Source organism: Amblyomma maculatum, chromosome 11 (assembly GCF_055883805.1).
Source record: "Amblyomma maculatum isolate TAMU_Amacu chromosome 11, ASM5588380v1, whole genome shotgun sequence".
Classification (NCBI taxonomy): Eukaryota; Metazoa; Arthropoda; class Arachnida; order Ixodida; family Ixodidae; genus Amblyomma; species Amblyomma maculatum.
Window position 1 is genome coordinate 138,204,930 of NC_139354.1, and position 144,179 is coordinate 138,349,108.

At 46.3% G+C, this 144,179-nt stretch overlaps 3 protein-coding genes across 4 annotated transcripts in view; 2 read left to right on the top strand and 1 right to left on the bottom strand.

Moving 5' to 3' along the window:
* LOC146175057 (uncharacterized) overlaps positions 1-9,995 on the top strand; it is a 63,927-nt gene extending 53,932 nt beyond the window's left edge. Inside the window, exons 2-3 of the mRNA XM_084584469.1 lie at positions 4,029-4,293; positions 5,029-9,995. Of these exons, the coding sequence (XP_084440595.1) occupies positions 4,038-4,293; positions 5,029-6,176 (1,404 nt within the window). The 5' untranslated portion in view covers positions 4,029-4,037 and the 3' untranslated portion in view covers positions 6,177-9,995. The remainder of the gene's footprint in view (positions 1-4,028; positions 4,294-5,028) is intronic.
* Positions 9,996-11,626: 1,631 nt separating this feature from the next.
* On the bottom strand, positions 11,627-15,029 carry LOC146175058 (endothelin-converting enzyme 1-like). Its single transcript, XM_084585512.1, has 2 exons — positions 14,005-15,029; positions 11,627-13,079 (listed from the first exon to the last, which is right to left on the bottom strand). Exons 1-2 carry the CDS (start codon positions 15,027-15,029, stop codon positions 11,627-11,629), a joined length of 2,478 nt encoding a protein of 825 aa, XP_084441638.1.
* A 31,863-nt stretch (positions 15,030-46,892) lies between these two features.
* On the top strand, positions 46,893-102,720 carry LOC146175059 (uncharacterized). 2 transcript variants are annotated; one of them, XM_084584471.1, is made up of 3 exons: positions 46,893-48,181; positions 61,224-61,496; positions 97,828-102,720. In XM_084584471.1, the coding sequence occupies exons 1-3, from the start codon at positions 48,152-48,154 to the stop codon at positions 98,293-98,295; spliced, it is 771 nt and encodes a 256-aa protein (XP_084440597.1). In that variant the 5' UTR covers positions 46,893-48,151; the 3' UTR covers positions 98,296-102,720. The 2 variants fall into 2 exon arrangements, with proteins under 2 accessions (XP_084440597.1, XP_084440598.1); XM_084584472.1 differs by lacking the exon at positions 46,893-48,181 and adding an exon at positions 48,966-49,120.
* Positions 102,721-144,179: the final 41,459 nt, after the last annotated feature.

Consider the following 144,179-nt stretch of genomic DNA (forward strand, 5'->3'; position numbering starts at 1 on the left):
ATCGACGACACTCTCGACCGGCTCTGCAATGCAAGGTACTTCTCATCGATGGACCTGAAGAGCTGATATTGGCAAATCGAGGTCGACGAAAGAGATCGCGAGAAGACCGCATTCATCACACCGGACGGCCTTTATGAGTTCAAGGTGATGTCATTTGGCCTCTGCTCCGCACCAGCCACGTTTCAACGAGTAATGGACACAGTCCTGGCAGGCTAGAAGTGGCAAATTTGTTTGGTATATTTGGACGACGTTGTTGTCTTCTCGTCGAACTTTGAAGATCACCTGAAACGACTACAGACAGTGCTGGAAGCCATCAAGTCATCGGGACTAACGCTAAAAGCAGAGAAGTGTCACTTCGCCTACGAAGAACTCCGGTTCCTAGGTCACATCGTTAGCAAGGACGGTATTCGCCCAGACCCGGAGAAAACAGCTGCAATCGCACAATTCCCACCGCCTGCCGACAAGAAAGCTGTGCGCCGATTCCTTGGGCTGTGCGCCTATTATCGACGATTTGTCAGAAACTTTTCGCGGATCGCCGGACCGTTGACGCAGCTTACCAAGGCTGACGTACCTTTTATGGGAAGCGCCGCAAGGAGAAGCCTTCGACGAACTTAAGCGCCGCCTGCAATGCCCTCCTGTACTTGGCCTCTTTGGTGAAAACGCCGAGACCGAAATTCACACCGACGCGAGCAGTGTGGGCCTAGGAGCCGTCTTCGTCCAGAAAAGTGCCGGACAGGAGAAAGTAATGGCCTACGCTAGCAGGTCCCTCACAAAAGCCGAAGTCAGTTACTCGGCGACCGAGAAGGAGTGCCTTGCAATCATCTGGGCCACTTCTAAGTTTCGTCCATACCTATACGGCCGACCATTCAAGGTGGTAAGCGACCATCACGCGCTCTGCTGGATGGCTAATTTGAAAGATCCTTCCGGCCGCCTTGCCAGATGGAGCCTACGACTTCAAGAATTTGACATGACTGTAGTCTATAAGTCGGGCCGGAAGCATTCCGACGCAGACTGCTTATCCCGCGCTCCCGTCGATGCTTCCCCGAAGGACGATGACGACGACGCCTTTTTGGGACCGGTAAGCGCCAGCAGTTTTGCAGAACAACAGCGATCAGACCCTGAGCTGAAAGCGCTAGCCGATTACTTGGAAGGAAAGACCGCTTCCCCTCCTGGTGTGTTCAGGCGACATTTATCATCCCTCACGTTAAGCAATGGCCTTCTCGTGAAGAACTTCGCAACCAACAAGACCGCGCAGCTTCTCGTAGTGCCTAAAACCCTTCGGCAAGAAATTCTGCAGGCGTTGCACGATGAGCCCACAGCAGGCCACCTCGGATTTGCGCGCACGTTGCGTCGAATCCAGGAGATGTATTACTGGCCGCGACTGCCTGCCGAAGTTGCCCACTACGTGAAGACGTGTCGTGAGTGCCAACGACGCAAGACGCTGCCGATCAGACCAGCAGGACTATTAAACCCGATTCCGCCCCCAATCCTGCCCTTTCAACAAATTGGGATGGATCTCCTCGGCCCCTTTCCATCTTCGTCTATGGGTAACAAGTGGATCATCGTGGCCACTCACTACCTTACCCGTTACGCCGAAGCAAGAGCACTACCAAATGGTACCACGGCACAAGTCGCCAATTTTTTTGTCGAACAAATTCTCTTGCGACACGGCGCCCCAGAAGTGCTCATCACGGACAGGGGAACGGCGTTTACGGCAGAGTTGACGCAAGCCATCCTGGAATACAGTCGCACAAGCCATCGATGAACAACTGCGTACCATCCCCAGACCAATGGCCTTACGGAGCGCCTGAACAAAACGATCGCGGACATGATCGCTATGTACGTCGACGCTGAACACAAGACCTGGGACGCCATCTTGCCGTACGGGATCTTCGCGTATAACACGGCAGTCCAGGAGACGACCAGAGCGACCCCGTTTAAGCTTGTGTACGGCAGGGAGCCCACGACGACGCTCGACGCAATGCTGCCGCACGTAACCAGCGAAGACAACCTTGACGTCGCCGCCTACCTGCAGCGTGCAGAGGAAGCCCGACGACTCGCACGGCTGCGTATTAAAGACCAACAGCGCACCGACAGCCGGCGATACAACTTACGACGACGCCACGCAGAGTACAATCCAGGAGACCAAGTGTGGGTTTGGACACCAATTCGCCGTCGCGGATTAAGTGAAAAGTTGTTGCGTCGATACTTAGGGCCACACAAAATCCGCCGCGTCGGACCGCTGAACTATGAAGTCATTCCCGACGGAACGTCAGCATCACAACGGCGACGCGCACGCCCAATAATTGTACAAGTTGTACGACTGAAGCCATATTACGTGCGTTAAAGAATCTGTGATGTTTAAACTTCGCAGTGTTTATGTTTCAGTTTCTTTGTTTTGGAACATCGAGGCGATGTTTTTTTAAGGCGGGAGTAATGCCGCGAAACCTTCAAAACAGTATTTGTTGTTTTTTAACAGCCGCCGGCATACAGGCTTATCACTCTGATTCTGGACCGCGTATCAGTTCCGTAATCTTTGTTTGTTAATGCTCGATGTCGCGAGTCACACCTTTATCAGTTTTGTTGTAGCGCAAGATGCACCGAGATCTGTCTCGAAGGTTCCGGCCACTCGGGTGTCTTTCCACAATATTCCAGCCCGGGCTGGTAGCTGTTTGCGACGTTATCTAGATTGTTCTGTGTAGCCTTTAAATTGAGCGTTGACGAGTATGACGGGCATTCTTTGCCGACGATCGACGAGTACGTTTCTTTCTATTGCCGCCGCCGAGTTGCTTAGTTCTTTTGCGGGCGCAAGTCAGCCCAAATAAAGAGTTTCTTAGTGCAATCATCGACCTTTCATTTGTGTCGTCGACCTCGTCACCCCTACGTGACAATATATATATATATATATATTGCTGGCTCTCTTCAGCAACTCTGTGAGCTTTCTTTAGACGCGGGCGTGTGCTAGCTGGGCTTCGGAGAAATCCCGCAAGTGGCTGTAGCCGAATACAACTCGAAAACGCTGCGGTAAATGCCCCACAAGGGATGCCCTCCAAGGACTGACGTCTACATGTTGGTCGAGGCTACTTGTCAGACGGCATCCTTGCAGAGTTACTGCTGTTTCCTTAATCAGCTGTATTCGGCTCTATCACAGCTCAGTTGTTTACTGTGCACTCTGGTTTAACACGCATGGACAGCTAATACAATGCTGGCTTTTCTAATAAGGCTGTAATTGCTCATTAACGTCTATGGCTGCAGAGATATACACCCTCATATACAGATATACTGCTTGTTTAAAAATTGCATAGTTTGCGCTAAAAAAGACACGGACGAGAAGAGGACATCATAAAAAAACTGTTCATCCGGGGATATCGAACTCAGCGCCATAGTCTATCAAATATGGCAGCACCTCGAAGGTTTGCGTTAAACAATGGGCTAATGCCCTGCTTTATGTGGCTTGTTTTTTTTTTGTGTGTGTTTGTTTTGTTTTACTTCAATTAATTTTCTTTGTAGAGACGTAGGGCACATATGTAGTATATGCTAGTAACGGTAAGAGCTACGCTACATACACCGTTTATTTTAAGGCGGAATATTTTCTAGGCTTATGGAACGAAATCCCGTGCGCGAGAGTTGTGCGCGAAATTAGTATGGGAGATCTGGGCGCGAGATCTGTCATATTCCGCGAGATTTCGCAAGATGTGTTCTTGTCTAGCGATCCCGCCATCTGCAATGCTACACTTAAACGCGCGACAAGGAACGCCACTCGGCAGGAGCGATGGTGTACCGTCCAAACTCACACTTGCCGGAGAGTGACAGATACTGCGCCTTTCCTTTCCTGTAAACCAATTATAATTATATGTAGCCCTGCTGCGAACACCGATAAGGGGCAAACGATGTGAGGCAAATGATAGGAGAATAAGGGCAGGCTTTCGCCATTATCCTCTTAAGAGACACGCTAATATTTTTTTTTTCCTCCGGTGCATGTATGTGTCACGGTGACATATGCCGCTTCTCTTTTCACTTTCTCTCAGTTCGAACTGATGGGGCCCGGCGGCACGTCGTCGAGTCCGCTCCTGCGTCGCGCCGCAATGGCAGCAGCCCTGCTGCTGCTCCTGGCGTGGTCTCCCGTGGCTACGGCAATGAGCGCTGAGAGCCAGTGCGACCCCCCGGGCGTGTGGCAGACGGGACAGGCCCTGGACGAAACCGCTTCCAAGGCTTCTGGCGCCAACGTCAGCCTCATTGAGCCGACGCGATCCGGGAAGCTACAGGAGTGCGTCCAACGATGCTGCAAGCGAGGTAAAGGGAACGCCTTCTTGTTCATGAGTAAATTAGCGTGCTGCACCTCAAGTGGTAGTGGGAAAGTTTTTCATGCCAGACCGCGAAGATCGGTGTATAAGGGTCCTCTGCATTGCGACGAAGCTGTTTCGCACGTAAAAGCCAACGCATGTATAGGCTTCCTTCGTTTCCATAACCTGATGAAGCCTTCCACACTTCCCTGCTCAGTAGCAGCAGCTACGTGTGGCGTCTCATCTGGCAATAGGGCAGAGCAACAGGCGTGACTAATTACTGTCACACTTTCACCTGGCGAAATGAAGAAACGCTATACGGAACAGCCGTGGCACGCCGGGGTGATTGGCGCCGATCGTCACGGCTTTGCGGGGCAATTACTCTGAGTAACACATATTTTAACATGCGTGCGCAATGGCAATTTTCTCAAAAGACATAGTCTTGGTTTACGACCACAACGAAGTTTTCTTAATAAATGATATAATGTGTGAGCTCTAACGTCTGGAAGCTGCGCATGTGACGCGATAACGAACGCGTTTTATAGCGTAGGGCTCAGGGTTAATTCCAGATAATTCGGAGATTGGTGGCGAAATTTATCCCACCAAGCTGTGGAACCCTACTACCATGCATATGTATTAAGTCGTTCATGTTTCAAAACTGATACGAGAACATTTGCGATCGAGTACGTGGCGTGCAAGAGCAATTTTTTTTAGTGTTTAATGAGATTTTTCGCACGTTTTGCAGATGACTGCAGCGTTGCTACAGTCAAAGTGCAGGACAAGGGAACAGTTCTTTGCGCCTTGTTCAACTGCGACCCACCGGAAAAGTGCATCTTCAAGAAGTCAGCCAGGCTTCTAAGTCTGGACAGAACAGCGACCGCATTCTTGAGGAGGGTCGTTGCTGGCTGGCCGAAATACAGCAACATAGAAGTGCACACGGGAAACATATCCTCCGCTGAAACCGCGTCTACATCAACGCCGTTGCCGGCGTCACCTACCGCCGACACGACGCTACCATTCTTGGCGGAAGCGACGACCGCTAGCCACGTTGCTAGTTCCACGGTTGGTGCCTCCGACAAGTCAATTATGTCGACGACGTCTGCTCCCAAGACCAGCACGGAAGACAGCGACGCAAACAGCCCAGCCGCAACATCCGGTGACGTCACTACGGCGAGCGCTTTGAACACTTCCACCCCAACTTCTACGACGCGTTCACCTCTAGGTCTCAGTGGAATACTCGACCTTTTAAACCACGTCGCGGAGTCGAGGACTCGGTCATCACTCCAGGAGGAAGCGTCTTCAACCACAGGCAGTGATGATCAAGAGCCGAGGACTTCGCAGTTGACTTCAAGCACTCCACCAACAACCGCTGCAGCCCATCCACTGAACACGTCTTCTACCACTGCCGACACCGACGTTTCTCTCCCAGCATTTTCCGATATTCCAGAACAGTCTTCTTCAACGAAAGCTGCGATGCGCACTTCCACGACGGTGTCGCCTGCTCTGGAGGCTTCTATGAAGAAGATCGTCCCGACAAATGGTTTTGATGGCGAAGCCTGGTGGTCCCGTATGTCGGTTCCATTAAGGGTGTCCAACCCAGCGACGAATGCATCGAGTGTCACAAAAAGTCCGAACACGACAGAAAAGACGACGGACATTGACAAGAGTAACGACCTCCGAAGGCCCATACAGATATTCGCCCCTACGACATTGAACGTGGACCTAGCACCGAAGGCATCACCTTCTATAAGCTTGGTGATTGGCCTGTGTCTAGGCCTGCTTCTAATCTTCGTCGTCATGGGTCTTATCGGCCGAAGAATCCTCGACGTGTGGCAGAGGAGGCACTATTCCAAGATGGACTTCCTCGTAGACGGCATGTACCACGTGACGTGAACCATGAATGAGTAGCCGTGTCTCGCCGTCACAAGATATGACGCTTTAACAAAGCTCCTAGCTGATGGTCGCCAACGCATTGGAGGCCGCTAAAAAACAGCCTCAGCGTTAGTACGCGTTTCGAGACTCTCGGAACTTTTTTTTACTGAGAGAAGGCACAAAACAACACGCTCCCCTCTTTACCACAGGTAAAGTGTAAACATGCGTGATCTACTATAATAGAATTCTGAATGCCCCTGTTTTTATTTGTTGCATGTTTTCATGCACGTACAAAGAGATCGTCATCACGTTACAAACTGTTCGTTTTTGTCGCACTTTTAATTTACAGTGTCCTTCTTTGCGGTCAACGTTTATGTTTCTTTATGACAGTTTTCCTGTTACTCTGAAGCGATAAAAGTAGGTGTTTATGAGGCCCTCGTAACGTTGTGAGTGAAGTTCTGTGGCTTCGGACGTACGGCGAGCATCAGCTAGAGCAAAGATCAAATTCTGTACATAAGTGAACTGTTGGGTACCAAGCATATATGGGAGAACGTGCATGTTCGTGTGTGTGTGCTTGTCATCGAAAGAACAGTTGTCTTGTGTGTTGTTTCAGTGACGTCTCTTCGCCGAGCAGGCCATTTTCCTTATGTACAGGGTGCGTCTGCATCAGCTTACAAGTGACCCTGATGGATGCGTGTTCTTTTCCCATTCAGTCCTCTAGACAAAGTTACTTCCAGTTATTCGAATGTGGTGTGGTGTGAAGTAACTTAGTTACTGTACTGACCGCAACCTATCAAAGTATGCAGTATTGAAGTTCATAACTTGCCATTTTTGCTTCTGCTAATGACGGCGCTTTGGGTGCAAACAGCTTATTGATCAAGCTACTCTGTCACCTCACATACAGTATAGTTTAGTTTATGGGGTTTAACGTTGCAAAACTACTCAGGCTATGAGAGACGCCGTAGTGGAGGGCTCTGGAAATGTCGACCACCTGGGGTTCTTTAACGTGCGCTGACAACGCACAGAACACGAGCAAGGCGCCCATGTGCTGTGCGTTGTCAATGCCCAATAAAGAACCCCAGGTGGTCGACATTTACGGAGCCCTCCACTACGGAGTCTCGCCTAGCCTGAGTCGCTTTGAGACATTAAACCCCATACACCAAGCGAAACTATATGTGAGGCGATAGGTCTAAAGTCTGTATCGAAGAACCCATTGTATAGGTATGCACGCAGTGACTGTGGGGAAATGCAGTTTGAATTGGCTAATCCGCTTGGCTAAGGGCTCATTTAGTTAGGGAATATAACCTACATGCGAGCTCATGAAGCGTATGGCAAGGCTGTTCTTGCAAAACAAGCTTTTAATGTCCCAGCGGTCGCGAATAAGAATACCAATGCCACCGTGGACGTAAACGAAAAACGCTTTGCCGGTCACATCGGAACTATAAGGTCTCCATTTTAAGTCTCTCGTGACTGGGCGACCCCTTAGGTTCGCTTGCTCACAAATACGTCTTTCACAAAAATTTAGCAAATTTTTCTCACTCAAAGTTGACTACACAATAAAAATGGGGCACGTAAAGAGAAATGTTTTCATCACTGAGGAAAGTTTGCAGAACGTCTTCGTTCGCTCTTTTTAGCCTGCAATCTGCGCCAGCAAAACAAAAAACTAATTTTCATGACTTTCGAATACGTTAGTTCTAATGTGAACCAGCTGTGTCTAACCTAATTCAAATTTGTCTACATAGTTTATAGACTCTTCCGAATTCACCGAGGATGTCGCGGCTGTGTTTCTTCTGAAAGGAACCTGCATAATTATAATATAGCGTTGCAGCAGTTCGCCACACTTGTAGTAACTGTAGCTAGCTTCAATCCTGTGGACACACAACAACTTGCATAACAAATTAGTGACCTCTTTTGCCCTCACTGAAAGTTCATCTTCAAATAAACAGGCGTCTTGCCTTTTTCCTTTGCTTTCAGCGCTTTTCGTTACACTTGAAGTGAAGTATGCGCAGATGACAACATCCCATTCGCACGCGTTAGTCTCTTGCGTTTCACTCGGAACTGCAGCTCTCAAGTCGTTCACGCCGTACTGACTTTTTTTTTTTTTTTTTGTTATTCATCGTGCAGCTCCATACGTAACAGTGTAACCTTGAATGCTTGGTATGCGCAACTTTTAGGGCTTCCTCTATTTATGTAACCTGCTTTTCGTGCATCGGAGTAAATATTATCTCGTTTGGTAATGCTTTACTGCTGCGTGGACATACATCGGAACAGAAGTGCCTTTTTGAGCGAAAGCCCGTCATCACCTCTTTGCTTCTATGTCAGATGCACGTATAACTTATATACCACATAAGTTAAGTCGTCAGTCTTCCCGCTATTGTCACCCCAGGTGAGATAAATATAAAGGAAAACGTTTTAATGGGCCCAATTTTTTGTAGTCTTAATTTTCGTTTTATCTCCCGTCTTTTATATATATGCGCGAAGCGTTCGACACTATACACCGACGTGCTGAGCTCAGGTGACTTCGCACGGGCATATCCTACTTGTCTAGCTGATGTCAGGCTCACTAACCTTCTCTTGTATAAGGTGTTTTGTGCCTGAAAGGTTATGTGCGAGTGGTGCATGTCAAATTATAGGAATATAATATGCGGACATGATACATGAGCGCCCATGTTATTCTCTTTTCTGTATGCGTGCGAGTTGTTTGTATGAAGTTTCAGTATCGTTGCCCGCCTAGACTATAGAGTGTTATGACTGAGAAGAGCTTTTGTGCGGTCATTTGCGCACAATATTTGAGCAAGGTTCGGGGCGAAAGCTCGTTGTTTCGCCTCAAGAGAATTCATGGTCTTCGCATGAGTTCATAATGTTTGTGGCATGCGGTCGCATTCGTGCCTCTGCAATGCGCGGAATGAAATGGCACATATAATTGGCTGCGGGAGTTCTCGCAGTACTGGAGGCAAGAGCAGGGATTGCCTTTCCAGCCTCACCCAATTCAGCACTTGTTAGTGCTGCGAATTTTGTCGATTGCCCAATGCGCGTCTTGACCTCGAGAAAAAAGTTTTAATGATCGGGGTGTTTCGTTAACTCTCGCAGCCAACTGTACGAGTTTTTTTTGTTTTTGGTAAAGCTTAGGAATGATAACCATGGTAGGTTACCAGAGAAAAACATGTTTGCAATTTCCGTTGTTTAAAATTAAAAAAAAAAAAAAGAAACTTCCTTTGTATGTGGCGCTTGTACTGCGTCAGTTGTTCTCTGATATCACTCCTTCGTCCGCTGCCATCTTGTGTACCGGATATTTGGAGCACTATCTCAACGTGATTTTGTGATTACACGCAGTACTACTTAACGTCATACGCGCTCTCGTAAGCCCAAAGCGCCGTGGTCACAATTTTTATGATTTGCTGTTTCATGCCTTTCTTCTTTTTGAGCACTAGGGATGAGAACAAAGTTGTTTTCAAATATGTGCTTTTTTAGTGTCTCAATGACAACCTTTCCATTTTCTTCAACCGCTCACTGCGTTCTTTTGATTACCAGTTGTGCGGAGTGGGGTATGTCGGTGATCCCGTGTATTTAGAAACTTGCTGTGATGTAAAGTTGATACAGAGTGTTGATAAATTAACAATAAAATCTTACGACTTTCCGGGATATTATTCGTCCTTAGCTTTGTCTCGCAACAAAGGCGTTCTTTTGATTACCAGTTGTGCGGAGTGGCGTATGTCGGTGATCCCGTGTATTTAGAAACTTGCTGTGATGTAAAGTTGATGCGGAGTGTTGATAAATTAAGAATAAACCTTACCATTTTCCGGGATATTATTCGTCCTTAGCTTTGTCTCGCAACAAAGTCATAAGCAAACGGCGCGGCCCTGAAATGTGTCAAAGGTAAGCGTTTCATCAATGCTCCGGACAAATGCCTCACCCCGCATACACAGGCCTGCTCGCCTATCAATCAATTAATCAATCAGTAAAACTATTATTCTGCTATGAACAGATGCAAGGTTGCTATTATTCTATCACGATTTTATACCGTAACTAACAGCCTTTGTCACTTCCCTGAGTAACGTTTAGCCTCTACCAGTAGGCGGGAAGTGGCGTTGCTTTGGACGTCGACACGGCCGGGGACACAAAATGAGAATGCAATCGATATAAGAATAGTTACACTGCGCTGGCCGCAGTGTAAAACTCCGTTGCACGAAGATGGTGGAAATATTGATGACATTATCTGTAAAATTACTGATGGGCGACGTGAATGCTTTACAAGGAATGGGGAAGTGTTTAGTAACATCTAGCTTTTCGCCTCGAGTGTTCTTCGCGAATCCAAGTCGAGGTGTGAATGTCAAATTAATACGAGAATGTCTATTCTGGACAACTGATGTACCGCAGGCCTGCGAGTGGCCGCTAGTTGGTCTGGCATTGCAACTACTTCCGACAGTTCCTCCGCCTTTGCGGTACATATGCCGAAAATATCAAAAAGTCTGCTGGGGTCACCTAAGTATCCTCACTTGCTGTGAATAAGTAAGCGTTAAGGTTGTATATTCTTTTTTAACTGAGTTCAGTCTTAGACTGCTTTTACGTCGATTAGCGCGATTTTGGATTCTACTCGTTGAGATCTTTTCAACGATATGTGATGTGGCGTAGCCTAAAGTTCAATTATTAATCACAATAAACAAATCATGGTTATTGATTAAGACCTGCAGTTAGTGTAGGGATATTGCACTCGCAGTAAGCTATCCAACGATGTGATACTTGATGCTATAAGGTTCAACTTCAATCTCAAACAACGGTAATTAAGGCCTGCAATTAATCCAGTGCCGTTATACTTTACATAATCTATCCGACGATATATGGCTAGATGCTTTAGCATGAAGCTTAATTTATAATCACAACTAAAAATGAATAAAAACTGGCTACAATACATAAGCTGTGCAGCCACTAAGAACATTCTGCAGCAAAAATATTCCGTGCACCGCGCGCATAAGCCAACTAATTGTACGCATTAAAAAACAACCACTTTCCAATGTACAGCTTTGTCTTTCCTGTGTCATGTAAGCACCGCGAAGCAGAAAAAAATCAGGGCTTCTTTTGCGAAGCCAAATGATCCGGAGTGATATCCGAAGCGAACAGATTGGCTTCAAAAGCCAATGCCGTCGTCTTTTGTGAAGGAAAATGATCTGGAGTGATAGTGAAGCAAGTAGATTGACTTTACGTCAACAGCCATGGCCGCCCGATCTATCCGGGCGATCGAGCGACGATGAAACAGCATAGCAACAAGACGCAAACGCAACTAGCAAGTTCGGCGGTTGCGTTAATATGTCGACACACAGTGCGGGGTTGTTCCCTTTATTAAGAAACCACCGCAAATAGCCTTCACTACGGATGTCTATCCTTTCACGACAAGAAATGGGACTGACATGAGCACAGCCAGCATGGTATGTCCGCATTATAGCTGTTCGTACACACGGTTGTCAGACTAAACCTTAATGCTGTTCCTCCCAGTACGAGCACAAATGGAGAGGCGTCATTTCGTCACTGTGCTTACACTTGAATGCTCTCGTGAATCGCTCGCTGCTTCCCAGGTGTGCGTTTACCAGGATGCGAGATGGGATGCCCATTTTGTGCCTGACCTTGTAACGCTCTATACCCCGTGGTTCGCACATCCCCATAGTGTACACTATGTAGAACAGCATGTCCGCAGTAAACTCTGGCTCCAGCCGCAACCCGTCGGGGTGGTACTTGGCCACTTTCTCTTTGAACATCTTGTACAGCGGATCGAGCAAGGCACTCTGAGCTACGAACTCTTCAAAGAAGTTCTGCTGGTTGCTGTTCAGCAGCATATCCTTCAGCGAGAGAGCGTACAGGTCTCGGTAGCACGCCCTGATCTTCGAGAGTTTAGTGTCGTCGACCGGGGCCCACCAATGCGTAGCGACCGCGGAGTTGCCGAGTAGCGTCTGCGTCCCGCGCCCGTCGATCACCGACAGCAAAGCTTTGAGAACTGGCGCACCGATCAGTGGCAGTAGGAGCAACGGATCGTCAAAGTGTTGCACCTTGTTGACCAGCCCGAATAGCGCCGGAGGAAGGTAAAGCGTATGAGTCTCGGCCACATACTTTGGCTCCGGAGAGAAGATAGAACCGGGGAAGAAATCCTCTCCGCTAAAAGAGTCGCGCTCAGGCGTCTCCCCAAGAAGGCTCGCAACAACCTGACGCGGCTTGTTGAAGTATTTTTCGTTCCTGGCGTACGTCAACTCGTCGTGTGGCGTTGCACCCAGGAGGTCCACCTTCAGTTTCTTCAGCCGCTTCATTGCGTCTCGCCTGCTGTCGGTCTCTGTGAACCAGGTACGCACGTACTTCTTCAGGCTCTTCTTGATATCGGCAATCAGATTATGTATAATCCGAGCCTTGGGCTTCTCAGAAGACCATTCGGTGATTCCCAATGCTTTCAGGGCCAAGACACGCATTCCGCGCGGAAAGGCTTTCTCGGTGAGGCTTAGGCAGCCCTGGACTTGCATGGGGACGCCTCTGACCGTCTGCTCGAGTCCCAACGGCGTCAAAGACGACATGTTTTGGATGAGTGGTGCGATTTGGGTCAGAGTTGAGTAGATTACCAGATTAGCAACATCGAGGGGCGACGAAGCGTTCCGAAGCACAGTCATGAGGTTCATCAGATACTTGTGGTCGAGGGCTCGAACTTGCCGTCTGTTCCCGACAAGCGCCATCAACAGTGAATCCCAGAACTCGTCACCTGTCAGGAGGTTCGCCGTATCCACTGCACGGTCGGCGAGGGTTACAAAGTCACGTGAGATGATGCGAGACAAAGCGAGCTCCAGTTTCACAATAGCTCTAGGTACCTGACTGCCCCGCCGGCCTTTTAGTGTGGATCGTATGAGCCGTACGTAGTCTTCTTCTTTGGCATTTGGGTAGAGCAGCTGGTACCTGCAGCAGGTAAATTGTTAACCTCGTTTAATAGCTGCTGAAGCGGGTATTACACCGTGATGGCTGCTGCAGTTGTAATGCGTGTAACAGGAGCAAATGTAAAATCACGCGAGAAATTGTTGAGGCTTTAGAGATAGCACGAACTGGCAATGAATGGCGATGATCTGTCGATTATGTTGTCAGAGAAAGAGATGGCAAATCTTGCATCATTTACATGTGGAGCTCGATAAGTTTTCCTTCATTCTGAGGTCATGGCCTTGCAAGCCTGCGTACGCGACTTCAAGACTATATAAAATTCGGCTTCTCACATCGAAAAATATTAGTTGGAAATAAGTGCTCGTGTATTTGTCTTTTGCTGTTGTCCCTGTGTTTCTCGCGCTTTCACGATCAACAGTCATTTGGTCGCGTCTCACACGCCAACTAAAAAAAAAAATGCAGAGTCTAGTACTACTATATTCAGGGAAAAATTCGTTACATAAAGCAATAAGCCCACATGACGGAACAATGATGAAAACGAGATATATATACCATACTGGAACACCAAGCTTCCTGTTGTATTAGTAAACGATAACCTCTGGTCTTCTCTACCGATAAGTAGCTGCAACGTCGCTTAGAATATTTCATAGTTTAATCGCATTTAATGAAAAGGTCATACTGAAAAATGGCTATGAGAGCTCGGCAAAATGTTACTTAATTTTTTTGGTGCCCGACACCATCGGTTCATCGAGGTCACTGCACGTAGCCCTTTATTCCATCACTTCGAGTACACCTTAAGCGATGGGTTTTATTTCACTGTGAGGTTACACAAAAATGAACTTTACTACAGTGCTATCACGGTGAAAATTTTGTTTACTTATTTGTTTAGTAAGGTTCGCATGTCTACCTTCTACACGCCACAATGCAAGTAAAAAGCAAACGCCGTTACCTCGCTAAGGGCAGAACCGGGGACTCCACGTAGAGCGTGTCGTTGTGAGTAGGCGTGTGCAAGACGCCCACGTATGTCTTCAGCAAAGGCGTCGCCCTGAAGAACTTAGACACGTACGCCACAAGCTTGGGCAGTGTGCTGAGAGAGGTAATCTTCTCCAGAGGCCAGATGGGAAAGCGGGGTCTCAGGCTGCTCAGCGTTCGGGGCATCTTGGGCTTGAGGCAGTCGGTAAAGAATGTAGCCGCGTTGCGCTCCCAAGGAGTCGCTGACACCTTGTCCCGGAGGTAAGCAGCCATGTCGTTCATGAGCCGTGCCACGGCCTGCGTTCGAAAGTCTAAAGAACCCAAGTTCGACGCCTCAGCCACCGGCGACGGTTCAAACCACTTAGACGAGCACACGTGCGCGTAAAAGTCGTGGCAGGGCTTAACAGTCCAGTCCAGCTTTGGGGTCAGATACCTGCTAAGCCATCGGCACTGCGGGCTGACGCATTGCTTACGCCTTCCCCGTTCTCCGCTGCTGTCGTGGTCTTCCGGCTCAATGTCTCTCCACGAGTCGAAGTTGTTGACCAATGCCGAGTCTGGCGCGTCCTGCTTGTCTCTCATTGCATTATCCTTCCCTCTGTGGTGCTTTCGCTTCTTCTTCGCCTGATGTCGCCGTCTTTTGTGCTTCTTTTTGGTGACATGCTTTGCGACATCGCGTCTGTTGCTGTGCGCTTGCACAGCCACAGTCTCGCTGAACGATGCCTGGCCGACCGGTTCCAGCGTCGCGGGAGCCGCGTAGGCCAGAGGTTCGGTGTCAGCCGGAGGGGTGACAAATCGCGAAGCAACGATGTTGAAGAGCGCTACGCTGCAGATTATGACGGCGGTCATGCCAGCCATGAAGACCAGCACGGAGCGCAGATTGATGAAGACAACACTATTGTCGTCGCTGCCTTTAGGCCTGTTGCCGCTGGGCCCGTTGTCGGTGAAGGAGACCGCATTGAACAGTTTCTCGGCGGTCATCTTGCCACCCGACGAATGTGTCATGACGATAACGGCTACTAAGCAAATCACGCGGCATTCACCCAGATCGGTCGTCTGGACAGTGTACGCATAAGGAAATACGAAAAGCGCTTAGTTAATCAATTTAGACGCCATAAAATATACATACGGGGCGAGAACGGGGTGGAAGACGGCGCATGACCTCTGGAGGTTACGCTAGTGCCATGGGCTAGAAGGTTGCCATCTTGTTGCGCCGCTATGGACCACCAGCCTGTTCAGACACTTCGTTGTCGTCTTTCCTGCCAAGTCATGGTACAGGCATAGCAGTGCTTCTGACAGTGCGCAGTTATCCTCCCGTTCACACATACAGTGCCCTTGATAGGACAGGCCAGACTGCCAATGTTTAAACAAAAAAAAAAAAAACTGTTGAAGCCGTAAAGAAGTGCTATAACAGAACAAGCCGGTGCTGTATATATGACGCCAGCTGGCTACGGCTATTTGGGTATATCGTCACCACTTCCTTGTCGTCTGCACTGCGGCTCCGCTACTTAGAACACCGACTATTTTCTGTTGGTACCCTGCTTGCGCTATTTCTTTATGACTGCGCTAAGACTGTGCTAGCCGCCTAGATTGTGCTAATCGCCTAGTATTGTGAGCGCCGCTAGTTCCTCATCTCAGAAAATAGCCGCGATCCAAAATTAGTACTCCTGACAATGGAGGAAGTGCACCTCTCCACTCAGGTTGCGTGCCTGGAAAATCTGTGTCTGTGGAGTGCTCACGTCATAGGAGCCCAAGAAAAAGCGCAAATATCGGTGACTTGGTCTTTACTAACCCGATCATGAATACTCGTTGTTGCCTGCATTATCACCTTCACTTACCCAAAGTCAAAACTCTTGATTATAATTCAACAAATTTTCTGTCAATTGACTTCAGAACTCGAAGCCAAAGATTACTCCTAATAAGATGCATGTGGCTCGTCAGGGGATGATGAAAAAATTACAGGGGGCACTTTTGATCACTCGATGCGATGAGGCGAATGCATTTGTTGCGCGGGGGTCCGAAGCCTTCCACTACGGCACCTCTTTTTCTCTTTTTTTTTTCGCTCCCACATTGAAAATAATGATGACGTCATCAGTTGTGCAGTATGTCGTACCTTTTCCTTAAGGCTCGGTTAGGTGTCCGTGGAGAATTGACAGATACTGGGCCTTTTGCTGTCCAGCATAAACCAATTGAAACCGCCACTGATGCCAACTGTACTGCTCCGAGATCTCACACACCGGGCTAGAGGAGTGCCACCGGAGAAAGGTAAACAAGAGGACCTGATTTACTATAGCGAAATAACAACACACTATAGGCTGAGCAGTAGGGAGCTGTCACCATCAGACCCCACGTTAGGCAAAAAAGCAGCAGTAGCGCGGAGAAAGCTACAGACAAATACATATTCTTACCCAGTTCTAGTCAACCATATATATGGCCGGAAAGACGAGCAGACTTATGTTCATCATGTAGAGAAAGGGGATCACTAGATCACATCTTATGGGAATGTGTGAAGTCACCAGGCAGGGCTAAAAATATAACTAAAGACACCTGGAAGACCTTTATGCGAAGCTCAGACCCAAGAGCCCAAAAAGAAATTGCTCGACTGGCCAAAGATGCCGCCGGGGTCCAAGAACCACCGGCCTGCAACTAAGGCGACTGTCCTACAGTAAAACACGTTGTTGGGCTAGTTGGTGCATTGCATGAAGTAAGACTAACCGGCCAAGAAGACGCACACAGGAAAAATCGACACAGAAAGAAAGAGGAGCCTCTTTCTTTCTGTGTCGATTTTTCCTGTGTGCGTCTTCTTGGCCGGTTTGTCTTACGACTGTCCTACCTTCCGGGTCTAACCCCCGAACGGCGGGATAGTCACTCTATTGAAAAAATAAATGTTCTCTCTCTCTCTCTCTCTCTCTCTCTCTCTCTGTTACGGCGTTTGAGGAAGCGCCAGATGAAAGGCGCCGAATGGACGCTTGGATCGAACGTCTGGCTGGGTCAGCTTCGTATAAGATCGAATCGCCTAGTGGCGTCATCACTAGTCGTGACATCATAACCGGATGAGACGTCATTGTAACGTCACGAATTCCTGTTATTAGACATAGATGATGTCACACCCGACCATGACGTCAGGGTCGATGACGTCATAGTCACACATTTCAAGGCGCGATATACTACGCTACTGATGACGTCATCGTATAATTTCAAGGTACGACATACTCACCACTGATGACATCACCATTAGTTTGAAGGCACGACACACTCCGCCACTGATGACGTAATCATTTATTTAAAGATACATGTACAAAGCTACCGGCCCGCTATCTGATTGCCTATTAGCGCAGTTTGCAATGGGAAGTGGTATTTTTGAGAAAACCCACCGGTGAAGGACGCAGCCCAAGTTGGTGGGCGCTTCGATGTATGCACGCGAATATTAATTGACATGCTGACAGGTACGATATACTATGCTACTGATGACCTAATCATTAATTTCAAGTTGCGACATACTACACCACTGATCACGTCATCAAACTAAAGCGTTACGGACGGGTGGATAAGAGCGTGGCCGCGAGCATGAGCCATTAAATGCTTTCGCCTTATATACACCCTATAATGATAATGGTTAGCTGAACCAAAATAATCAGAAAATTACTGCTTAATTACTAGTTTGTTTTACGGCGTGCCTGTAGGCTTAAACTGGAACAAGCTAGAGATTCACCTGAAATCATTTAGGCCGGCTAAATGCTCCACCTGGACTCGGAGGGTTTATCTTTGGTGGTTTCACTAACCACGATTACGTATGAACAACCTTAAACGGTCGAAGGTTTCTGTACTCGCTTTAAAGTACACTGAGGTCACAAGTGGCGTAGTTTGTGAAAGTGCTATTTTTTTTTCAATACAGTGCTGAAATCGCTGGTGAAGCTAGCCAGGTCGCAGAAAATGCATCGTAATACCGAAACGCTCGTACCATGACGATATTCCTCGTGAATTTTCTAAGCATATGAAACATCGAGGCATCTACGAGGCTTCCTGAAGGTGCATTTTGCATAACCTGGCTCTGCCCCGCTATTCAAAGCATATTTTCAAGTTAAGCTTGTCTCTTTCCTCTCCCCGAGAGGTAGTTGTGTCGGCCTCAATGCATGCATGTTAACGAGCATATAAAACAGCATCTTGCACGGAAGGAAAGCATCGTAAAATTTTCAGTTCTTCGCCTGAGGTCGTACCATTGCGGTGCCGGTATCTTTTGTGAGCGAGTGGCAATCTGCTTTGTGCAGGCGGGTTCGTTGAGAACGAGAATCTGCGGCGCGAGCAAAACCGTGGTAGATGAGACGTACATAAAAATTTCGGCTGCACCTACTTAAGGCTATGTTAATTACGGCAATAACCTCTCTCTGTTTGCGTAAACTCCAGCATGGTTTTTGCAAAAAAAAAAAAAAAAAAGAAAATACTGTTTTATGCTGCGTAGCGAGGTGATATAGTGTATAGCTCTCATAAATGGTTTATTTTACTTGGTAATATGGCAGATATGTGCGTGTTAGAGGCGGACACATGTAATGAATAAGCCATTTTTTATAGGTCAACAGCACTCGGTTATTTTTCTTTTTTCATGCATGGGGCCTGATGTATGTCCTAGCTCTCTTCCCATCCATCACTTTACCACTGTGCACTTCAGTTCTTCAGTATCTACATCATAACGTCTTTCTTGAGTCAACTTTGATGTATTAGCAGACCACCCGAGCTTTCATCAGCGCCAAGCTGATAAGATGACTGCTCATAAAAATTTAAATATTGAGTAATTGTCTCACTCTCTCTGGATAGGTTTACCGCGTCGCGAGGGAGTGGTTGGGCGTAAAAAAAAAAAAAAAAAAAAGAGAGAAAGAGACGCCGTTGAGGGGTTTTCGCGATAAAATCCGTGCGCTGACATGCACAGCACACGGGCTTTTTTACATTTCGCCCGAAGTTTCCGGGAAGCACCTGCCACGACCGCAGAAGGTGTTAATGCACATGTCTCTAGTTCAACGCTCTTGATACTCGCTGATATTTACCGCAGAAAGAAATACACCATTTTGTTTTGCATTGCGTCAACATGTGCCTCTTTTCCCTCGGACAAAGAGACCGCTCACAGCCTTGATCTAAACACGGCTTCCGCGGTCGCGATGCATTAAAGATTACAGAGAAAAACAAAAGTTTAAGAACGAAATGCTTGATGGCTCTTTTGCACTGAGCGGATACGGTACACTTGAACAGTATTGTGAAGAATGTGTAAAAAAGAGCCAAAAAGGGAGCGAACGGAATCCTAAGGATCAATGACAGAGTCCCATTGGGGTCAGGGGAAGAAGACGAAATAGACTGGAAGACCCTCTTGCGGGTCTTTCGTTGGAATCCTGCGGGCCTGATCTGTTGTTTGCCAGCCTATGAGCGAGCACGCAAGTGCATTACCGAGGATATCCGCATAACCAGAGCACTGACGCGAGAGCCACTTTGCGGTCTAAGGAGACAATACAAGCAAGGTATATTGCGAGGTAGCAGTGACGGCCCGTCACCTAAATAGAAGGGAGAGTGAGGCGATGTTGTGATGGAAGTAGAAACGAGTGTGACCGTACAAAGCAAAAGACGATGAGGGGAGTCGGCCGACCTATTCCCAGGAGCACGGCAGGAAGAAGCGCATATGCAAGGAACGACGCGTGCGAGGCCTTGTCGACGGGGCTCCATCGGTGTCTGGCGGGCTTATGAGGAGGCGGTGGGGCTTGGTTGAGTAACAAGTGAAAACCCTTGTTGGCCCTCCCATGTGTATACTTCAATATCCATCCTGCATTTCTGTTCACTCTTGGTTTACATAGAAGACCACGGAGATGTAACACAGCCCTTTCGGGCATTTCTGCAACAGTTGCACATAAAAACACTACATTATGATTAGCATCATAATTTCTACTAGTAATATTGGCATGTAGCTTGCGGGCAGTGTACATTACAGTATTTTATAAGTAATTTGGCTACATTGAAACTACAAGCTGTCGCTGACATTTTCAGTACGTTTAAAAGGACATTGGTTAATTTATTTTTTACCGCCAAGGTAAACCTAGGATTATCTGACGTATTTACTAAGGTAATAACTAATGGAATTAGGGCAACCTTAGCCTTCAATCAACCAAATAATCAAGCATGTTTTCGGAAAAAAATTGCTCTACTATCAATCATATCCATACTATCAACCAGCTGATAGAAAAAGGCTCGGAACATAACCAACCCCTATACATAGCATTCATTGATTACAAAGAAGCATTTGACTCAGTCGAAACCTCCGCAGCCATATAGGCATTTGAAAAATCAGTGTGTAGATTAGCCGTATGTGAAAGTACTGAAAGATTCTAATATAGTGGCTGCACAACAACCATTGTTTTGCATTAGGACAGTAATAAAATTCTCATAAGAAAAGGTGTTAGAAGACGCGATGTTCCCAGTACTATTCTCAGCTTGCTTATGCTTAGAGGAAGTATTCAGAGACCTAGAATGGGAGCAGTTCGGGATAGGGGTAGATGGAGAATACCTCAGTAATCTGCGATTTTCTGATGACATTGCCTTGCTAAGCAACTCGGCGGATGAACTGCAAATAATGTTTGATGACCTAGACAGGAAAAGTAGAAAGTTTGTGTAAGGCCACGATCAGCTGCTGTCTCTTTTACATTTTGCTGTTGTAAATTGCGCTTAAATGCCTAGCCCGCCCGGCGTCGACATGGCGGTCGGGCCCCGTTCTTCAGAGCCAGGATTGCAGCTTTTTGTTTTCTTTTCTCTCTCTTCCGCTGGCGCCGGCCACGCACGAGATCTGTACAGTCGAGCTCCACTGGTTACTCCGTGCTCGGTACGTAAGCTCTTTTCTGTGTGAGCTAAGCAGTATTCGCAGATATATTTTGTGTGTGAGGTGCGCCCTTTTGCTAGGGCGGTGACAACTGTGTGACTTTACCAGTGTAAACGCAGTTGACTCTCGTATATAATCTGTGAATATATTTTCCCTCTTCATTCATCATCAAAACCTGCCTGGCTTGTCATGTTTCTGCGTCGTGCCGGATCATTGTTCTGAACCTTCAGAAGAGCTTTCCGAACCTTCGGAAGGCGGCACCTATCATCCCTGGTAAGCCTAAAAATTAATATGGAGAAAACTATGGTAATGCTCAATGTGGGGTTAGACGGTCTTCCGCCCCGCTCCTACTCCGCAGGTGCAACGTTCTCGCTAGCGACCTGCGGAGGGGACAAAGGGGACAAAGGACGGGGACGACACACAATTAATACTCGAATGCTATTTATTGCACTTGCAAATAATACAGAGCATGCCGGCTAGCTATACATCAACAAGGTTTTCCTTGGAAGGGCAAGGCTACGTAAGAAGGACTTTTGACTCACCGGCTGGGTAATGGGAGTGCGATTTCGGCGGCGGACATTTGAACGCGCCGTGAATATGGCGGCCGGGATCTCCCGTGCGCGCCGCATTCTTCGGACGAAGCCATACCACGGCGTTTGCCGCGGGAGGCGGCGATAGCGTGCGGTATTTACCGGTCGCTTCGCCGTTGGGAACCAGAAGATGGGCGGTCGTGCACAACGGGTCCTCCCGTGTGCGCAGCGTACTCCGTTGCCTGCTATTCCCCGGCATTTGCCGGGAGAGGCGGCGGGACACGACCGCTCTCGTTGCCGGCTGGATCCAGAATCTCTCTCTCGTCATCTCGCGGGAACCCGCGGGAACCCGCGTAGACGTCTCAGTGGCGCACCCATCGCTGGTCTCATTCCCCCAAGGGGAGGTATTTACCTCCTCTCCCAGCTGGCGCCGCCATGAAGCTCGTTGGGGTGGTGGTGGTCGGTCGCGGCGAAGGGGGAGGAAACTGGTTTTCCACATCAACAACCTCGGGAATTAACAGCAGCTAACAGTAGGTAGCGAAGCACTGAAAGTGATAGGCGAATATGTCTACTTACGGCAGGCAGTGACCGCAGGTCCAGATTATGAAAGAAAACTTAATAGCAGAACAAAATTGGGACGTAGCGCATTTGACAATTGTACTCGCCGATTATGACTAGCAGATTACCGGTATCTCTCAAGAGAAAAGTATACAACAGTTGCATCATACTTGAACCTAAGAGGCTGAAACGGGGAGGTTGACGAAAAGGGTTCTACTTAAGCTGCAGACAACGCAGATGGCCATGGAACGAAAAATAGTAGGTGTAATGTTAAGAGATAGGAAGCGCGCAGAGTTAGTCACGAAGCCATCATGGAAGGCCTAAACAACGCCAATTGCGGAAGGAGGACCCACGACTATGTAAGATCCTTCCTATCAGAACGCACAGCGACAGTGGGGTTGGGAGACCTGCGAAGCGACACCTTCACCACCCCACGAAAGGGCACGCCGCAAGGATCCGTAATCTCACCAGTGCTCTTCAACATTGCGATGATCGGACTGGCCAGAAAACTCAGCAAGATCGATGGCATCCAGCACGCAATGTACGCCGACGACATTACGGTCTGGACGAATCGAGGCTCGCTAGGACAAAAGCAAGAGAGACTGCAGGAAGCAGCAACATGTGTAGAAGAGTACGTGAGAGAAAGGGGCCTAACCTGTGCCACTGAGAAGTCGGAACTTCTTAGGGTAGGGTCCAACCCCACCAAGGTGGACCTGACAGTAAGGTTAGAAGGCCAAAATATACCGGAAAGGGACATGATACGCATCCTAGGCATGTTGATGCAAGGAAGCAGATGTACCCACACAATCAGTCTACTCAAGACGTCAACAGAACAAGTAAGCCGCATGATAAAGAGGGTATCGCAGAACAGAAGCGGGATGAAGGAAAGCGACACGATCAAGCTCGTCAAAAGCCTGATAGTCAGCAGAGTCACGTACTCGTTGCCATACCACCGCATGACCAAGAAAGACAAAGAACAGACGGAGGCGCTGCTAAGAATAGCGTACAAGACTGCACTCCACCTACCAAAAAACACATCAAATGAAAAGCTGCTACAAATGGGCCTAAACAACACATTCGAAGAACTAACGGACGCCCAGCTAAGTGCGCAAATAGTCAGGCTCCAACAGACAGTCACCGGCCGCAAGCTCCTAGAGAGATTAGGACACGACGTAGAAGGGATCGTAGATAGAACAGCCACCATTCCAGACGAGGTCCGTCAAACACTGGATGTCAGCCCCCTGCCGAGAAACATGGACCCCAACCTCCACGCCGCTAGAAGGCAGGCCAGGGCAGACTATGTGCAGCGGAACCTAGCCACAATGGAAAATACGGTATACATAGACGCGGCCCTATACCCATGGGACCGCAGGACCAGAAAGTTCAGAGTCGCGGCAGCAGTGGTAGACCACATGGGGGAACCAATCAGTAGTGCGACGTTAAGAAACTGTACGGTAACGGCGGGGGAGGAGGCTGCCGTAGCTCTAGCGGCCGCCGAAGGTTACCGTAGGAACAAGTCTCTCATAATCCTAACAGACTCCAAAGCAGCATGCAGGAACTACACACGGGGCAAAATAAGCAAGGAAGCGCTGAGAATCCTCCTCGAAACAAGGCTTCCAAATAAGACCTTGAGACACAGGATTTTCTGGATACCGGCACACACCGGGATAGAGGGTAACTCGAAGATAGACAGCCTAGTTCGCGAGATCACGAACCGAGCAGGGCAGTCAGAAGCTCTGGAGGACCCCATAACGGCGGAACCAACGTATACAGAAATACTATCACAGAGGGAGGAGATTCAAAAACCCACCACCCCACACATCATTAACACAGCACGAGGCGGTCTGCTGGAGGAGACTGCAAGCAGGGACTTTCCACAATCTATACATACTACACAAAATGTTCCCTACACAATACAGGAACACATGTCCGTGGTGCGGGCAACCCCCACACTATACCACATCACATGGGAATGCGAACGAAACAGAGCCTTCCACAAACTAAATAACCCGAGTGCGGAGCAATGAGAGGGTCTGCTGACCAGCAGCGAGCTCACGGCCCAAAGGGCACTGGTGCGGCACGCCTGCGAAGCAGCAAGACTCAGCGGTGCCCTGGAATAAGGGCGCCGACCTTGTGAAGAGGCTGAAGATATGAAGACATCGGCCCGCCGCTAAAATCAGAAACTTTTTATAGCAATAAATGTTCTCTCTCTCTCTCTCTAGTCGGAGAAATAACTCGAGCTAATGACATTCTAGTGGAAATCAAGAAGAAGGAGAAATGGGCTTCGGCAGGGCATCTAATGGGGAAAGCTGGCATAACCGATGGTCGCTAAGGGTAACAAATAGGATTTAGAGGGAAGGAAAGCGTAGCAGGAGGCGGCAGAAGGTTAGATGGGCGGATGAGGTTAAGAAGTTCGCGTGGGTCAAGTGGATGCTGTTAGCACAGGATCGGGTTAATTGAAGGAATATGGGAGAGATGTTCGCCCGGCAGTCCGGCTGCGGCTGCTGCTGATGATGATGAGGAACCCTAGTCAAGCTTAGAATAGAGATACCTTTCCCATAGTTAGGCATTTAAAGCAGATATTTCAGCACTGCTTAGATGCTAGAGAATGCAGAAAATTGGCGTAGAGCAATTAAGGAACAGTGGCGTCATGATTAGGCTTTCTTTACAAAGGCATTCCAGAAATTTCCGCCGTACTACGAAGCTGCAGCTCTCTAATCGATTTTTCGTTTCCATACAATACTGCAGGTGTAAAAAAATCGACTTCAAAAATATGTTGTGGTGGTCATGTCTGAATCTAAGAAACACGAAAAAATCACGTAAGAAAGATGCAAGGTTCATCTACGCCTCCTATATTTCTCCTGTCTGTAACTTACCATGAAATAGTTTTATTAGATCAAGAAAACATGAACAAATAATCGGTATTCTTGATTCGTGACCGCAACGCAAACACGTTTTAGGCTACCGTCTCTAACATCAGATGTTGCAGACCAGAAATGGCCCCCCTGCCCTCCTCTTCAGCTGAAAAAACGCCAACAGGCAAAATAAAAATTGCATAGGTCTAACGTAGATGAACTAGTATAACGTGCTAGAGCACCAGTCTGACATAGTTTATCTCGGTAGATGTGGATCACGTTGTCGCTTGCCCTCTCGCACCTGTTGTTCATCTCGCTTTGCGCGGCCGGTCAAACTCTAGAAACCACGCTGGCTATTCATATCAAAGCAGACTGTATTCACCTCATCACGTTGCCTAGCCTTATATGGCTAGAACACGTGACACAAGCCTAACTGGCTACGTCGTACCCACATTTACCGTAAGCACTCTAGACATTGATGACGCAAGCACTTTCGTGCGGCTTCGTTAAAGCTGGGCTTTATTATATGTCAGCTGGTATTTTACATAATGGTTCGGCTAAGAGCAGTATGCTAATGAGCATGTACAAGATTACAGAGGAACGAATTAAGGGATCAGGAATTAAGCGAATGGTCAAGTTGATATACACGAATGATCCACAGCGGCAGCTGCAGACGGGAGCCAGTAAGCATTTAATGTCGTATAACCTCAAAGGCGGAAATTAAGCGCCCTCCCAATTTTTTGTTTAAAGTATGGCCCATTTTTTTTTTTATTTGGAGGGGGGGGGGAGCGTCGTATTTTAACCTTTGCAGTGATGCAAAAGAGATTAACATACAGTACATGGGTAACCGTGTGATATTTGTTTACGGCCCCTTAAGAATTTATAATTTAAATGTCTTTTCTCACTTGTTTGGATTTGGGGCTTCAACCGTTGTGCTATAGTTGGAATACAAAGCCAGGACTAGGCCGCGTGACGGTAGTCAGGCGAAGCGAAAGCGTCGTTTTGCTTGGTTTGGCTTTTGTTACGCATATGTTTAGACATGGCCACTCATAATTTTTTTTTCAGCGATTAAATTGTCGAGTCTGGAGCCGAAGACGCTGTCAACTACATGCGGGAACATGTGGTGCTCTATGTGGCCTCAAAGGTCAAGTGGTGGTACCATGCTTAAGCTATATATACACGCCGTGACCTCTGGCTCGTTGAAGGTCAAGCGGTCGGTCACGTTGACCTTGGCTAATAATTGCGTAGTGAAGCTTACGTTTCAAAAGGAAAATGCCATTAAAATTTGATGTCTATACTCCTTTAACTCGGATACCGAAAATACTACCTCTACAGATTCGTTGAATTAGAGTGCGACAATGCGTCAGGTCGCTTGGACGTCTGTCGTAACTATAGGAGGCGGTTTTGAATTGTATGCGAAGTTTTCTCCAAAAATATTTTTTCGCCTTTGCACGACAGTCAACACGACTGAAACAACCTATGAGCGTGACTTTCCCAGCCGCGACGGTGCATATCGACAGAACCGAGAAGCATAAACTTATGCAACGCAAACCACCGGCCAATATTGGGACTGTGCTGGAAATGTCCCACCGACAACGTACCAGTACATTGCCAACACTCTGCTATATTGGGTCCATTATTTGTGCGGCTTGAGCATATTACTTCGTGCGCCTAGCGACGTGAGCGCGCATAGTGAACGTCGAACGGTCGCGCATCATCGGGACGGTATACGTTTCTTGACGGTGCTAAATGAACAACGGGTGGCATAGAAACCTGACTGGCCAACTTTTTTTCTTGTCGAAATGCTGGCTAGCTTCACCCGTGCTTCTTGGTTATTTTTAGTTTATTTATTGATTCACTTTCTTTCGCAGTGCTGTAGACAGCACCGCAACCAGACAGAAGCGATTAAGGAGAGTCTGTACAGTGGTGCTCAAAAATAGAGATACCAACGTATTCAACAAGATGCAAAGTCGCACGGTTTTATTTGTAGATGGATGCGGAAAAAACGTGAACAAAATGCGAAAAATTTGGTCTTAGCAAGAAACGGGAACACTGCTTTGGGATGTATCAGACGCGGTGATCTTTTCGATGGGCGGAGCAAACTTCATATCACTGTAAACCTGTTTTTTGATGATACATTAAATTTGGGAACTTCAATTTTGCAATAAGAAGAAGAAGAGGAGGAAGTTTGTTTATTCATAAAAACATGTATTACATAAATAATACAGAAGGAGGTCTCAGAGCTCAAGGCTGTATCGGGATATCCTATGGATGGATGTATAAACTTATGAACAATATTATTGGTACAGCAAACGCAGTCAAAAGAGACAAAACCTAGGCAAAAATACAGTGTGTTGTGCATCGAGCTGTTCCAGTTCAGTGTGCCCCTCAAGCATCTCATCTTCTCCCATCTCTCTCTAGACAGCGAACACCACACTTTTTGGCAATGTATATTTGTGGACTCTTTTGCAAGAATTGTCGCAATAATCTATTTTGACTTGTGTATTTCGGTCGTCAATTCCCGTTACGCTGCTTTTTTCGACATATTTTGCTTAGCAGACGATTTTGAGTGGTGAGTTTTTGTTATTTCTTGGTTGATATGGCCATTCCGGAATTCAATAGTTAGTAACACACAAGAAATTCCTGTGGCCGTTGAATCCTTGAGGTTTCTCTTATTTGAATGTTTCTCTTCATTGCCGTTTACAGAGTCAGAAAGCACAAAAACATAATAAACGCTGCACTATTTTCACCGACGCCCATATTATAATGGACTATGCGGCCAAATATGAAACACAATGAAAATGGCCGCACACAATTGAACGAACACTCAACGCACGCAGCCCCCCTGCTGATGAGATGCCAGTCTCGAACTAGTTCAATATGAATGAGGCATAACTGCCCGCGGCACGATCTCTTACTTGCTTACGGGCTGTGGTATACTCTGTGGCGCCTTAAACCTAATCAGCACTGCACATCGCTGTAGTTGAAGGACGAGAGACGAAGCTGGTTATCAGACCTCATCGTTATCGTTCGGACGCGCATAGCTATAATTGTGTTTGCGCTAGCAATTGCATGGCAAAGCTTATTTAAGGGAAATAAGGCACATTAATGATTGGCAGCAGTTTCAATAGCAATAAAAAGCTGCGAACTGAACAGCGGCTAAAGAGAAAAGCAGATGAATGTTGAAACAGAGACAATAGAATGGGAGGGACTATTAACAGACTGCGTAACAAATATACCCACTGTCGGGCTTCTTTAATACTAACCGTTTTAGTAAGGAGGACTCCATATAAACTATTTTGGGGAGGACCAAATTTTCTCGAAGTGTTTACGTTTCGTTAATATGGAAACTCGCTGTCAGATTCTGGTCAGGTGGAAAATGCGCAGAGCTCACGGGTTCGATGTACTTTGGTCAATTTAATAGGGACAGCGGTGAGAACCGGAACCCAGCTGTCACATCCAGGCGTTCTTTTTCATGCGTTTAGAGTGTGGGACTCCAGCCAAAAATAGATAATAAGCAAGTTTACACCTAAAGGAAATGGATCTCGACCTCACTAGCAGTATATGTTGGGCTCTTGCCAAAGACAGTGAGGAAGGAGAAGTGACTTAGCAACTGCCTTTTTATTTTCCGGTTTCGGGTTTTATAAAGCAAAAATCCTTGGTCGACGTGCATTTCTATTCAAGGTATCGCATGAACGGCTCCGAAGGAATTCAACTTCATCTGTAGGTTATGCTGCGCTGAACGCCTATCCAGGTGCACTCTAAGCCGATCGAATACGTACTGTAATATCTACTTCCAGATCATGGAATGCGAACACCTGCAGTAGGCTATGAAACTAAGAGCCTGCAGAATGTGGCTTGTCTACTTACTCGATCATACTCAGTTTTCATTTTCCTCAGCATGCATCGCATGTACACACCTTCATACTAAAAATGCTGCAAGAGTGTCGCGTAAGTTATTATTACGGACGGATGGACGGATTGACGGTGAAGTGAATGGATGTATGTTTGGAAGTAAGTGTAGTTAAGAAGTAAATGAGTAAGGAGGTAAATTCGTAAGAAATGGGGTGGTGAGCTGCATTGTCCATCACATACACATGAGAGATCACAAAAAAGACGTTCATACCGGAGATGCGCACACTACCAAATTGCTATTTCTAGTATGAAGAAGAAGAAAACATTTCATTAAAAAAAAATAAGGAAGGGCTGTTGGTGTAATGAAAATAATGAATATGTGCGTGCTGTAACTAACCAGTTCAGGAACACGATCAAGCAATGATCAAGCAAGCTAAGGACGTTTACTGTACGTTTTGCAACTTGCCTAATAAAATACCGGGAGAGTTCTGGAGATACAAAAATGGGGATAAGCAAAGTAATATTTCATTACATTCTTGTACAAATGCAAAATATATTGTAGCCGACAAATGTGGCAAGCAGCAGAACGACCCAGCTAGTCTTTTAATGAGGCGAAGCTCGAAAGAGGTGAAGACCACGCTCGGCCACGTGCCAAGACATGGCAACTTGGTGGCGCCAGCAGATGGACAGCGGTAGGGTGCCTCGATGTATTTCGCTGCCAACCTTCTCGAATACATAAGCGCAACTGGACTTCACTCCTTCTTTTAACTTTCTATCTCCTGCATCCCATTCCCCCTTTCTCAACTTATGCCTTGTGGCAAACTTTTCAAAAAAAAAATTCGCTATAAGGCATCTAGGCACCCTAGACAGAGGTGGGGCATTTCCCTCACCCTTCCAAGAAGCATCGACCCGATCACGCTGGCATACGTGGGGGAACGGTGGATAAGCGGGGCAAGTTATATACGGGCGAGTCTCTGGCTCTGGTCTGGACCCTAGAAAGAGTTCAACGGTTATAATACGGCTTCATTCTGGCGACGTGGACTACTCCAGACTTCGGCAGTCGAGAGGAGCCGACAGTGCCTTGTGGGAGCACCTCGTAGTGCACTGCGCTGAGGTGGCGGAGCACTTCGTAGGGGCCAAAGTAACGCCGAAGAAGCTTTTCAGAACGCCCTCGCAAACGGATCGGGCTCCACGCCAAGACTTGGTCGCCGGGCGTGTAAGTATAGCTGTCAGTGGCATAGGTTATAGCGCTGGGCGCCGTGTTCTTGTTGGTGCCGAATTCGCTGTCGGGCAGATTGACGCGTGGCTTCTGTGTCGCGAATAAATTGGTGAGCGTCCACAACAGTCGAGGAACAGTAAATAAAAACCGGATAAATAATAAATCAGATATTTCATAAGCATGCAGGTTAGCTCTTTTTTTTGTTGACACATAACGAATGACCCAGTCTGTAAAGATTGGTGGAGACTCCGCGCAGGAAGCAAACGCTATGAACTGTTCAGCGTGGTTCACTCGTGATAGCTCGCATTGCGTCTGGTCCATTTAAACGTTCGCGCTGAGTATAATAATAATAATAATAATAATAATAATAATAATAATAATAATAATAATAATAATAATAATAATAATAATAATAATAATAATAATAATAATAATAATAATAATAATAATAAATATGAGGTTGGTATGTTCTGGTTCCCACGTGCATTTTAGCATTCTCACAAAGTGCATATCGCAGCGAAACAATTCATCCGGACTTTCTTTTCACACGAAGCGTAGCTGTGTTTACCCAGCGCAGGACAGCGGTTTCTTTTTGTTGACCGAGCCAATATGGCGGTCGCAGTTCACGGAGCGATAAAAAATGGCGCTCCGCATTTCGAATATCGTCTATTACCGCCCTATATCCTTATAGGACTAAAGACACCTAATTGTTCGGTTCGTGTTTTATCATTTTAGTGATGTCCAGGACATTACTGTACACGGATCACCACGTCACATTCGCCTATGAATATTACATAACTTATTATTAAATTTCTTTTCTCACCTGTTTCGGTTTCGGTTTCGGTTTTGACAATCAAGCAATGGCTGTGACGTCACACTCACTTCCAGAACACGTGAGGGATGAAAATACACTGATATAATCACTGCTGTGTTATTTGAATTTACTGCATAAAGCCAGCCTGCCTCACGAACTGAAATCATTACAAGTGAAGAATGAGCGATTGTATTGCTGTTTTCTCATGACACGCATCAAGACATGATTGTGGCGTCGCAGCCATCTCTGGGATATCGAAACCGAAACTGGTGAGAAAAGAAAATTTATTTATAAATTATTTAGCAGTCTTAAGCGAAAACTGCGTGCGGATCGATGTACAGGAATTACTTACGCGTCATTAACAAGATGACAACTTCTATCAAAGTTTGATGTCTGTAGTCCTTAATCTCAACCAGTTGCGAAATCTTGGAGCACGTGATCGCTGATCACTGACTTCAGTTCTTATAATCGTCTAATTGCTTATCTGATGAGCAACATGGTTTCATACGCAGTTTATTAACTGTCTCACAGTTTATTATTTCCTGTCATAACGTTTTCCTATAGGAGCTTGTAATAGACGCACGAAATGAATGCAGTATTTATAGATTTCACCAATGTCTCTTTTCAGTTTCCTCACTGTAAACTAATAAAAAAGCTTTAAATACACTGCATAACTTCAACCATTTCTTATTAGAGCATATATGCTCTAATAAGAAATGCATATATGCATATATAGTTATAACTATAGATGATAGGTTTCAATAAGTCCACATTGATAACAATTGTTCTGCATATGTACCTCCTGTCACAGGCGGTGACCCGCAGAGGTTAGTTCTGGAGCATATTCTTTCTTTCTTTTTTTTTTTTTGAGCAACGTGGTAGATTCTGCGGTCAAAATTAGAATTTTTTTTTGTTGCGGATAACGGCTTTCTAGGTATACTGGTCAACTCCACAGAACATTAAATTAACCTAAAATGATTCTGCACAAAATTTTAGATGACCTACTTTTGCCCTGCAATGAAAGCTGGCATTCCTAAGACGACAAAAACACAACGCGTCGCTTCTTGCACAAATTAAATGGGAAGCACCTTTTATTCCTTTTTTATTGAACTTGTGCATTTGGAATCGGTGCCCGAAACTATACTGCTTTTCGGGAGGCATGACGCCACGTGTTTCCCCAACTCTGCGCCCACCCTGCTTGCTGGACCTTCTGCCTGCTACCGCAGGCGCCTGCTGAAGCTGCATGCGCGGTCCACGCTGCGTAGGGGACGCACTGGGGGTGCTTTACTTTCTGTAGTGGAATGTGCCCGGAACTTTCTGGACTCGAATCCGGCCCACGTAGCTGCTGGATCAGCGCAGGGGAGCGGGGTGAAAAGGTAAGGCTTTCCTCAAGGTCCTAACATCAGTTCATTAAAGGAAAGGGGCATATGAGTGAGCTCGGCCACGCCGCAGGGATGGGCTTCGCTCATATCACCGCCATTTTTCTGTGCAGGTCACCCTTGCACTGGCCTGATTCTCGTCCACCTACGCCCTGACCGGAACTGGCGGAATCCACCGCACTTGCCCGTTGGACCCAACCGCATTTCCGCCAGATTCTTTGACAGCAAGAGGTTTGACGGAACCATGGAGGAAGGAAAGAACTTAGGAGAGGCCCTTACGTCATTTTTTTTTTTTTCGAGTCTTCGAATATTCAGTGGGCTCGGCCGCGCCGCAGCTATGGGCCTCGCTCATATTCACCACCCTTTTTTGCCGTGCAGGTAACGAGCCGCTCTTCATTACACACCCCACGTACTCCCCTGCGCTGTGGACGTTGCCGAGCCTAAGTTCTTTCCTCATGGCTAATTTTGTCGGGTAACGAATTGAACTGAATCCCAGGCCTATTCTTCGCTCTGCATCTAATGAACGCTGGCGACAAAATGTCTGCACTTTAAAGATCAGCTATCTCTATTGAACGAAATCAAGAAAATGCTCATAAAGTTGTCAGACGATGACAAAGCATTCGAAGAAATCCGGAACCGGCTATTACAAATTGAAAATGATTGCTCCTCCGTTCCTCTATTCAAGGAATGAAGATACTATTAGATGCCGCTGAAATAGTCGCATATGAAAATTTTGAAAAGCTTTCTCAACTGTCATCGCAGATGGATGCAAATGAGGAGAACTCCCGCAGATCAAACCTTCTTTTCTAAGGCATGACCGATGAACTTGATGAAACTTGGAATGATGCTGAGGTTTTGTTGATTGAACTCTGCAAAACAAAGCTTAACACTGAACTAGAGTCAGTTGACATTCAACGTGCGCACGGAATTGGCTGATATAGCACTCATAAAACAAGGCTAATTATCGTAAAAGTTGCTAATTGTAAAGAGCGTGTTTTGTGCAGAAATCTGTTCAGAGAATTTCGACAAGCCTCACTCAAGTGCCCTACATATAAATTCAGTTAATGTAAATTTGAGTGAATACTGAGAAGGCGCCCTGTGCATATCACTGAAACTCTGTGAAACGGTAGTGCTGATCGTCAAAGTTGGCGGTAAAGCTGTTCAGCGTAGAGCTCTGCGTTTCGCCCTTGGGATGAGAATGGAAGCCAGCCACAACCGCGTGCAGCCGGGGTGGAACAATAGTATGCACGACGAGTACCAATTCGCACTCTGCCTCGACCTCGGCAGATGCAACAGGTCGGTGTTGTGCGGTAATGGTCAGCTTCGCCTAATTAAAGATGGGATAGATGGTCTTCTCGTGACTTGTGCGACTGGATGTGCGATATGCTCGGCTGATAATAAAGTTAAGCAGGGGATGATTTTGAATCTTGCGACTCTTAAAAAGACAGTCTTGCGAAGTTACGATGGATTGCTAAGTTCGTAAGGTTATCATTGCACATTGCATTTTAGTTCAGTGATACTTATATGATAAGAGTAGGCCGAGTAGATGAATCTTGCCGCGCGGTTTTGTATTGCTTAGAGATGTTAGTAAGGTTACTTTGGTCAGGGTCTCAAACAGCACTATAATATTTAAGGTTCGGTCGCGAATAAATGTTAAATAAGATAGTAATTTCACTGACGGAGGTGCTAGCGCAGGGTTCGCGGCAAATACCTGAGCTCACGATTTACATGGTTAATAATCTGAGTTACGTAATACGACCAGTTAAGATCGCCAGTTTTACTGAGGCATCTGGCCTCAGTCCAAAGATCCTCTCAACTTTGCATGAAAAGATGAAAACCATGGACACGTTTTGCTGCCATGTGGAGTCTTCAGGTGAGTTGTTATATCTGTCCCATGCTAGTTGAGACGACAATAGCAAGTCAAATTTTCAAGTCTAAGAGAACCCGTTTCATTTGTTTTGCTGTCACAGGTGAAACGGAAGGTTTTGTATATGTACCCAACTACACAACTGTTGAAGATAAGGGCTCCTAGCAGATAATGGAATGATGGCACTGATTAAGCCGTTCACTGGTAAACTGTGTGTCTAACATCTTGTCGGAAAACCGATGCCACCCAGAAGGCTGTTCTTACAATTCATTCAATTCACTATTTTTCAATTCATATTTTCCTAGGCAACTGGACACAAACTTAGTGTTTTTGCAGCATGAGGAAATATGAAGGTACCTGCAATGACCAAAATAACTTTGGGGAGCATTGCGCTCTGCGAACAAGTTGGTTTGTTTGTAGATTCAGTTACCTGTGACGCTGCAAGTTGGAATAGGAGATATGGCGACGCTTTGGGATCCAAGGTAAGATTATTGTGGTGCATAGTGTATTTGCAAATTACACAGAATAAAAAATTTGCTGGAGCAGCTCTCTGACAGAAGGAACACGATATTTTGTAGTAATCACGCAAGAAATAACTGACCGGTTTTATTCTTTGCATAAGTTCAGCTGGCCACACCAAATGCTGTGCTCAGCATCCAGTTGACACAAGCAGAAAATTTTTTCTCTCACACTTTCCTAATTTCATAAAAAATGAGTGGAATACTGCTGTTTTGAAAGAATATCTTGCACCATTCGGCCATGTGCACAATGGAATCATCCACGGTTGCTTATATGTGCACCGTGATAATGTCACTCTTAATGCAATGCCAGAAAAAAAAAAACAGATGCCCACATAAAGCACAACTGGCTTGAAATTATGAAGGTTGACCAGGTTCTCCAGTTGTTTAGTGATAAACTGATTAAGGGTGCTTCTTTATGTCGACAACATGTGTAGAGTGTGCACAAAATTGTTCAAGACACTAAAGATTATAAAGTTAATCAACCATCTTTTACACATAATGACACCGAGAAAGATTAAAAGAGCACCACAGAATCTGCATCGGAGTAATGTGAAAGCACGGATGCTGCTTTTAGTTGCTTCTAGTTGCTTAATTCACTTCTTTTTACCCATTTTAGTCTTTGGTACTTTCAAATTGCGCGCCAGTCCCTTCCTATGCCCTTTTTCTGCTCTACTTCGGTTGCGTGACGTCACAATCTCTACGTCACATTAATTCACTTCTTGTTTATTCACTTTAGTCTTTGGTACTTTCAAATTGCGCGCCAATCCTTTCATATGCCCTTTTTCGGCTTTACTTCCGGTTGCGGGACGTCACATGCTCGACGTCACCCTAACTGACTGCTTTAATTAACTACTTTAGTCTTTGGTATTTTGAAATTGCGTGCCAACTCGTTCATATGCCCTTTTTTGGCTCGACTTCAGTTTGCGTGACGTCCCATCCTTGACACCACCTTAATTGACTGATTTAATTAACTAATTTAGTATTTGATACATTCAAATGTGGCGCCATGCCATTCGTTAATGTGACCATTTTCGCCTTTACTGTATCATTTTTGCCCCTAGATAATGACGTAATTAACCAGAAGTCCTAATTATTTTTTCGCACACATTACGTCACCCTCTATAGATTGACACCACTCATTAGCCTCTACTTCTCACAACTACTGCGCACACGATTTTGCGTGTTTTGCCTATAACTAATTACCTAATTACCTTATTTGCCTAATTGTTATTTCGGACACACTATTACATCACCCTCTATCGATTGACACCACACAATAAACTCTAGCTCTTCTCAATTACTCGCAACTGCTGTGAACATGCTTTTACATTTTTTGCCTGTAAATAATTACCTAATTAACTTATTGGCGCAATTATTTTTGGCAGCAACATTACGACGGCCTCTATCGATTGACACCAGTCAATAACCTCTACCGCTTCTCAATTACTCGCAACTGCTGTGGACACGATTTTACGGACGCGGTCTGCGGACACGGTCTGCGGACAAATCTGTGAACATAGCGAAGTAACGCTTTCGCTTTAATTAACCTATATGCTGAGTGCATCATGAGGAAGGCCGGTCTGGACGAGTCTTCAGCTGAAGTGAAGATTGCTGGGAAACGTATCAACAACCTTAGATATGCGGATGATACCACTTTAATGGCAGAAAACGAAGTGGAACTCGAGAGACTTCTGATGCGCGTACAAGAAGAGAGTGAGAAGTTTGGGCTTAAACTGAACATTAACAAAAAAAGTTCATGACGTCTTGCCCTATCAAGTCCTGGACCATCGAGGGAAAAGAAGTGGAAGCTGTGACAGATTTTCTCTTCTTGGCCTCCAAGATTACCCCGGAAGGAGACTGCAGCCATGAAATTAGGAGATGCCTGATTCTGGGAAAGAGAGCCATGGCTAGCCTTGACCGCCTAGTAAAGAGCAGAGACATTGCACTGCCAACCAAGATCCGTATAAATCGTGCTATGGTCTTTCCAGTTGTGATGTATGGATGCGAGAGTTGGACTGTAAAGAAGGCTGACCGCCAAAGAATTGACGCGTTTGAATTGTGGTGCTGGCGGAGACTCTTGAGAGTTCCTTGGACGGCCAGAAGATCAAATCAGTCGATATTGTCGACCATAAACCCTGACTGCTCATTGGAGGGTCAAATTCTAAAGTTAAAGCTCAGCTATTTTGGTCATCTGATGAGAAGAGAGGAGTCGCTGGAGAAAGATTTGATGTTGGGAAAGGTTGAGGGCCACCGGAGAAGGGGTAGGCAGCGAAAGCGATGGTTATATGGCATCCTCGAGGCGCTGCAGATGAAGTTATATGATGTTAGGAAGATAGTTAGAGACCGGAAAGCGTGGCGTGATATGGTCCATAGGGTCACGAAGAGTCGGACATGACTGAACTGAACCCCACAACGCCCAACGTATCGTAAATGATACGTCAAATTCAAATCTCCCGCTCGTGGAGAAAATCGAAACTGGAACTCCGGAAACCACTTTGGGCTCTCTTGTCACGTGGAAAATTGTTTTCTCCTCCTGCTGCTTCCACTTCTTACCACCAGGAGGCTGCAAGTTGTCTTTGAAAAATGGCGTCCACTAGTGACACTCGTACGCATGCTCGTACGTTCTACTCCAGAAAAAGGTACGCTGTGTTTTATTAATTGCATTTGCTGGTTCATAATTTTTCGCAGTACTTTTGCGAATCACCCGAAGTAATTTTCATCTATACGAAGCAGTTTTATGCCGCGTGATAACGTCCGGAATTCGCGTGTATTACATTTGATACAGTGGGCTTTAGTGGAGCGCCCTTTCTTCTTTTGTGTTTCTCCCCGTAGTGATTCTTGTATCTTGGGTGGGCATACTTAGTAGTGCTGTACGTTCTACGCGAAAAAATTGTCGCTGTCTGTTTTAAAAGGCGTGAAGCAGAAACTTAGTCATGCTGTTTGCGTAGTTTTGTTCGGATTGCATTGATGTTTACAAATGCGCAGCCTGCCGTTTACCGCGCATTCTGCTCAGTGATCTTACTCTTCTTGTTTTAGGTGGTGCTGTGAAAGATATCCTGGAGTGTGTAGCTGTTGGAGGCGACATTAGTGACTTCAGTGACCTTTCGGACAGTGACGAAGAGGAATCTTCTACATGCTTCTGTTTCGCGCCCCAGTTATGTAACCCCCCTCACATAATACTCCAATCGGAGTCCGTGAGGTATTTGAATGAATGAATGAATGAATTAATGAATGAATGAATGAATAAATAAATAAATAAATAAATAAATAAATAAATAAATAAATAAATGGACTGCAGCAAATAGCGATGCCCATTCTGTGTCCATTCAGTGATAAAGAACAGGCAGAGGACTTCTGCGGTAGTTCAGCTGTCGCGTCATCATCCCATTCTAGAAGAAATTGGGAGAAGGCCTTGCTCGAGATTGCCCATACAGAATTTTCGGGAACATTTAGTGAACCGGACCTTCTTGAATCTCCAGTGAAGCTTTTTAGAAGGCTTCTCACAGGCGATGTGCTAGCAATGCTAGTCGAACAAACTTGTATAGTACACAGAAGTACGGAAAATAGGCGAACACAAGTATCCATGAAATTGAACAGTACATTGGCATGTACTTGCAAATGAGCCTCGTCCAAATGTCAAATGTAAGATGCTACTGGGAAGAAGGCACAAGGCACTCACCAGTTGCTGACACAATGTCAAGAAACCGCTTCTTGAAATTGATGGCATGCCTGCACATTGTTGATAATCTCACAGTTCCCGAAGAAGAAAAAAAAAGACAAGGTTTGGAAGCTGCGGCCTTGGATTGTCGCCCTGCAGCGTAACCTTGAAAGCATTGAACAAGAGGAATACAACGCAGTTGATGAAATGATGGTGCCTTTTTACGGGTAGAAGTAGCCTAAAACAATATATGCCCAACAAACCAGTACCATGGGGCTTCAAGCTGTGGGGTCGTGCTGGAGCAACTTATATTCTTTATCCGTTTGACGTGTACCAAGGCAGGACCAATGCCAGCTACACATTTGGACTAGGTGGCTACACCGTCCTGGATATGTACAGCAAACTACCTTCCGACGAGGGTTTCAAGGTGGCTGCAGATAATGTTTTCAGCTCTTTGTACCTCGTTGAAGAACTTACTGGCCGTGGTATCCAGTATGTCGGCACTTTGCGCCAAAATCGGCTAAAGGATTGTTCGATCAAGTCTGAGAAAGCCCTAAAGCCACATAGGCAAGGTTCCCACGATCATCGAGTCGACAACGGTGCAGGCCTCGCGGTTGTACGCTGGTTCGACAGGAAAGCCATAGCATTAGTTTCAAACTTTGTGTCCGTGGAGCCTGTCGAGAAGGTAAAGAGACATGACCGCAAGGCCAAAGTCCACATAGATGTACCGCGCCCAGCTATTGTTGCGGTGTACAACAGTTTCATGGGCGGTATAGACCAACACAATTATCAGGTGGCTCTATACAAATTCAACATCACATCCAGGCGGTGGTACATGTATATTTTGTACCACAGCTTGTTTATCTGTGTGGTGAACGCTTGGAACATCCACAGGCGCCCCAATGTGTCCAGTTAAATACAAAAGTGATGAAGTTACGAGTATTCATTGCAGAGCTGTCAGATTCTTTGATGCTCTGTGGAAAGACAAGAAAAGGACGACCGTCTAGTCTCCCTTCGCCAGTCCCAACGAAAAGAAAAGTGGCGACCAAGCGACCCCAAAGTGAAGTACGGAAAGATGGTGTTGGCCACTTTCCTCTGGTCACGAACAAGAGACTGCGATGCAGGAACTGTTCACCAAGTATGAACACATTCAGTTCTGCTATTTGTTCCAAATGTGAGGTGACACTTTGCCTGAACAAAGGCAGAAATTGTTTTTATGACTACCACAAGCAATGAACATCTGGCTTGCGCAACCTTCCTGAACTAACAAAGAAGCCCATTGTATCAAATATGATACGGACTGTAGTTGCGTAATGCTTACAAATTTTTGTAATATTTTTGAAATAATCGACTTGTGCATCACAGAAGTAAATAAACAAGTTATCACATTTTTTCTTGTGTTTCTGTGTGCGGGCTTTCCAGGGTTATTATTAAGCGCCCATGCATTGAAATTTGGTAGCCCAGATGTGCGTTTCCTGGAAGACCTTTCAAAAAAAAAAATTCGGACACTTTTGCGACTAAAGTAATGAAAGGCGAAAGCCTTAGTGCTGCATTCTGCTACGTGACTGTTGCGCATGTAGCGATGAATGCTTCTACGAGTAAACAGAGTGACTACTCTAGGCGCCTTAGGCTGTGTAGCGCTGACACGACCCTCCCCAAATTTGCGCTGTCCTCAGGTGCAAGCATTTCGGGGAGATGACATCAGCTCATTAGCGAAGAGATCACGCTTCTTGTATCTTCGCAGTTTAGTACGTTTACTGTTGTGTGGTTGATTTTACCAGGTGCGCGACATTACTTAGTAATAAATTAATTATGTAAATGGCACTGATTAGAAACTAATTGTTAATTAGTCAATTATTTAATTACTAATTGAATAGTAATTGATCATTTATTTGTATATGAGAATATAAGGCACACATTCGCGCATACTGTGGGAGAGGCATTAATCAGTAATTAATCAATTACGCAGCTGTTACTAATTAGTAGGTATTAAGTATACATTCATTAATTAGAGATTATACAATCAATAACTATTTAATTAGTAATCGATCATTGATTGGCACATGGCCTTATAAGGCACGCATTCGCGCATGCTGTGGTGGTGCTCTGTGATTGGTGGAGACCTCCATGACGTCAACCTGTCTTGACCAATCGGAGCTGCCGTAAAAGCGTGACACTTTTGCTGACGACGACAATGAGGCAATAAAGGCTTTCGCCTTAATATATGGGCGAAGCGACGTCCCCGCTGACCAGCAAAAAGCCGTCCGCCTGGCGGCTGAGCCCGCGAATAACCAATATATATTCGCCAGTCCTTAGCCTCGGAGGTTCCAGCCCCCGTTCCTCAGGCCTGCGTGCCAGGAGGGGGAAGTAGGGGGCCTCCTAAATCGGTGTAAATTAAAGTTTTAATCAATCAATCGCTTTAATATGGATAAGTGGGAAAAGCCCGCCAAACCAGCTGGAGGTGGTTTTCTGACTGATAGTACAGTGCCTTGGCTAAGAGTGACAATAAAGGGCATTCTAGGCTTGCTTTCTTATTTGTGCTGCAGTGTTGGCTTCAGGTACCTCCTAACATCTTGATTAAGTCAGGACAAGTTGGAAAGCCTTTTTTTGGGATTATACGATAATCATCTGGGTGCAACGATCACCCTACAGTGTCGCAGTTATTTGGTTAGTGTAAACTTAATTGCAGTTTATAACCTTGCAAAATCTCTGCGAGATGGTAACTGCTCTCAAGACAGTGTTCAAGCTCTCCTGAATCCAAGTGACACCAGAAAGACGGCTAAGCATTTGTTCGAGATGAAGAGGGGATAGATGATGCTGAGGACGTTATACAAACTCTGGTTTCGCAAGGAGACGATACTGGATATATAGAAAGAAAGAGCGATAGCGCATTACTTTATTATGTGACAGGCTATGTCGCAAATAAAATTATTGGGAAGACAGCATACCCACCTTTGTACAAGCAGTACAGGGGCGGTCAAAGATCTATATTTTACTACCCACTTTGACAGTGGCGGGCTTATATATCCGAGTAATGCATTGTCAACTGCAGATAAGGTCATGGAAGACAGCTTTACAATATTTTTTTTAGCGGAAGCAAACTGCACATAGAAAAACATAACCTTTATTTTTTTGCTCTGTATACTGTCTATTAAAATAAATCAGCATTATTTGAAATTTGTGTCCTATGATTTGCAAGCAGTTCTTAAACCACCGGACCAACACTCCTATGCCCTTGTACTGAGCATTCACACTCAATCAGTATGCAGAACATGACTGTAAAAACTAAAGGGCAAAAAAGTTATATTAATCCGGATCTTTTGGGACGAAGTACTAAACAGGAGTCACAGATAACATTGGCCGTGCAAAGAAATACAGTATTGTTTTCCAGTGCAAACTCGTGTATTCAAAAATCATGAGCAAGAAAAACATTCCAATTATTAAGAAGATAACTAGGCTTGGCCCTGAAATGAATGAAAATCGCACAGTGACTTTGTGGGTGTGAACTAAGAAGCACTAAATACATAGGACACGGCATTCGGGTGGCAGTCTGACTGCGTTTCACTTATGCATATCTTTTGCCATAAGGTTAAGCGATTCTTTCACTTCAGAGTCGTAACAACTGGCTCCCATTTGTAGTGAAGGGTATAGCTGCCCGGGGTTTGTGCCACCAATTGCAAGCTGTTCCTAGTCTTCGCTTTTATCAAGTTGATTTGAGAGAAAATTAACTCTCCACTGTTGCACTGGAGTACGGCAAACAGAAGCTTGAAGTCGCTCAACAGGGGGACAGTGGGCTCCTGCCCCCTTCCAAAAGCGCTGAACGCTCACATCAGCCGGCAGGTCCATTTTGCAGAGCAGTCTTCATTCTGTACCAATTTTATTCGCGTCTTTTCTGCTACCAGGGAAAAGGGAGTGAGTTGGCAGGGGGAAATCGAGGAAATCCGCTTCTCGATAACAACTTGCGGACTGCCTTCACTCTCTTCATCTGCATGGATGCATCCAATGGGAATCTCCAGGGCTATTAGCTGAGTTACCGCTTCAATATAAAATCGAAGTGTCTAAAGGTACGTCCGACGTATCCATTCGATTCTCGTAAAGATACGGCGGACGTCGATATACAGGCTCATGGCTATATACACGTCGAACGCGGCCACATTCCGCTTGCTACGCGTGAATGAATCTTATCCTCTATGATATCAGCTAGCCGCGACTCTCGATGAATTGCTACGAAGAGTGCATCCGTTCTACCATAGATCACGGTCTTCACTTAGGGTTGTGTACGGCAAGAATAGCTGCAGGCGATGCTACGTACTGCACCAGCTCCACCAGCTGGCATCGAGATACGCACATTCACGAGCAGCTTTCGCTTCGCACTAAACTATTACCTCGATCTGCCCGTAATGTAAGCGAGCTACTCCTAGCATTTACGCTGTCTTAGGTCCTGCATCGACCTCCGAAGATCTAGCGCCGGTACAACACACACACCTCGCCGTGCAGAACATTCGGCAGTCCAAAGTATGTATGTGAAATGACATTATGCTCTTTCCTCACATGCAGACCGAGGAAACAGGATGTTTCTAGCCAAATTTTTCGTTTAAATTCTACCACAGAGCCGTGGCAGAAGACATGCCGAATCTACTAGAGGCCTGCGCTGCTACTGCGGCGAGCTGCACATCGACTCGTCGAGGCTAAGACCTACTGCACCGCACCGCAAGAGTGCACAACCGGAAAGCCGGAAGCGCGAATGATCCGAATTCCCTGTGAACAGCAATGTTCTTTGGTATTTAGGGGAAGACTAGACTAAAGTGCTTAGCCTGCATCTTTTTCTTGTCGTTGAATTTTGCGTACATGTAGTGTAAACCCCCGCATGCTCGAGGTTAGCATGACCCGACGGAACGGCCGCGCAGCTTTGAAACGATCGGGATCGATATGCATGCATCGGCGGACTTGGGTACGCGTTAAAAAATGTGCGCTGCACATTTCGTTGCAGAAGCTGACTCTTGGAATTTTGCAGAGTGCGCCACGCAAGTGATCGTTGCTACAACCACGCATCCATGTTCCAACGGCTGGCCTACCCCGAGGCGCATAAATGTTCAACCGTGGTTGTATCAATGATCGAAGAGAGGACAGATTTTCACAATATTGGGCGCGAAATCGATAGCTACCAGTGCTCAGTGTTAGAGAAATTCTGCCTTGATCATGCGCAATTCAGTGTTTCAGGTGTGGTCAGTAGCTGTAAGTTTGAACAGTTCGCCTGTCAAGTCAGCGGCGCCAGCGATGGACCGGCGGAGCGATTTTCCACGCTACACCGCTGTCCTGCTAGAAAGCCTACCTAGGCGGCGTTTGACATTCAGCTGCTTTTTGTGGGCCCCGTAATTGAAAGCAACGCCTTCAGAAACGCGTTAAATGTTCAAAACTGTATTCTCTTCAACAGTTTCACTCCAGGCTGTCAAAGCAGGCGGACGTTGATAAAACAGTTGAGCACTCCAGTCTTTAGATATCTGTAGAATCGCCTTCAGTTTGTAAAATTATTGGAATAGGTCACTTTCCGATCGTTGGGACATAGAACCTCATGACAGCGCTTTCACGTGAATAAGGACCACACCAGACCGAAAGCTTGTCTCATATAACATAGCTAACCAAGGTATACCTTACAGCATTGTATTGATTTTTATGGTGCATAAGCGACTAATGCTGCCATGCACCAAGAACAAGGTTTAATGTATTTATTTGTGTGTAATGACTAAACTGTTCTTTAGGATGTAGCTTGTTTAGGAACATTTTCAGAAACCAAAAATGCAGGAAATTTGCACGTCTCTCCTAGGATTACAGTTCAGAAGAGCGTGTTGTCGGGCTAGTTGGTTCTGCATAGTATATAAGAGAAATGCGCAACAACTTAAACAGGACACTTATTCTCTTATTTCCTAGGATCATGCTGGGATGTAAAGGGATCTGTTGCAAAATTGTACAAAATGTTTCCTCTTATTTTCTCGACTCTGGCGCACGTGAAAAATATGGTTTATTGTTAGTTCATCTCCACACTCTTTTCATATTGGTTTGTCCTCTTTCATAAGTATTGAGCTGTGTGTGAGGTGTGGGTATGACTTTTGTGAAGATGACCTAAAATGGCCTCCATGTTGTGTTTTTGATTACTGCATGATTTCCATTCCTTAATGACAGGTTTGACAAGTATAGTTTGTAGTTTATTTCAATGTTTCAAAAATCCTGCCATTTCACTCTCACCTTTCTTTGTACAAGCTTCTTGGTATCTTCATGCAGCATATTCACGCTCCGTAATTTAGCATTGCGTCAAGGTAACCTGGTTATTTCTTTCAAGACAACTGTCCCGATTTCGTAAAGTGTAGGGTTTCTGATGACAGGAACTCCTTGGAAGTCATAGAAATAAATGAGATCCACAATCATGAGCTATCTAGGGTATGCATATACATGTCCATCGCTCAGTGGAATGGTGTCAGTACGCTGTTAGAACAGGTCTTGTGGTAACAACAACCATTGTCTGAGGTGGTCCTTTAATGGGCATTGAAATGCTATGTAACTACAGGTACTGATAGAACTCTTGATCATGTTATGTGATGATGCAATCCTTGCATGCATATAGGTATACATTTCAGAATCTGCAGTGCACCACTTGACCATTTACCACCAGTTTCTGTGAAAATGTATTTTTCATGCATGTTAACCAGTACTTAACAGATGACCCCTGTGCACAAGCCAAAAGTGCCACGAGCCAAATGTCACGAGGCCACACGACATGGCAGGAGCTGTTAAGTCAAGCTTACAAAGTTGTATTTGAAATATGTTCTGGGACGTTTCAGCTCCAATTAAGAAAGGTTGAGGCTTACAGAGGTCTATGCCAGGTTGTCTATCACCTAACAGGGCAGCCTACGACCGTATGCTAATGAGTATATCTGAGATAACAGAGACATGAATTAAGGAATTAGTAATTATGTTTGTAGCAAAGGGCATGTAAATTAACAGGAATTCACAGTGGGATCTGCAGACAAGAACCATTAACGCTGGCACACCATACCCTTACAGGTGGAGATTAGGAGTCTCCCTAATTTTTTTTTCTGCTCAAAGCTTGTCTTTCCTTCATTCTTTCAGATGAGGAAGATGTGAAAATGATAGCATCGAAAATTCCAGAGACCATCGTTAACAAGGATGCTGATCCCAACAGCGTAAAAAGGAATGTCAGAAAAGATGGGTGACTAGTAATGCTGGCAACAGTTGAAGCTAAGTGGAAAGGCATGAAATTGAAATGCAATATATGCAGAGATATGTTGCGAGACGACCAGTCTGTGGTGTGCGACATCTGTCTCCGTTAGTTTCATCAAGTGATTGGCCAAAGCAGCTGGGGCTTGTGGTTTTGTGATAAGTGCAGTGTAGTAGCATAGATGCAACCTTGCCCATTAATAATTGCAGTGGAGTAAGTGCATTGTTTTGTTTTTGTAAGATGTTCATGGTTTTCCTGCAAACATTATGAGAATTTTTTTCCTAGAGAATGTTTGCTGAAATGTGAATATAATGTGCGATAAAACTGGTGTTTTCTTGCTATTTACTTTTCCTTGTATACATTAGTTCTGTGAAGAAAACCACAGGCTAGAAGGAAATGTAATGGCATGCATTTTGATACTTGGCCCCGTTGTGCTGGCTCAGTAGTTAGTGCTTGGCTGCTGAACCCAAAGATGCAGATTTGGTTCCAGCCAGAGCAGGAGTATTTCAATAGAGGCAAAACAATAGGCCGTCATGCACCGTGCGGTGTCAGTGCATGTAAATGAACCCCAGGTGGTCGAAATTATACCGGAGCCCTCAACTATCGTGTTCCTCATAGCCGTAGTTATTTTGGGATGCTAAACCAGATATATATCACATCATACTCTGAGTAAGATGCTATTCATGGTCAGTTAATCATACACTAAATGATCAATTCTTTTCTGCATGGTACAGCAGCTGTTGTACAATTCTACTTTAGCCTTCATGAAGAATATCACACTGGCTCCACATGGCCTTCTGTTGACCCTTGATATGCGTCACAATCACACACCCGAGTATTTGTCTAAGGGCACCTATGCATGCAAGGAGGGGACCATTACTTTCCATTTGTCCGAACTGATATGCACGATCCACATCATTTCTGTAATTCAACTGCCTGCTATTTGAACTGTCCAGCATTGATGCAAGTTTCAAAGAACTGCAATTAGCAAATTAATCCAAGCAGGAAACCATGCCAAGAACTGCTTTGGTTTCATCTTTAACAACTGTTTGAGAACTAAAATTAGCCAAATGTTGCAAAACATAGATGAGAGGTTACAAAATCTAAAAAACAATGCAGCCTACCTGTGGCATGTAGGGTTTCACATTCTAAAGTGACATATGTAGCTATGAAAAATACAGTAGTGGAGAGCTCCAGACTAATTTGACTGCCCGGGCTTTGTACTTTGCATTGACATCTTGCAGAAAACAGAAGCATTTGCATTTCGCCTGCACCAAAGTGCGACTGCCATCACTGGCATTAAACATCACGACCTTGGGGCAAGTAGCCGAACGTGCCACTAAGATGTCGCAGCGTCTACGTACATGCTATACACGTCAACCTTTCTAGCATTAAAGCTGTCACATGCATGGCAGATATTCATGTTCAGCTTTGGACTGACAAGTTCAAAAGTGTACTATTTGTGTTTTTCTAGCATGAAAAACAAAGGAAACTAAGGAAAAACGAAAAAAAAAGAAAAAAGAACATAATATGTTGAAAAAGCATTAGTCATTAACACATAAAGCATATTCGTTCCTTTATTAATGATAAAGTGGCCTTCAACAATAGTACAAAGCCTGAACATTTAGAAAGGTGCTGTGCCAGGCAGCTATTTTACAGAAACCTGAACCATTTCACCTGTAGTAATACGCATCCCGGCGGTGTGGGCTGGGCACTTATTTTTCGGTCCACTCCAACATGCGAAAACTGCATCGTGCATTCCCATTTTCCGAGTTTTGAGCTCTGTAGTACAGGCTAACAAATTGTCGATGACTTATTTTCGTCTGATTGTTGCACAGCGCGTGTAAATAAATTACCACTGCACCTAATAAACACTGACATGCACGTGCAACATCGCCGATCATAAACGGTCACACTGATGTCCGTCCGGACATCGGCGCACTCATCACAGCACTCTTCGTAGTCTCACACAGCACTCTAGTAGGACGTAATCCGTACATCACAGCATCTCACGGTAAGCACAAACCACACCTCCAACAAACACGAATGACGCGATGCTTGGGCTAGAGACACGCCGGCGGCACCCAGCTTTTTTAGCGACTACGTAGAACTTGCAGCACCAAACCTCAATGCGAGCAGAAAGCGATGCGATACGTGACGCATCTCATCACAGATAGAAGTGAGGAAACTTTGAAGAATCAAAACTACATAACGACCGTCGTAGACGTTAATCCACATGATAACGAGGACCAAATGAGCGGACGTGCGGGCCGCGGGCTGGCTGTCAACACTGCGATTACATGCGCTTGCGCTGGTCGTGCTTGCGACCCTGCCGCGGTCCAACTCACGTAAACCTATCATCATGCCATCAAGTAGTATATCACCCATTCTAGGCACTATTCTTTGTAATTTCACATTTCTCGCATGCAGTAGTACATACTTCCTGCACCTCGCACGTACACCTCATACCAACTTCGATTTGGCTACATATGGCTACCGTGTTGTTGCTACAACCACATCTGGGGATCTCGGATCCGTCCGGCTTTCCCGACGGATCCCAAGGCCCATATCGGAGAAAAATGCGTTGGGTCCGTCGGAAGAACCCTACCGATCGGGTCCGTCCGCCGTACCTCTGAAAAATATTTCCCGGATCCGTCCGTCGTATCCCGAAGAAAAACGCACCGGGTCCGTCGGACGTACCTTTAAGACCATTGATCGGGTCCGTCGGACGTACCTTTAGCCACAGCCATATAAAATTCCAGACATCTGTGGCGGAAGTTAGGAGCAATGGTTCGGTCTATGGCACCAATTCAAGAGGTAAGTTCGTTCTGTCTCTGTACTGCACACGCTGCAACGGTACATCCGCATACAGCTAGTGCAGCTTTATGCAAGTTTCGAGAAGGGCCAATTCAAAACCGCTGCTATGGAGCCATGAAGCTTGTGCAGTCTTGTCTCTTCGGTTTGCATCTCCTTGTTTGGGTTGGTGAAGAGCGGGAGAATAAAGTCGAGAAAAATGTAGAACTTATTTATCGAGGTGTCCTTCAGCTTGTCCAGGATACGGTCAGCATCTAGAAGTCGATCATCGCGGTTTCGCTTCTCAAACAATGCAATAAAGCAGGGTATTGCTCGAAGAAACATTTCCACGAAGCTTGTGAGGCTGCGCAGCTAGGAGCTCCTGCACACGCTAAGCCACCACTTGTTTGTACGACGGGAAGTAGTTGCAATCGTCTCGGGCCAAATCTTCGGTGCCCCTGCGGAGCGTCTGACATGCATAGGATGCACACAGATGACATGAATGGCACACTCACTTTGTTACAAACAGTGAAACTTTGAAAAGCGCGGCATAATTAAACGGGGCAAGCTATGTACAAATTGAAACCATGCCTTCTGCATCGGAGATAAGAAAACAATATTTGTTCAAGTGAAATGACACTGGCGTCTTCTACTGCATCTACCATTACTGCCAGTTACAATTATGCAAAGCGAGCAAAAATTTAAGCGCGCTCCGTTTACTTTTGTCCGCGTACGTTACGTTTATGGTACAGACTGTGCTGACATCTGGCGGTAGTATTTGAGAGTAACACTTCGCAGTGCGTTGTCGAGCCGCACCGTTGCGCTAGCGGCGGTAGATTTGCTGCATGGCTTCGTGTGGTTGCTGCGACGGTCGGTTGCTCGCACCTTCGTGCTAGAGATTTTTTTTGGCAATTTCACCTGTTTTGCTGGTTTCGTGTTGGTATCACTGCTGTGAGCTTCGTGGTAAGCATAACTTTCACATTTGATATGCCGCATTTGGCCGTCCGGTTGTCAGTGAAACCGATTTCGATCTACTTTGTTTATATGTCCCGATTTGAAGCCTGCGCGTACTAACTGTCGTGTGAATACCATGATTCTTCGTGCCTCGGTACCATCGCTGTTCCGCATTATTCTTCGCATTTGACCGCACTGTGACGTACAAGTATTCCGGGCGCTTTGGTGCAGCCGCAACCCTAACCGGCTTCAACGTCTTCTCCTTTTCCTCGATGTGTTCTCGCATTTTCTGCGCGCTCTTTGCACATGTGTCGGGGTGCCGGCGTTGATGGGTGCCGGGATGATTCGCTAGCGCTGACATAACGATTTTTTGTTGCATTTTCAGTAAACGTTTGTGTTGGCTTTGGAACTGTCTAAGCAGCATGAAGATCAAAGGAGCAGTGTGATAGACATTTTAATCGTTAGCCTGCGCAGGACTGCCCAAAAGGCTCGATGTCCCACGTGCATAGTATACTACCTGGGTTCTTTCTAATGAGGCCAGCGGTAATCGGGACACGCACTGAAATGCATTACAGTTATTGTAGTACTGACGCTCTCTGCGGCGTTAGTAACAGTTGCTAGGTCGTGTTTTCGATGTCGCTAACGCTTCTGAGAAGCAAATAAGTTGCACTTGTAAAAAAAATGTGAGCGGAGTCAAAGCTAAACATTAATGCATTTCATAAACGGCCACTTGGTGTCAGTGGAACGTTTATATACCTACTCGGTTTATGCCATCTTATTGCTAGCTGCAGGGTATTTTAGCACATCGGAATTATTGTGGAGGACAGTATTAACCGTGATTTCTAAAATAGATGCTATTGTAGAACTCTGCTCCTTTGTGCTTTCCTAATGCCTGATGTGGCACACTGTAACGCTTCTAAGCTGTAACCAGAACTGCTTGGCCGACAAGTGTGTGCATTGTTCTAAGAAGAGGCAGGAGGATTTGCTTTGGCATAACAAGGCGTGAGCAGTACTAATGAGCTGAGATTAGAATGTATTCTTATGATGCCACATGGAGGTTCAGTATAGGAGCCTTGCGCTGCCTAGAGGGCGCCGTGAAAACGGTGCTAAAAAGCTCCCCCTAGGGTTCTGCTGGGTAGTACAAATCGCCGGCGTCTGCATTCGAATGCATGGAGTCAGTATGGATCCACCACTTTAATTTCTATTATGTATGAATTACAACGAAATTAAGGCACTGAAAATTCATCTAGGGCTCTCATGACGTAACAAAAAAAGGCAATAAATAATCTTACGTCAGGCATTATACGACATGCAGCAATTGAAGGCAAAGTCTCGGCGCGCTGCCAGTGGATATAGCCAGGCGAGAGTTGCGTGAATTCATGGAGCTCTACGAAAGCTTTACACGCAGCTGAGGTGAAGCAAAGTGTAAACAACCCCCCTGAGGCACAATAAGTCCTTTCGATGGGCACCTTGAGCCGGCCGTGCATATAGGCCGTTGGGGCTTGCGTTCAGTGCATGCATGTGATTTTGTAAGTTGATCCTAAGCTGGTTTTTGCTTTTTACGCACCGTGTAGCTGATAAGTCACTCTTGTAATGTTTGGAAATACAGTCCACATACTGGAAAGTCCCACATAAAGCTGAAGCTGGGGACTGCAGAAACGTTCGAATTACACCGCGGCAGGCGCTTGTGTTCGTCATTAGGTGCAGATATCAGAAGGCACGCTGACCTCATTTCACTGCTTTATGTGCTTGCAGCTCTCGAGCCAGAGCTTTTGCCTGTTGGGGACAGTTGGGACTTTGCATATTAGAATTAAGCACTCTATCAGATCAAGAACGCGCGGTGCATGACCGAAATGCTATTGTCAGCTGCTTAGTAATTATAAATGTGCCCCAAATGACGTCTATTTCTGTTTTCTCTTAAAAGTGAATGGCTGCTTTCATCGAGATAGCAAACGTTTTAAGTAAATTCTAGTTTAACGTCTTCACCTTTCATTGCTTGACGTACGCACGTGCAATTCTTACTTACACAGCTGCCGAAAACAGTAGCATAACGGATGGTTTCACTCTCGATCACAGATAAGCATATAGCTGTACTCTATACAATTTCAGCTCTGAGCCGGCGGAGCCGGCAACTTAGACCTAATAGCGTTTCTCTGACCAGTGCATGCATGCACATGACCGCCTGTACCAATCGCATCGTAGCCCCGTTCCGTGCGACTTGAAAGAAAGCAGTATAGTTGAACAAGGAAATTGTTAACTAGTCCGTGGCACCCTACGTTGCAAGCGAAAATAGCAGCGGTGACGATGTGTCGGGACGGATGATACACGGCAAGATCAATGCTGCATGCTTTGAACATTTCGCTGGAAGGCAGCTGCAGCGCTTCTTCTTTTATTTTTTTTTTTTAATGTTAGGCCACTGCTGGTTCACAATGATGTCCATGATACGTGATGACTCTTTGCACGCTCACGAAGCAGCAAAAAGAAGCACAAATCGACGTAGAAAGCCTGCGAGATACGCGTTGCGGCATAGGCAGAGCCGTCGTTGTACTACCCAGTCAAGCTTGAAAAGCGGTGCCACGAGGCGGTGCCACCCTACTCAAAACTTAAGCGCAAGGTCCCTATCCTCCGTGACCTAGCAGAACTAGGTACCTGCGGCAGGATGCTGAGATGTTTGAGTGACTTACTGGAGAACAGCACGTTCAGAGTCTGCATAGGCGCTACTTTCTCCACAATTTTATCTTAAAAATATGGTGTACCCAAGGGGTACACTCAACGAATTCTACTGCAAAAGTCGTCCCAAAATCTAAAATGTAATCAGTTTATGATTATGACCTGTAGATAGCATGCACTTTTTCCAGCACATCTATTTGTGAGGGACAGATAGAGATGGCAAAAAATAAACTGGCTACTTTGGCAGATAAACATGGATTTAGGTTTTTCTTCTCAGAAAACAGCAGCGATTTTTTTTAACTTTGAGACTAGGCTTACACGACGATCCCATCCTTTATCTTGACCAAACCGCGCTACTAGTTGAACAAGAACATAAATTTTTAGGTGTCACTTTTGATAAATATCTCAAATTTTTATCACACATGAACAACCTGAAAGAAAAAAAACTTCCCAAGCCCTCAGTGTGCTGAAACTGCGGTTGCGAAAAATTCTGGGAGCATGCTTATCACATGTGTCATTTTCTGGTTTGCTTAAAAGATTGAAGGAACTTACCTACATGTACAGTCTTTGTCAAAAGTGTAAAGTGTAGAGCCCAGGGGTTCTGCTTCTAAGCAGTTCATGAGGCTTGCAATGCATTTCCAGTTTTCCGAATTTTTTAATAGTAAGAAGATTTTTTGTCCAACTGTCTCCGATGGGAAGGATGTTCACTAATGCTAAATCAGCACCACTACACGGCTCAATAGTGGGCCCCCTAGGCTCTGCACTTTTGACGGAGGCTGTACATACATACTTAAAATCCATTCTCAGCCAAAGCATCTCGGTTATTCTATAGTAACTAAATGTTCATTGAGCTCAGTCTTCAACAATCCCCGGGCAATAAAGCTACAGCTCTTGCATTTCGAAGAAAAATGCCAGGACTTGTATACATTGAGTAAAATGTCCAATATTGCCACAAGGCATGAACCACTCCACGGCCCTGCTGTGGTGGTGCATTGGTTAGGGCACACGACTACTGTGCCCAAGGATGGGGGATTGAATCCTGGCCGCTTTTCGATTGAGGCCAAAAGCAAGGCGCCCGTGTGCTGTGTGATGTCAGTGCATGTTAAAGAGCCCGAGTTGAACGAAATTGGCAGAGCGCTCCACTGCGGTGTCTTTCATAGCCCGAGTCGTTTTGGGATGTTAAACGCCCATAAGCCAAACCACTCCCACCGGGGTGCACTCACCCTGCAATTCTGGACTTGGCAGCAGCTTGGCATGGCAGGACAGCTGGACTGACTTCTCTGTGTCAGTTTTCCAGGTCTGTGGTAATCTCGAAGTTGTTTTTTTTTTTCTTTTCTGTCTGCCACGCTGCTTGCTGCCATAAGTTATCTATTGCTTGCAAGATGCCATCCAATGCAGAATTAGCTGAAAGTGTCAATGAGTTGTGGAAGGAAGTTGAAGAACTGCGCGGCTGACTCTCCTCGTTTAATGAGCTGTATGAATCTGCGAAGAAAGATCAGGAAACAATTGAGAATGAAAATAAGGACTTGAAACGAAAGAATGAGCAATTTACTTAATGCATTGGAAAAATGAAACAATATTCCAGAGTGAACAATGCCGAAATAAGGGGTGTGACATCTACCCAGGGAGAGGACTGCCTCGTGGTTGTGCAGTGCATTGGGGAGAAAGTTGGTTGTCCTGTCACTCCAGCCGACATCGATGTAGTACACAGAGTGCCTGCCAAAGAGGGACAAAACATCATCGCAAGATTTTGTTCACGAACAAAGAAAGCAGAATTCATCAGCAAGGCCAAAAAATTACAAGAGTTCAACGCTGCTGAACCAAATATCGAGCTAAAGCATTACTGCGGGTGACCAATCGTTCTTCTTCTTCTCTTTCTTCTTCCTCAGCACACGCATAAAGCCCCGCTTTAACCAAGGCGTATGAACATGCCTTAGTGGCCTATAGGGGTAACGTGAGTGCCAGGGTCCTAGCAGGGTGATTCTGACATAACCGTTCCATGCGAAACGAGAGACCCAAGTTGGCAGCTCCTGCCAACTGAGCCGCGGCTCCGACTGCGCCACGCCGACTGCTTGAGTTGGGAGCCCATCTCTCGATTTTGTGTCACGTGGGGTGTGATGTCACAGCGTCACGCGGGTAAGACGTGGCTACCGCCGCGCTACACCGACCGCTTGAGTTAGTAGCCCAGCTCTTACCCCAGTGTCACGTGGGGTGTGACGTCACAGCGTCACGTGGTTAGACGTGGCTACCTCCGTGCAACCCTGAAGACTCAAAACCTAGAGTAGTATTGCTTTCGCAATAAAAGGCTCGTCTTTCGACAGGACATATTGGTTTTAGCACTGAAAATCATGAAAATCAATCTCCAGTCTTCATTAATGATCACTTGACTGTGGAAAACAAGCGGCTTTTCGCCCACGCTCTGCGTCTGTCTGAAAAGGAAAAGAAGTGGAAATTTTTTTGGGTGGATAACTGTCGCATAAAGGACAGGGAAACCGATACCAGTCACATATACCGTATTTCCAGCGTCAGTGATCTTTCCATATTTAACTAGCCTGCTGCAATTTTTCACTCTGACATAATGGCTCATTAGAATCATTAACCGTTCCAACGAGGTGCGCACCACAGGGCTCTAGCACGCTGATTGATCACATTCTATCAAATATTACAACATTTCAGTCTGCAGGGGCTATTGATTTCCAAATTATTCTACTGAACTTTCACTAATTGAATTGACAGATTTCATTAAGCAATCATTAGATAATGGTAAGTTCGCTGGAGCAGTATTTGATGATTTTACAAAAGGATTTGATACTATTAACTATAACATTCTTTTTCAAAAAGTGATACCTTTGGGAATTTGTGACACCCCTTTAACTTTAATAGGCAGCTACCTTGTTGACAGACTTCAAGTTGTCCATTATTCTAATGCTATTTCTAACCCAGCCGTTATTAGCTGTGGCGTTCCCCAGGGGTCCATCTTGGGACCACTCCTTTTCCTTATATATATTAATGACCTTCCAAACAGTCTCACGAATTCTAACTGCATACTTTATGCTGATGACACCACTATATTTACGAGTGATATCTATATTTTTAACCTTGCATCTAACTTAGGCAAAGATCTTCATCGTATTGGATTGTGGTGTGAAACCGATTTACTTCAGGTTAATCCTCAGAAAACTAAATTCATGGTTTTTCATTCCACCAACAAAAAAATATGCATACCTCTATAGCTCCACTTTAATACTCATGTTACTTATGCATCAGATACTGCCACATTTCTTGGAATTGTGCTTGACTCTAATTTAAAATTTGACGTGCACACTAGACATATAACTTCTAAAATTGCATTCGGAATTTGCATAATAATTAGAGCACATCATTATTTTGAGCCGCTTGTTCCTCGCTCTATTATTCTTTTATACATAGGCATCTCACTTACTGCTTATCATTGTGGGGAAATACAACACCCACCTTTTGTGCCTTCGTCATTTGCAAAATCAAGCCATCCATATTATCACTTTTGCCCATTCAGATCGACCACTTTAAAAGGATACATTAATCTAAACATTCTTCCTCTCGACCTTTAACTTAAGGCTAATTTATCCCTGCTTATATATCGCGTTCATAATAATGAACTCAAATTAGATTGTTTCAACTCCCTTCTCTTGTCAAACACAAACCTAACAAGATTTTCAGAACGTAACAACCTACTCCTTCTAAAAATTCGTACTAATTACGGTAAGCAGTTAGTATTCTTTTCCGCGATACTGATCTGGAATTTATTACCCATTCACTTGAAATCACTGCGTACATCACGCTCATTTCATCAATCATTGAAGAGCTATTTCCTAATTGCATTAGCACTGTGAACATTTTCCTGTTCCTTTTTTCTTTCCTTTTTTTTTTTTAAATTTTAACCGCTGGTGATCAGTTTCCGAAATTTTTACGCCCTTTTTATGATAAAAGTTGTCTTCATGTTATTTTATATCGATTTTTTTTCTCTGTATTTATTGATAACATTTCATTCCCTCCTTTGTCATTCCTTGCCAATGGTATTGGTTACTTTGTTATCGTTTTTTATACTGACTTTTGTTCTTACATTCCTTGCATTTTTTAAAATTTGTTTCGCGATTTAGGTCCTCTTTATGCACTTATCTTGTTTTGCCGTCTTATATTTCTGCTTTAACTGTCGCACTTATTCACAGAAGGCCCCCCTGACAGTTTTTACCTTGGGTGCCTCCTTCTGTTGAAACTAATTGACATGCTTAATATGTACCGCATCAAGGCAAATAAAAATCAAATCAAAATAAAGATACAATTGCACAAAATGCATTTGCCACATGAGTGTACATTACAAGAATACCTGACACTTAAAGAAAAATATAGGAATTACATTGACTTTTAATGCAATAGGGTTAAAGGTCCCTTTCACTGAAAATCGGATTGCAGCCATCATGGGCATTATGAGTGAAAAATCACGACCATGTTACTGGTAGATGGCACCTGACATGGCACTAACTGAGCGTAAGAGTGCCTGACATTATGTTTGGCAGGAGCTGCCAACTCTGGCCTCTCCTTTTATATGGGAGAGTGATATCAGAATCAGGGTGTCGGGACCCTTGCATACACGTTGCCCCTAAGCTGCATAGGCACGTTCATACATCTTAGTTAGAGCAGGGCTTTATATCTTGGCTGCTAGTATGCTGCCGTGTCATACCTTTAAAGGTGGAGCTTAGGTGTCCACCATAATTGCATTATTGCGAAAGCAATACTACTCTAGGTTCCCAGCCTTCAGCGTAGCGCAGCGGTAGCCACGTACGTCTTACCCACGTGACGCTGTGACGTTACACCCCATGTGACACTAGGGTGAGAGCTGGGTTACCAACTCAAGCGGTCAGCGTAGCGCAGCGGTAGCCACGTCTTACCCACGTGACGCTGTGGCGTCACACCTCACGGGACACAAAAGCGAGAGATGGGCTCCCAACTCAAGCGGTCGGCATGGCGCGTTCGGAGCCGCGGCTCAGTTGGCAGGAGCTGCCAACTTGGGTCTCTCATTTCACATGGGACGGTTATGTCAGAATCAGCCTGCCAGGACCCTGGCATCCACGTTACCCCTATAGGCCTCTAAGGCACGTTCATACGGCTTGGTAAAAGCGGGGCTTTATATGCGGGCTGAGGGAGAAGAAAAAGAGAAGCTTTCGCTCAACATTTGGTTCAGCAGCGATGAACTCTTGTAATTAATATACAGATGGTTCAGAAACTAATGACTGTGTTGGAAGTGTAATAGTACAAAAGCATGACCTGCCTCAGTGTGCATCAGTTTTTAGTGCAGAATGTTGCGCTGTTTGTGAAAGTAAGGAATGAAAGCATCAAAAATAGCATCATTTACGCTGAATCTTTAAGCTTCCTCACTGCATTAAACTCTAGAAATGCTGTTTAACTGCTTATAGGAAACAGGAGAAGGTCGTGACACAAAAAGCATAGTATAAAATTCTGTTGGGTCCCCAGTCTCCATCCAGGCACATGCTGCACAAGTTAGAACCATGGAAATTAAACATCTGAACGCACCACACAGGGGACATGAAGTTGGTACACTGCAAACTAAGAGCTAGGTGACAGGCTACTTCAGAAAACGAGGCATTCCATAATGTCCATATTTGAACAGAAATCGTGCCGCCATCAAGAGCATTTTACCGAAGTAGTTTTATGTCGTCCTTGCATGGGACACACACACATTGCTCATAATTTCTTACTAGCAAAGAAAGACGAACTTGCATGTGAAATTTATATTGATGAGCTCACAGTTTAAATATTTCAATCACGTTCAATATTTCAAATCAATATTTCAATTTCAATCACGTGTGCAGAACTTGAACTGAGAAAAAGATATTTTACTTTATTTTACAGTCAGCACATCCTATTTCATCCAGCTTTGCTTTTAGGTGAACAAGCAGTTGTCGATTTTTCGCATGTTTTTACGTTTCTCAAGAAAGCTAATGTTTTAATTAAGTCAAATGTAGGTATAACCACATATAGGCTCTTAAACACAAATCATCTAACCGTGTGTTTTGGCCAATGATAGCCACAGTTGTTTATGCACGGTAAAACTCCATATAATTATCTACCTATTGTTCTATAATGGCTGTCTCAGTGTAGCTAGAATGGATTTCTATGTATGCTTATCACCATTTGTTGGCTAAACTAGAGTTAGTCTTTGATGAGCCCTGCTTGCGGCAAACTGGATACAGAGTGGCACAAAAGGCACAAGCTGGATTCGTCAGGAGCCAGAAATGAGTCAGCTTGTGGTGAGCTGCACTCATCCAAGTCTGTTAGGCGGTTAACAAAGCAGGCATATCAAGTCTCTCTTTGAATGTACTACTAACATCTTTTAATTTGTTCCGCCAGTTTGAATGGATGTTAAACCCCACAAACCAAACCAAACCTACCACCCTCTCTGGCATAGCATGCAGGCCTCTGGGAGAGTTTATTCTTTCCTCATGAGCAGAAAGTAAGTTTTTGTATCTGTATAATTCAACAGTTCATGTACTTATTTCATGTTGCTATCACTTATTTATGGTTAGCTTTGCAGTCTTTCAACACCTGCAGCTTTAACTTGTTAGTTGTAAGGCCATATCTTGTGTTTCTGATGTTTTTCATTTTGTATAACGGTCCCATCAACTCACCCACTCCTGTAAGAGCCTACCAAGGCTTACAGTATGCTTAAATAAATAAAAAATAAATAAATATCTCACTGGCGCTGTTTGTGCTTACGCATTTCACATGATTGCTCATTTTGAGTGAATATTCACACAAGTAACAAATACTAATGCAAATATTCCATATATTTGTATTTGATCAGGGTTTAGCTACACTATTCATATCTGATTTGGTTGTGAAAAAAATATTGTCCAGAGACACCTAATTTAAAGTCATAACGATGAGACTGGAGAAGGCTATGCGACACCAACCACAAGGGAATAATGGTGTTGTCTGCTCTTGGAGATTTGTCATGAAATGAAAAAAACTGGCTGTGATTTAACTCTGGTTAACCTTAGCTGAATTGCAAAAGCAACGGCTGCATGGCTACTCTTGTGGCCAAATGAAGAGTTGGATGTATAAGTCCACTCACCAGATCATTTTTATGCCGCAACCGGTTTGCACACAGAACACACACTTCCAATGGTGTTCATGAAGCAGCGGTGAACTCTCGTGAGGCCGACTTGTGCTTGCCCACTTTTTGTGCAAAATTTGTGTGCCAACCACCTTCGACGTCTCCAAGCTCAATGACTAAACTGGTCAAAGCCCTCTTCTTTTTTTTCTCAAGACGTACAGCGCACTCTTCATCCAGTTCTTCTGCATGCTGCCTCCTGAGGGTTTCCTTGTGCCTGCCATTTGTGGGTATGGCATACGAGTGTGGAGCGAAAGCTTTGGCTGCGGGCGACTGAGCGTTGCATCGAACACAACCAGCGTTTCGTTGAATGCATCAAATTTTACCGTCGTTTTAGGGGGTGTTGGTAAAGGCATTTATTGCATCTAAATATGGGTTACAGTGAAGCTCTGCCTTCAAAGGTATGATGCGATAGCGTAGACTACCAGCCCACATATAAAGTCTCGCTTTAACCAAGCCGTATGAACGTGCCTTTGTGGCCTATAGGGGTAACGTGAATTCAAGGGTCTTGGCAGGCTGATTCTGACATAACCATTCCAAGTGAAACGAGAGACCCAAGTTGGCAGCTCCTGCCATTTGCGGCTACGGCATACGAGCATACGCAACGAGTTGTGCTTAAGCGAAGTGCTAAATAGGTGCTGGAGCACTTTGGTTTTCGCTTTGGGCCGCATGTATATACTTTTCAGCATACAGTCCTAAGTTATAGCATTATGTGAAAGACCGCCTGACATAGATATGAAGTCTGCTCAAACCCAATCGTGGGAATATGCCTGCATGGCCTAGGATGGGTGTGTCTGACTCGGGATGTGAGGGTGGCTTCGATTCCCATCTCAAAACGTGCTGCCCAAGTTGGCAGCTCCTGCAAATTTGGTTGTGTATGAGGTCTCGAAACTCAAACAAATTGCTGGCCAGTCGGTGTTTGGCTGTGTTGCTTGCCGACTACCACCTGATGGAGGCATGCTTCTGAGGAGGACTGGACAGGCAAACAGACGAAATGTAGGAGCAGGAGTCTTAGTGTTAACACACTGAAAATGATCGCTGGTGGCTGTACCTGTCTTGCGTCTCTTTTTCATCACTCATAGAACATGGTAATTGTTTGCTATAACTGCAATTTGTCTTGCATGTAACTTTAATAATAACTGCAGAGGTAGGGCTTATTTAATACCTCTCATAAAAAAAAAAAAAAGTTGAAAGGCCAGTTCATGATATAAGGGGCCAGGGGAAAACTTTGCTGCTTGGCACAAAGGGTAGTCTTCTCACCTTGGAGGGATGGAAGGTTTAGGAGAATGTAAGAAAGGAGAGAAAAAAACAAGAAAGCAAAATGTACTTAACTCGGAGAAAAGAGGCACAAAGGAAAAACGGGTAAAAGAAACCGGATTGGGGCGACAAAACTTTTACCAGCGTCCAGATAATCCAATGTAACACTTCATAAACGGTATTAGCAAAAAAAAAAAAAAAAGACAAAAAGAAAAACACGGCTGTGGAATTAAGGGAAGCCAAACTGGCAGATCTGTCTTTTTCAAGAGTTGTTTGCAGGCTTTTGTTTGTATCTGGCTCTTTCACCCTTGATGATAGTGGAGCATTTCACAAAGTTTTTTCATAACGAGGGAAGCAGTGAGCTGGAGAAATGGACAGCATGCACATGTGAACAAAACTATTTCCAGTGGTTGTTTTGTTCCTCATTTATGCGTATGTACTATATATGCTGACACCTAGTATATTTGGACATGTTTATAAATGTTCCCTGTTTTTGTGTGGCACTTGGTTGGTCCTCGCAATCTCTACAATGAATCTGGAAGTGACTGCAGTAACTCTGTGCAAGTCAATAGTAGTGCATAAAATAATATTTGGCCTCTTTCACGTCTGCAGTAGAGATCAGGCCACCTGAAAAAAAGTAAAAGTGTAAAAGCTTGTTGAAAGAAATTACATGTGTCACTACGGTGGGAGCAGCATGTTCATACTAGGGGCCAACTAATTTTCATCGTCACAATTGTGCATCTCTTAGTGAAAACTCCCTCAAACAGGCTGTGATGAAAGACGAGGTAAATCGCGGTCACTTTCACTTTTTCGTTTTCTCTTTCCGGTATATCCTTAACTTTGTTGCAAGACTGAGTACATTCCATCAAGTTCTTTCCTTGCCGTCTGTATTCCCTTAGTACTAAATTTTACAAATCTAATAAGGCACAGACAAACATGCAAAAGTGAAAGTTACACTAGGTGCCCTTCTGCACTTACAACATTCTGACACTGTCCCAATGTGTGTGTGTGCAGATGTCTTCGAAACGGCTTTCCTGTAAGGAATGCTGCATGCAATTCACTGGCCCCGTGCCCTACATGGACCACCTTCAAAGTGCCAGGCACCGCAAGAAGGTGGGCACCCTCAGCCAGACGGACGCTTCGGTGGCCATTGGCGGCCAGACGGGTGCCACCAACGGCAGGGAGGGCAAGCGGCCCAGCACAGTGCTCCAGCACCCTCTGCCGTTTGCCTGCAAGTTGTGCAACATGTCCATGAACTGCGAGACGGCCCTCATCGCACACAACAAGGTACAACTCCTGTCATTTGGGACTCCATGGGATGGGAAACATTGTGGTGCATGTGACCAGCAGCATAGCAGAGGTAGACAGCAGACACTGACACCGCAATTGAGGCCGCAGTTTGTTCTCAGAGTGAGTGAGTAATCATTACTAAATGAAGCTGGCATGAAGGCCTGTTCACGAGAGAAGGGAGTAGGGACAGGGAGGTCACATTTGGACGTCAATGTCTCCCTGATGTGCAAACTCCCACAGGTGGGTCTGGCCCGAGCGTCGTCATTGCTCGGCGCAGTCCAAACACTGAGTTTGGCGACATGGCCTCGAAGGTATTTTTTAGTATCAGTGAACATGGGGTCACAGTTACATACAGAAAATGCAACCTGGGTGCCTTCCTAATAGTGTGACGCATGTTGTGGAGCTGCTCTGGTTGCTACAACATCAGAAGGAAGTACCTTCCAGGTCATGTTCTCAGAGCGCATTTTTAATGTATAGGTTATGGAAGGAGGATATTCTAGAAAGAACGTTGCTTTTAAGAATAAGATGAGGTGAGCTTAGACTTGCGACTGGTTTATTGATAATAGTGTCACAATGATAGACTTGTCCTTGTGTGTGTGTGTGGGCTTCTTATGCTTTGTGTTGTTACCTGCTCTGCTACCTTCTTCCAAGAGGTGGTTTATTGAGTTTGGGTTCAGGTTGCTGCTAGCTACTGGCAAAGTCGGCCTTGCGGAACCTGTCGGCAGGTGTTTCACCATGGCGACGTACTATATGGCAATTAGTATCCTGTATTAAAGGGATGATCTACTGTTGAAGAACGCTATAAACATGTTGGCATATTGTTGTAGATCTGATCACTTGGTAACTGTAACGAGGGTAAGAATTGTAATTTAGGCTGAAATTTATATTTTAAATTGATCAAGAAAGTCGCATTTGAGCAGGTGGGGGTGCCATGCTATGTCCTTTCCTTGCCGCTAACACAGAAGCTGCCTGCAATGGATGATGTTCATATACATACTACATATATATATATATATATATATAACCATGCCAGAGCATCGTATAGACAGTTATTATTATTTTTTCATATCAACTTAAGGCAGCCTTTTTTTCTCTTTCAATACAATACAGCTTCTTTCACTGCTTAATCTTGGTTGATCCACTTTTAAATTGCTTTCAAAAAAGAAATCACACAACTGCCGCTATACTTGCAGTGGCCCTGCCACCGACAGCACTGCTACTGGAAAGAAAAGTTGTAGGTATATTTGTGACAGACATTACCAGTTTTGTTTAGCTCATTTCTTCACTATTGTGTTTAAAACTGGTTTGGTTGTCTAGCTGTAACAAAATTTGTGTATCTTGGTTAGTGCTATCCACAGTATTGCCTCTGCTAGTCACCTAAATGGTGCGGCAGGTGTCGTGTTAGTACAGTTGCACATATTACTATAGATTTACCATACTAACTACATATTGTGGGCCTGAAGTTAGGGTTTGCACACTGTCCACCATTGAGAAAACGACACTGCCATATAGAAAATTTACTTTAATTTGTTCCACTGTGTTTCTCAGTGCCACTGTTGTGTATTCCTTACTATGTAGAAAAAAGGAGCTTTCAGTTGATCCAAGAAAAGAGTTGCTGAAAAACTCAATAGGCTGTCCCTTTAGGACACAGATTGGTCACCCCTGACAGGCTGTCATTGCCATCTATGCAGTTAGCCACAGTAGATGAATGATGTGGGATCGAATCCCGGTTGCAGAGGCCACTTTTTGATGGAGGCGAAAAGTAAGGCGCCCGGTGTGCTGTCTGAAGTCAGTGCACGAACCTTGGGGGGTAAAAATTTCTGGAGTGATGCCAGTGCACGTTAAAGAGTCCAAGGTTGTTACTCTTGGTTGCTACTCAGGTGAAGCCTGAAGAATTCCTTTCCTCTTTAGGGAAGTGAGCAAGACATACCTTTACACGTTGTAGGTAGGACGGCACATCAGATGATGCACATGGCACAAGAGGAACGGAACACATATTATGCCAGGGCTGTGTTGTTCATCCACACAATGATACAATCAGAGCTCATGCAAATGCAGTCTTGTGGTCTTCTTAGCCCCTTGATCACACATGGCTTATTGGGTGGACACCGCAGGGTACTGAAATGACTGCGCAATGTTCCTTTGAATGTTCTCATGATATCTTGGCGGGCATTCCCTGATGGGTTCTCAGACAGCGCTTTATGGGGGAAATGCCTGGTCTATGATTGCCCAGGACACACCTATTTGCGAGGGCACCCTTGGAAATTGTACACAAAATGCAGACAGCTAAGAGATCCCCTATCAGAAGGGAAACCACGCAATATCCTCTGAAGGGCAAATTTGGAATCCACCAGGGTGGCAATAGGTTGCGCCATACAAGCTCCTGGCTTTAAAAAGGCTACATTATTAGCAACACTTTCAGCCACTGTAGAGGACATGACTCGAGTAAAGCGTGGAGACTGGGTCATATTTAAAGGCGGACTGTGATACTCTAGCAGTGCTAACTTTACGGCTCTTGCCCACAGAACCATCAGGGAAGATGAACATATTTATTTGTGTAATGAACCCACTCCTCACTAATGTTGCTGAGAATATAAATAAAAAAAAAAATACTTTTCGAGGGACAAGCGAACATGTTGCTGTCACATTTAACCCAACTGTGACGGGTTGTCAACCTGCAATCGAGACTCTCAAGTGATCGGGGTGTTTTAAATCTCTTGCTTCGTTTGTGAACATCGAGACCTAGGGAAATAAAGGGTATTATGTGTCAGGGAGGCCAGGTGCTCAGATCTATTCTGGACGCACTGTAGGAAAGCTAGCCCAGCTACCATCTCTGAGATGACCCAGTTGCATTAATAACCTTTGTGAAGTGTTGAGGCTAAGACGTCTCGATAGTGACTCATAAAAAACTGCATTGTTCGTGGCCTCCTGTGGAACTCCAAGGGCTCTTCTGAGGCTTTTTCCCTGCAACATGTTGGAGCATTCAAACCATGGTGAAATTGGGAAATAAAGGAAGTTGGTACAATATGCAACTCAACACTAAGGCTTTTTGAAATCTGACCGTACAGGAAGGGTGATTTTCCCGCTATTAACACTTGGTTTTACTGATCATATCGAGGCACGAATGTAAACATTTGAATCCACACGTTTTGACTGCTGAAGACTGCAGTCAATGATGACACCCGGAATGCTTATGTGGCTGAATTGGCGAAGGAACGAGTTGATGTCGTCCTAATCCTGGAATAAGTACAGAGCTAGACTTTTCCCACTGATAAATACAACCCCACACCTTGGAGGTGATCTTGTACCGAAAGTAGGGTAAGTTGCAAAGGTTATGTACTTACCTTATTTTCCAGTTTATAAGACGCACCCTTGTATAAGACGCACCTCAGTTTATTCAGGTTAGGGCAATAGGACTTGAATATATATACAGTAAAACCTTGTTGCAAGAGACACTCAAGGGACCCGAAAAACATGTCTTTTGTAAGCAAGGTCTCTTGTAACCAAATATTCTAAAATCACTGTGTTGATCAGTTTACTGCACATCAGTATATAAATGCATTCACATGCATTAACAAGAAATTGTTTAGGAAAGCTTAAAGAAGTTATTCCTACTAGTATGTATTTTTGTGAGTGTAGAGTGTATTCCCAAATTCTGGAGGTAAAGCACTTCACTTTGCAAGCCTTCCTGTTGCTCTAACACCTTTGAGGCACTCTTACATGCTCGTCACCCTCAGATGCTTACAGGCTCGTCACCCTCAGATGATTCACAAAGAGAAAGACATCAGGATTCTCTTGTGATCAAATTTTAACAGTGAGGAGTTAAAAAATGCTGGATGTCATTCATGCATTTTGATTTGCTTCGTAGGTAACAGTAATGCGATGCCATTTTGACTTTCCAATCATGGGGAAGCACTCCTAAGTTCCTGACATACACAATAGAAAGTACACTGATATGGAACAGAATTTAGCTAAGGGAATCTGAAGTGCATCATGTACGAGTTGGTACGTTCTAGATGCATTACATGAGCACACCTGGATTGTGTGTCTTGTAAATAGTGAAGAATTTACTCCAGGGACCTGAAAAAGTTGTCCTTAATAACCGAGTGTCTCTTGTAACCATGTCTCTTGTATGCAATGTTGTTAACATGGCAGACATAGGGAAACCAACCAAACCATTTTCAAATGTCTCTTATAACCGAGTGTCTCTTGTAACAAGATTTAACTAGCATGTTTACTCGGCCGAATGATAAAAAAAAAAGAGAGGCAACATTTACGCGCGAAAAAGTTCTCGCTCAGTGAGAGCAGAAAAACTTTATATTACTCAAAGCCCTGCAAAGCTTCATCTTGGTACGCGGTTGCCAATTTTCCGCGACAGCGCTCAGGCATCCTCTTTGTGCCCTCTATAATGGCGCTGATCGTCGCTGCGTGCGAGTGCTCTGATGCACGTGGCAAAGCACATGAAGGAAGGAGACAACACACATGCAATAGCCATAAATCTTTACTGGAAAAGAGAGTCGGTTTGATATGGCTTGTCTTGCAGCGTGGGAAGAGCGAGGAGCATGGATGTTGCCACCTTTTGGCATTCTGCCGATGAGACAGCTGTACAATTTCTAGAGCACTATAATGATTGCAAATATTGTAATTGCAGGCAGCACTACCATTACCGTTCCAGATAAAGTTTGCCTAAGAACATTGCGCAAAACGAAAACAATGCACATAAGACGCACTGTTGTATAGGACGCACTTCAGAAAATTATGTAAAACTTCTGTTGTACACAAGAAAATATGGTATATTGCTAAATGGTCAGCCAAAGACAAATGTCTTATTTCTTCAATAACATTATTCATGCACATTAAGCACTCAAGACTGTGCAAACTCATAGATTCCCCTTACCAAAGCAAGAAAGTTTAGTTGCTTCTGATACAAGGGAACCAAAGCCTAGCTGACTCAGTTGATCTCTCTGTCTGCAATGCTTAGATAATTTCATGTGGTATTTGTCATTAGTGACACCGGTTATTTTGTATACACCTCAAAAGTGACTTCAGTTTTTAGTCGCGTGATTGACAGTTAATTTGGATGAATGCTGCCTGCAATGTGAACCTAAAGACCAGTAGGTGCTTGTTAATGCAGCTCCTGGTTTTTCCGACATGAACCAAACTGCACCAGGACAGAATCTTGTTTATATTGCTTTCTTTTGCAGGGTACCTATCATTTTTAGCCTGTGGTTGGTACCACAGCCCACCTGTGTTTTGTATGTCCTTGTTTGTTAAATTGGCACGCATGTAACAGCTTGTAGGGTGTGGAAAAGGAAACATCCACACAAAGTTTTCTCCCACCTTCTTCATACCATGCAAGGTTTTGTGGCCGTAGGGTAGAACTTGAAGCTTCCACCAATCATCAGTTTTGTGATCACGTGTATTGGGGCATAGGATCTTTAGCAGAGACCACTTTTGCTAGGACTTTAAGTTTCGGATTAGTTTAGCAGATTTAGAATGCACGAAATGTGATTGATAATGAAGTTTTAGTACCTTCTGATATTGGTTTAATTTCAACTTTTGAACTCTTTGTCATTTCTTAGATCTGGGATTGTTTTTTTAATGAATGGTACCACCTGCGTAGGGTGTACATGCCTAGGTCAAAGAAGGCTATTTTACCAAATCATTCCAGTTGCTTTAATCTTGTTAAGAAGGAAATGGCATCCTCATGCCTGAGGTCATCACTTTTTAAATCTTGTTGTCACGCGGTGCAGACCAGTTTTGCTGCTCAGATGGATCGCCTTCATTCTGCTGGGTCCCCCCCCCCTTTATTTTTCAGGTTGCTGAGTCGCCGTTTACTACTGTAAGCCCTCAGTGTACCCGAACATAAAATCGACAGGTGTGAATGGCAGCAATTTGAAATTTTATTCACTGTCTGAAGAAGGTGGGAGAAAAATGTGGTGTGGGTGTTTTCGTTTGTGCACCCTGCAAGCTGTGCCATCTGTACCAACTGACCAACTGTGATATATGGAGGAAAGCAGGCTGTGGCCATAATTGCCAACTCAAAAATAGAAAACTGGCGACAGGAAGACCGAAAGCCCACTAAAAATCACGAAAATTAATATTTGCATCGAAAAGTTAATTTTTACACAATGTTTTTCGTTATTTGGTTAGCAAACAATACAGGTAATACCATAATTACTGTATCAAAGCACTTTTTTTTTGTGGCTAGAAACTTGAGACCACGATTCTCTTCATTCTAGAGAATATGCTGCCTGCTATGTGTAGGTCTGTAGGTTGAAAGTTGCTAAACTACTTTTTTTTCGTCACCACACACTGCCGATTGCGGGCACTATCACTAAAAAAAAGACATCGATAGCTTCATGGCAGTTATCCGTTCGTGCTTACGGTTCTGGGCAGGATCTCGGCATTGCTACCAACGTACACCCTCATGTATCCATGCCAATATTTTGGAGAACACTTATATGGCTCAAATAATAAACATGGGATTCATCATTTTTCTCTACATAGGTTGCCTGTTTGCATTTGACAATGTTTAGTTGACTCTAACATGCCGATGCTGAGCAGCATCGCCATGAAGGGGGAAAGCTCGGCCAGCTTGAAGAAGGAATTTTTCTCGGAAGCATGCCCGTACTTGCTCACTTCATCTCAGAATGCAGCTCTGCTGTAGAGGTGGGCCGCTCAGGAGCGAGCCGAATCTACTGAGCCGGTTCTTTCAAAAAAGCGAGTGAGCCGTGGCGCACAAAAAGGGAGCGGCAGTTCTTTTGGAGAGCCGGCTCATTTTCTTTTTGTTTTGTCGGAGCCCCGGACTTCCCGGGTCATCTTCTCGGTGCGACTTCATTACCATCTGTTAGCGATCTGAGAAAGTAACTGCCTTTCTGCCCTTTCTCACAGGAGTCGCAGCCATGGTCGCAGCCATCCCCTCGGCTTCGACTGTCTTTTGAGAGGTTCTCTCAAAAGAGCAAGAGTGTGCCATGGCTCACTGAGCCACTGAGTGACAGTTCCTTTGGAGAGCCGTTATTCAGTGAACCGTGAGGAACCGTTTCTTCAGGGCTGAATCTTCTGCCGGGTGTGATTTGCACGCCATCCATTAGTAGTGCGAGAAAGAAACTTCAAGGGGGATCGAGCTGGCATAGAAAGAAAAGAAAATGATCGAGGCACGGCGGCAGTGCCACTCGGCTGCTATGTTTGCTAGAGAACCTTGATTGTCTGCGGTCTCCACGCTCTGTTCTCTTATGCTGAAAACAGTTGGAGTGCCGTCGGCTACCTTGCTGCCGTTGCGTGGCTCCGCTCTAGCGACTCAACAATGCTGCGGGTATCCTTCAAGTGCGTCACCGGTTTCATGCGTCTTGTTTTGCATTCTCCGACATAAACGCTTTATATGCTTGGTATTCGGAGTTTTTCAAACTGCGTTAGAACAAGGTGAATGCCAAATGCATAATCCCTTCCGCAGCCACCCCAGCATAAAAAAAAAAAAATTTGTTCACGTACGAACAGCACCAACTATAACGCGTCGTCTGCTCTACACGAGAAACATGCTTTGGAAAATTAAAACCAGAGCTTACAACATGAACGGCGAACGATGCGGCTTAACGTAGACACAAAATGATTGCATGAATGAAAAACGCTCGGCCCGTGTGTTTGGCGGCAAAAACAGGAAGGTTGAACAAGTGGGAGCCAGGGGACCGGGGAAGAAACCTGTCGTCAGGTAGAAAAGAAACACTGGGGGCTCAGAGCGTGGGTCTTGAGAAAAACTGGCACAAAGTGGAACTAAATGCTAGTTAAAGAATATTTTTACGGGGGTGTACTTAATGTAATGTAAAAAATGAAAAAGGTAAAGCAAGAAAAGGGGGCGGGTAGCAGGAGCATAGAAGGTCAATTCAGAAAAGAGAAAAGGACTAACGTGGGCTCTAGCTACAAAGTGCATACTTAATTAAAAAAAGAATTCTGCATTTAAATTATACTTCAGGCTCGCCCCCTGAGCGAGCCAGTCACCCAGTTAGTTACAGATTTAAGTGAGCCATTGAGCCGTTCAAGTGAGCCGGCTCATTTGAGCTTTTCCGAACCGCTCACCAAAGTAAGCCGTTTTGCTTATCTGTGCTCTGATCCCACAGCTCTTCCAGCTGATAAGAGATGGCTTCTCCCATTGCAGTTGAATGAAAGCGATCATTTCTCATGGAACTTATGGACTCCATAAGGGGAACTGACAAATCTTTAATGCTCATTAACATTTAAAACTTCCAGTACTCTGTCTTCAAACTTAGGGTCCTGCCGCCACACTTTACTAAACATCCGCACATACTCGACAGGTTCCGGTAACATTAAACTTGACAGTGCCATTAAAGAATGCAAGATAAATCAATTCAAGGCGTGTTGGGCGTGTTCCAATACAGTTGCAGACTGATTTTTCGGGCACCCGACTTTTCGGGCCTAATTGATTATTCCAATTCTGCCATGGCATCGTCACGTTGCTCCAGAGTCTGTGTATAACACCAACCAAAATTTCGAATGTATGAAACTTTTCTTGTTCGATTTTCTAGATTTTTTCTCTCTATTGCGGGTCAAAAGCTACGAAAAATTGCCACACCATCGCTGCCCCTTTGTTTTTCTGCAACGTCGAGGCTGCTTTGCATGCATCCCACAGATCACTATACTCTCGATGCTGTCACCACTAGCTGTGATGGGTCAGTGGACCTGTAACTCCCAAAATGGGGCGGCCTGCACCGTCGGCCCTTCCTCTATGGCTCTCTTAGGAGTCCGGTTTGAATAATTAGGATGGGATTCATCATCAGTCGAGTTGCGGCAACAGAGCTCTGCCCCATGGAGAATGGGCCAATAAGCTCTAGCATGCTTCTATCACTTGGCCATATGGTCACAGCTTGGGTGCATCGCCGTAGCGGCAGCACAACACTACTTACACATGGCAATGTGCAAGGTTAAAGAAAAAAACATTGCATGTCTCTCTAGCGCCCCGAAAAGCACCTGCTGCTAGCTGACAAAAGGCACTGGTTTCACTTCATTTTGCAATTCATTGGGTATCCCAACTAAGCACAACCACCGAGAGAGCTCGCGAGATAGTGCCTTCCATTCTTTTCTTTTTTTTTTAAATCAACATGCAGAGTTGATGATTTCCACTGCTTCTGCAGAAAGAAGCACCACCGCCACTTCTTTTTTTGTTCATGTGGGAAAAAAAAAGGGCGCTGACATCGTAGAATCGCGTGGGAAGAGCAACACTCTTCCTGAACTAGTTTACCAATGTCTCGCGCCTCTTTCCATTTGAACATCGCGTCGCTCCAACCGTTGCAGAGTTTTCCCCGCCGTCACTGCCTCGCCGGAGAGGAGACTGCCAGTGAGAATAAGGAGATTTACACAGAAACAGATTGACCAATTTCTAAAGCTGTTTGGTAAATAAAGTGGTGTTTTGTTGCGAAAGTAACGCTACACCAGCCAGCTCGGCTCGGCTCGTCGTGTATGCCGTAGCCGCAAATGGCAGGAACTGCCAACTTAGATCTCTCGTTTCACATGGGACAGTTTTGTCAAAATCAGCGTGTCAGGACCCTGGCATTCACGTTATCTCTATATACCACTAAGGCAAATTCATACAGCTTGGTTAAAGTGAGGCTTTATATTGTGACATATATGCCCTGCATCCCTGGAAGTTGAAGATGACAACGATCAGCAACAGTGACACAGAAGAAGACAAAGTGGTAGCAACGATTAATGCTAGAATAAGGTCGACGCTGCTGTGTTTCTGTGTTTTGTGTGCTGTGCCAGCCTGGACTAACCTTCGTGGACTAACCTTGCCACGTATCACCTTGGTGGAGGTGAATCAAGATCCCCGTACGCGCCAATTAGCCCATTTACGCTGCCAAAAGCTGGATTTACGAAGCGGCCGCCACCTACCTGAGATCACAACCACGTTTCAAACAGCCACGATGAACTCCGAAGCAGCCCCTACCACCGCGGGAACATCGGCTCAGCCAGTTGTTCTAACGAAAATTCGCCACCCTCCCATCTTTAATGGCGACGACAATCCAGACGTTGACGATTGGCTTGACAAGCATGAGTGCTGCAGCCGGAACAACCACTGGAACGCCACCATCATGCTTCCTAACATCATCTTTTATTTGGCGGGAACAGCTCGAACATGGTTTCAAAACCACGAACAAGAGCTCGTTACCTGGAATACCTGCTAGCGCAAGCTTAAGGACTTGTTCGGGAAACCAATTGGACGCGCTCTGGCTGCAAAAACGGAACTTTCTTCTCGTGTTCAATCCCCCACAGAGTCCTACCTCGCCTACATTCAGGATGTGCTTGCGTTCTGTCGCAACATTAACACCTCCATGCCGCAAAGTGACAAGGTAGGGCATATCCTCAAGGGTATCGCGGATGATGCGTACCACATCCTATTCTGCATGGATTGCTCTACCGTCAACTCGGTGCTCCAAGTCTGCCGAAAATTCGAGCAGGCTAAACAAAGACGTCTCGTACATCGCTTTGAGTGTCTTCCGAACACGGCGGCTACCTCGTCCTGCGATGACCTGGCCCCTTTGCACCAACCCTCCCATCCCATGACCGTGACCCGGATTGTCCGCAGAGAACTTGAAGCCCTAACTCCTGCACCACTCTTGTCTCCGCTGCCCGACACCGTTGCCATGATACAGGCCGTTGTCCGCCAGGAACTTGCGAACGTCGCCCTCTCCGCTAGCTCCGTGCCGCCCCCGCCACCATCGCACCCTGTTCCTTTAGCGGCTGCTACAACCACCAACTCAGCCTCCCCACGTCACTACCTTGGTTACAACCCTGCAGAGTGGCACACCTCAGACGACAGGTGTGCCACTCTGCAGGGTTGCCACAGGTGTGCCACTCTGCACCCTGCTGTCGAGCCATCCACACTTCGCGGTATTGCCGTAGCCGTACTTTCCCCATCCCTCGCTTCTATTACAACGCTGACCGTCAGTATTACTATGGACCTCGACGCTTTGTCGCCCCACCAGAGGAGCCCCGCTTCGCCTATGATCGACCTGCACACTCTCCTCCTCAACCAGATGAACCTCGCACCGAAACCGTCCCAACTGCTCGTCGCTACAGCCGATCTCCATCTCCCCGGGCTCATCGATCCCGTTCACCGGTACCTAGTCGCGGCTCCTCCTAATCATACGCCGGCACCTACTTGGGAAACTAGCGAATGCAGCGCCCGGAAGTGACGCTGCATTACCGACCCGGACTGTCAACTCGGAACTGACCTTCGCACCCAGACGTAATCTCATTGACATTCTTGTGGATGGAATCTCAGTTTCTGCCCTTATTGACACTGGCACCCACATTTCCGTCATCAGTTCCTCGCTCCGTCAACGCCTCAACAAAGCACCTCACACGCGCTCCCTCATCTACCGTTCGTGTTGCTGATGGCAACACAGCCACTGTGATTGGTATGTGTACTGCGAGAATTAACATTGCCGACCGCCATATCCCTGTGCTATTTACAGTCACCACCAGTTGCGCTCACGACGTTGTATTAGGACTCGACTTTTTAACTGCACATTCCGCGCTTATTGACTGTTCTTCTGGACTGTTTCATCTTAACCTCCCACTCTGTCCTGACAAACAGACCTCTGATACTTCAACGCTCCGTCTCCGCTCCTCTACATTTACTCGTCTGCCACCAGAAGCTGCAGTGTATGTGCTCATGTCGCCTTTCCCCTCCGTTCCTGATGGCGACTACGTTGTTTGCCCCATAACCGACGTGACACTGCAGCATAGAATCGCTCTCCCTCATACCATCGTGCACCTAGAAAATAACAACGCTTATATTCCAGTCTTGAACTTCGGCCTTTTTGTGCACGGTCTTCCTGAGGGCATTAGGTACTCTCGCCGAACTGACCCCACTGTCTGACGTCACTGTGGCCGCTCTTTTACCTGACCCTGCAGCTAAAGCGTCGACACGACCTGCACCGTCCCTACCTCTGGAGGCCCGCATATCAGGAATGGTCGCACCTAACTTGCGCCCTGACCGTGCTACAGCACTTACGAGCCTTCTGACTTCGTACAGCGATATTTTTGATTTTGGTGACCGCCCCTTAAGACAAATGTCCCTCGTTACACATCGCATCGATACCGGTGATGCCAGCCCAATTCACAGAAAACCTTATCGAGTCGCCATTTCTGAATGTCGCGTCATACAAGATGAAGTGGACAAGATGTTAACAAAAAACATTATAGAGCCTTCGAGCAGTCCCTGGGCGACGCCTGTCGTGCTTGTTAAAAAGGACAATACCTGGAGGTTCTGCGTTGATTGCCGACACCTGAACAAAATTACAAAGAAGGACGTTTACCCGCTCCTCAGGATAGATGATGCCCTCGACTGCTTGCACGGTGCCAGCTATTTCTCTTCCATTGATCTTCGTTGCGGTTATTGGCAGATCGCAGTCGACAAACTGGACCAAGAGAAGACCGCCTTCGTCACTCCTGATGGCCTGTATCAATTCAAGGTGATGCCTTTCGGCTTGTGTAATGCGCCCACAACCTTCGAGCGCATGATGGACTCTCTCCTGCGTGGCTTGAAATGGACGACTGCTTGTGCTATCTCGATGACGTCATTGTATTTTCCTCTACATTCGAGAGCCATCTCCATCGCCTTGATGCCATTCTTGGCGTCTTCTGAAGAGCTGGCCTTCAGCTGAACTCGAAGAAATGTAGCTTCGGCCGACATTAACTCAAGGTGCTCGGTCATGTGGTCGACGCCCGTGGCGTTCAACCCGATCCAGACAAAATATGTGCTGCAAGTGCATTTCCTACACCCCGTTGTACCAGTGACGTACATAGTTTTCTTGGGCTTTGCTCCTATTTTCGGCGGTTTGTACCCAACTTCGCGGAGACGGCTCGTCCACTCACCAATCTTTTGAAGAACGACACTCCATTTTGCTGGGACCAAGAACAATCCCAAGCCTTTTCTGCACTCATTGCAGCCCTCACCAACCCGCCCATCCTGGCACACTTCAATCCCTCGGCACCAACGGAGGAACGCACCGATGCCAGCGGTCACGGTATTGGTGCTATACTCGCCCAACAGCAGATGGGTCGCACTCGCGTCATTGCTTATGCCAGTCGCCTCCTTTCTGCGGCTGAACTGAATTACTGATCACAGAACGTGAGTGCTTAGCCCTCGTGTGGGCCATTACAAAGTTTCGCCCTTACTTGTTTGGCCGCCCATTCTCTGTCATCACAGACCACCATGCCTTATGCTGGCTTTCTATGCTGAAGGACCCTACTAGTCGCCTGGGCCGTTGGGCCCTCCGCCTTCAGGAATACACTTTTTCTGTCGTCCACAAGTCTGGCCGGTTGCACGCTGACGCCGATTGCCTGTCCCGCAACCCGGTAGATCCGCCACCTGCGAGCGAGTGTGACGATGACACATGTGTTGGCCATCTCTGACCTTTCAAACATTCGCCATGAGCAAGGCTCAGATCCGAAGCTTAGCAGCATTATCATTCGCCTCAGCACTGATCACTTTGACGCTACCCTAGTTCTGTTTGTGCTCCACAACGGCACTTTATATCGACGGAATATGCGACCAGATGGCACCGAGCTTCTGCTCGTAGTCCCCGAACACCTGCGTATCACCGTTCTTCAACAGCTGCACGACGCACCTACAGCAGGTCATCTTGGCGTATCTCGTATGTACGACAGCGTCCGCCGCCGCTTCTTTTGGCCAGGCCTCTATCGCTCTGTTCGTCGTTACGTGGCTTCTTGTGACCGGTGTCAGCGACGAAAGAAGCCTGCTGGATCCCTGCAGCCGATCGACATCCCAGTAGACCCGTTTTCCCGAGTTGGTCTTGATCTCCTCGGGCCTTTCCCACTTTCTGCGTCGGGGAATAAATGGATTGGGGTGGCCACGGATTATACTACGTGCTACGCTGTCACCCGAGCGATACCCACCAGCTGTGCAACTGACATGGCTGCGTTTCTTCTCCACGACGTCATCCTGCTCCATGGTGCTCCATGCCAGCTGCTCACTGACCGTGGCCGTTGCTTTCTTGCTCGAGTAGTCGATGAAATTCTTCAGTATTGCTCCATCAAGCACTATTTTACCACCGCTTACCATCCACAAATGAACGGCCTCACCGAACGCCTCAACCGCACGCTCACGGAGATGCTGTCAATGTATGTCTCTGATGATCACCGTGACTGGGATATTACTTTGCTGTTTGTAACATTTGTGTACAATTCCTCTCGTCACGACACTGTGGGCTATTCACCTTTTTATCTTCTATAAGGGCGTGACCCTCCCCTTCCGTTTGACAGCGTACTGCCTTCCACCGCTAACGCCAGTTCCTACGTTCGTGACGCCATCTCCCGAGCTGACGCTGCCCGTGTTATTGCTCGCCGCCGACTAGCTTCCTCCCAAAGTTCTCAAAAACAGCGCCATGATTCTCGTGACCGGGATGTCCACTTCTCTCCCGGCTCTCTCGTCTTGCCCTGGACTCCCGCTCGTAAAGTAGGGCTATGTGAGAAGCTCTTGCCATGCTACGCAGGACCCTACTGTGTTTTACGGCCAGTCACTCCTGTGACATGTGAGATCGCCCCTGTACATCCGCCACAACAATTCTTTATGCCACGCACCGAGATTGTTCATGTCGCCCGAATGAAGCCGTACTACCTATGTAGAAGTTCGTCCTAGTGTGCACCGAGACTGCTTTTCGTGGGGGGGGGGGTAATGTGACATATATGCCCTGCATCGCTGGAAGTTGAAGATGACAACGATCAGCAACAGTGACACAGAAGAAGACAAAGTGGTAGCAATGATTAATGCTAGAATAAGGTCGACGCTGCTGTGTTTCTGTGTTTTGTGTGCTGTGCCAGCCTGGACTAACCTTCGTGGACTAACCTTGCCACGTATCAATATGTGGGCTGGTAGCCTACGCTATCGCATCATACCCTTAAAGATGCGCTCCACCAGATGTGGTCTGCTGGGGTAGAGGGACAGGAGGGGTCGGCTCGTGGGGGTATATATTGCAGCGTGTGCAATAGCAGCTGCTGGGCGACTACTCATCGCGAGTCTCATGCATTGGCGTGAAGAAGCAGAAGTGGCTTCGTGTCGTTTGGTGTGAAGAAGCTGAACTTGGATGCCGACTGTCTCTCGGTGCCCTCGACGTGCTGTCTGGTGCTTCTGGGCCAGCCCCCATTAAAACCAACCTTCTAGTTATGTGTCTAAATGGTTATGTGACGCTGCTGGAGGAGTGCAATATATGTGCGCTCGCCTCTGTGAAATCTAACTGTTATAGAGAGCGTAAAGAAAAGGAAACAGCGACAGAACAAAGCGAGGAAGAAAACGCGCTCAAGAGACAGCAGAAGAATATGCCGCACAACTCGAGAAGCGTCGTAATGAAGATTCGGCTAGAAGAACTGTGGAAGAGACTCGAGAGCATCGGAGTGAGACACTGCATACACGATGTGCCGAGGAACCTGAGGAAGAACATGCAAGAAGACTCGAGACACGGCGGCTCGCCGATGCAGCTGAGCGAGCTCGCTTGCACTCTGTGGCAACCGAAGAAGAAGCAGCATCTGCCTACACTGTCTACGATTGATGCAAGGACCTTATAGAGAACCACTGCATCATCATCGCGACACTCAGTGTTCGGTCGCTTACAAGCCACGTGCAGGATATAGGCAGAGATACTCTATTCATGTCTGCACATGTGCTTTTCTTTACCGAGACGGGAGTCGTGTAAGATGGGGTCACATTGATCCCAGGCTTTAGTGTCGTTGCTGCGGCCAGGAAATTAGATCAGTAGCGAAACGCCAGGGTATGCGTTTATGTAAAAGACAGTCTGAAGGCACTCCTCCATGCTAATCTACTTACTGAACAGGGGGAAACTGTCCGTGTGAAACTGTGCGAGGCGGGGGTCATACTAACCAGGGTGTATATATCTCCAGAGGCCAGCGTTGAAACTGCATTGGACGTTCTGGCTGCTGGAATGCCTAGCCGAGCTGAAAAGGAGTTGGTTGTTGTGACGGGGGATTTCAATAAAGACAAGAACTCCGCCTTCTGCAGAGGAGCGGTTTCTACTCGAGTTGAGCCAGCACCAACCTCAAACCACCACACACTGGGAAACGGTTTAGACTTGGTTTCACGCGGAGCATCGGCAGATACAGAGCACATTGTTAGTAGAGTGGAAACCAAGTCCCACTACTTTATTGATCATCGCGGCGTCATCATTGGTATAAAGAATAAAAGCCTAGTCGTCATAGCCATGCAGTCGTTGCTTTCGTAATTCAACTAGGGTTAACCAGAGCTAAACAACAGCCAGCTTTTTCCTGTGAATTCGTTATTTTATTTTACACTTTTTCGGCCCCTTGAAGCTCCGAAAAATATTGGTCTGCGACTATATTCACCACCTTGATATCTCAGCGACTTCATCCGCCCGCCACAGCAACTTTCTCTTGTAGGAGTGAATATAATTGTAAAGACCTGGCACTAATATAAACAAAATATTGTCACGTCTCAATAGAACGCCAAGGAGGGCATAAAGATAGACGGTTTGAATGGTCGACCAGAACGAGTCTTGCGTTTAAGCTTCTTTTTCTTCCAGGCATGCGCTTGTCATCCCAGATGTCATCTTTGGCATCGTCTTCTACACGTCATTTGCCCCCTGCTCAGGAAGCATCGTCCCGATGAGTATAAAAGGAAATAGGAGGTCAAGGTCGGTTCGAGCTGTACGGCTTCATACGTACAACGTGGACGACGTCGGCTTGTTGCTGGCGTCACTTTGATGTCGACCTCTCGTCTGGCACCACCTCATATGTGACGTCGGTTAAACGTCGCTGAACAACGTAGGGCCCGAAGTATCGCCGCAATAGTTTTTCGGGGAATCCTCGGCTGCGAATAGGCGTCCAGACCCACACTTTGTTGTCAGGTTCGTACATGACATGTTGCTATCTATGATTGTAGCATCGTGCATCATGCTCTTGCTGATTTTTGATCCGCACACGCGCTAGTTGTCGAGCTTCCTCTGCACGCTAAGTGAATTCCTCGTCGTCCTGATCGAGATCATCGGTGTCGGCATTCGGGAGCAACATTGCATCCAGAATAGTTGTTACTGGTTGCCCATGAAGGAGGCTGAATGGGTATGGCCATCGAAAAAGAAAGCCAACAGGACCTAAAAACATCTACAAATCTCACCTTCCACAGTACAACATTTTTACCGGCTAAACAGTGTAAAATATTTCTAAATTTTTAAGGGAAAACTGCTAAGTTGGCAACACTGGCTGTGGCATCAACCAGTGGTGTCGCTAGTGTCAGCAGCACCCAGTGGGATGGTTAGTGCGACCCTCCTGCTGTTGCCATGTGCATCCCGTTATGCTAGGCAACTTAATACAACTTAACAGAGGCAGAGAAACAAATTCGCTTTTTTCTTAACAAAGATGCAGTAGTGAAAATAAAGCACCGAAGCATTTTTGACGTGGTTGAATATGGCCATTCTCAGCTTGAAAATCAGTTAGGGGAACAAAAATGGCAAGGATTCCAATTAGTGTGTTCGAGCATTTAAAATGGTTACAGCAATGCGAGTGGGAAGAGCTACAAAAAGATAAATATGTGAAACCTAAGCGAAATACGCAGAAAAATTATTACAGAAACACTGTTCAAACAACAGGAAACGTGGCTACTGATTGCTCAGGAATAACAGTGGCAAAAGCTTTAAAGCCTAGTCAAACATACAAGTACCAACTGATGTTATATACAGAACATAACTTTGCTGTTTTCTGGTTTGGTTTGAGGTTTAACGGTCCCAAAGCGACTCAGGCTATGAGAGACGCCATAGTGGAGGGCTCCAGAAATTTTGACCACCTGGGGTTCTTTAAAGGAGTATAGAAATGTACATTTTCTGTTCCGGTATTTTTGCTTTAATCGATCCACAGTGGACCGAAACAGGAAGAGTGCGACCCAAAAAGCCCTAGCACAGCTCAATTAATTTATTATCAGTGTATTTATCAGGGCCAGTTTCAGTTTCAATCTCTCCGGGAACGAGCGCGCGATGACGTCAAAGATACGAGAACGCCACATGAGCACCCCCTACTGGCAAGGTTGGTGATCATGTAAGTACAGAATCTGATGACGCATTCGGGTCGCGTTTTTCGTCTGCTTGTGGTCGCATGTCCAAGAAAATATCGTCGAGCAGAGCTTCAGCGTAGCATAACTAGTACTGCAACGTTTCGCCCGGTAGCGCGGATGCTGCTGATATTGCTGGGCACTTTGATTCCAACCTGCTCTCCTGCAACTCAAGCGACGAAGCAGGAATCAGCAGCAGCCACGAAAGCTTGGTGGGTTGACGCGCATGAAATTTCAACTTGTAGGACATGTTGAAATACGGACATGTGTAATGCTGCTTTCTCAATCCAGTTGGCCAGCGCTGTGAGCCAAGTTGGCGTTCTAAAAAAAATGTTTTAGTAACGACGCGTCCAGCCACTGTAACCCGCATAGAGGAAGGAAACTGGTAACCCGTAAGCTCTCCGAATGGCTCCCGTACTCATGCGCCGATTGGTCCAAGCATGTGGCCCCATCTGGCGCAGTCAAGGCAATCTGGGTGTGTAAAGCCGTGGCTGCCGCTATTGGCTTCCACGTCATAGTGGCCTCATAGCCTCCGCTATTGGTAATCTAGCTATCGTGGATCGCTGTTTATTCGCTTACATAACTATTCATACAAAGAACTATCAATCACGATTAAATTGCGAGGATTGTTTGACCAGTAGTGAGGTCCTGGTAGAAGTAGTTACAATGATACAAGCGAACTTTTTTTCCCCTACAGCTGCTGCCGGGTACGACGCACCTGACGTCTGGTAGCTCCGCTGCTGAAGGCGTCGTGCAAAGCAAGACAATATTTTACGAGTTGGGCTTCCCAGTAAAGTGGCACGAAAGTCCGACGTTTATAACAGCGTTAGCCCTTTTCGAAGCACCGTCCGCTGCCGCTTCGATGCGAAACCAGCTAGGGCTAGCAACGTCTAGGGTAGGTGGGGAGTGCCTTAGTTCATTCCCGGCGCGCCATCAGGAGGCACTGTTGCCGAAAGCCCTGCACTTGTGCAGGCGTACTGTTGGGGCCTGAGTATAGGAGGCAGTCTCCCTATGTACACTGGTGAAGTAATTGTAACATGCACCAACGAAGAAACCATCGAGTAAAACAAGCAGAATTATAGAACTTTCTCAGGGCACGGCCAGAACTGTTGGCGGCGCCGCCGCTGTTCAGCAATGGCCACAGGTGCAGATTGTGCAGACACGGTCAGCTATCCTGTGTCGTCACTGCTCTTTGCTTTGCTGACTCTACGTCACAGTTTTTTTATGATGGCATGTTTACCTATGTACACGTTTTCGTCACAGGGATGTCACTGTGGATGGGTTTTGAAAAATGGAGTACTTGCCTGGCTTGTTTTTAAAATCAAATAAAATATCTTTGCTTGGGGAGCATCTCTATATAACCAGGAAAGCAATCATATTCATTCCGACGTTTCAAAAATTGGTGTCTATATTCCTTTAACCTGCACTGACATCGCACAGCACACGGGTCCCTCAATTTTTCGCCTCCATCGAAAAGTGATCACTGAGGCTGGGAGTTAATCCCGCATCCTTTGGCAGAGTAGCTGAGTGCCTGTAACCACTGTGCCACCCCAGCAGGTTTTACTATTTTTACCATTTTTCGTATAACATAGTAATTACCAGAAAAAATAAATATCCAATGAAAATATATTAAACATGCCAAAAAAAACAACAACAGTAAATTATATTTCCGAGCATAACAATGCATAATATTTTAATAATGCAAAAGTAACACTTTTTGATTGTGCCTTATTGATTTATCAGAGGCATTTCGCAAGGTGTTTGTCCCAGTATGTTCTGTCAGTGCTAGGCATGAAACTGTCTGTGCAGGTTAAGACATGTCAAATATTCAGTTCACTCTGATGAAAGCTCCATTAGTGACAAATTAGGAAGGACAATGCATTGTTGGTCTACACAGGAAACAACGGATTTGGAACTTGGTTTCATGATTGGAGAAAGAAAAGCGTAAAGGCTTCCACAAAGAAATGGTTTCTGTGATTATGTTAATGGCTACGATTCAATTTCCTAACACCAAATAATATTCTCAGTCAAATATTTTTGCACAGCATAAAGAATCGGTTGTAGATGACTTCTGTCCATGGGGGTCTGTCAAGGCGTCATCAGAGGAAAAATGTACTCCAAAATGGACGCTGTCATTTTGGAAGAGAACAAGAGAACAGGATTATATCCATTGTTATGGTTCAGGAATTTGCAGTTTCAATAGCTGCACTTTACAGTATCATTCATGTTGTTTTGACAATGCCAAAAGATCAGTTTACTCCAGTGCTGTGAGTGCTGGTATCTCAACAACAACAGCTGCAAAAAAAGAAACTCTCATTGGGAGTACATGTACACATAGAATACCTTGCATTGAAAGGGTGGCATTGTCTATATGTAGTGGGTTATAGATGATGCAGGCAGAGGTGATGGGTCCAATCCATCTTATGTCACACAATGCCACGCCATGGTACAAACCATTTCTGCTGCACTTGCTGGACTGCAGAAGGAGTTAGAGATAGATGCGCTGACAATCTGGTCAATATTTATGAGTCAAGGGTGCAGGCCAGTGAACCAGGTGTTGCCTCTGCCAAACACTGCCATGGCGTCTGCAGGGCTGAACGAGTGCTCAGAACTCTCTTCCATTGCGGTCATTTGTTCGATATGTAGCCCCAAGTTGGATTACATGCAAACACAACTGCTCAGCATTCTGACTTTCGAGTGATGTGAAAAGTGGATTCGTTGCACAATGCCAGGCCTCCTACCATTTTCAGAGCTCCGCTTTCCGGGCATGATTCTCAGACAGTGTTCACCCTGGTTGGCCAAGAATAGGGGCTAGAAGCAGTTCATGCTTAAAAAGCGTCAGCAGCAATACAGCATGTAAACTTTCAATTCATCATCATCATCGGCCTGACTATACCCTCTGCAGGGCGAAGGCCTCTCCCATATTTATCCAATTAACCCAGTTCTGTGCTAGCTGCATCCACTTGACGCCTGCGAATTTCTTAACCTCATTCGCCCACCTAACTTTCTGCCGCCCCCTGCTACACTTTCCTTCCTTTGGAATCCGGTTTGTTACCCTAAGCGACCATCTGTTATCCTCTCTTTGCACTACATGTTCTGCCCATGCCCATTTCTTCTTCTTGATTTCCACTAGAATGTCAGTAACTTGAGTTAGTTCTCTGACCCACTCTGCCCACTTCCGATCTCTTAATATTACCCCTACCATTTTTCGTTTCATAACCTTCTGCGTTGTCCTCATTAAGTAGAACCCTCTTGGTTAGCCTCCACGTTTCAGCCCTGTAGGTGAGTACAGGTAAGATGCAACTGTTGTATACTTTCCCCTTGATCGATACCGGTAAGCTGCTAGTCGTAATCTGTGAGTGCTTGCCAAATGCGCTCCATCCCAATCTTATTCTTCTTGTTATTTCTTTTTCATGGTCCAGATCTGCGGTTACTGCCTGTCCTAAGTAGACATATTCGCCTATTACTTCCAGTGCTTCGCTACCTAACGTAAACCGCTGTTCCTTCCCGAGGCTGTTGAATATTACCCTAGTCTTTTGCATATTGATTTTCAAGCCTACCTTTCTACTTTTCCTATCTAGGTCATCAATCATTATTTGCAGTTCATCTGCCGAGTTACTTAGCAAGGCAATGTCATCAGCAAATCGCAGATTACTGAGGCATTCTCCGACTACCCTTATCCCTAACTGCTCCCATTCCAAGTCTCTGAATACTTCCTCTAAGCAAGCTGTGAATAGTACTGGGGAGATCGTGTCTCCTTGCCTAACACCTTTCTTTATGAGAATTTTGTTACTTTCTTTATGCAGAACTATGGTTGCTGTGTAGCCACTATATATATCTTCCAGCACTTTCACGTACGGCTCGTCTACCCCCTGATTAGGATAGGATAGGAAATATGTTAGTTTCTCTAGGAAGGTCTTGTGCTAGTAGCAGAAGAGGTCTATCTTCCGTCTTCTCACAGGGTCAGTGCCCCTATTCCAGGGCTCCGCTGAGCTTCGCTGCTCGCTGGGCGTGCTGGATTAGACCTAGTTGGCAATTCAAATCGCCGCTGGAGAGCCGGCTCTCCCACTGTTCCGCACTTGGGTCTTTGCGAAAGCTATCATTATTTCTACATTGCCACGTGATGTGGTACAATGAAGGTTTGCTACTACACCATGGGCAGGTGTCCCGATATTGTGACGGGTAAATTTTGCTTAGGATATGCAGGTTAGGGAATGTTCCTGTCTGCAGTCTTTGCCAGTACACTGCCTCTTGTTGTTTTAGATCCCGATGAGGCGGCGGATAGCGGATCTGTACCCCCTTTTAGTAGTTCAGAATGTCTGATTACGTAGGGCCGACTCGCTCGGGTAGATCGTCCGATTGGGAGGAAGCTCGGCTCGTGTACCCTCGAGCTACCTGATCGGCGCATTCGTTCCCCGCTATGTCGGTGTGTCCTGGCACCCAGTAGATGTTGTGTTTGACTTTTGATGGGGTCGCGCTCTGGAGGAGCCTGAGCGCGGCGCGACCTATGCAGCCGTTCATGTAATTACAGCACGCTTCTCTCGAATCTGTAAGAATGATAAGGGACGTGTTGCTTCGATACCCGGCTACCACCGCAAGAGCAACGGCCAGCTCCTCCCCTTCGGTTACCGTGCATTCCCTGACTGAGGCGCTAGCTAGTTCCTTTAGGTTGGAATCAATAGCTACCGCCACTGCGGTATTATGTGAGCTTCCTGCATACGGAGCCGCGTCCGTGTATACCGTTGTGGATCTTATAGCTAAATTTATTTGTACATACTTCGCCCGGGCTGCTCTACGGGCCACATGCAAGTTGGGGTCCATGTTCCGGGGAAGGGAGCTAACCTTTAGCATCCGGCGAATTGCGTTCGGTATGCTCGCAGTGCGATTCTCGATTTCCGCAGTTGCACCGAGACCCAGTCGCCTAAGAAGCGAGCGCCCCGTAGGAGTCTGCTGAAGGCTGGCTATCTGCGTGACCAGTTGGGCTTCTTTGATCTCTTCGAAGGTGTTGTGAACGCCAAGAGCTAGTAGTTTTGCGTTAGAGGTGTTCATTGGTAGGTGCAGGGCTGTCTTGTAAGCTTTGCGGATGATGATATCTGCACTTTCCACTTCTCCTTTGTTGAGGTTGAAATACGGGAGGGCGTAGCCTACGCGACTGAGTACCAGGCTCTGAACCAGGCGCAAGGTATGCCCCTCTCGCATACCGCTCCGCTTCTGCGACACACGCGTGATCATCCTGGCGACCTGAGTGGTCGATTGCTTGAGAAGGCCGAGCGTGTGGCCACATCGCTGATTGCTCTGAAGCCACATTCCTAAGACTCGTATCTTGTCTCGTTCGGGACGTAGCTGTCCTTCGAGGGAGACATTGAGGGTCCCTTCTTTGTGTTTCCCTTTGTGAGCTCGCAAGAGTTCGGATTTTTCTATGGAGCAGGCGAGACCTCGTGCACGGACATATTCTTCTACGCAGGTAGCCGCTGCTTGCAGTCGTTCTTCTTTCTGGCCGAGCGACCTGGAGGTAACCCAAACCGTGAAGTCGTTAGCGTACATGGCGTGCTGTATGCCTTCGATCTTCTCAAGTTGTCTAGCGAGTCCGATCATAGCCACGTTGAAAAGTAGTGGCGAGATGACGCACCCTTGTTGGGGGTCGAGAATTTATTGCTGCGAAGGTCTCCGAGCCCAACCGTTGCAGTTCGGTTGGAGAGAAAGGCCTTCACATAGCTGTTAATCTTCTCGCCACAGTGGAGGCTGTCGAGTCCTTCCATTACAGCCGCGTGGCTAACGTTGTCAAAGGCCCCTTTAATATCAAGGGCCATGACCGCGTTCTCGCCAGTGCTCGGGACATTGGTGAGGACTTCCTCTTTGAGTTGTATGAGGACGTCCTGGGTGGAGAGGTGAGCTCGGAAGCCGAACATGCTGCGGGGTACAGGTCTTCATCCTCCATGTAAGTTTGGAGCCTCCGAGTAACGACACGCTCGTAGAGCTTGCCTAGGCAGGAGGTGAGTGAGATAGGTCGGAGGTTTTCGATCTGGAGTTTCTTACCCGGTTTTGGGATCATTACGACCTTTGCATGCTTCCACTCTTCAGGAACCTTTCCTGCGGCCCAGTGCCCGTTGTTGAGGAAGGTTATCAATTGGTCGACCGCCCCGTCGCTGAGGTTGCGTATGAGTGCATTATGGATCTTGTCTGCACCCGCCGCCGTGTTGCGCGTGCATACCTTTATGGCAGCGAACACTTCTTCCCTGGTGATCGGCCTGTCCAGGTGGGTGTTCGGTCTTCCCAAGTATGGTTTCGGGTATGCTGCAGGCAAGGTCGTGCCGTAGCATTTCTCTTTTACTTTATCTAACAGTTCCTTCTCCGTACCCTCGAAGGTATGGATTAGTCTGCGGATAGCTTTTCCACTTTCGGCCCTGGTTTGGATAGGGTCGAGGAGGGTCTTGTATATACGCCACGTTTTGGCCGTGCTGAGGGTGCCGTCCAGCGAGCTACTGAACTGCTGCCAGCTCTGCCTGGCCAGTTGGGCTGCGTACTCCTCCGCTATCTTGGTGACTTCTGCAATCTTCAGCTTGAGTTTCCTGTTAAAGCGCTGCTTCTTCCAGCGCTTGGTGAGCCCTCGGCGTGCCTCCCATAGCCTGAGGAGCCGAGGGTCCACCTCTGGTGTTTGCTCGGTGCGATCCACTTCCTGAGTGTACTGCTTCTGGATGTCTTTGAGTTGTTGACACCAATCATCTATGGAAGTAATCCCCCCTTCCAGGTCCGTGCATGCCTTGCGGAAGGCCGGCCAGTTGGTGATCTTGGCCGTGCCGAGCTTGCGCTTGATGTTGGTGGCTGTTATCGTGATCTTCAAGATATAATGGTCACTGCCTATATTCTCCAGCAGATTCTCCCACGTTGCATGTTTCGCCCCCCTGGCAAAAGTTAAGTTCGGACACGTATCCTGGCAGACAGAATTGCCAAGGCGCGTGGGTTGAGTTTCGTCTGTTAAGAGGGTACATTGGATCGCTTCCGCCGCATCCTCAACCTCTATACCTTTCTGATTATTTGTGGAGTATCCCCATTGCTGTCCGTGAGGGTTAAAGTCACCTACAATGAGCAGCGTGTTGCTTTTAGCAAGTTTGCTGGCCCCTAGAAAGAGTTTATAAAAATTCGCGTCCCGCTGGCGAGGCGGGCTATAGAGGTTTACGAGAAAGACACTCTTTTCCTTGTGCTTCTTTTTGGGAATAATTTCCGTCACTAAGTGCTCAATTTTCGTGTTGGGAATCGGGTCATGGGCTATGGTTACCAACTTTTTGCTCACCAGGGTTGCCGTGCGTCCGGTATCGTAGCATGTATATCCCCTGAGTGTCGGTGTCGTGTTAGTTTCCTGTAAAGCTATTATATCGGGTGTGGAGTCTTGCGTGAGCAGAAACTGCATTAGGAGTCCCTGTTTTTGGCGGTACCCCCTGCAGTTCCATTGCCAGGTTTCTAGTGGTGTTTGTTTAGTCATGGCTTTGGGCGTTGTTTAGATTGGAGCCTTCAGTGACTAAACACACACAATTCACAATGCCTGCATCGCCGCCGAAGTTTCAACTGAGTGAGATGCTTTTTCGTAATCAATGGATGCTGTGTATATTCCGAGCATTTTCTATCACCTGGTTGATGGTATGGATATGATCGATAGTAAAGTACCGTTTCCGAAAACCTGCTTGATCCTTTGCTTGATTGCAGTCTAAGGTTGTGCTGATTCTATTAGCGATTGCATTAGTAAATACCTTGTACGTAACAGACAGTAAGCTGATTGGTCTGTAATTTTCAAGGTCCTTAGAGTTCCCTTTCTTATGAACGAGGATAATGTTTGCATTCTTCCATGGTTCCGGTACCGTCGATGACACCAGGCACTGCGTATACAGGGTGGCCAGTTTTTCTGGCACGATATCCCCCCCCCCCCCCCTCCTTCAACAAACCTGTAGTTATCTGATCCTCTCTAGCTGATTTCCCCCTTTTCATAGTTTCTAATGCTTTCTTGACCTCGTCCTTCATCACTGGTGGAACGTCTGACTGTTTTTCCCTACCGCCAACCTCATTACGCTACTGTAGAGATCTGTATAGAACTCCTTGGCTACTTTGACTATCTTGTCCATATTCGTGATGACGTTGCCTGCCTTGTCCCTTTGCACATACATCTCGTTTTTGCCTATGCCAAATTTCTTCTTTACCACTTTAAGGATTCCCCCGTTCTTTACAGCATGCTCAATTTTCTCCATGTTATACTTCCTTATATCGGCCACCTTGCACTTATTGATTAGCTTTGATATCTCGGCCAATTCTATCTGATCTGTTGGATTGGAAGCTTTCATACTGTGGCGTTTCTTAATCAAATCTTTCGTCTCCTTAGACGCTTACCGGTATCCTCTCTAACTATCCTACCGCCTACTTCTACAGCGCACTCAGTAATGATATCTCTGAAATTATTGTTCATTGCTTCTAGGGTAATGTCGGCATCCCCGGTTAGAGCTGAATATCTATTCTGTAGCGAGATCCTGAACTCTTCTGCTCTCCCTCTCACCGTTAATTCGTTGATGGGTTTCTTTCTTACTAATCTGTTGGGTTCCTTCTTCAGATTTAGGCTAATTCGGGGCCTCACCATCCTGTGGTCACTGCATCGCACTTTCCCGATTACCTCTACATCTTGCATATTGGGGGGAGTTGAACACAGTATGAAGTCAATTTCATTTTTAGTCTCCCCGTTAGGACTTTTCCATGTCCATTTCCGGTTAATCCGTTTGCTGAAGAAGGTATTCATGATTCTTAACTTATTACGCTCTGCAAACTCAGTAACTCCCCCCTGCTATTCCTAGCGCCAATGCCATAGTAACCTACTGTCTGGTCTCCTGCCTGCTTTTTCCCTACCTTGGTGCTATATCCTGACATAAATAAAGCTTCTACGTGTTTGATGAATCAAGGCAGTTAGGCATGTGCAGCCAGTACGTGATAGCAGTGGCATACCAGAATTATGTTTGCCATTTTGTTGTGGCAAGTTGCCAGTCATTTTGATTGCAGTTATGGGATTTGTTGGTTTTGACAAATATTTGGGGACCCCTTTTGGAAACTAACATTTACTAACATTTACTAACATTTACATTTAAAGCCTCGCTGTCCTTATGAGATGAAATTCCGTCGGCTACTGCTGTTGTAGTGTGGGCTGACATGGTCCCTAAAAGATGCGACATCACACCATCGTTAGGCAAAGCAGAATGCGGAATCTAAAAATTATTGTAAAGATAACTACAAAACAACATATGGCTGCCAAAAACTTGAAAATATACATACTATCATAATTGTTAAATACCTTTCATTTGATTAATATTCTGCTAGAAAATATCTCATAATAAAACTCTTCGAATATTTGTAACTGAATGACATTTCATCACATTTATGAAGCAAACTGACTATTGTATACTGCGTGTGATTTTATTTTGCCCGAGAATAATTGTGTGTGTGGTTTTATTATTATTCTTTTTGTGAGAAGTGCCTGCCATGTGCTTATGCAATATTGCATGAAACATTTATGGCATTTTCTAAATATGTTCAGCTGTTTTTGCTGCCAAAGTTAGCGGCTTGGTGTCTATGGCACAAGAAGTCCAAGTGGCAGCTTTTACTGTGGGCACCCCTGCCGCCATGTACATTATGGTTCTTAAATAAACTTGTTATTGTGATTAATACAAACAGTCTTGAGTGATCCTGAAAGGGAACAGCCATTTTCAATAGACAGTGAAACATTGGAAATGGTAAGGTCTACTTTGGACAAATAGTGGCAAAAAGAAATAGTTTGGACAATAAGAACGAGATTAAGTGGGATTCATCATGTTCGTAGACACCAGTGCAAAACCAAAATTGAAATTGGAACATGCAAGCAAAGTTATGTGGTTTATAAATTACAAGTAAAAAGATCACCCAAAGTCGCATAAGTGAGATGCTTTCCTTGTGTAATGCTAGTCATTCATGCCGCGAAAGCTTGAACGCAATCCACCTATTTCATGCGAAGTGATGCCCTCTGGAGAGTGGTGGAAGGTGTGCCCTGTCTTGCCGGTTGGAAACAAGTGTACTTTAGAGATGTAGCTGCGACTTGGTTTCGTGGAGAGCCAGCTGTTGCAGCTGCGAAGTGGCCAGCGTGTGTGGTTGACAGCTGCCGTCATATGCGGCATGTGCTTGTCACTAACATGAATTGCACATGCAGAGTTGGGGCTGCCAGTTTGCTTTGAGCCAGTGGAGCTGGAGGAGGAGAGACATTCATGCACAGAGGGACTTGGTGAAAAGGGCAGCTTGTTACTTCTTTGGGGCAGTATATTAAAGGCCCACTGTCCACCCTCCAGTCGAAAATATTTTCTTCCCCGGTGACTGTGAGACTTCTCCCCCAGAACGCAAGGCCGCAAAATGTTTTTGAAAAGAGTAACTAATAATGCAGTTACAGCTACCGCAGTCACCCGATTCTGTCGTGTTTCTCACCTCCCGTTCTCTCGCAAAGGTTTTTGCGAGAGAACGCAGAGTGTCAAATATTGCATGAGAACGCAGTGCGATTAGTGTTTTCATTCAATATCTTCACAAGCAAATAAAGCTATTAAACCTCGTTCATCCCCCCTCCCCCCCCCCCCATCTCACTACTGAGCTCATCCCGAACATGGACAACGAAAAACAATTGAAATATTTCAATTCCATCAAGGATTACGGAAAGAAAAAGAAAAAATGCTGCAGTGGAGAGGAGAAAGACTTTGCTGCAAACACTGCGCATTGCATAAAACACTGCTCGAATACGCGTCCACGAAGGTGCTTGACATTGCGTCTGGGTATAAGGCAGACCTCTGCTATGTGACTTCGCAGGCAGCAGTATCTGCTATATATTGATTTTCACGTGACGGCAACAGAAGCTAAATATCTGAGGAGGATCAGCGCGCACGGAATCACGTCGTTGACCTGTGCCGTTTCACCGGCAAATTCACATGGTTGGTGGTTTTAGCCAGTAACATATAGAATATGGGATCTGCTATATGGTTGATTACACGCTAACGAGATACATCAGTTGCTAAACGTTCAGACAGAGGACGGGAACAGTAGTGCGCGCGCTTCACTGGGAACTGTGAAGGTCTATCAGAGCGCAGTGTTTATTAGGCATCAGTCCTATATTAAAAAAACAAACTAGAAACAACATTAAGCTCCTTCGTGTACACGTAATGACATCGCAGACATGTTTTGCACCTGGAAACAGTATCAATATGTTTTGCACTTTCATGGACCTGTATTTGAGTAGCGTATCAAGGAATGCCCCGGAGCAACAACGAAGGTTTTGCCATTTGTTGCTACGCTGTTACCCACCGTTCGCAAGAAGTTTTGGCAGTGCAATATCGCTTCACAAAGTAAAATTGGAATGTAGGCAGCGTGGACAAGTCAATCGTCTATTATTCCGTCATTTTTTTGCTTTGAATGCGAACAAATACACAGAAATAACAACACAAAGCAGACGCAGCTGGCGCGACAGCAGCAGCCATAAGCGCAGCTGGCGCACTCAACCCTTGAACATGGTGTCGTGTAGCGCGGTTCGCTGAAGGTCCGATAGATGGCAGCAATTTTGCATAAGGTCTATAGTAACATGTGTGGTTGTGCGCACAAGAGTTGTGTGCGAGATTTGTCAGATTGTCACATAGTGAGCTACATCGATTTCACTCGCCGATTTTCCTGACCCACAGCCGAGGAGTGGTCTGTTTTCTTGCCCGCGCGACGTGGCTGTGCTTTCTCCCTCTTGTTGGCCTAAGGGTGCGCCATTGTACGGACGGCCTTGCTCACACTCCGGGCCGCAATGTGGCCTCCTTTCTTGGGAGGGTATTCTTTGCGATCCATGCCATTCAGAAAGCGGTTAATGGGCTGCGGAGGAGGCGAGCTGTTGGAAGCTAGCTTCCAAGCCAGTTGACATTCAGACCCCTGAGTGTTTGGGGGCGACGGCTTAGAGCGCGGCAGGAGCCTTGTGTCCTGTTTTGGCTGACGTTTTGTGTATTTGTGTGCCAAGTGGAGATGCGTCGCGTCTTTTTGAAATTCACGCGGTGCTCGCGAGGAAACAACCTCGTGGGCACCGGCGTCCTATTGGTTCCTCAGTTGTAAAGAAAGTCTTCGCATTGGCTCCAATAAGCTCATTTTCGCTTTGTAGCGAACAGTGCCTCCAGAATCCTGGGAAAACGTTTGTCAGAGGGATTTTGGCGGCAAGTGAAAGAGGACGGCGGCCATCCGAGCTGCTGCTCGGGATCCCTGTTCAAGATGTTGCGTATGCCTGATTTTGTTGTTAACCTGAGTTTGTTATTTAATTTGCATCACTTGATTCGATTTAAATAATGTTTGGGCTCATCTTTAACAAATTACTATATATTGCCGAAAGTCGACCCCCCAACTCGCCACCCTCTTTGGGCAAAAAAAATATTATGCTCCGAATCTAGGTCGACACTGCCGCACTCTGTGGCCCTAGCTCGCCCAAAAAGTATTTCAGAAGGCCAAGTCATAAAGAAGCATTTATTCGTTCACGAGCCATCTGTCATCGCTTGTGAGGACACAGTCACGGTCGTCATCTTATGAGCCACTGCTGCCGCTGGTCGTTGGAAGCGGTGCCGAGATGCCACACGTGGAAAACGCCGCAGAGACCATGTCTGTTGGTAGTCCATCGTTGACCTATTGAGCCACTTCGCCCAAAGAAGCTCGCTTCAGCCTCCCTGTTAGTGTCTTTGGGTTTTCTTGCTGGAGCCACTCGTTGTAGAATGCACCGATGCGTTCTTTGAATGGCTTTCTCAGCATCATATCCAGTGGCTGAAGAATAGGTGTCAGTCCGCCCGGAATGATGAACAGGTCGCATCCCGCGTCCGCTACCGCCTTTTTCACACGGTCGGTTATGTGGCCACGGAATGAGTCAATGAGCGCCGCATGCTGCGGGGCTTCAGCAGTGCCCCCGGACATCTGCACTACACGAGACAAAACCATTCGAGGATCATTTCATCATTAAAAAAATTTCTTCTCATTCACCCGCACGGTGACTTTTGGTGGGAACTTTTCCTTCGTCGGGATCGTTTTCCTCTTGAACAGAAGGAATGGCGGCAACTTGTGCCCATCTGCCGTACAACATAACATGACCGTGAAACGGTTGTGCGTGTTGCCTGTTGTCAGCAGGCGGACCTGGCGCTCCCCTTTTGCGGACATGGTCCTATTGCTAGGCATATCAAACCGGACTGGAGTTTGGTCACCGTTGCCTATTTGACCTAGCAGGAATGAATGTGTTGCCCGCAGGTCATTCACGTAGCGCAGAAGGTGCTCTGTTTTTCTTCAAAGGCTTCGGGCAACCGTTGGCATATGGTCGTTCATCTCCTCAGGCTCAGGCCGTTCCTCTTCATGAAATTCGTCACCCACTTCTTAGACACTTTAAATTCGGTACGCGGGATGCACATCTCCTCCGCGACAGCGCGTGCCTCTGTTTCAATGTCATTGTAGCAAACACTCAGGCTCTTGCTTCTCTGGTCATAAACCCAATCTCGAACCGCCTCTTCAACGGCAGGGTATTGTCCAGACTTCGGCCCGCGAAAGGAACGGCGTGTAGCAGCATGCGCAAAAAGCTTACTTCTTTTTCTTCAGCCTCTGATGCACTTTTCTGAGACGTCGAACTTCCGCCCTGCTTCGACGTTGTTTTTCGACTCGGCATAAAGGATGCCTTGCTGCTTGAAAGCAGCGCTGTACTTGCCGAGGTTGCAGCAGCATCTTGCAAGGTGTCCGTCGAGTGACACAAACCACATACACCGCTGTTAGCTGTCACGTCGGCTAGAGTCCAGGCGGTGCGACGAGAAGAAATGGCAGAAGTTGTTGTTGTGGCTGCAGGAAGAAGGAAAAGAAAATGCACGGGCCTGCTACTGGCTCTGTAGCTGAGCTACCTCCGCTGCCTCGTGCAGACAGAAGAGAAAATAGAGAAGAAAGAAAAGGAAGATGGGGAGAAAGACGCGCCGCAACAACAGCCGTCGTTCACCACCGAAGCAGTGGTGGGTGCAATAACGGCCTACAACAGATAAAAATTCGGTGGTAGGCTAACCCCCGCCGCAAGCGGTGGTGACCTACCTGCCCACAACGTTGCACAATGCTTCTCGGCTCATGTGAATGGTCACGTGTGGCCGTTTTGGATTGGATTGGATTTGTAGCTGTACCATTTGTATCAAATATTGCCAGACCGCCCTGCTTTGGCTGTCTTTTCGTTGAACACCCCTAGGTTTGTCGATAACAAGTTGCTATCGTATTAAAGCAAACCTTTGGTGCATATCTCAATTAAATTCAAGTTGTTTTTTTTTTTAAGCACATCCACTTTTGCATTGTGTCTGACAACTTTTATGAAGTTACGAGCGCACGAGGCGTGATATTATTCGCGACTCGGTCGAAATTACTTTTGACCCCGCATATAAGCCGACTTTAAGACTCCGCATATACGTCGACCCCAATTATAAGTCGACCCCCCAACTTTTGGAAGGACATTTAAACAAAAAAGGTCGACTTATATGTGGCAATATACAGTAAGTTAATTCATGCTGTCAATCTACACCAACTGGTCCCCTTCCTCAATGTGGCGGAGTCTTTGTGCCATCACGGAAGTCAAAGTTACAAACACTTCGTTACAATATTCTGTGAGATGTGTTCTCCTTGTCTAGCATTCCTTCACCTGCAGTCCCACGCTTGAATGCGCAGCAAAGAAGGCCATGCGACAGGCGCGATGGTTTATTGTCCAAACACACTTGCCAGAGAAACTGTCAGATACTGTGTCTTCCCTTTCCTGTAAATCAATTACAATTATATGTAGCACTGCAACTAACAAAGATAAGAGGTAAATGATAGGAGAGGAAGGGTAGGCTTTCACCATTCGCCTCTTAAGAGACATCTAAGAGATTGTCTAATTTATTTTGATGCTGCTATCATTCCACATGTGTGTCACGAATATGCATAGAATGGCATGTGCTGCCTTGGTTTCAACTTGTGCCATTTCTCTGCTTCTCGCGCGTGCTGCCTTCTTGATATGCGCAGTTGAACAGCAATGCGCGCATCTGCGGTAGTGGGAAGTAGAATGGAAGTTCTTGATTCTGGCTTTGTTTTTATTAGTTGGTGATCATCCAGGTTTCTTTCTTGTGTAAAATGCCTACAACACTCATAGATCATACTTGTAATCTATTTGAAAATTTCTACTGTTTTGTTGATGCCGTCAGCCTGAAGCGAGCATTTCTAGAACAAAATAAAATAATAAATCTTATCATTTCAGCCACCTCCACGGGATATTCAAGCATTGTTCCATGTTACGAACATGCTATGAAGATCATATGCTCGGTTTGGGTTGTGAAGCCTTTTCAATAGACAGAGTGAGCCTAGTGGGTGAGGGAACTGTTGTGAGTTAAGGTATTATAGCTGAAATCATGAAGTAATGGGCTTCGGTGGGACGTGCATAGTGAATAGAAAATAACTGATGGTCTAGCTTAGAATACCGTATTTACTTGCATAATGCTCGCACTTTTTTTCGCGGAAAATTGATGCTAAGTTGGGGGGTGTGATAATTATGCGGGGAAAAATTTTCGGGCAAATGTTTTGGAGTGCTAAAAGCAAATTTAAATAGATGCGAATGGAGATTCTTAGGTCAGCTATTATAAATATAACCAAAACATTACTTCAAGCAGGACTTACCCTCGTTATAAAAGTACAGGGTCGCCAAAAGCACAAATTGCTAAAGCACTTTATTTACCGCACGCAGCCTCATCATTACTCTCCATGTTTCATGGTATAATGCTCACAGCAGAACATACAGTTCTACTCTTGAGCAGAGACTTGATCCGAGTCCGTGTCGACACTGCAATCGCTGTCTCCAGTAGCGTACTACAGAGAACGCGTTGACGCCAAAGTGCCTGCTGGCAGCGTGGTTGCTATGCTGTAGCGCATACTCGAAAGCTTTCAGCCTAAAAGCAGCTGTATAGCTTGTGTACCGCCCCATCGCAATGTGGCACCAAGAATATAGTGGAACAAAACAAGTAACGCGGACTGAACGAAGGAACAGTGAAAATGGCGACGACTACGAACATCATGGAGGTAAAAAAAAAAAAAACAATGAGCATAACCTATTATGACAATGATAATGGTCTACCCGAGCACGCTGTCGCTGCCTGGTAGCGTGTGCACGTGAGGCCAGCTAGGTTCAGTAGTGTTCCAAAGATGGCGCTTGTTACTATTAGCAGAGACTCTCGCGGTGGTAATATTGGTGGTGCGATGATTATGCGAGTAAAAAAAATTCAAATTTTTGACTTCCAATGTTGTGGGTGCGAGCATTATGTGAGTAAATATGGTAACTTGCTATATATCCTAGAGAAGGCAAACGTAAAAGGGAGTGGTAGAGAGTCACGGGGCAGGTAAGATTAGGAATTTTGCACGTGCAAGGTGGCTGAATTTGTCACGGGTCAAAGTTAATTGGAGTTCAGTGGAGGAGGCCTCCATTCTGCATTTTTGTAATAATTCTGCTGCTGATGATGATCATATTAGGAATAGTGCTAGCACGTTATAAACCCCCACATGTACTCTCACTTGTTTTAAAGAAGGAAATATACTGTCTGAGTCATCAGAATTATTCATTCAGTCACCAGTTCACCACATGAAAGCAGTGCTAGGAACATAGCAGTGCAGCAAATGTGTTCACAAGCAATGAGCTAGACGACTTCGTCACCGCTCCAGAATCTGTTCCCCAAATGAGGCCACCTCAGCATTGTACTGGAATTTTCACATCACATGCAAGTGGACTGCATACAGGAGAATGCAGTCAGTTTGCACTATACACACTTTGCAGTGACTTCACTCTGCAGTTAGTGTCACTAGGGTCAATGATGGGACAGTGCAAGAGTGGCGTTGAGGGCAAGTATCACTCATTCAGAGAGGTTTGCACATGCAACACTGCTCATGGATGCAATGCCAATGTTCCTTTCAATGTGGTGCTTGGTACCTCTCAATACTACTACTTAAGGCGAAGTCCTTTTCTGGCTTGCCAGCATGTCCGTCCGTGCTTCCGCGAGAAGCATCCCGCTACTTCGCGAGATACCATGGGATACCACGGGATTCCAGTTAGCAGTCATCCTGATGCACCATCAGAAAAATAAAAATCCTGTCTTCACTGGGAATCGAACCTTGATATCTCGTATCCCCAGCCAAGCGCTTTAACCAACTGCACCACGCCCGGGATTGTGAAATGCACATCATAATTCTCCTTGTCTGCCGTGAGGAGTCGGCGAGTGACAGATACTGCGCCTTTTCTTTCATGTAAACCAAATATAGAACGCCAGTGAACTTTATTGCGTTCAATGGAATGTTGGTTGTGTTTAATGAGGGGCGCGCGATGCAGCAGCAACGCAACCTCAGGCTTTTGCATTTCTCCACCGAAGATTTGCAGTGCTCTCTGAATTTTCCCGTAGGGAACAACCTCACCTTTGTTAACTAGGGGTGGTTTAAAACGTAAGTATAAATAAATAAAAGTAAATAAGAGCGGAAACAGCTTCATGGTTTGATGAGCAATAATAGCCTTGCACATGGCAGTTATTTTGTGCGATTTGTTTCTTGTGTATATGGAGTTGTGAATTAAGGATGCGGCGCATTACAGAAAGCCTGTGCTGGCCACAACGGGGCTGCTGTACCTCATTTGTGCCACTGCGGCAGTTTGTTTCTGAACCCCGCATAATGTATTTTAGTTCTGCGGATGCCTTCTAGATTTTCACACTGTTGGAGCTCTGCTTATGCGTAAACATTGGCCAGGTAACTTAGCATTTCTGCCTTGAGCACAGATGGTTGCTGGATAGAATCCAAACTAAGGTCATGCAATATTGATGGCATTGAAATATAAAAATCAATTCATGTTAGGTGACCTCATGTGGTGGGAATAGTAATTATGACATTGCTTGCAGCCTACGTCCAGCTTGCAGGCTTTGAACTCCAATTTTGTGTCATTTTTTTTTGTTTCCTTAAAAGTCCCATAAGTGCGACAAAACCTCGAGTAAATATAGTTGGTTTCCACAACGTCATTGCTCATAGTCAATGCGTTTATTGATGGCATTTAACTAGTTTACCATTACTGCTGTTTCGCTTACTGCGCCTGCATCAGTGACAAGGTTAATGCTCTTCCAAGCTCTTTTATTAATGGCTTCATTCTTCATTCACTCTTTGCAGGGCAAGAGGCATCAACGGGCACTGAAAAGTCAAGAACTCTTCGGCAATTCTGACGGGCAGTCAGCAACGAAGTCATCGGCCAGCGAGGCATCAACGAGGGCGACATCGTCTGTTGTCACCCCTCCGCGGCCGCAGTCGAGTGAAGAAGGCCTGGACCTGTCCTGCGAGTACTGCGGCATTGTCCTCTTCAAGAACCTCGAGTACAAGCTGAAACATCTGGAGACCGAGCCACACTACCAGAACAAATGCCAGGCAGAAGGGAAACGAGGGAGCGATTATGACGAATGCGATCAACCGCAGATGAAGAGGCCAAAGACAGAATACCCGGACAATGAAACAGCGGGGGACCCGAATGATGGTTACTACGCAGGTGATGATCAAGCTGGACGCCCTAGTGATGGTTATTACGCAGGTGAAGGCCATCCTGAAGACCCAAATGATGGTTTCTATCCAGGCCAGTACCAGTAGCTTGTCAAAAAGCTGCGTGAAGGAGTAGTGAAATGGTCCTGGAGTTCGTCTGAGATGGATTTTTGTTCTGTCTACAAGCGTTACGGGGCGTACGCTGAGAACCAAAATTGGCATGGTGCATTTTTTTTTTTTTTTTGGTCTTGTCGTGGAACTTGCCTTACTTGCATCTAAAGAACACTTGGGGTGCCCATGTCATATCACTCTGAGCACATCTTAAGGCATTTGTTTTTACCCTTCAAGACTTGGCAAGGACTCATACAGTGGGAATAACTATGAAAGATGGGTGTCCTCAATTGATAATTAAAGACCTCAAAATCTCTTGTGCACATGTTAAATTAAGTACATTTTGTATGTGTAAACTTCTTGCGGTCCTTTCACTTCACTGCTGCCATGTTACAGATGGTTACCGTTGTTATGATGCTGCTCTAGTAGTCTGTTTAGGCATAGTCTGAACTGATGTTTTATCACCAACACTGCTTTTATCACCAGGTTGAAATATTCTTTAACTGGAACCCGTGCTAGCTTATCTTGAAAGCGGTTCATTTCTCCTACAGCTAGCATTAATGACAAGGATGGTACACTCCTCTGCTGTATAATTTTGATCATATGAAATCTGGCAAGGGCTCAGGACATGTTCGTATGATCCGAAATGATCAGCACATCACTCACGATGTCACCGAAATACAGCCACTACACTGGGATCCGCACCTCACATGTTTGTATCGTCCATAGTAGCGCGGGAGTGTGTTCGGAACACCCTAAATACTTCACATATTGGACACAATATGCTCTGGCCAGGGAATATTGTGAATTTGTGTCTGCCTTGGTTTCAGTTTGGTTGTACTGTAATGAAGATTGCATTGCCTGTAGGGGTGTCATTGTGTTCTTGGATGACTTGTTATAGTTGCTAGGCCTTTCAGACTGGTGCATAATCATCTTGACCGAGTTTTTTTTTTCTTTTACATTGAGCTTTTGAAGCAGTACACTCCTGGAGTGCTATTCTCACCATAATATGATGATACTGTTTCTTTATTTTGCTGCTTACATTACCAAAGCACTTTGCTCAGTTTTCATTGTCACTGCATGGTTGGCATCTGTAAATTGTTTATATGGTGTAGTATTACATTGGGTGAAATGTGGTACAGTTTCTTAGTTACTGCGCCGTGGCGTTGCTTTCTCCTTTAAGTTTAATGGCGAGTTTCGCATGTATAATGATAACACGATTTCTGAAATCTTCATCTTAGATGTTGTGCCAATTTCATTTCTTTACTTGCGTCCTAGTGGAGCGACGAAATATACTGGCCAGTCTTTGTCGAAACAGTGAACGTCATCTCGTCACCTCCTCATGTTTTAATGGACAGGATTAAATGCCCTTGTCGAAAATTCACTTGTTTTACTGTGACAGGATTAAAGAAAGGTCCTATTTTCTCAATAAGCCATTGTAGGTGGCAGTGGGCAGGTGACATGACCGGGTGCAGATTGGTCGGCGTTTGTGTGTGTCATAAGTCCCTGTGACAGGACATGGTTAGATGGAGCTGCCAACTTGGGCAGCTCCTTCCAAGACCATGCAGATTAAAGCAACTTTTTATGTCTATGTCAGCCGATCGTTCACATAATCTGGTTTCTTTTGAATGTGCGATAAGGAGTATGTGGGGGATAACAGAGGCACAGATTAAGGGATTGGTGCAAAGCAGCAAATTACATGCACTCAAACGAGGGCCCAGAAAGAGAGCCAGTGAACGACAGCCATTAATGCTGTTGCATCTTGCTCTCAAAGGCGGAACTTGCCTCCCCCAATATTTTTGCTGTAATTATTATTTGCTAATAGTGGCTTAACCATACCACTTTGTGAGAGGGAGTGCAGATGTATACAGTCACGTACTAGATACAGCTGGTGGAGCTTCCTGAAATGCAATCAAATTAAAATGTGTTGATGCGTAACGTGGTGAGACCATTGTAAATGATGTTGCTGTATTCAAAGGAAATCATGCATGGAAATCCATGCAGTGTTATGAACCTGTTGAGTTATTACATGCAAGATACAATTAGCAGCAGTTCACTTCAAGCTACTCTGCAGTGCCTTTAGCAAATGATGGCTAGTGTGCTGTGTGATGTCAGCCCACATTAACCCCAAGTGGCCGAAATTTCTGTAGCCCTCCACTATGGTGTCTCTTATAGCCTGAGCCTCTTTGGGATGTTGAACCCCTCAAACTAAGTGATTACATGTGGTATCATGTTGTGTCCAATGACACTCAAGGCTTAGGATTTCCTTGTTCCATGTGCTTATGATGTCAGCGCACATTAGAGATCCCCAGGTGGTCAAAATTATTCCGATGCCCTTCACTACGGCTCCTATTTCTCTTTCCACTTTTACTTCCACCTTCCTCTTTCTCTTATGGCATTGTTCAGGTGTCCACAGAAACAAGTGTGACAGATACTGCGCCCTTCCCTTCCTTTGAACCAAGTTATTATTATTCTAGCTGATTTAAGGATTTTTCACCAGCTTCAGAGAGGCTGTAACAGGGGTGGGGTCCCGACACACATCCCTCATGCATTGACCACTCATGACTTTGAAGGCAAAAAAAGCACCACTTATCGGGCAACTTTTGTTCAAGAAGTTTTAGTGTTGTACTTTTGAAAGTTTTATTTGTCAAGCTGCTTCTCGTTTATCATGTTTTCTTTGCCTTTGCCATAGCAGCAATTTCTGATCATTGTATGCATTTAGTTTTGCATGATTCGCTGTCTGGTGACTTTTTTTTTACAATGTATGAGTTTATGGCAAAAATATAGGTTAAACCAAAAGGTATTACAAGTTAGAAAGTCATCAGTGCAAGTATAAAACAGTTTCAAGTGGCATTAAATTAGCCGTATGTAGGCTGGGAACTTTTTAGTGTTAACCAATTAACATTGATAAAGATGTGCCAGTAAAAAAAAATATTAAATTGTTTCAAAACCAAACAACAAGGCTTTCAGGACTCATTGAAACTAGTCAGCAATCATTATCAGGTCCTGTTCAAAGCACAGAAATGATGAGGAGGCTGAGGTTTGGAACTCACATTGACAGGAATATCTCTGCAGTGGATTGTTTCAGCTTTCAGATATAGTACAGAGGGCATAGCCGTATAACTGAGCATGCAGCTAACCTAATTGTAAGAAATTTACCTAATTTGTTGTAAATCCCACTTTAGTCTGATTTAACACAAGAAAAATGCAGTTCATGCCCTTCGAAGGAGATGTTTAGCCACTTGCATCGACAGATCGTTATGGCACCGCGTGTAATCTGTATAAAATATGGTAAACCTCCCTTTGTCTTACACACTATGTATTGTCCCACCCATAAATAATCATCACAAGGTGATGGTTAAATAAGTAAATGAATAAAGAAATTGCTGATCGGATGGAACTGTTAACTGCAGGGGGAACCGTTAACTATGAATGACAAACGCTGCTTTTTTCGTGAGTTGTATTCGATTATGCACAGAACATCTTTTGGTGCAGTTGCAATAAAGGCCCCATTGTGCAGAAAATCCAGCTCTAGCATTGTCAGCATTGTTAGTGAAAAACCATGAGCATACCTCATGTGGGTGGTTGCTGGCAGGTACATGACCAGCCACTAATTGATTGGTCAGTGGGCTGTGTGACGTGGCGTCATGAAATGGCTGAGTTGGCAGGATCTGCCAATTCTGGTAGCACCCTTGGGAGTGGCGGGTGAGATATTAACCAAACCCTCTAGGAACCTTGGATCTTGGGTCACTCATTCACGTTCGTACAACTTACTTAGTGTTTTTTTTATATCTATGTTGTGTGGCATTTCATGTGATTGGCTAGCTTATGTATGCCCATGTATGTGGTCCAAATTTTTGAGGACATTGAATCCCACATACCATACCGTACATCCAAAGTGCCTGATCCGTGATCAGAAGGTGTAGCTGAAGCCGTGTGATGCTGCTGTAGAAGTCCTTTATGTCTGCTGTGAATGAATAAAGGCATCTAAAGGTGTCACCTACTAAATGATGCGATTATAAGTGTATTTTGAGCAAATAAAGAAAATTCAGGTCATGGTGCTTTAACTTAACACATGAAATAGAACAGTTGAGTTTGATGTATAGAGCTGGTAAGTGTTCTTCACAGAATGAACAGTTTCAGGATTCTAAATCATTTATTAAGGGGCAGCACATGTTTGCCATGTGTAGATGGGGGTAAGCTTTGAGGTAAGCTTGCTTTGGGACATCTGTACGTGACACAAAATTCAAGTGATTTTTTACTACTACTACTGCAGCTGGTCCCCAGTCGTCGGGATAGAGAGGAATGAACGGGCGCATGCCCTCGCTTGTGACACGTCTCTGACTCCCCATGGACAGATGGTTACAGCGCCCGAGAATGAGTAAGCTATGTGCCGAAAACATTAAAAAAAAACTAAATAAACTAATACATACCCACCACATTCTTCCTGCCCTTTCTCTTCATCTTCCTCGCTGTAAATCTAGTTTTGTTGTACAAGTGCACACAAAATTTCTACAATGTGACCTATAACCAACACATGCTCAAATGCTCTGACCACCCCTGTTGTCTGGCTGTGTTGACAACACACATACACAGTCACCACCACACCTGCAACTCGGGCCCCGACCAACCCACATAACCTATTTCGCCTTCGCTCCGCCACATTCTGTCACCTGCCACTAGAGGCTGCCGTCTATGTCCATTTAGTGCCATATCCTGCCATTCCTGAGGGGGCTATCATGCCTGCCCTGTCATTGAAATCGTTCTGCAAAGTAATGTTGCACTCCCTCATCTCATCATCCATGGTCATTCTTGGGAGGGCTGGGCCACATCTGTCTTCCTCCCGTTTGCTGTGGCCGCAGCTCGTTGGCCGTATCACCCACGTGTTGGATGGTGTACATCCCGACTGACTGGCTTGAGACAAAGACCCAGAAAGCGTCATTCGGTCTCTCTCTCCTGATCTCACCATTATTTCATAAAATAGTTTGATGCAGCAAATGAAAACAAGTTTCATGTGGCCTCTTGCAGACCAAACTATTCCCATTCTGACACAGTAATTAGGTACAAAAGTTGTAAGCAGGTTTTCAGGATGTTTTGTTCACTATTCCATCAACCGAAATTCAAAAGTTAGGTACGCTGGCCTCATGATAGAGCAGGTTTTTATCTTCTTGTCACATTGCAGTGCAGCGATAAATATGAGTTAGTGTAGATAAGTGACTTGCGTGTCATTTCCCTCGCTTGTCGGAAGCCAGAGGTATTCCTTGGTTTTCTGCTTTATATATTTAGTACTGTAAGGTAACGCTAAGGTCGTACTTGGCGGATCAGATTTTATTGGAGACCTGAAGGCCTGGTCGCACACTGTAGTGAACCACACTCCGCGATAACGATGGGTATCTACAAGAAAGAGCAGGATGAAGATGAAGCAGCACATTCAGCCATGTGGAAGATGAAGCGCCACACAGTGCTCACAGTACTTATTTTTCGTTTTTGCCTCAAAATTGTGGACTTCACCATATGAACCATCAAAGCAGATACTGGCACAGGTTGCCTCCAGAATTTTGATTTCTAGTTCTTAAAGAGTCCTCTTGTCATGTTATATGCGCCGGTGCTTATATCATATTTATTTCATTTTTTAATGCTGTGAACAGTATATCAAACACGTGCCCTTTGTATCATTGATCATGACATGCCTGGCAACTCAAAATGTGCAGCTTCGAGGTGTGTTTTCACATTTTTCTTGGTGGTGATTTTTAATTGTTTTGTGGGTGATCTTGGTTTCCTGCAGTGAATGCTACAGTAGTGTCAGTGTTTGAAGCATCCTACTTCGAAATGATTGCAGACACTAAATAGGCATGCACTTTATGTTCTTTTTCGATCATGTCGTTTCCACATGATCGAATGCACAACTGAGTGATTAAACATGTTTGTTTTACTGCCCGAATGCTTCATGTTCGAAGGTGTCTTTTGCCTTCCTTTTACTTTCCTAGTCTTCGCGATTGACAGCACGTGTCTTTTACTATCTTTGTCTTGCTGTTGTGTGAAAATAGTTTTGTCCTGTCATGTCCATGCCACTATGTATTTATTTCTGTCGGCCCTTTTGTCCACAAAATCATGTTGAAGACACCACATAAGCACTGTGTTCGTAGCACGTCTACTTCCCATACTTCTTGTGTGGGCTTCACTTTTGTAATTTAATAAACATCGGCTTAAGTCTGTGCAGTACCCGTTTGTACCTTATTTCACTGCAGTGTTGCTGAATGTTGTGCCAGAAATGAAAGAACCTTGCGATCAAGTGGCGCTGGAAGTATATTTCACTGGGGTTGTTACAAACAGTTCCTTTTGTTTGTTTTTTTACATTATTGATAAATAGGTGCTCACTCTATGGCCTTGACTTCCATTTCTGCACAGAGCAAAGCAAGTTCCGCCTACCGGTACCAGTCTGTTTATAATGTCAGATTTGCTGTTCTATGAAAACCAAAATGATGCTTAGCATCTCTAATCTTTGCTGTCTTTGTATTTTGTCGATGTCATTAATGTGTGTAATATAACCTCTTATGACGTCGTGGTAGTAGCGAGTTTGTGGAAATACGGAAGTCTGAAGTTGACTATAGGTTACAAGAAAAAAGTAAATCAGACAGGAAATCAGGGAGGAAGGGGGGGGGGGGGGGGGTGAGCCCCACATAAGCTCACTTGGAGGCATTAAAATAAAATAATTGCTGGAAGTAGAATGAAAAATAGTTGCCTGCATTGAGCAGTCCCTATGTTTGAGAGCAATAGGTCTCATTTTCCTTTGAAACACTGGTGCAGGAGGTCTTGACCTTGAAGGTAACGTCGGTCAATAACTTCTGCAGAGTAATGTGATTACTTTGAAATTACTTTTTAGTTTTCAGCCATACAAAACACTTAAGTAAACCTTTTAAACAAAACACTCCAGACGATTCGCACATTCTCTCGTCTTCCCGCCAAATTGCGTCCCAGACAATTATTCTCTTTCCAACAGCACGGAATATGACAAAGATAAGGCAACGGCAACAAAACTAGAAGAACAGAGTTGAAAGTCTATTAAAAGGAAGACTCGTGGCCATGAAATGTGATAGCGTGGAGTAAGCAAAATCTTCAGTATTTGCACAGGTCATCACTCAGATCACATCATTCTTACCAGGCCACTGTGGTCGAACACTCGTCCCTTTCATTGTGCCCAAGGCAGAAACAAGCGACTAGCCCAGCCTTGCCGGCCCGGAGCTGTCTCCACCGTTTGAAGCCCTCCTGGGCCGGTTATTTGTTGCTTCCATGGTCTCAGGAATCGACCTCTGCCCCTTGTGCTGTCTAATGTTCTCGCTGTTGACTTGTCTGCCTGTCTCTCCCATCTCTTCCTTGCCCTGTAGCGACAAGTGTCACTGGGCACTAGACAATGTGTCCCAGCCAATGCAACGTGGAGTGCCACTGCACGAAAACGGTTGCGACTACCTACCTGCAGGATAGCCGCAGTAAGTGACCCGCCTACACAGGGCACCGTAGGTTTCAAATGCACAATTTTGCTCAGTTATGTTTTTGCCGATCCGTTACGCTGGCAGAGGCTTGCAGCATGTCATTCCTTTTTCAAAGCGCATATCTGCCATGTAGCCTGTTGATGTAGCAGTGCTGTACTTAGTAAATGTAATTTGACAGGAATTAATTACTTTTGCTGTGAAATTACAGCTCTAATATAATCCATTACATTACTAAATTACTGCATCGAAGAGTCAATTCATTACATTACAGATTACCACGAAAAGTAATTAAATTACAGTAATTTTGTAATTGTATAATTGAATGGTATACTGCCATGTCTGTTTGGGGCCCTCCCGAAGAAATTCTTAATATGCACGTCTGACCGCTACTGTAACCGCTCCTTTGGGAATCGCGTTAAGGTGAAGCGAAACCTCGAGCCACTCGAAGCGCACCTAGTGCGCTTCCATCGAGCGGTCGTGGTGAAATAAATTTATTCACTCAAAAGAGCATTCACAGGGAAGTATGATTGGACCAGCCCTTAAGAGCCCAGTCCTCACAAGCACTAGGTGGGGTCCTCAGTGCGGGATTCCAGTGTCGTCGGCCGCTAGGTCAGAGCATCCGAGCAGGGTCGCCTCCCAGTCCTCCCGGGTGGGGTTGGGATGAAGGGGGCCGTGCTCGTGCACATCGCGTAGACGTTGTAGCGATTAAACGACTAAAGCTGCCCCTGAAACGGTGCTGTCGGTAATATTCTAATGCAAATCTTTAGAGGTGGTCTTTGTGAGTATTTGTTTGTTTTGTGGGGTTTAACGTCCCAAAGCTACTCAGGCTATGAGAAACGCCGTAGTGGACTCCGGAAATTTCGACTACCTGGGGTTCTTTAACGGGCACTGACATCGCACAGCACACGGGCGCCTTGCTTTTCGCCTGCATCGAAAAGCGGCCGCCGAGGCCGGGATTCGATCCCGCGTCCTTGGGAACAGTAGTCGAGCGCACTGCGCCACCGCAGTGGGGCTTGTGTAAAATTTAAAAGCGTTGCGGGGAGCCTATAATTTACAAATAAATTTCCGGAAAAAATGTGCACAAAGCTGGGTGACAAATTAGAGGGTCTCTTAGGGGCGAAAGATTACCCTTCCTCTCCTGTCATTTGACATCGTTTGCCTCTTAACGGCGTTCGTTACAATAAAAATTCACAATGGCTTAGCTGTAGTTCAGCCTAGGAGATTGCGAAAGCAAGAGAGGCGAAGTGTCTCCAATGGAAAACGACACCACCTGTTAGGGCACCTCGATGCGCGCGCCCTCGATGGGTAGAGACAACTCCGCTATATTTTGGCCCACCCTTCTCGCAGCGCTTCGGAGCGTTCCTGTTATTTGCAGTCCCAATCATGAACGCGCGCCAAGGAACCCCACGCGACAGGAGGGATGGCGTACCATCCAAACACACACTTGTGGAAGAAAGTGTGAAATGTACTGCGTCTTTCCCCCAGAAGTCCCATCTTGTCTAGCGTTCCTGCCATCTGCAATCCCAGACTCTTCGCGTCGTCTCTTGGACGACGCGAAGAGACGTACGGAAGAATCTCGTCCCAGGTCTTCTGCTGAGAGTATGTAGGTACATATTGCAATCATGTCGGTGATCGTTTTATTGAGCCTCTCCGTGAGGCCATTCGTATGTGGATGATAAGCAGTGGTTTGGCGATGGCTCGTGTGACTGAGCTCAAATGCGTCATGCATAAGTTGTGCCGTAAACGCCGTGCCTCGATCGGTGATTACTTGGGACGGTGCGCCATGGCACAACACGATTTGCTGCATAAAAAACTGGGTTGGTTGGTTGGTTGCACAACTTTCAATTCCATCGAAAATGGGCGTCCTCTTCCCCGCCCCAGGCACGCGTGCCGGGAAAGATGGGGAGTCGTGCACCCGCGGATTAGAGGCTGGTAGGTAGCCTCATGGCCTCCGAGATTACCCCCCGCGCGCGTGTTTCTCAGAAACGTGGGCGCGGAGGGGATCTCGGAGGCCATGGTAGCCCTTGGCTTGTTGCGGCGCCTCTTCCGCCAGATGGACGGTGCGGTGCTGGATAGCAGGGTCCGCACTTCGTAGCAGGGTATCCAAGGCTACTCTACTTGAAATATTTTGTCCTATCCCTAGAGATTGTGGGCACTCCCAAATTATGTGGTCGAGGCTCCCTCTCGCTCCACAGTGTTTGCACAGATCATTGTCCCTAAGGTCTGCGTGAAACTCCCAGACCGGGCTCATGAACGTATTAGTTTGTAGCCGCCTCCATGCGACAGCTTCTCTATTATTTAGGCTAACATCTGGCGGGGGTACCAGTCTACGTCCCAATTTATATGGTCGATGATTTCCCCGTAATTTTGCAGGGGCTCGTCGTATGCCCAGTGTTCGAGAGGCTCGACGGCTACCCGGAAGTAGAGAACGCGGGCTAGCTCGTGAGCCGCCTCGTTATACCAGGGACGGCAGCGTGAGCGGGTGTCCAAATTAACTGAATTTTCCTATTCAGCGTTCTTTGGTTGAGGATTTTGGCCTCCTTCGGCGATATCCTCCCCATTCCAAAATTTTGAAAGGCAGTTTTGCTGTCGCTAATTATGAACTTGGCTTCCGTTCCTACGCAAGCTAGCGCTATCGCAACTTCCTCCGCAGTCTCTATGTCGCGGCCTCTGATGGCTGCCGCGGATATCGGCGGCCCTTCTTTCGACAATAAATTCTGGATACATATTTCTAGGGAAGGGGGGGGGGGGCGGGGAGGGCGACTACCAAGGCGTTCCTGCTTTCCCTATTGTGACGTTTTTTTAACTCCTCTGTCTGGGTTGAGGCCTACTTTTGTTAGGATTACCTTGCCCGTCTCGGTCGTGCTTATAGTCTCTCTAATTGGGAGACTCGCACTGCCTCCGCCAATTCTGCCCACGTGTTATCCACCCCGTGTTCGAGCAGTCGTTCGCTCGAGGTACCCACGGGCAGTCCTAGCGCCTTCTTAACGCAACTTCGAATCAGGCAGTCTAACTTCTCTTTTTCGCCGGCCTCGATGTCCAGGTAGGGCGTGGCGTAACTGAGTCTGCTTATTACGTACGCCTGGATTAGTTTTAGTAAATTTATCTCCTTGAGGCCTCTCCTTTAGGGGCGACCCTCCTCAAGAGCCCGAGGGTTTGCATCGCGTAACTTTTTAATTTTTTTCAGAACCTCTCCGTTATGGCCGTGGGATCGGATGACCAGCCCCAGAATCCTGATCTGATCTACTTTTGGCACCGGTTTGCCCTCCACCTGAATATGAAACTCCCCGCTATTCCTACAGTGGAGGTACTTTGGGTTATAAACGAACAACTAGGATTTATGCGGGGAGCACGAAAGTCCCCTTTTAGGCGCGTAATCGACAATGATGTAGGTCGCTGCCTGCAGACGTTCCTCCGTACTCGCATCGCTCCCATGGTTAATCCAGAGGTTGATATTGTCCGCATATATGCTAAAATTTAGCCCCTTGATTTGGTTAAGTTTACCCGGGAGGCCTCTCATCGCCACGTTGAATAGGCAAGGCGATAGCACTGAGCCCTGCGGTGTGCCTTTGCTTCCTAACTCTATCGTAGGAGATTCTAAATTTTGAAATATCATGCAGGCTTTTCTGCCCGATAAGAAGTCTTTTATGTAGTTGTACGTTCTCTCCGCTACTCCGAGCACTTCGAGCTCTTCGAGGATAGCCTCGTGCCTGACATTGTCGAAGGCCTTGGTGAGGTCTAGGCCCAGGATCACTTTGGCGTCTCTTGATCGCGAGTCTATGATATCATGCTTTAGTCGGAGCATTACGTCCTGCGTGCACAAGTATGGTCGGAAACCGACCATTTTGTGCGGCCACAGGTTGTTTTTATTATTATTTATTTATACTGTAAGCCTTTTGACAGGCTCTCACAGGAGTGGGTAAAAAAGTCACAATTTCACAGACAGTTTACAATACATCCTAGAAGACAAAACAACAACAACAAAGGAATAACGTTATAAGGAACATTGAACAATAAGGAACATTAAGTATTTCGCTTAATACCGACAATATATGCGCATGAAACACACTCAAAGCACTCCATGATTTGCTAGGGCCATCCGCATAAATGCCCCTGCTCACATTGTTGCAGTTTGCTGGGCAAAAAATAATTCCACCTTGGTGATGAATTCATCTGCAGATGTGGAGAAGACAATGTCGAGTGCATATTATTCCAGGCTTCTATGATGGACGGAAAGAAGGAATGTTTAAACGTGTTGGGTGATAAATGTCCTGATCGTCCTGTCATGGTTTGTTCAGGCTGAATGTTTATATGGTGGTTTTAAGTATTCTTGTTTGTTGATATTAATACAGTCATGATAGAGAAGGTAAAAAAATTTTAAAGAAGCAATGCGTCGGCCGGCTGTTCAAAGTTTGGACGTCTGCTCTGTTGCGCAGCGCGGTTGCCGAGACATGCCGCGAGTACTGCGAAAGCATAAACCGAAGGGATTCGTTTTGCATCGCTTCTTACTGATTGTCAAGGTATACTTGATGCGGATTCCAAGTTATACTGCCGTACTCAAGGATTGGTCGTATGAGGGATTTATAACTTGCTAGCTTTACATTAGCTGGCGCTCGTGCGTTTCCTCCGAAGGAATGCAAGCTGTCTATACGCCTTAATGCACGTTTCGTTGATGTGTGCATCCCATTTCATTGTGTTTGTGATGGTAATCCCTAAATATTTAACTCTGTCGACTTCTGCTACTTTAGACCATATAAGCAAAGGGCACCCGTTTTCGGGTTATGCTCATGGAAGCGGATTTTTTCATGTTTATTTCCATTCCTCATTCTTGGCACCACCTGGAAATGTTATTTAAGGAAGAATTGAGGCGTATCTGGTCGTTATCTGGCGCACTGTAGTGTAGATGACGCAGTCATCTGCAAGCATCCTTATTATTATATTAGGTTCGACATGAGAATGAATTTCATTAACAAATATTGCCGCGAAACCTTCAAAACTGTATTTGTTGTTTTTTAAAGGCCCACTGTCCACCCTCCGGTCGAAAATATTTTCTTCCCCGGTGACTGTGAGACTTCGCCCCTGGAACGCAAGGCCGCAAAATGTTTTTGAAAAGAGTAACTAATAACGCAGTTACAGCCACCGCAATCACCCGATTCTATCCTGCCTCTCTCCTTCCGTTCCCTCGCAAAGGTTTTTCACTCTCCTGCCCGAGGTCGTCTAGCCTCCGCAATACAAATTCCCCTTCCTCCTCCGCTTTTGGCGGGAGGTGGGGCGTGGCTCTCCGCGAGCGCGAAAAAAAAAAACGGTCGAGGGAGCGCGCGCCGCTGGATTCAGTCTGGCCGTGGCGAGGGAAAAGCGCGCTGCGAGCGGTAGACACCTTAGACACCCATCCTTCTCCCGTCAGTCAGCTAGACGGACCAATGGACGTCGTTCCCGATACGTACGTCATTATCGTGGCCCGTCGGGCCAGCGCAGGGAGCGGTGAAGCTGGCTTCTCAAAGGAGAGCATGAGGGAGCTTTGAATTGTATTTTCGATGCTTTGCGGCGCGCGTGTCGCTGTAGAATTTTGCACAGACTATCTCCGGTACCTGATCGAAACACTGGGCTCCTTTTCTTAAAAGGGCCTTCCCTGGACAGTGGCCCTTTAACAGCCGCCGGCATAAAGGCTTATCACTCTGATTCTGGATCACGTACAGCTTCGTAATCTTTGTTACTGCTCGATGTCGCTAGTCACATCTTTATCAGTTTCGTTGTAGCGCAAGATGCACCGAGATCTATCTCGAAGATTCCGGCCACTCGTGTGTCTTTCCACAATGTTCCAGCCTGTGCTGGTAGCTGTTTGCGACGTCATCCAGATTGCTCTGAGCAGCCTTTAAATTGGGCGTTGACGAGTGTGACGGGCATTCTTTGTCCGACGACCGACGAGCACGTTTGTTGCTATCGCCGCCGCCGAGTTGCTTAGTTCTTTTGCGGGCGCAAGTCAGCCCCAATAAAGAGTTATTTCAGTACCATCACGCCTGTGTCTTCTTTTGGCGTGTACGGATTTGTCACCACTACGTGACAATATTAAGAAGAGAATGGGACCCAGCACTGACCCCTGTGGAACCCCGGAGTAGACATCTAATTCTTCAGATTCACATTCACCTATTTTAACATACTGTGTGCGGTTTGAAAGATACGCAGCTATCCAGTCTATTACGTAAGTGTCGATAGCTGTAGCCTTTAGCCTGTTAATTAGTTTAGAATGGGGCACCCTGTCAAAGGCCTCCATGAAGCACGTTAATCTCGCCTGTATTACGTGCTCCAGCAACTTCCGTACGCATGAGGTTAGGAAAATTGGTGTCAAATTTTCCGATGGTGGGGGTTTTCCCGATTTGGGTATTAGTATTATGTTTGCCGTTTTCCATTGATCTGGCAACTGGCTCGCTTTCCAAACCTTTCCAAAGAATTCCGTTAGAAGACTAATAGAGTCATCGTCCAGATTCTTTAGCATTTTATTGGTGATCCCATCGGGGCCCGGGGCTGATTTAGTTTTTCGTCTTACCCGCCCTTACCTCTGCCTCCGTTGGATGGATGGATGGATGGAATATAGGAGCGTCCCCTTTGAAACGGGGTGGTAGCAGTAGCTATCATGCTCATTTTTCTTCCTATATCTTAATTATTGATTTATACCCATGCAACACGGGAAAATTAATGTCATTTCCACCGAATGACATTCGTTCAGTTTAATGTCATTTTTTCGACGCGCTGCTACACGACCAAAGCTAATGTCATTTGCAAATGATGGCAATTGCGGTAGATACACAAATGTTGGTGCGCCTTTGAGAGAATGATGAGCGCTGTGAACGACAGTAGCCTTTAAAATCATATTTATGTCTTGCATGACTCGTAACTAACCTGTTGATTACGACTACCCATTACGAAGTTAGCGACTGCGCCGGTTGCGTTTGTGTACGAAAGGGTAGGGAACGTTCGCGCGTAGGTGTCTGGGTGTGGAAAGCGGTCGAATTGTTTCAACAACGTACATTTTGCACACTCCAAGCCTCCAAGTGCAACACGTAAAATAGGCAGTGGCTAGTGTATTGACCGACGACGCTTTTATTGAATCTTCGAGTATCGCCCGACGGCGTATAGCGCACCACAGCCCCGTCGAGTCTCGTCATCGCAAGATCGTTTGCTGGGCATAAATGCCCGTCGAAAAATGCCGGACCCCAGCCTCATCAAGAAGGCAGACAACAAAATAGCATCACTCGCTGCGCCGGATCCCATGACCTTACCGAAACGGTGCTGCCCACGAGAGCGGTGGACGACGGCGCTCTGGCCGTGCGCTACGCCCTGGTCGTCGCTAGGCCTAAACGGTTTCGCATCGAAGCCACAGCAGAGGGCGCGTTGGGAATAGTCAGTTGCCTATTCGTGGAGCTGCTTACTGTAATTTCAATGGTGTCATAAATTTTCTGCCGGTAAACGGAAGGTGTAATTTCGGCGACGCATTAGCATTGGAGCTACGTACAGCACGAGATCGGATGAGCTGCCTCACACCGGCGCTGCGGCTGCTACGGGGCTGCGAGTAGAAAATCGCTCTGGTTACTTATCACCGATCCCCGGTAAAGGTTATTTTTGAGGTTCCTTTATCCAACCGCGTATTATTTAAGGTCAGCAGATTTTGACATGTTTTCTGACGGTGGCGAAAGAAAACCACTGAGCCTGAGCCCGTGGACTGCGGCAGCCGCGGCTATTGCCGCTCGCGCTGAGTACTGCGGCTGGTTGGCTGGTAGCGAGGGTTGAATTTTTTTTTCGCCATGCTATTTGGCATGTCTCACATAATTTATTGACTAGCTACAAAATTGTAGATGCACAGTAGTACTATAATGCCTGCGGCACTTTCGCAGTTTATTTTGGCTATATATTCTCGCTGAGTCTCTGGTGTTGAGATAACACATGCCCTCGTTAGTCGCATTCGAATGAGTTCCTCAAGCTCATTCGGTGCCTAATGTCGTTTTCATCGAATGTCATTACATTTCCCCGTGTGGCAGCAAACAAATGTCATTTTGAACAAATGTCATTCGATGGAAATAACATTAAAAAGTCCGTGTGGCAGGGGTATTCATTGGTTAACTAAACCATCATTCTATTTATTAAATTTTGTTTCTAACTTGGCTTTCTGAGCAGTTTAGCAGGGGTGAACAATCGCGTCGTTCTGTGCTGTCTGCTACCATGAAGGGGCGGTACGAAATGCTTGATTTGTTGCTGGATGTCAGTTATTATCATGCACCTCTCAGGCTAAATTTGTTTACCTGCGGACAATATTCTAATTCACTAGAACTGCGCATATGGTGAACTATACGATTCATCTGTCCGTGCACATACGTTTATCTACATGTACGGATTTTTTTTCTGAAACCGCTCAGCGCCCTCTCAAACGCATTTGATTCACTTTTACCCAGGATTGAAAATATTCCCGACCCAATTTCCGGCAAGTCTTACTGGCAGCGTATGCATGACGTTACTTCGCCCAGAAAGGTAAGAGGGGCAGTCAAACAGTACGCACCGCATTAGGTGCCAGAGAAGGTTTTCCACGAGGAAGTCGGACTTCGGAGCCGTTTATCACGTGCACGTAGTCCCCATTCGGGCTCAAGTGGCGCTCGCAGACCGCTGAAGATTCAGTGGTTTGTAATCCCTATGAAGATTGCGGGATCCGGTAAAAACGTCCCCGGAAAAAAAGTCCCTGTTGGCGAAGTAGGAAAAAATGTCCCCGAACGGGGCTGAAGTCTTGCGCTATAGGACGTCGACTATATGTTTCCCCGTGGCGCGCTGCATGATGCATGTTACCTTTATTACAGCGGTTTTACCTGTCGGCTTAGAATTGACCGCGAACATCGAACTGTTGCGGGCATTCATGACAAAAAAAGTTATGGCAGTGGTAATACCAGTGACAGCGCCTCATTTTCACTTTGCGGGGAAAAGAGGAGCTGACAACCGGCTTTACCGGAGAAGCTTGGAGCTATGCTTTAATATGTCCATGATGCACGACCGGTTAAGCCTCGTTCTGCTTATACCATCATCACCCTTATCACAATTCTACACAAGCATCAGAAGAACGGTTGAACCTCGTAACCAGAAAGTCTGGAAAGTAATTCTAGTGACGTCTTCTGCTTTGGGTGGTTCCCCGAGACTACTATACGCCCATCCGCTTGTACCTTTCTAGTGGGCAGTGTTACCAAACTTATTAGACCTGACATATATGATTGCTTAGCGAGCTTCGGAGCTCGGAACCTCGCAACGTATAAAGAGCCAGATGGTTCTTTATACGTTCTTTCAAACCAGAGGACGCAGGTTCCAAATGATTATTACTTTTAACTCAAAGTCAAGAAAGAATGGCAAAAAGTGTGTTTTTGTTTTCATGTGAGTTTCGGAAGAAATCTTTTAAGGCCGGCTTTGGCCTTGGGGACGTTTTTTCCTAGCTGCCGCTTCTTCAGGGGACGTTTTTTCCGGGGACGTATCTTCCGGGGACCTTTATTCCGGGAAAGTTTTTACCTACACCCGAAGATTGCGCTCCCCCCTTTTCCTGAGGTCGTCGTCTCTAGGAGCGGCGAACAGAGACGCCTTAGGATCGCCCTGGTAACCGCTCCGCTAGCCCGGCGCAAAGCACTGAGAGTCCGCCTTCCTCTTCGACATCGTGCCACTCAGTGCGGACTACACAGCACTACAATCATACCGACAGCACACAAGAGACGCTTTATTAATGTTAAAGCATTACCTCGCTATGATCACCGACTTCTGTGCGCAGACCGCGTCCACAGGCCGCGTACGGAGGCCGATTCCGCAAGCAGGCTGCGTAAGCATGTCGCGTCCGTGTGCGTTCCGACTTCCCTCAGCCCCTCACCAGCACAAAGGCAGCGTTTCGTGGCTAGCAAAAGGTGCCGCAGTGCCCCTTGCGAGAGGCGAGCTGTTTTGCTTCAGCCGTTCCGTTGGCGCGCGCCTCCATTCGCGCCACTAGATGAGTATTCTAGTTCACTATAGGCGTGCCACCGTAGCTCGGGAGGGGGGAATGCTGGTTGTCTGCAATGTACGTTTTTACTAACGTATTCATAAACGCCGCATCGTCTCCTTCAAAGGCGTGTCTGACTTTTGCCAATCTTATTCCCGATTGAGTTTTTGAATTTGTTGGATCCAGCAGATGCCGGAGCATGCCCCACGTTTTGGAGAGATTAATGCCTCCCTCTATTTCGTCGCATCTGCTGAGCCAGTTTGTTCGCACAATTTGATCGCGTAGCTTTCAATTTTCTTATTATGCCTCGCGATTCGTCTTCTAAGATTCTTGTTCCACTTTTGCTCTTTCAGCCTACGTTCCATGCTTTGTTTAGCGTCCCACATGTGGAGCAGTCGGCTATCTGCTATACCAGGAGCGTCGTCTCCTACCAGCGTCTTTGTCGCCTCACCAACGTGGCGTTTGAGTGCCTCCGTCCATTCCTCAATGTTCTCAATCCGTTCTAATTGCGCGGTTGCCCTGATTTCTCTAAATTGATCCCATTCCGTAACGGCCGGTTGGCACGCCCTGTGCGTCTTGACGCCCTCTTTGAGGACCGAAACGACAATGAAATGGTCACTGCCAAAATTTTGCTCCGAATTTTGCCAGTCCAAACCCTGTAGGTTTTTTTGAAAATGTCAGGTCTGGAGATGTGTCCGTGCATACGCTGTTACCCGTCCTCTTTGGATGATCGGTATCCGTATGGAGGGTGAGACCTAGCTCGTGCGTGTCCTCCCATAACTGCCTACCTTTGGTGTCCTGTATAGCATAGCCCAAATCTTGACGTCTGGCGTTAAAGTCACCAACGATCAGCAAGGGATTATTCCCGGCCGCCTTGATGGCTTTGCGCATAAGGGCCCTAAATCTAATTTTCTTTTGCTTGGGTGAGCTATAAATGTTAAGATGGAATAGACTGGGATCCTTCTTTCGTCCCGTTAATATCTCGAGAAATACGTTCACGATATCTCACGAATTCAAATCTTGTTCTATCACCGCTACGTTGCGCTTGACAAAGGTCGCCACCGTCAATTTCGTGCCTCTATCGCTGTTGAACACCTGGTATCCCATTAGTTTGGCTCCCTTCCCTGTTTGTTGAAGGGCGATTGCGAGGGGGGCTCTAAGTTATGAGTGGAAGGTATTGCTGCAGCAGCGCTCTCTTGCGCTGGAAGCCGCGACAGTTCCACTGCCAAATTTGGTTTTCATTTACGCGCCTGGCCATTTTGCAGCTGGGTTAGGGTTTGTTCGACATTCAGCTGCCACGTGTTGACGGCTATGAACTCGGTTCGAACTCTTAGCACTTCCCCTGCAAGTGCCTGTACCTGGTTTTGAATCCGGAGGAAATTCAAGTGCCTGGCCAATGGTATACCAGCAAGAAGGAGAGATATGTGTCGCTCGAGAAGACTGTGCAACAAGTTGAGAAGCAGCGAGTTGCTAAGAAGCATGCTGGAAGAAAAATGGCTGCGAAATCGGTGGAAAAGCAGCAGGCTCGCCTACCCGATGGCGCCGAGAAGATCATTTTGAGGTCACGTGGCGGCCTCGTGCGTCTGCTCAAGTTTGGCAACGCAATCTTGGCTGACGCAATAATAGTGGAAGCTGGTATCCACCCGGGTGAGGCCGGGGAGGACGTCATCTCGACGAATATTAAGCAGAACTCGATCCTCGCGGCAACTACAAGCACAGAAAGGAAGAGACGCTACGCGAGCCTAACGCACCTCGTGTTAGAGGGGGAGAAGATCGAAGTGACTGCCTATGTGGCGACGCCGGAAGATTGCGGCAAGGGCGTGGTACATGACATGCCGCTTACTTACACCGATGAGATCATGGAGAGGCTGAGAATCCACGCCAACCCGCCAGTTTTGGGTGTGCGGAGACTCGGCAAAAATTCCAGAACTATACTAATTCTCTTTGAAGAGTGAGAAGTACCACAATGGGTTCGCCTGACTCCGATGGCGCAGTGGCGTCAACTTTACCGCAACAAATATGAAGTATGCAATGCCTGCGGAAGACTCGGTCACAATCAGGACGTCTGTCCGGATCCGGGTACCGCAAGTTCACCAGTGCGAGGCAAAATGCCAGCTATGCGGCAAGGGCCGCCTGCGTGGTGACCGAAAATGTAAGGAAATATGCAGGACTTCGTACGAGGTGAAGAAGCAATGGGAGCGAACAGTCAAGGAGAGGCCAGCGCACGATGACAACAGAGGGCGACCGAAAATCAAGCAAGAAGGAGGAGACTTCCGCGTTAGAGAAGACTCCTTCCAGGGACTCCGGAACCGGGAGTGCAGGGGGGGCGGTAGCCCGCCAACTTTTATTCCGAGGGGCTGCGCCCCCCCCCCCCCCCCCCCCCATTGCTCACACTAAAATAACTTTTATGAGCGCTCAAATTCTAGGACGTTAAAATGTAGACTGTGTTGTAAATGAGCTAGCTTGGACTGCCACCATTTTGAAAACTTTTTCTTTGTGCGAACTAAATTAATACTCTCAAAAAAGAAAGCATTGAATGACTGACCACAGTTGATGAGCAAGAACCAGGGGATTTAAACAGGCCGTGCGCGAACTTCCTTAACTCAAGTGTATATTGTTCGCGCGCGTATACTTCTTTGAACTAAGATTTTTTTATATATGTTTCATACCAAATTAAGGCCCCTTTTAATTTCTTTGCCCAAATTTCGTTCGCTGGCGTGAAAATTGACAGATTGCGAGAATAATGCACCCTTGAGCCAACATTTCTTTTCGCAAAGAATCTGAAGGCAAGTTGTTGGGACCCCTAAACAACCTTTTGTTGGCTCCCTAAAGTTATGTATTCTTTTAAACCAGCTTTTCGATTCCTTCGACTTGAATCATGTTGGTAATTTTGAGTGAGTATAGTAACGAGTATTTTGAAAGTATGAAGCGCGATAGTGTTTTAGAAGGCTATATTTGTGAATCATTCATGGTCTCATTCTTCAAATTTACAAAGCGTAAATGTGGGGAATAATTTAATTAAAATTTTAGGTCAAAAGGATAAGAAATAACAATAAAACAATATTAAAATAAAAAAATAAAGTCAAAATTACCTGAAAAATAACAATTATGACCCGACTAAATTTGCCCCCCCCCCCCCCCTTCCCGACTCAAAAAAAAAAAGTTCCGGAATCCCTCTGCCTGGTCTTTCCTGTAGCATTTCTCTCGTACAGTCTGGAATAGCTGTTCTTCTGTACCTTCGTACTGATGAATTAGCCTTTGGATGGATTTGTTGCTTTCCGCCTTGCTTTTGGTCGGATCCATGAGTTTTCCGAGTATCTGCCGCTTTATAGCCGTGCTGAGGGTGCCATTCAGCGAGGTACTAAACTGCTGCCATCCCTGTCTTGCCAGCTGTGTTGCATATTCCTCTGCTTGCCTGGTGATTTCGGCAATCTTCTTCTTTAGCTTTCTGTTTAGCTTTTGGCGCTTCCATCGCTTGGTCAGGCCTTGTCTTGCCTCCCAGAGCCTAAGGAGTCACTTGTCCACTTCTGGTGCTTGCTCTGTTCGAGTCACTTCCTTAGTGTAGAGGTCCTTGATTTGTCTAAGGTGTTGGCTCCAGTCTTCTACTGAAGTTATGTCGTCCTTTAGTTGTTTGCAGTGGGTGCGGAAGGCATTCCAGTCAGTTAGGTTTGCCTTGCCGATCTTCCTTTTGATGCTTTCTGCCTTTATGGTGACCCTGATGATATAGTGGTCGCTGCCGAGATTTTCTTGCAGGTTCTCCCACTCGACTTGCCTAACGCCCCTGACAAAGGCCAGGTTGGGACATGTGTCCGCGCCTACACTATTATCCTGTCTTGTGGGCTGGCTTTCATCTGTGAGTAGCTCGCAGCTTATGTTCTCCGCTGCTGTGCAGATGCCGCGCCCCTTTATCTTGCTGCCCCATTGTGGGCTTTTCGCATTGAAATCCCCTGCTATTATTAGCCACTACCAGGGCGAAGAAAACCCAACCACGGACAGACCCATCACAAAAGAAGAGGTCGTCGAGGCCATAAGGGCAACAACGAAAAATACGGCAGCAGGGGCAGACAAGATCCAAAATTCGTTAATCCGAAACCTAAGCGCCGAAGCAATCAATCACCTTACCCTTTACCTAAACAAACAATGGGAAGAAGGGACGGTCCCAGCGGAGCGGAAACACGCCTTAGTCGTTATGATACCCAAACCCGGCAAGAAACTCCAAATTGAAAACCTCAGACCGATCTCGCTAACATCATGCTTAGGCAAACTGTACGAGAGGGTAGTTACCCGACGAATTCAAACACATCTAAAAGACGGAGAGTGGTACCCCAACACCATGTTCGGATTCAGGGCAAACTTATCAACTCAAGACATATTGCTACAATTAAAAGACGAGGTACTCGAAACAATGCCAAGGAACGGAGAGAACGTGGTCATGGCCATCGACATTAAAGAGGCTTTTGACTACGTATCCCACGCCGCCATCATGGAGGGACTCAACACCACCAACTGCAGAAAGAAGATCCACGACTACGTTTGAAGCTTCCTCACGGACAGAACAGCGACAGTAGGCCTAGGAGACCTGCGGAGTGACAGCTTTCAGACGCCATGCAAGGTACTCCGCAGGGCTCAGTAATCTCGCCAATACTCTTTAACATAGCGATGATCAACCTCGCCAAGAAACTCAGCCAAGTTCAAGGGATTCGTCATGCAATGTACGTGGACGACATCATCATTGGGACCACTGAAGGCTCACTAGGGGAGGAGGCGCTACAAGAGGCTGCCACCGGCATTGAAAGATACACACAACAAAGAGGACTCGGATGCTCCACCGAAAAATCTGAGCTCCTCAGAGTGGGTAGGTACCCTACGGACGCACCACTCGAAGTAAAACTAGAGGGCCAGGACATCCCGGAACAAAATATGATCAAAATCCTCGGCATGTGTCTACAAGGAAGCCGTAAAAGCAGTCACACACTCAGCCTGCTAAGCAAAGCGGTAGGCAAGTAGGCCGGATGATCAGCAGAGTAGCGCACAAGAGGTATGGCATGAAGGAGGAGGACACACTCAGGCTAGTCAACAGCCTAGTGGTCAGCCGGGTAGCGTATTGACAAACCATATCCCGTAGGAGCACTCGAGCAGACGACGCTCTGACGCGAAAGCATGTGACACAACGTCACTTCCACGAGTAGCAGCGACGCTGTTTCTCCCTAGCGCCTTGTGACGAGACTACTCATGGTTTCGGTTTCGTTTCACGCAGGGCTCGCATTTACGTTTTTTTCCCGCTGGTGTTTGTCAAAGGTACTCATGTCTCGGTGTCGTTTTTGCGCAGCGCCCGTATTTTCGCACGGCTGTCGGCTGAAGTTCACGTAAAAATAACGCGAATTGCCGTCGGCTAAAAGTTCGGTCACGCGATCACGTCAATTTCGGTCCAGTGACCACTGCGCGGGCTTTTTGCTCTGGTGTTCTGTAAACGTCGGTCGGTTACCGGTCACGTGTTAAGTAAATTTCAGTCCAGTGGTCACTTGCGCGGCTGTTCTTGTTCTGGTATTTTCTGGAATCGTCGCTCGGCTCGGCTACACCCCGAAGTTTGCACTTCTCCCCATCCGCATAGCTCCACGCATTTCGTCCGGTGCACGTGCACTTGGCTCATCCGTTGCGCGCTGCGCTAACCAGGGCGATTTTGTGCTTGGCGAACTTGTGTGTCAATTGCGGATAACTAGAGATGATGGACGAGCTCCCAGAGCCGCTCGAGCTCGTAAAAGATGAGCTCGCGTCAAAAGGGCACGAATCGGTGTATCGCGCGAACCTGGCAAACGAGGCAGCCGTCAACGAATGGCTGGAAGCCTACAGCGTCGAAACCAACAAGTCTTGGATTGTGCAAAAGGTTCAAAAGGATGGAGAAAGATACGTACTTTGCCGATCAGCCAGTATTGCTCATAGCAGTATATTTCAATCATTGTCAAATAATTTATACTCGGCTAGTGCTATATTTGGGTTGAATTTCAGTCAATTTAATAAAAAGTGGAGCTACATTTCTCGCTTATGCTGGAGTCGAAAGTACACGAGCGCAATATATTAGACGATAGTTTCCATGCCGACCAATGCAGTTAGCTGGCAAGCGCGAGAGAAGAGACTTTTGAAGGAAGTCATCACCTCGAAGCTAAATGACTAATTGTAGAAATGATGACACAAAGTGCTAGTCACATGCCGTCAATCTGATAACTTTCCCTTGTAAACGTTCGTAAAATCAGTTTACAGAAAAAAAAAATGTTAGCCAAAGAACTTATACTGAGTGAACATCTAGTGAATATCTGCCGCAAATGTTAATAATATATCATTATAGTATACATTATAACGTCCACGTTGAAGAGAGTAGAAAGTGGACATGTACCGAATACTCACATATGTCCACACATCTCTTGATGAGATATTAAATGATATTCTGTAGATATGTAGCCAACATCTTTTTAGGGATCAGAGCAATTGCTGAAAAGTGCCAAAGAAGATAATTGTTTATCCAAGGTAAAAATTTCCTACTGGTTTCTTGCGGGGATCCTACTAGTTCCAGTAGTACTGGTATATTAACACATTCCCCATAGCCACTGGAATCGGTAGCGGCTGGATCTCCCTGCAGAAGGTCGGTTGGGTGCATTGGTTCTGGTGGGCCTGTTGACCTATGAAAATCTTGGTGCAGCAGCTGCCTAGGGCCGCACTATCAAAATGAAGACAAGGGCAAAGGTTTCATAAGTATGAATTATACTTTATTATTTTCCATGTCTACAAAAGTTCTGCAATCTGCGTGGACACTTTTGTCTTGCTGTGTGGTACTGCTGCAGGTGTTCCAGCTTCAATCAGATGTTGCAATGAAGTTAGCTGCACAGCAAGATTTTTTCAGAAAAACATACAGCACCACACTACTTTAATTTAAATATCAACAATTTGGAAAGCAGCCATTCAAGAACAATGCATTTGGATTACGTTTGTGTACTTGCATCGCCAAGGGCTCAGATTACTTCCAACCAAAGCCACCATCTCAGCTTTTAGACATTAGTTGATGGCATGGTGCCCTGCCAATTTAACAGTCAAACCATTCCATATGTGACACACCACAAATTGTTAGTGCTGTGCTTCGCATGCCTATACAGCTGCTTACAGTGCGATCAATCATGTTTCTGTCTAGTTTGAGCTTTTTCAGAATCAGTGCGTGGCGAGCCTGTGTATGCATTTGGACCAGAATATGAGAGTGAAAGTGTGTGCAATGACAACTGGTGCATGTGGAGAACATGCACTTCATGTGTTATATGTCGACTATGCGAGACAAGTGCAATCCACTGTGTGCGTGGTCTTCTCTATAACTCGAACCAATTCACTGCACTACAACACTGTCATCAACCATTTGTATCCTCATTCTCCTTTTATTTCCCTTTTCTCCCTTCTCTAGTGTGGAGCAGCACGCTAGGGTCATATTGCTGCTGGCTGAACTCTCCACCTTCCCTTTCGTTGAATTATTTTCATCGCTATCTTGCTTATTCACTGTGCTTTGGGCCTCCTTGCAAACACAAATGTGGCTATTTGCAATTCAAAGTAGGTTCTTTGATGGCTGCATGGCTGCCCAGTGTCATTTGTAGAACTGAAGTCACATCTGCCACTTTTTCCTGCCAAAAAGTTGAAGGCATTTGCCAGTAAAACAAACTGCTTCTGCATAAATGGTTTACAATGTATTGCTTGCCGTGCATTTACTAAACAGCAAAGGCATTGTTTCACCTAAATTTAGAAGCAGTGTATTTCAGTTTTGTTTAGTATAGTGTCCCAAATTGACTTAGGCTTTGCAGGATTCTGTAGTGTAGGTCTCCGGCTCATTTTTGACCAATGATTTTTTTTTAACATGTACTGACATCACACAGTAAATGGGTGCCTTACATTTTTCTCTATCAAAACATGGTCACTATGGCTGGGATCGAACTCAGGTTCCTCAAATTTAAATGCCTAAAACTGGTTGTTTCATACTATTTCCTAGACGACTTTCATCGGGGTAGCCTTGTAGTACCTTATTTACTATAGCCACAAGTCCTTGTAGTACCTAATTTACTATAAACACACTTGTGGCACATGATGATGACATTACCAAGCGTTTCTTTGAAATGTTGGATTGCTAGCTGACCAGTGTGCAAACCATAAGGAAGTGATGTCAAAATACTCTGGTTCTCCGCTCTTCAAGTGTTGTTATAATTTGTGAGCTTAATCCTTTAATTTTGTAGCAATGATTCCTTCTTAAAAAGATTGGTAGGCATAATGGTGCATGTACAACATGTCACCTAATTCGGAAGCTTTTGAAGCGGCTGTAAGATAGTTTGGAATTCAAGTTAGCCAAGGTCACTTTGAGATGTATACAAGGAATAAACAGTTGTGAAAACCAGCACTTATTTATTTGACTCAATATTGAACTGCACCATTCTGCGTAAGCATGTTATGGGTACCCACAACTTCAAAAATAAACACTGTTGTTTCTTCTTGCCATGACACTTGAGCAGAATACCAATCACGTACATAAACAGTTACAAAAAACAAATTGCACAGCATGCTATGCCACTGCTTAACAGGTGCAGTTAAGTTAGCTATTGCGCTCAACAAATGCCTATTCAACGCAGTGCTCTCAAACAAGCGTGAGTACTTTAAGAGGGTGGAAATTCTGGCTGGTTGGTGCATGATCTGTGGCTAAAAACAGCGCTAACACGAGACGAAGCAGACGAAACAGCGTCGTGTACCCTCTGCTTCGTCTCGTGTCAGCGCTGTTTTTAGCCACAGAAGTGTGAGTACTTGGTTATCGAGTTCACCTAATATCCCACTACTTTCAGAATCAATAGTTTGACGTCGCCAGATTATGGGCTTCAGAAAAGGGTGGTTGCCGCTATGACCAGGGCGTCGTAATCATGCGTGCGTTCACAAAACGAGAGCATGTTTTCATTTCAAGGATTATTACCGCTAATTTCAGAAAACTGGCTTCGCTGTTCCAGCTTATTGCCATATAGAAACATTTCCGTATTGAAATGCCGGAAACTGGAAAAAAAAGGAAAAAAAAACAATCCTGAGTGAAAACAGCTGCTCACAAGGTAGCATAAAATGAGAGACGGCCTTTGAGATGTAATTTAGCATCGGTAGTAGTCTACATTTGCCCTTGGGTAGGCCAGTAGCTTTAGCATCCTTAGCGAAGACCCCCGAGCAGCGATGCAGCATCACAGGAAATGTTTCACAAATACACCACGTAACCACGTTTTTTTTTTCTCTCTTTTTTCCCCCCTTTTTACCCCCCATATTGCAGCGGTGCTTATCTAAATATTGCAGTGCTACTAACCAAGGCACTTTCAACGATTAGTGGCTCCAAGGCGAGCTCCAACGGCGCTGCGCAGCTTTCTTGGAATCGACGCACTTGCACATCCAGCACCAGCACAGTCGGCATCCAGCATGTTTAGGCAGCAAAAGTTCAGCAGTCGTGGCTTCACAAAATCGCTTGCTGTCAGAGTCAAACACCAGACTTGAGATGACGGCCAAGACACTAGTTTCGAACTGCAAACATCACAGTATCCAACATCCAAATGGCACGGCTTGGGCCACTGCATTTATAAAGCCTCAAAACTGCGGCCGCAGCACCCCTTAAGCCACAGGCACTACCATTGAGCCATGGTAGAAGGATACGCGTTTGTCTGGTTATAGTGTACTAGACTCTAGTACACTGTAGTCTGGTTAACCAACGCCCAACGCCAGTGTCGGCGAAGCAACGGCGCGCGCGTGTGCGCCGCCATCTTCCTTTGGCATGAAAAATATAGAAACAAGCAAAAAACAACTTAAAGGAAGTGACGTCGTGTCACGTGCTTGCGCGTCAGAGCGTCGTCTGCTCGAGTGCTCCTACGGGATATGGTTTGTCAATACGCAGCCGGGTAACATATTCATTGCCGTACCATGTGACTACCAAAGCAGAAAGGGAGCAAGCGGAGGCAATACTCCGGAAGGCATACAAACCAGCACTTCATCCCTCAAGAAATACATCCAACGACAAGCTCATGCAACTCGGAATCAGCAACACTTTCGAAGAACTAGGAGAATGCCAGCTCAAGGCGCAAATACGAAGACTTAGTAACACAACGACTAGAAGGGCGCTCCTGGCAAAGCTAGGTCGGGAAATAGAAAAGCCACAAAACAGCAAGGTCGCACTACCAGACCCGCTAAGAAAGACAATATGCATACAACCTATCCCCCGAAACATGGATCCAAACCTCCATGCTCACAGGAGACAGGCTAGGGCAGAACATTATGAGAGGACCATGGGACATCGGGACAATACAGTCTACACTGATGCCTCCCTATACCCCCAAACACACAAAAATAGCGTAGTAGCAGTAGTCGTAAACCACCATGGAGAACACATCACAAGCGTCACAGCCGAAGTATCTAACATAACGTAGGCAGAGGAGGTTGCCGTCGCTTTGCAGGGAAAGAAGAATACAGGACAGGGAGATCCCTTAACATCCTAACGGATTCACAAGAGGCGTGCCAGAAATATATTAGAGGCAGAATTAACAGTACGACACTCAAGATCCTGAATGGAGGTCCGCTCCCTGAGGAACGACCAATACACAACATAATCTGGATCCGAGTCACGCAGGGATCGGGGGCAACGAGTGGGCAGACAACCTAGCTCGAGGAATGACTAGCCGAGCAGGAAGGTCACTAACCCTGGAGGAACCCCATATTAATTGCGGGGACAGCTATTCGGAATTACTAAACCTATATAAGGGGCTAAGATTCCAGTACCCCTCACCACATAAACATTCACCTAAGGAGGAAGCCACAGGATGGCGAAGACTACAAACAGGCTCCTTCCCAAATTTATACATATTAAATAAAATGTTCCCAACACAGTATAGCGCCAACTGTCCGTGGTGCGGAGCAAAACCAACACTATATCATGTCACATGGGAGTGCGGAAGGAATCAAGCATTTCACAAACACAAAGCTCCACAAAACACCAAGTGTGGAGCGCCCCGCCGGGGTGGTGCAGTGGTAAGACGCCCGACTACTGTGCCGGAGTTCCCGGGTTCGAACCCGACCGCGGCGGCTGCGTTTCGATGGAGGCGAAACGAAGAGGCGTCGTGTGCTGTGCGATGTCAGCGCACGTTAAAGATCCCCAGGTGGTCGAAATTACTCCGTAGCCCTCCACTACGGCTCCTCTTTCTCTCTTTCCACTTTCATTCCCACCCTCCTCCCTTCCCCTACGGCGCGGTTCGGGTGTCCACAGAGCAAGTGTGACAGTTACTGCGCCTTTCCCTTCCTGTGAACCAATTTAATTTTAAGTGTGGAGCAATGGGAGAGCCGGCTCACCAGCTGCGAGCTAGAGGCCCAAAGGGCCCTCATAGCACGCGCAAGTGAGGTGGCCCGACTCAGTGGAGCCCTTGACTAGGGGCTCACCCACGGCCAAGGGGGACACAGACTTCAAGACGAAGACTCCGTCCTCTACCGCTACTACTTAAAGAACCAATAAAGTTTTTATTCATTCACTCATTACGGAGTCCCTGACTCCTTCCCAAGGCTGGAATCTACCGCCAACGAGACGCCACCGCAGCAGCGAGGGCGTTCCAGTTCTCGCACCATGGGACGCTCCAGGTCTGGGTCCAAGAGACGCTCGAGTTCGAGGGACGCGGCCAACCCATGGACCAAGCGGAACGCCAGTGGAGACTGGAAAAATGTAAGCTTCAACAGCGGGGTCTCCCAGGCTAAACCTAGGAAAGATAAAGACGAGGAAGTTGAAATTCTTAAAAAAGAAATTGAGGAGCTTAAGGGGGTGATTTAAAAGCTAACGCAAAATTAAAATTGGAAACAGCAGACGGAAAAGTTAGGGCCTCCTACTCCCGCGAAGCAGCTGACACCTGCTCAGCCAGTCGCCCCGCCACAAGCGGCGCCACCGGCGAAAAGGGATGAGCAAATGGTGACTGAGGCGTCTCGCCCACCCCCGGTGAAGCGCAAAATTAATGAAACCGACCCGTTCAAGCACTCGAAAATAGGCTTGACGAAAAATTGAATTCATTCATGAGCCAAATTACCCAATTCATAAAAAACTGGGCGATCTCAAATGACGTGCCACGCTTCACCGGCTTGGTTTCCGCATACCGTGTGAGATAGTCGGTCGCGACTATAATCCATTTGTTACCTACCGATGTCAGCGGGAATGGGCCGAAAAGGCCGATGCCGATTTGATCAAATCCGTCCGGGGAGGCGCAATAGGTTGGAGCAAACCCGCTGGCTTGAGAAGCAGCGCCTTTTTACGTTGGCACTCACGACAGCCTCCGACGTAGTTAGCAAGTTTAGGCCAATAATAGGCTTTACTAACTCGGGAGAGTGTGCGTGCAAAGCCCAAGTGGCCCGAGGTGGGTTCATAATGACAAGCAGAAAAGATATCGGCACGGAGGTCGGTCGGCACTACGAGGAGGTACGCTCGGTCAACAGGGCTGGAATTTTGCTTGAATAGAACGCCATTCCGGAGACAGAAAGCAGGCAGGTGCCGAGCAAATTTGCGAGGAATATCAGCAGCTTGACCCTTCAGGTGATCAATGCCAGGGTGAAGGTCCGGGTCAGCTCGCTGTCGGGTCATTACGTCTGAAGCACTCAGCAGTCCAAGAAAACCGCTCTCGTTGTCCGTGCTCTCATCAACTAAACCGACGGGTGCGCGCGACGGCGCGTCAGCACCTTCGTATTTCTGGCCAGATTTATGCACAATGGTGTGCTCAAATTCTTGGAGGCGATGGCTCCATCGTGCTACTCCGATTGGTCGCGGAGGTTGGCCAGCCAGCACAAAGGATGGTCTTTGACAACTTTAAAATGGCGGCCATAGAGGTAAGGCCTAAATTCCAAGGTTGCCCACACAACCGCAAGGCATTCTTTTTCTGCAGTGAAACAGTTTGTCTCGGCGTGGCGCGATGACCTTTTCGCCGCCTGCTTGGTGTTGAACGAGTACAGCGCCGATCCAATATTGCTGGCGTCGGTGTGAACTTCGGCGTCGCGTCTTCATGAAAGTGCACAAAAACAGGGCTCGTTTGCAGTCGTCTGCGCAGCTCCGCAAAAGCCTCTTGTTTCTCGGCGCCCCACACGAACTGTGTATCATCGCGCGTGAGGCGAGTCAGGGGGGCTGCAACCTCGGAAAAAATCGGCGATGAAGCGGCGGTAGCACGTGCAGAGACCCAGGAAGCGTTTCAAAACTATCTTGGTTGCAGGAACAGGACATGTGGCTACAGCAGAAGTCTTGCCGGGGTCTGGCCTCACGATAGCGGCGCTAACGAGATGCCCGAGAAACTTCGTCTTTGTAGCCAAAGTGACATTTCTCTGGCTTGAGTGTTAAGTCAGCTGACCTAAGGGAGCCTAACATTGTGCGCAGGCGTCGAAGGTGTTCGTCAAAGGTTTCAGAGAACACGACGACATCATCTTGGTAAACTAAACAAATCTGCCATTTGAGGCCAGCAATGACCGTGTCCATCATGCGTTGAAAAGTAGCCGGCGCTGAATATAGGCCGAAAGGCAGCACTTTAAACTCATACAGACGATTTGTGGTGACAAAAGCCGTTTTCTCGCGGTCCCGCTCATTGATCTCAATCTGATAGTACCCGTTCTTCAGGTCGATTGAGGAGAAGCACTGGGCGCAACGTAGTCTGTCGAGCGAGGCGTCGATACGAGGCAGCGGGTAAACGTCTTTTTTAGTGATGTCATTCAATTTTCTATTATCAACACAGAAGCGAAGGGTCCCATCCTTTTTTCTTTACCAGCACGACAGGGGACGACCACGGGCTGTTAGACGGTTGGATGACAGCATCACAAAGCATCTCCTGAACCTGTGTCTGAATCACTTCATGTTCCGTCGTTGAGATGCGGTACGGCTGCTGGCGTATAGGGCAGACATTGTCGGGCGTAATTATGTGGTGCTTCACAAAAGACGTTTGCCGAATTTTCGATGAGGTCGCGAAATAAGCTCTGTATTCTAGGAGGAGAGAACGGAGTTCGCGCTGCTGTGTTTCCGAGAGATCTCTACTAATATCAAACAAAAGACGTTTGCCGAATTTTCGATGAGGTCGCGAAATAAGCTCTGTATTCTAGGAGGAGAGAACGGAGTTCGCGCTGCTGTGTTTCCGAGAGATCTCTACTAATATCAAGACGGTCAAAGGATAGGGGCACATTTTCAACTGCACTGAACGTAAAACATTCAGAAACGTCCGCTAAGGAGTCGGCGAATGCGATTGCAGTAGTGCGGAAAAGATGGCGTGGTTCGTTCGTGAAGTTAGTCACCAGGAGCTCTGATCGGCCGTTACGGAGGTGGATGAGACTGCGCGCCGAGGTGATGCCATGGGTGAGCAAAAGTGACTGATTGCCCTCAACGACCACCGTCCCGTCACGTAGTTCGTCGCAGGTAACAGTCACAAAAAACTGGAACGTGGCGGAATAGAAGCGCTCTCGATAGCAATTCGAAGGGCAGCGAGGCGGTGCTGGCAATTCTCGGGGTCAGTATCAGCAGCTTTCTCGGTCGAAAATGCCACGATACGCTTCCGGAGAGCGGTAATGGCTCTATACTCCCGGATAAAATCTACACCAAGGATACAGTAGCGTTAGCAGTCAGGTATCACGAGACAGCTGACAACAAACGTGGAGTTGCGAATTTGGACTCTCGCCATGCACTGACCGCTCGGAGTTACGATATGTCCGCCAGCCGTGCGAATCTGCGTGCCAGACCACGACGTCATTAATTTTTTAAGATGCGCCGCTAGCTTCCCACTTAAAATCGAAACATCAGCGCCAGTGTCTATCAGTGTGCTAACCTTATAGACGTCGAGGACCACATGTATATCCAGCGAGACTCTATCTTCATGCGTACGAACTGTCGTCGGGGCCGTCAAGTTGCGGGCGCTCACAGGTCGCGTTGTCGGGGGGTCTTCATCGCGTCGATAGCACGCGGCCTCGCCCCCGGAGGTCGCTGTCTTTAGTTTTCCCGACGCGGACTAGGTGACCGTCGCTGCGCCATCCAGGAGGAGCTGGGCTACGACGATGGTCGACATGGAGACTGATAGCGTGATTGTCGCTGGGATGTTGGCGCCATGCGCTGCTGGGATAAGTAGTCCTCAATCTCACGAAGTCGTTGGCCTAGTGGAGGGCGACGCATGTTGATGGGAAATCCGTGCAGTCCCAGGTCTCGATAGGGGCACTGGCGATACAGATGATCTGGTTCCCCGCAATGGAAGCACAGGCGCTGGCAATTTGGGGCGCGCCACTGGTCCGCCTTCCGCTGGGGGGGGTCGTCGGTTGCCGATGTATGACTCAGTTTGTGCGGAATAGAATGAGCTTTGATCGGGCGGCTCTAATGGCGTCGTAGTGGGCGCAGGGCGTCGCAACATATTTGCATACGTTGGACGATGGTACTCCGCGGGAAAACATGGCGGATCAGCAGATGATACTGAAGACCTCAATGCTTGAAGCTCTTCGCGGACAATGCCAGCTATAGAGCCCACCATTGGCTGGGGAGCACCGAAAAGCGTATGGAGCTCTTCGCATGAAGCAGAGCGGGTGATTTCGCGAAGATTCTGGGTGGCCCTGAAGGCCGAAAGCGGCTCCGCAACTGAAGTGGTGAGTACCGGCCTGTCGTAGGTGGTAGACCGCTGCTGGAGCATCCGCTCCATTGTGACAGCTGCCACAAGAAACCCGGCAACCGTACTCAGTGGATTACGCACGAGACCAGCAAATAGTTGTTCTTTTAACGTCGCGCATGAGGTGGCGCACCTTTTTGTTTTCGGGCATGGCCGGGTCAGCTCGTCGGAACAGCCAGGTCATCTCCTCCACATACGTGGTTACAGTTTCATTCGGCATCTGCATACGAGACTGTAAGGCCCTTTCTGCGCGTTCTCGCCGGTACGCGCTGGTATAGGTCTCAAGGATGCGTCGGCAGAACTCGCGCCATGATATGTTAGGGCGGCTTCTCGATTCTCGTACCACGTACAAGCGCCATCTTCTAAGCTAGGAGATTGTAATAAGTTATTCATTTCTAGAATAAATTATTAGAATGTCCTGGCTGGTGTAAATTTCATTGAACCAATATGTGCTGGCAGACCTATATAATAACTTATTAGAATCTCCTGGCTGTTATAAATTTCATTGAACCAATATGTGCTGACAGACCTATATACTCTCCGCCCCTTCCCAGAATTCCCGAAAAAAAATGGAGAATTGCACAGCTTCGCTTAAAGTCCCCTAATGGCAAAAGCCTTCCCTCCTTCTCTTCTTCCTCTTCTGTCTACCTCTTTTCTCCTTCCTCTACATTGTGTGTTTGTGTACTCGTTATAATTTCATTACTTTCTTTTCTTTGGATTTGTCGTCAGAACAGATTGCGACGTTCTTACCGGGGTAGTTATTATTTCACTTCAGAACATATAGTGTATATTGCGACGTCTCGCTGACACATCTCGTGGACGCTTCTCGCAGACGCGAGATATTCACTGTGAGCTTAGAAAGGCTTTCGCTTAAAAAAAAAAAAAAAAAAAAAAGCGACATTTGTACACAGCGCTCACTACCTTGACATTCACAATATCACACGGGCGTAACTTGAACCTGCGCTTTTTTTCATATGGCCGATCTCCAGCAGAGAGCAAAAGAGAGCGCGGGCCTTGCAGAAGACTGTTATCTCACGGCAGTTGCGAACGTCACTGCGTCATGCTGCGACGCTGTCAACGATTGATCGTCAGCGCAGCGAAGGCGCTAACGGAGAACGTGAAGTGGCGCACCTGCTCTTTCGGTCCCCGTGGTGCGCGGCTTGCACAGCAGCCGAGCAGGTGCAGCTGCGGCAGGTGAGCACCCCGATGGGGAGTATATATGTGGTGACCGCTACCACCTTGCGCAATTTTCGTCTCTTAGAATGTTGCGGCAGGCCATATTAGATATGGCCTGCCGCAACATAGATATACATATGCAACAAGATATAGATATGCACAGCAACCATAGTTGTGCATAAAGAAAGTAACAAAATTCCCATAAAGAAAGGCGTTAGGCAAGGAGACAAAATCTCCAAAGTACTATTCACAGCTTGTTTAGAGGAAGTATTCAGAGACTTGGAATGGGAACAGTTAGGGATAAGGGTAGATGGAGAATACCTCAGTAATCTGCGATTTGCTGATGACATTGCCTTGCTAAGCAACTCGGGGGATGAACTGCAAATAATGATTGATGACCTAGACAGAAAAAGTAGAAAGGTAGGCTTGAAAATCAATATGCAGAAGACTAAGGTAATGTTCAACAGCCTCGGGAAGGAACAGCAGTTTACATTAGGTAGCGAAATACTGGAAGTAGTAGGCGAATATGTCTACTTAGGACAGGTAGCAACCGCAGATCCGGACCATGAAAAGGAAATAACAAGACGAATCAGATTGGGAAGGAGCGCATTTGGCAAGCACTCGCAGATTATGTCTAGCAGCTTACCGGTATCGCTCAAGAGGAAAGTATACAACAGTTGCATCTTACCTGTACTCACCTATGGGGCTGAAACGTGGAGGCTAACCAAGAGAGTGCTACTTAAATTGAGGACAACCCAGAGGGCTATAGAACGAAAAATGTAGGGGTAACATTAAGAGATAGAAAGCGTGCAGAGTGGGTCAGAGAAATAACTCGTTACCGACATTCTAGTGGAAATTAAGAAGAAGAAATGGACGTGGGCAGGACATGTAGTGCGAAGCGAGGATAACCGATGGTCGCTTAGGGTAACAAGCTGGATTCCAAGGCAAGGAAAGCGTAGCAGGGGGCGGCAGAAAGTTAGGTGGGCGGATGAGGTTAAGAAGTTCGCAGGGGTCAAGTGGATGCAGCTAGCACAGAACCGGGTTAAGTGGAGAAATATGGGAGAGGCCTTCGCCCTGCAGTGGGTATAGTCAGGCTGAGGATGATGATGATGATATTAGATGTGAGATCAAGTAGAAGTCCCAAGCAGACGCTCCGAAGATAGATCACGCAAGTGTAGCGAAGTCCGCGCGCTCTCGCGTTATAGTTTCGTTTCCGAATCAGCGTGAAGGCGCATCAAAATTGGCGACAAAATTCATGCCTGAATGCTTCTGAATGGAGCGTGTCCGACGTTTTTAGGAATGCATGCGCTTGAAATGGCTTTGGAAATCTGAAAATGGAACGAAACAGATTAGTAAGAAAGAACTTCATCAACAAATCCGCGGTGAGGGGGAGGGCAGTGGAGCTCAGGATATCGCTACAGAATAGATATTTCACTCTAACCGAGGATGGCGACTTTAGCCTAGAGGCGACGAACAATAATTTCAGCGATATCATTACTAAGTGCGCTGTAGAAGTAGGCGGTAGGATAGTTAGAGAGGATACCGCTAAGCGGTCTAAGGAGATGAAGGATTTGATTAAGAAACGACAGAGTATGAAAGTTTCCAATCCAACAGACCAGACAGAATTGGCAGAGATATTAAAGGTAATCAATAAGCGCGAAGTGGCCGGTATAAGGAAGTATAACACGGAGAAAATTGAGCATGCTGTAAAGAACGGGGGAAGCCTTAAAGCGACGGAGAAGAAATTGGGCATAGGCAAAAATCAGATGTATGCGCTAACGGATAAGGCGGGCAATGCCATTACGAATATGGACAAGATAGTCAAAGTAGCCGAGGAGTTCTATACTGATCTTTACAGAAGCTAACGAAGTCACGGCAATAATGAGATTGGCGGTAGGGAAATAAAGTCAGATGTTCCGAAAGCGACGAAGGACGAAGTTAAGAAAGCATTAGAAACTATGTAAATGGGGAAATCTGCTGGAGGGGATCAAGTAACTATAGATTTTTTGAAGGACGGGAGGGGGGGGGGGATATCGTGCTAGAATAAATGGCTACCCTGTATACGGAATGTCTGTTGTCATCGACGATACCGGAACCATGGAAGAACGCAAACATATCTTAATTCATAAGAAAGGGGATGTTAAGGGGTTGAAAAATTGCAGACCAATTAGCTTACTGTCTGTTACGTATAAGGTATTTACCAAAGTAATCGCCAATAGAATCAAGGCAACTTTAGACTGCAATCAAGCAAAGGATCAAGCAGGTTTTCAGAAGCGGTACTCTACTGTCGATCATATCCATACCATCAACCAGGTGATAGAAAAATGCTCGGAATATAATCAGCTCTTATACATAGCATTCATTGATTATGAAAAAGCATTTGACTCAGTAGAAACCTCGGCAGTCATACAAGTGTCACCCGTTATCAATTAGGAGATTATTAACGATGCGCCCTTAATGGTGCGCACACTCCCAGACACCCTTAGAGTGAGTGGGGGTAGCTGCTCCGATCGCAAAGGAGATGCTTTCGACCTGCGTGGCAAGCTCAGCCGGAATCCAGCTACCTAGTAGTGACAGAAGGGGGTAGCCGTTTGGTGTCCAGCTGTCGCCGGTTCAAGCTGGAGTAAGGGTCGGAGTCAGAAGTAAGAAACAAAACACACTTTATACACAGCAAGATACGATACAAAGGAAAACACAAGAACACTTGAAATGCACAGACGAGAGGTTCACAGAAAACAAACGCTAAGCATGCAACTACAGAAGTATTCAATAACACAGAGGCTTTACAACACAGATCAAACACGAGTCACATAAACAAGCACCAAATTGTTCACCGGGCACTGTTGCAGTCCGACGCCTCGAGAGTCACGATGTGGCCGCAATGCAATACGAGTGCCGCTCCCTCGCAAGTCCGTGGGCTTGCCAGCAGCGGATGATCCCCGGGAGTCCAGTTGTCGCACTTGCGAACTCACCGCAACCACTGACTGACTGACCGACTACGCAAGTGGCGCGGCCTCCATAAATAGGGCGCGCCGCGTCTGTCTGTTAAGGCGCGCCAAGGCTAGCGCGCACACACACTTAGCTTCACTGGTTAGAGCGCTCCCTTTCCCTCCCGTCGAGCCGCGCGTCGTCATTGGCTATAGGTCCCGTAGAATGTTCTGGAGACATCTGGAATTTTCGAGACTGATGAATCATGGTCATCGCCGGCTGATGAGAAAGAGGGCGGCGCGACGCCTACGTAGCTACGCGCTCTCTCGCGCAAGGAAGGAGGTTTTTCTAAAGTTTGTGGAAGTTTTCATGGTGCGACGCGCGGGCCTCGCGCCGCGCTGACTTAATAAAGATGTGCGCCGATTTCGTGACAACAGGCAATGCGAAATCAGGATGTAGACGAGCCGCACGGGAAACTGCAGGAATATATACGTATATAGAGGGTGCACAGCAACCATAGTCTGCATAAAAAAAGGTGTTAGGCAAGGAGACACGATCTCTCCAGTATTATTCACAGCTTGCGTAGAAGTATTCAGAGACTTGGAATGGGAGCAACTAGAGATAAGCGTAGATGGAGAATACCTAAGTAATCTGCAATTTGGTGATGACATTGCCTTGCTAAGTAACTCAGATGATGAACTGCAAAAAATGATTGATGATCTAGACAGGAAAAGTAAAAAGGTAGGCTTGGAAATCAATATGCAAAAGACTAAGGTAATGTTCGATAGCCTAGGGAAGGAAGAGCACTTTACGTTAGGTAGCGAAGCACTGGAAGTAATAGGCGAATATATCTATTTAGAACAGGTAGTAACCGCAGATGCGGACCATGAAAAGGAAATAACAAGAAGAATAAGATTGGGATGGAGCGCATTTGGCAAGCACTCGCAGATTATGACTAGCAGCTTACTGGTATCGCTCAAGACGTAAGTATACAACATTTACATCTTACCTGTACATACCTATGGGGCTGAAACATGAAAGCTAACAAGAAGGGCTTAAACGTACAGCTGAATCAGCGATCGAGCCCCCTACTCCCCCCCAAAAGAAAACAGAAACAAAAACTAACGACCGGCCCGTGATGAATGACAAATCAGGAATTGATTACAAATCTGACCTAGAAAGACTATAGAAAATGTTTGAAGCGCAATTTGATAGCAAATTTCAAGAGTTGTTGCCACTACTCAAACTAGAAATGGAAATTTGGGCAGAAGGTTCAAGAGTAGCATGGCCCCCTGCCAGCAAGAAATTAACGTATGACAGTGGAACTGCAGAGGCTTTAAGTCCAAAAAGGACCTACTGCAGAATCTAGCACAAATGAATAAACTTGACATCATAGCTCTCCAGGAGAATAAGGGACAAACCAGCCTGGCCGGATATAAAACTTTCATTCATAAAGACGCGGGTACCAACAAGAAACAGCTCACAGCAGCCTTAATACAGAGAAACATTACAGCCATACAGCACAACTTCGATAGTGTCCAGGCCAATTATACATTATTGGAAATAGCACCCAAGAAACGTGGAGATAAAAACCTGTTCATCGTAAATATCTATAGCCCGCCACGGGAAAAAGGCACCAGCCTATCTAGCCTATCTGATCTTATAAAGAAAGCAATTACGCCAGCCAAAGGGGCGAAACTCCTCGTGGTCGGGGACGTCAACGCTTCCCACGGGGAATGGGGATACGTAAAATCTAACAGGAAAAGAATTAAGCTATGAGAAGCCACGAGAGACTTAGGACTCTCTCTCCTCAACGACCCTCAAGCATTTACACGCCTAGGAAACAGCGTAAGCAGAGATACAATGCCGGACCTAGCCTTCACAAAAAAAAAAAAAAAAACATAATAGCAGCGAAATGGCTGAACACAGGATACCCAGCAGGTAGCGATCATTGCATCATAGAAATCACATTCCACTCTACATCACATAAATCAACACCAGTCAAATCCAGAATTACGGACTGGGACAGCTTTCGAAAATTAAGAGAGGACACAGCCTCTAATAATATAGAAGATCTGGAAGCATGGGTTACACAATTCAAAGAAGACGCTACTATTGTCACCCAGGATATAAAAACACCAGAGGAACAGTCCTTCACTGATTCTAAACTCTTGCATCTCTGGGAGGCACACTGTGAAGAACATCTGTGTGAGTGGGGAGAATTTGATAAAAGACGAAGAAGGAAAACCACGTTTGGAGAAAGAAGAAGAGGAAAACGTGGAGGTTGGCTCGAGGAGCGCGAGGCACGAGCAGGGGAGAACAGGCGAGCAGCGGAGCCGATCGGTTGAGCACAGAGCTCGGAGCGGTGCGTCTTCTGCCAGGCCTGACCCGGGGATCCAGACCTGGGGCCTACCGACCGCATCCTGTTCTGTTCCTCCTGCTGTCCCAGGCGATCGGGCCCGGGAGCACCACAACACTTCAGCCCATCGCTGCTGCTTTAAAGGCAGTTCGTCACAGGAACGGGCGGTCGGCGCCGTGCTGGGCCCAGGCACGTCGGGGAGACTTGCCTCATCGGCCGTGGAACGGCAACCCGAGGCCTCGTGCCTCAACTGGGCCCCGTCCGGTGGCCTAGTCTTTCGCTAAGCCTGCCGAGGCCCTACGTCAGCGACCCAACCGGAGCGTCTATACCGACTTTCCTGCCTACCCAACGAACTGGTGACTGTAGACAATTTTGTGTTTAGTCTTCGTCGTACTTGCTTGTCCTACTCTCGTCCCGTCCATGTGTGTACATAAAATTATTCATCGTTAAATTGGTCGGTCTGGTCATCTATTTAGATTGCTGTCTCTGAATAAACCACAGAACAAGGTGGCCAGAAGATTTAAAGAGAAGAGCCTCACACACACAGAATCATCCTAAACAGATGGAGGAAACATAGGTGTAACAAGAAATTAAGGTCCAAGCATCAATTGAACGACAGATCGAATCTCACGCGCAGGAACTAGGTAAACAACAATGGGACAGATCTGCGATGTGCTGAACGGCCAACTTAGGAAAAAAAAAAGCCTGGCTTTTTGCTTAGACACCTCTTAGATCCTACGCTCACTAAAACAGCAAGTAGATCTCATATGAATCAAATCATACACGAATACCCAGGTACAGATGCAGATCTGCTAAGCGAACTCCGAAGCAGATATCTCAATACCGGTAGGGTAGCAATTTACGTACTACCTCAGGGCCAGGGCCAGATTGGCGTAACCAATAAAATGTTAAGAAACTTAGACCTAAAGTCACTCTCAGCAATTAAGGACTTAATCAATGAATATTGGAACAAAGGTTAGCTTCCGCAGATGTGGAAACACGCGAAGGTTGTCTTTATTCCTAAACCCAAAAAGAAACTAAGCATAGAGAACTTCAGGCACATCTCTCTTACGTCGTGCTTAGGTAAACTTATGGAATATGTTATTCTAAATAGGCTTCAGAACTACGCAGAAGAGAATTTTGCTCCAATGATCGGTAATATATATTTACATTTACACAGATTGTCCACATTTACAAAGACTGTATATTTACATTTTGCACCTAATTTCCGTTTTTAAGCAGACGGAAGCACTTTTGCGTGTGCCACACACCTTTTCTACTTTGCATTTACAGAATAAATTTACATCTTACGAGATATCGTACGCAGCTGATTCCACTGAGAAACCACCGCCTCCGTAGACGGAGGTCGGAATAATTTACTGTGGGCACTAACATAAGGGTGAACACTTAAGCTCCGCTTTTAAGTTTTATGGGACAGTGTTTACGGCCCTCGTTTGGCGGCTCCTCATGCGGATCCTCGATCGCGTACATGCACTTTTCTTTATTATAAGGGGAACACTTATACTAGTGCTATCGCGTCTACAAAGCGAGCTTAAGCTTCTAATTTTTCACACAAATATTGCTTGTTTACCCAAAGCAGGGTGCAGCGGTGGCGTAGCGGTAGAACATCCGCCTCGCATGCAAGAGGACCGGGGTTCAAATCCCGGTGCCGCGCAATTCTCCACCGGATGAAAAAAAAAAAAAATCCGCGTGTCGATGGAATTGCATATACAGGTTTGGGGTGCGACCTGATGCCGGTGAACACCTCCGGCAACGCACTCCCTCACCAGAACAGGAGTTGGCCACCCTGGTGCAGTAATTGGCCACAACCTCCTATGATAAGCTCCATAAAACCCCGGCCCTCAGTCACCAGCGGCTGCGGAACAACTGACCACGGCGGCGGTCAGACCTGTGACGCAGCAGGGGGTGCTAAGACCTTCTGGCTCCGCTGGACAGGCCGCCATTGGAAACTGACCTTGGCAACGTTTAATGCTAGAACCCTAGCTAGTGAAGCTAGTTTAGCAGTGCTGTTAGAGGAACTAGAGGGCATGAAATGGGATGTCATAGGGCTTAGTGAGGTTAGGAGGCCGAATGAGGCATATACTGTACTGAAGGAGGGGCATGTACTGTGTTATCGAGGTTTACCAGAGAGGCGACAACTAGGAGTAGGTTTCCTTGTCAATAAGTATATAGCGGGTAATATAGATGAATTCTATAGTATTAATGAGAGGGTTGCAGGCATCGTAATTAGGCTTAATAAGCGGTATAAACTGAAGGTTGTACAGGCCTATGCACCTACATGTAGTTATGATGACCAGGCAGTTGAAAGCTTCTATGAAGATGTAGAATCGGCAATGCGAAAAGTAAAGACGCAGTATACTGTACTAATGGGCGACTTCAATGCCAAGGTAGGGAAAAAACAGGCAGGAGGCAAGGCAGTAGGTGACTATGGCATTGGTTCTAGGAATAGCAGGGGGGAGTTACTAGTTGAGTTTGCAGAGCGCAATAACTTACGAATCATGAATACCTTCTTCAGCAAACGGAAGAACCGAAAATGGACATGGAAAAGTCCTAACGGAGAGACTAAAAATGAAATCGACTTCATAATGTGTTCAACCCCCGCCATTGTGCAGGATGTAGAGGTAATCGGGAAAGTTCGATGTAGTGACCACAGGATGGTGAGGTCCCGAATTAGCCTAAATCTGAAGAAGGAACGCAATAGATTAGTAAGAAAGAAACCCATCAACGAATTAGCGGTGAGGGGGAGGGCAGAAGAGTTCAGGATCTCGCTACAGAATAGGTATTCAGCTCTAACTGAGGATGGCGACATTACCCTAGAGGCAAGGAACAATAATTTCAGAGATATCATTACTGAGTGCGCGGTAGAAGTAGGCGGTAGGATAGTTAGAGAGGATACCGGTAAGCTGTCTAAGGAGACGAAAGATTTGATTAAGAAATGGCAGAGTATGAAAGCTTCCAATCCAACAGACCAGATCGAATTGGCCGAGATATCAAAGCTAATCAATAAGCGCAAGGTGGCCGATATAAGGAAGTATAACATGGAGAAAATTGAGCATGCTGTAAAGAACGGGGGAAGCCTTAAAGCGGTAAAGAAGAAATTGGGCATAGGCAAAAACCAGATGTATGCGATAAGGGACAAGGCGGGCAACGTCATCACTAATATGGACAAGATAGTCAAAGTAGCCGAGGAGTTCTATACAGATCTCTACAGTAGCCAAAGTAGTCAGGACCGTAATGAGATTGGCGGTAGGGAAAAACAGTCAGACGTTCCACCAGTGACGAAGGACGAGGTCAAGAAAGCACTAGAAACTATGAAAAGGGGGAAATCAGCTGGAGAGGATCAGATAACTACAGATTTGCTGAAGGACGGGGGGGATATCGTGCTAGAAAAACTGGCCACCCTGTATACGCAGTGCCTGGTGTCATCGACGGTACCGGAAGCATGGAAGAATGCAAACATTATCCTCATTCACAAGAAAGGGGACTCTAAGGACCTTAAAAATTACAGACCAATCAGCTTACTGTCTGTTACGTATAAGGTATTTACTAAGGTAATCGCTAATAGAATCAGGACAACCTTAGACTGCAATCAAGCAAAGGATCAAGCAGGGTTTCGGAAACGGTACTCTACTATCGATCATATCCATACCATCAATCAGGTGATAGAAAAATGCGCGGAATATAACCAGCCCTTATACATAGCATTCATTGATTACGAAAAAGCATTTGACTCAGTTGAAACCTCGGCGGTGATGCAGGCATTGCGAAATCAGGGGGTAGACGAGCCGTACGTGAAAGTGCTGGAATATATATATAGTGGCTGCACAGCAACCATAGTTCTGCACAAAGAAAGTAACAAAATTCCCATAAAGAAAGGTGTTAGGCAAGGAGACACAATCTCCCCAGTACTATTCACAGCTTGTTTAGAGGAAGTATTCAGAGACTTGGAATGGGAGCAGTTAGGGATAAGGCTAGATGGAGAATACCTCAGTAATCTGCGATTTGCTGATGACATTGCCTTGCTAAGCAACTCGGGAGATGAACTGCAAATAATGATTGATGACCTAGACAGGAAAAGTAGAAAGGTAGGCTTGAAAATCAATATGCAGAAGACTAAGGTAATGTTCAACAGCCTCGGGAAGGAACAGGAGTTTACATTAGGTAGCGAAATACTGGAAGTAGTAGGCGAATATGTCTACTTAGGACAGGTAGCAACCGCAGATCCGGACCATGAAAAGGAAATAACAAGACGAATAAGATTGGGAAGGAGCGCATTTGGCAAGCACTCGCAGATTATGTCTAGCAGCTTACCGGTATCGCTCAAGAGGAAAGTATACAACAGTTGCATCTTGCCTGTACTCACCTATGGGGCTGAAACGTGGAGGCTAACCAAGAGAGTTCTTAAGTTGAGGACAACCCAGAGGGCTATGGAACGAAAAATGGTAGGGGTAACATTAAGAGATAGAAAGCGTGCAGAGTGGGTCAGAGAAATAACTCAAGTTACCGACATTCTAGTGGAAATTAAGAAGAAGAAATAGACATGGGCAGGACATGTAGTGCGAAGAGAGGATAACCGATGGTCGCTGAGGGTGACAAACTGGATTCCAAGGGAAGGAAAGCGCAGCAGGGGGCGGCAGAAAGTTAGGTGGGCGGATGAGATTAAGAAGTTCGCAGGGGTCAAGTGGATGCAGCTAGCACAGAACCGGGTTAAGTGGAGAGATATGGGAGAGGCCTTCGCCCTGCAGTGGGTATAATCAGGCTGATGATGATGATGATGATGATGATGATCCAAAGCAGCAAATATAATTTGAATATTTCACGGGAATCACTGTTGGGCGTGTGTTCGTAAACATGTCTGGTTTCTTCATTCCACATTTAAGTAAGTGATGAGAGTATCTACGTTTCTATAAGATTTTCAAGGCTTTTGATTGCAGAGTTTCTTAATGAGAGCTTCGCCATTGGAAGAATCTCTTAGAATCTCGTGCCTCCCTTCTCAGCAAAGGCAAATTAATGAGGTGGCTGTCAGTTATGAGCAGCCATAATCTATAATTCATTGCTTTTCTCACTTTAACTGCATATGCCCAGATTAATAACAGACTTCAATAGCAGTTGTGACAGCGATCAATTGGTTTACCAGCTCGTAAGAGCTGGCTCCAAACTGAACACCAGCTAGAACCCATTGAATCTACTTGACCACCAACTGGAACCCGTTGAACTTCTAGCTGGTAGGCATTACTAATCTGTTAATGACAATTGAGTACCAGCCGGGGCTGAAACAAACTGAAACCGGTTTGAACAATCTAAAACTATTTGGACATTTTTTTCATCTATTTGGGCGAGTACAAAGTTTTCTACTTTGATTGGCAAAATGAGAGGTAGCTTTATACAGCTTTTAAAGCATTCGGTATTGCAATACATAAGCTCTAAATTCAATGATGGGAAATCAGGAAGATGATTTGACATTTTGCCGACCAAACATCAAAATTTTCACTTTTTTCCTGCTCTCGGGGGCCCCTGGGAAAGCAGGGCCCAGTTGATTTGAACCCTTTGAATCAGATAATCCGACCATGCTGAGCACGTAGCGCCACTGCACTTGTGGTCGAGCCGCATATCTGAGTAATAACCAGCGTTCAATATCACACGAGAGGCGCTGCAGGGTGTTTGGAGAAGCTCCCGCTGTTCTCAGAGCACCAAGTGATACCAAGTGAAGCATCTGCATCGACAGAGTTTGTAAAGGAGAAATTTGCACGGAGAAAGATGATAATTATCGCGGTATTAATTACACATATGCTAATTATTTACACGTACACTATTTACGCATGCCCTTCTGTGGTTAGCAATATAAATCCGCGACAGACATGTGTTAAGCTAGTGTGTGCGGATGTACTCCTACGTTTTTTTTGCAGATTCTTGGGTAGCATCGTAGAGGCCGTGGTCTTAACGGACATTATCGCCGTTAGGCAGCACGCTAGAAATTATGCTAAATTTGCTGCAGAGCCCTCCTACAAATACTCCACGCAGCATAGTCGCAGACTCAGGGGCAAGCGCCGAGTGGCGCTTATATTCGTCCAGACCATGCATGCCTCCGGAGATCGTGTAATGTGCTCGGGCGTCGTCTACCTTGTCGACCCAAAGTTTTACCCCCCCCCCCCCCCCCCCATTTTTTTTTTTTCATTGCGAGACAGGCCTTTTTACCGCAATGATTTAGTAACATGATAGCTCTATGCCAGCCTTTGTCCACTGCA

Excerpts from the sequence above, each read along its gene's own strand:
- LOC146175058 (XM_084585512.1), bottom strand. The coding sequence starts at position 15,029 with ATGACACATTCGTCGGGTGGCAAGATGACCGCCGAGAAACTGTTCAAT. Across the intron at positions 13,080-14,004 it reads CCGGTTCTGCCCTTAGCGAG|GTACCAGCTGCTCTACCCAA; the intron begins GTAACGGCGTTT and ends TACCTGCTGCAG.
- LOC146175059 (XM_084584471.1), top strand. The coding sequence starts at position 48,152 with ATGGTTCGGTCTATGGCACCAATTCAAGAG. Across the intron at positions 48,182-61,223 it reads CTATGGCACCAATTCAAGAG|ATGTCTTCGAAACGGCTTTC; the intron begins GTAAGTTCGTTC and ends GTGTGTGTGCAG. Across the intron at positions 61,497-97,827 it reads CCCTCATCGCACACAACAAG|GGCAAGAGGCATCAACGGGC; the intron begins GTACAACTCCTG and ends CACTCTTTGCAG.